The 144,179-nt window shown below is 43.6% G+C and overlaps 3 protein-coding genes and 1 long non-coding RNA gene across 20 annotated transcripts; 1 reads left to right on the forward strand and 3 right to left on the reverse strand.

The window, feature by feature from the left end:
• Positions 1-16,739: 16,739 nt before the first annotated feature.
• Positions 16,740-61,600, reverse strand: gabrg2 (gamma-aminobutyric acid type A receptor subunit gamma2). Of its 4 annotated transcripts, none has more exons than XM_037467476.2 (10): positions 61,054-61,600; positions 54,952-55,091; positions 52,027-52,094; positions 49,424-49,644; positions 48,159-48,241; positions 46,517-46,654; positions 26,244-26,396; positions 24,092-24,297; positions 23,029-23,052; positions 16,740-20,444 (listed from the first exon to the last, which is right to left on the reverse strand). In XM_037467476.2, the coding sequence occupies exons 1-10, from the start codon at positions 61,167-61,169 to the stop codon at positions 20,166-20,168; spliced, it is 1,428 nt and encodes a 475-aa protein (XP_037323373.1). In that variant the 5' UTR covers positions 61,170-61,600; the 3' UTR covers positions 16,740-20,165. The 4 variants fall into 4 exon arrangements, with proteins under 4 accessions (XP_037323373.1, XP_037323372.1, XP_037323375.1 ...); XM_037467475.2 differs by having other exon boundaries at positions 16,740-20,447; XM_037467478.2 differs by lacking the exon at positions 23,029-23,052.
• Positions 61,601-61,661: 61 nt separating this feature from the next.
• On the forward strand, positions 61,662-74,147 carry LOC119215368 (uncharacterized). The gene is made up of 3 exons (XR_005120034.2): positions 61,662-61,982; positions 64,994-65,189; positions 73,432-74,147. It is a non-coding gene; the product is annotated as an uncharacterized LOC119215368 (long non-coding RNA).
• Positions 74,148-81,606: 7,459 nt separating this feature from the next.
• Positions 81,607-101,897, reverse strand: gabra1 (gamma-aminobutyric acid type A receptor subunit alpha1). 14 transcript variants are annotated; one of them, XM_037467464.2, is made up of 11 exons: positions 101,368-101,384; positions 100,780-100,826; positions 99,294-99,396; positions 95,429-95,541; positions 94,394-94,461; positions 92,688-92,908; positions 91,104-91,186; positions 89,804-89,947; positions 88,876-89,028; positions 82,996-83,198; positions 81,607-82,512 (listed from the first exon to the last, which is right to left on the reverse strand). In XM_037467464.2, coding segments are annotated over exons 1-11 (1,458 nt in total). In that variant the 5' UTR covers positions 101,370-101,384; the 3' UTR covers positions 81,607-82,191. The 14 variants fall into 14 exon arrangements, with proteins under 14 accessions (XP_037323361.1, XP_037323360.1, XP_037323363.1 ...); XM_037467463.2 differs by having other exon boundaries at positions 99,294-99,399; XM_037467466.2 differs by lacking the exons at positions 100,780-100,826; positions 101,368-101,384 and adding an exon at positions 101,742-101,897.
• A 20,173-nt stretch (positions 101,898-122,070) lies between these two features.
• On the reverse strand, positions 122,071-143,046 carry gabra6b (gamma-aminobutyric acid type A receptor subunit alpha6b). Its single transcript, XM_037468501.2, has 10 exons — positions 142,835-143,046; positions 142,578-142,702; positions 142,118-142,185; positions 140,893-141,113; positions 140,221-140,303; positions 139,728-139,871; positions 139,320-139,472; positions 136,161-136,441; positions 128,576-128,829; positions 122,071-125,014 (listed from the first exon to the last, which is right to left on the reverse strand). The coding sequence occupies exons 1-10, from the start codon at positions 142,921-142,923 to the stop codon at positions 125,002-125,004; spliced, it is 1,431 nt and encodes a 476-aa protein (XP_037324398.2). The 5' UTR covers positions 142,924-143,046; the 3' UTR covers positions 122,071-125,001.
• Between the last annotated feature and the right edge of the window lie 1,133 nt (positions 143,047-144,179).

The following is a 144,179-nucleotide window of genomic DNA, read 5'->3' on the forward strand; positions in this document are numbered from 1 at the left end:
AATTTAACAAGGTCACCTCTCCGTCCCCCTAACATTCAAAGCCATGTCAATCACTCGGGAACAAAAGGGAGTAAATAAAAGTTCTAACAAATGTATTGTTATTGTTGCTTTTATAAAAATATGAAAAATAACAAAACTACACATTAATAATGCAATAAACTGACTTTGAAGAATTATTAGATTTTAAAGGAATGGCTTGAGAGGAGAGAGAATCACATTGTGGGAACTTCTACCCTTTAACCCCATGTTCCGTTCCACATTATTGAATTATAATTGAACGCAAAGACATCAAAATGAGAGGACAGTTGGACAATCTGTCCTGCTGCATCAGAGCAGAGAGTTTCATAGTTGTACAAATCTGCTCTCCTCAGTTTAAAAAAACTCACAAAGGGGAGCTGTGTTACCCCCAAAATAACCTGAGGCATCAGTGTCAGACGGGACAGCAGTTGCGCGAGTTGCACGTCCTTGTTAAGTTAAGTATTAGTTCATATTCATACATACTGAGCTGCTCTCGGATCTATACGCTCAAAACATTTGTCACGACACAAAGGGCCCGAAAAGGACCCGTTGGTCAGGGTTTTCCACATTTTAATGATCCTCTCCGGGACCTGTTCCCCATTCCTCTTTCTTTATCTCTCTCCCGCTGTCTCCCACACCCAGGCGAGGACAAATCCCAGAAATATGGATCAGGATTGCCCCACAGAGAGTACATGACCTCATTTCCATGTGTCACGGTGCTCTAATAGGCTTGGACACTGCGAGCGGGGATCTGAAGGGCTTGAAAATGTTCTTACTCCACCCTGTCTGTTTCGCTGTTGTCGGTGGGAATAATGAGGCCCTCGCCGCAGAAAGAGTCGAAGCGGGTAAAATCACCTCAACCTCCCTTAACCAAGAAGGTCAGATTAACTCACGGTTTGGCAGAGAAACTTGGAAAAAAAAATACAGTCTAACGTTGCGGCTTACGCTAATATAGAAAAGCCTCAAGGATTGTGCTGAATGAGCTCAAAACTTCTAGATATTTTATTCCAAAAGAAAACAAAACCCACTGTAAATGAATGCTTCTGCGAGAGCTCATTAAAACTAATTTGACAGAATGCAAAAGAAAAGAAAGGAGTATATCTCAGTGAGCCACGTACAGTAAGTAAAATCCTGACGTTTGCAGCAGTGGGATTTTAGACACAACTGGTCCTAACAGACGTAGCTGCAACAATCAGCCCTACAAACCAATTAGAAGGAACCGAGCCCACATTAACACAAAGCTATCCAGCAATCTCCTTCCCCACAAAGGAGATGTCACTTTGAGTTTATTGATAATTACCACTTTCAATTATCCTAGATCAGAATTATATTATTTAATAGAGTAGTCTAAATCAAGCTGTACATACAGGCCAGCTTGTGAATTTCACTAAAAAGTGGATTTTAATTGTTACTTTCTCTAAAGAGTCATATATTTACTTTAATTCAGGTTCTTTTTTATTCATGCATGAAGTAAATGTAAAATGAATTTATATTTAGTCAATTTACACTATATTTCTTTTACAAACGCTGGGCTCCACTCTCTTGATCCCTCTCCTGAAACTCTGCAGCTTCATACCTGCCCACAAGTCAACCTACTTTCCTTGAATAAAGCTGACGCGTTACAGCAGACCACTTAGACACTCGTCCTGCTGCTGTTTATACTCACACACAGGGGATGTCCTCCGTTGAAACGACAGTCGCTTGGTTGATTTATTTAAACACATCAAGGTCGCTGGCCTTGTGCCAACATGCAGCAGTGACACCCATTTCATACAGCTTTTTTTTTGTTGGTTAAATGTGATTTAATGTGGAATTTCATTTCATTCTCGTCCTTAACAACAGAGATGGCAGTGAGGCCATTTCAGGGCGGTCTGCCATAGTGCTTCAGATGACTGAACCACCATTGAATTATATATTATAATTCACTAGGTTAGGGGGCTAATGCAATGCAATTCAGTCCTTCCAATCTGTTTAATTCAACAGTGCAAGAAAAGATGTCATACACCGAGGGAAAGAATACCAACACATTCAACCAGGTCAGGTGTAAAAAAAAGGTTTTTACCTGTCAAAGTTTGCGTGACTGTTATTATAGCCTATAGCATAGAAAAATAATATTATAGGTTTCATATCATATGCCTCTATGTCATATAAAGTGAATATAGAGCGAGCATTATACTGTATGTGTTCTGGGGTAAACACTGAATTTCCCTGGGGCAACTGACTAACATGTAACACAGCAACACAATAAAAATGCACATGCATTTAAATCTCTGAATACTCGTGCACAAAGCCATTTGATTTTAAACCATTGTCTAAATATAACAGGGGAGGGACAGACACACAATGGTGCAATGGGACAATCAATTAAACACTGAATGTGAAGAGGATACGAGCTAAAGTTTAATTAGTCATTAATGTCAAGACTTCACAGTCAAACAACAATGCAATGTGTAGGGAGAGAGTCCGAAATTCCCTCGTCTATTGAATATTCCATTCATCAGATAATAAATGGATAAAAAAACAAAAAACAAACGGGCACATAACAACGTGCCTTCCAGACGCATGCGTCCACCCACGGATCCGTAAGCCAGCGCTCCCTGACAGAGACGAACATGTTTTGTTGCGGCAGACCGCGCGCGGCGTGAGGCCTTCATTAGGCCCCGTGTAGCCGTGTCCATTGAAGCACCGGGATCCCTCTAAGATTGATTGTGGCAGAGCAAAGATCAGTCAGGAGACCCCCCCCCCCCCCACACTTTCTGCCGTGGGTCCAAACCCAATAGTCCTTGCTGGGGAGTAGCTCAGGGACCCCAGCTCCACACAGAGGCAATATCCTCTGATAAATTGCCTTTCCTGGCACGATTATACACCGGGGTGATCCCCGCGGTCTTTGGGAGCAAGGTCTCAGAGCTCCAACATTGTGGTAAGGGCGTTAAAGTGGGCCAATCGGTTATAAAAGAGCCACTAGCAATGATGGGCTGGAATCATGTGGCGTAACGGCATCATATCATATCAAGTATCGGCATTTAAACTAAATATCACAGTGTCCATGCTTTATTATTTCAACACCAGCATGTGTCTGTACTTCATGAGATGCTATTTTTTTTTGTTAGTGATATGGTGAGTAGTGATGGGCACTTGTTTCTCCAGACGGAAATAAAGAATGATGTTGCATGGTCCTCCTTCTAAGACAGGATCTCATGTGGCCACAAAGATGGCATCGCCTCAAACAACTAAACAGTGTGTAACCAATTGAGTCTTCCACCTCCTCACGGTCAAACCTTGCACTGATTCTTTGGCTGTCAAACAGCGAGATATCTCCAATTCCCTTCTTCAGAGTTTTTTTTTTTTTTTTTTGCCTTCAGGGTGCTTCAGACGGAGCCGTGTTGCATTTTCCAAAACTTAAATAACTCAAGCTCAGAGCACGCGAAAGCTGACATCCAGACCCCGGAATGTCTCCAAGGTTTTTCCAAAGGGCCGGCCCTGTACCCTTGTCCAATGCAAAGCGATGTGACTAGGAGGGGAATGTCTGCCAAAACTGCTGGGTGCACTTTAATTATGGAGAGGGATTGTGCAACCCGCCTGACTGGCTTGACATTATTCAAAAGTAATTAGCTGCTTGTTATTTTAATAATGGATGAAAGGACACAAGAACAGAATTAACTCTGAAATGGGATTGCTGCATTGGCGGAGAAGGAGAGAACAGAGAGCGCGATGAGGGAATTTTCAGGTCTTTATCATTTTTATCACGGATCAAAATCTATACGGGATGAGAGTCCTCTCTGATGCTGCTTTGTTTGAATCTGTTATGGATGCAGTGAAGTTAAGACACATCTCAATCACTCACCAAACCTCAAACATAAAGAAGCTGGTTTTCACAGACAGGTTGCTGCAGTCCCACTTGGAAATCCGCTTTGTTGTTTCTGATTATTACCATAAGTGTACCTAATAACTTGATGAACAGAATTTTAATTAATCTGGAAATGTAAACGTGCTTTGGGAGATTTTGTCCTAACCCACAAAGAGGCTGTTTTAAAATCTATTCATCCAACATTTGTGGTCACTTTTGCAGACCTTTGCTGCCTAATGAATTGGATAGGCTTTTTGTTTTTGATAGTAATTGGAATGGAAGGCACGACACTGTGTACTATAATGTAGTATTCTCTCCTGGCCTAAGCAGTGTTTACCCCGAGGGGACTGCAGGTCTACAGACTTTCTACAGACTTCTTCATCCACTAATCTTTCAAACAGCATCTTGATTCCTCGCTGGAACTCCAGATAGATTGCTTTTAATTAATCACCAACGTGCTCAATGCACAAATAACAAGTGCTAAGTGCCGGATAGGTCAGCCGTTAAATGCTCCAGAAGGAAATCTCTTGAGGAATCTTTGAATCGCAGAGCAACACAAGGGAAAGTGAGGATTCACTGGTGGCGAATGCAGTAAATAAGCTTTTAGTGATGTGCACTCTGTTGTCTATCTCTGTGTCTGATGCAATGTAACCATTCGTTGCCTCTATCAGCGGCCAATTAACTGCATGTGACATTGCCTTGATTACTTTCCATGTATTCCATTCCTCAATCCAGTTCAATCAAAGAATCCTTTCGACAAAACACGTCGAAGCGGGAACATCCGAGTCCAGGCTCGGTGGTTAAATGAGAGGCAAGCTGAGCTAATCACCCACCACTAACCTGTCAATCAGGCGTCGATGACCACGTGCAACAGTGAAGCCACCAGCTAGCCAGCCACGCAGGTAAAAGAGACACAAGTGGATGCAGCACCAGACGCAAAAGAACAGCATCTTCGATTCAATTAACTGTTATGTAATTAGGGGTGAAATCACTTTTGAACAAACATTACGGCAAAACGTTCTAACAAGCCTTGACAGGTGGTGACAAATGGTGCGGCCGCAGTGCGAAGTGACTGTTTGCTCATCTGTGTCGTATTGTGCGGCTCATAAATGCATTTGTCATTTGACCCACGCGCAGCTCTCGCCTGCAGAGCCGATAATAGCGGAAGGGATCGAGGGCGGCGTCGTTAAGGGGCTTGATTGTTCGCTCCGACCTGCTCGAGCGCGTCAAACGGAGTCACACAGCCCCCCCCCCCCCCCTCCCCCCCGACCCCGACTCGCGCCACGTTCAAGCACACCGCGCTTTTAAGTCCTCCTCAGCTCGACGCTTTCGGAAGGCACCGGATCCAGCCGGTTGACGGCTCCCTGGGGGGCTCTTCAGGACCACACATGACCTCCTGCTGCATCTCTCTGTCAGGTGACAGAGGGCCCTTCCTCGCCTCGTTTCAGCCAACACCTGGACTCCTTGCCATCTTCCTTACCTCTCTTTTTCATTCTCTCTCAGTCCATCTATCCCTTTTGTCCATAGCGATGTAATCCTAAGCCTCCCCGGGGAGGGGGGGGGAGAACCTATCGGTCCAAAGATTTTTCCGTCAAGCTACTTTCGACGTTTGGGGCGTTGAGGATCGGGGGAGTCACAGCCTCCGAAAACCATCCACGTCAACCCAGGATGCTTTGTCTGATATAATTAGGACTTTCAATAGCATCGAGGAGCGTGACTCCATTCGTTAACGGCTTGGACAAGGTTTCCCATAATTGCCCTCTCCAGCTTGAGAGGTTTCTCCCCCCTGAGAGCTGTTCTTGGGAAAGTAGGTGTCTTGGATGCCGTGTTGTTCCCAGGCCCTATCAAGCTTACACAAGGAGACCTCCTTGCGTTTTCAGGTAGAATTTGATAGTTTTATCCTGCTTGTTCCTCAGCCTCTAATGTCTCTCAGTGGCTTTTTCAGCAGCCACTCGGAATGGAGGCCCCCAGATCCGTCTTTCAGTATTTCATTCTGTCATTCTCTAGACGTCAATGGGAAAAAAGAACAAAGCATACAAAGTCTCTTTTTGACACACTACCACGGAATAACATTTGATAACTTTGTGTGTGTTGAAAATAGCACCAGTGCCTCTTCTCTCTTCTCTGCAGATTATTGAGCAGTCACTCGTATTCCAGCTCACCTAAACATTCACATATTGGGTTGATGACAGAATTCACTTTAAAAAAAAGTTTTTGGTGTTAAAGTTAAAAGCTTCATGTTTTTTTTATAGCATCTATTTCTTCTGTCATCAAAGGCGGCGTCATAACCATGTGGGTTATGACCTAGTGGTGGGTTGGTGGCTCAAATCCCAGGCCTGGCCAACCTGCATGTTCCCAACATTGCTCCGGTAGCTGTGACCCCAGTGTGTGTGTGTTAGTTACTGATGGGCAGGTGCCACTGAGTGTGAGGTGGCTCCTGTCATCAGTGTATGAATGAGTGAATGATGACATGTAGTGTTAAAGCGCTTTGAGTGGTGGGAAGACTAGAAAAGAGCTATAAACTCATGGTTAAGGCACAGTCCCCTGTAGCTCCTCCTCTCTAGTATATAGTTGTATCGGAATAGGATTCATTTGGGCAGTAAGGCAAAAAATTGATCCAATTAAACACCATCTATCAACCGACAGCTATTCATAAATTTAAAAAGCAACATGTCTCCTTTGACTTTGACAATGGAAAATATTAGTTGACGTGCTGGTAAATCCATTCTGATTAATCAAGCACCAGCTGGAACAAAATTGACAGATTAATCCTCGTCGTATTTGACTTAATGAATATTTGTAATGATTTATTTTGGTGTTCATGCCATGAAGCACTAAAAGGCGCTGGGTTTGCACTTTATTTCCCTCTTTACACCCGTTTCTCTCAGTGTTGGTTGGTGCTGATGTGGATCTTGCTGGCATCTGAACTCAAACTCAGGGTCTGCCACTGTGTATTTCAACCGTATCCCCACAATAAATATACAAGAATTTAATCAAAATCCAGGAATAAAACCCTGTCTTTGAGTGAGTCACAAATTAATTCAGTATTACATGTTATATCCAATGCAATACCACATTAAAAACCACCTTTCCCTGCGTAATACAGTGGGAGTTGTTTAATGTGAGATCAAAGGGACAACAGCTTTTAAGCTGAGAGTGGTGGCTTTATGAATGCTAATAAACACCTTTGACCAAACACCTTTCATTGGAAGAACAGAGAAAACTGTACCACCATTATGAACCCTATGACACAGTCATTGCAGCCTTTTTTATCACGGTAATTTCAAACTGAACTGTCTTGCCTCATCGAATTTACTTGATTCAGTTCATTTCGATATTGTTTTTATTTGGTTTATGCATTTGCAAGTACTGTATTATCTCTTTTTCAGAAATACCTTTTCAAAATAGACAATTTTATCCCTTCTCTAAAAGCGATACAGGGCTGCTACATCAAAATCCATTAACCCCCCCAAAAAAGAAAATTCAGTCAGCTCTCTCTCTAACAATTAAACGACTTTACCCTATCTGAAAAAGTCTTTGGGAAGATGCCGAACTGCATCCATCTGAAGGTCTGTGACTGATCTCCTGCGTGATCCTCTCTAGTTTGGTATGTAAAGTCCCCGATGTCTGCCGTGTTGTCCTCACACGGGCATCGGCCCTCCAGAAGCAGCTCGCCGCACCGCTGGCCGCCCCATCGATGTCGCTTTTTGCTAACAGAGAAAGTCCCAAAAAGTGAAAACTTTCAGCCGGTTCACAGTGGCAGCCATGGCAACGAGCCAGCTGCTCACATCACATCGTTATGGAGCTCGGCTTTGATCTGCCTGAAAGAATTGAACTCCTCGAAATGAAACCTGTTCTTGCACACTGGCTCCCTGCAGCTACAGAAGCCAGGAAGAGACACACCGTCACATCTGCGGGACGAACACAGAGTGTCCGTCTGCAAAGGTGAGGAAGGAAAGGGCGTGTCTGTGTGATAATAAGGTCACGGTACCTTCTCATCTTGGATGGTCTTTTAACATATATATATATATATATATATATATATTAGGGCTGTCAAATGATTAAAAATTTTAATCAAATTAATCAGAATTTTCGTTATAATTATCATTATGATTATCATCATTATTATTTTTTACATAAATACATGTTATTGATATTTGACTTGGTTTAATTCATTCCAGAAAATAATCAAATCAATGTTATTTGATAAGTTACAGACTGATTTCCCTGCATGGCTCTAGAAGGGTCTCGAGGGTCTCGGGCTGCGATGACCAGACATGTCAACCCTCCCGATATTTACGGGAGACTACCGAATATCAAAGCACCTCCCGAAAATCTCCCGGACCGACCTTTCTCCCGAATTTCTCCCGGTTTCCACCCGAACAACAATATTGCTCCACCATCCGTCACTGGGCGCGCCGTTTCAGACCGAACAATAATAAAGGTTACACCTTGAAGTCGAGCGCGGCGATTAGAACGCAAACGACTTGCTGAACCTGACGGCCTGACATATGCCTGCAGGTGGCAGTAATGTGTCGTTAGGATGAAGTGCATTCCCTAGAGGAAGAGGTACTTTCCTGACCTGTCTGCGCCCCTCGCCACGACGCCGGAGCCGCAGAGGCCGGCGCCCCTCGCCACGGCGCCACTCGCCACGGCGCCACTCGCCACAACGCCCCACGCCACGGCGCCCCTCGCCACGATGCCGCAGCCAGGAGGCTGCTCGGCCGCCTGACCGCCCACCTTATTTCTTGTTATAGATCGATGTAATAGTGTTTGTAAATCCCCGCTGCGGTGCTCTCTATGCCGATGCTCATGTCGGAAGACATTTTCCTGACACTTTGGCTGCGAATCTATTCCAGGGCTCTGCGATAACTTTGCAGACTAAACACTGCGCAGGACCAGCTCTGTGTGTATCTGCCAACAAGTGCATGTGTGCACGTCCGCGAATGCTTGTTGCTGCGGTGCTCGAGTGTATCTACAGCGGCAGACAAGTGGAGTGTTTGCGTACAGTAATGTCACCCCCTCCTTATCTGATGTCACCTCTGCGCTCTGTTTGTCCTCACAACTACAGCCTGGAGGGGCTCACTTAAACAGTCAGGGGAACTTTGTCAGTTTGGGGATAAGAAAGAATTAATGAACATTGCTTTACTCTGGGGCCGTCTCGCCGCTCTCATGGCTGGATTCAAAGCAAAATTCGAAAACAACTTCGCTAACCATTTGTGGAGTTCATCGTTCCTGTTTCACGTTCAGTGACTGGTAATGTTTTGTTCCACGTTATTTCGGCCGGGTTTAGTGTCCTTTCTTCCTAATATGTGTTTCCTCATAATGCATTGTGTTACACTCAAGCCTGTGTCTCCCTCCCTTTATCATGGTTTCATTCTTTATTCAAAGACGGAAAAAGGTTTCACCTGTGGAGAGGGAAATTATCTAGTTAGGCGAAGGCAAAGTGAAGGTGAGACGATCCTTCCTCTGTAAGCACTCCTGATTGGTCCTGTTGGGCAAGTAGAGCATTTTATAACAGTATACAATGGTTTAGTATTGCTGGTTGTTTTCTTGTGTCAGACTTCCATAACAAGTCAGAGCATTAAAGTTTATGAAATGTCATTTTTCATAGGAGAACTAGGGGTTGATGAAATTAAACAGTCGCCCCTCTACCCTGTGTCTTGATTGATGCACAAAGAGCTTGGAGAGCTGAACTCGTATAGCTTCCAGGTGTGGATGTGGATTTAATGGATGAGCAATCACACTCAGTCAACTTTCATGACTTTCAGCAGAATTATGTTTTCCCCTCTTATATAATGTTGGCTGTTATATTCATTCCAGTTGTTTCAAGTAATGCAAATATGAGCTGAAGTTTAATGCTTGTTGGTTGTGCCTGACAGAACACGCTTTAACAGCTGGCTCATTCAATTTCCCTCAAACCCTTTTTTGGTTTAGTTTTTTCATTCTTTTAGTTTTTTAGTTTCATGCTTGCTTTCGGGCTATTTTTTGTCATCACAGAATCTTTTTTCATTATCATCATCATGGTTGATTGCAGAAGGAGAACTGTTTTGAAAGGGGATGGTTTGAATGCTGGTTGTTTTCTTTTTTCATCGCGTTACATCATAGACGGTTTATCATAGTTCAGGGTGAAGGGGAACAGCTGTTCGATGCCCAACCCCAAAAGGTACCCTTTGTTTTGCATAAGGACAGTGAGCAAACTGTAGAACAGTGATGTTATACAATTAGACAAAGTCATGGTTGAGTCATAGCTGATTGTTTAAGAGTTGTGTAATGCTTGTTGTGCTGCATTGTTCAAACAGCCTCATTAGCATTTCCATCTTTTGGCACTCTAAGGGAACATTTTAAAAAGCTAATCAGGCAGCTACCTATGAATTGCAAAATGAATATTCAAGAGGTTTTCTTTTGAGTGCCATGGATACAGTATATTGAGACGGAAAGAAATCCAATTATACTCAAATTTGCACACAGGGGAATCACATCAGTCAATGTAACTTTCCTGAGCATACTCTAAAGGCCATCCAACACCCAACGGTGCATTTATTAGATCCAGAATTAATAATTAAAGAAAAAAGCTCCTTAAACTTTTGACCTTTTGTCAATGCCTGTGATTTATCCTCCAACTTGACAAGACAGGCATTTGAATTCAATGGCTGTGCTCATCCCAACATCCCCTGTGATATTTATTTTAATAAATGATAATATCAGACCACTGACCTAATGTTTCACGTGCAACTTTGGCCGTGTTTATAAATGTTTTATGGGATTTATGAGGCTGTGTGTGACATTTTTGGGGGCGAATTTCTAAATTATAAGTAATATTGATATTTCTTCTTTAGTAACATAACATTTTTTTTACACATCATAGAACTCACAAAGTAGTTCCTGAGTTTTTACACATGTGTCATTTTAGAAGCAGAGGCTAAAACAGCCTAGTAGATGCACTTTTTACAAATATAACAAATAATACATTTGTAAGTGTAAATACATACACTTACATACAACAGACTATCCAGCTATTATATAAGGAGCCATAATGTTCCTAATGCCCTCCTCCTCATCGCGCTGCCTGCCACACCAAATTGCAGGACTACAAATTCCCGGAAGATGGCAGTTTTCATACAATCGTCACATGTTTGATGCTCTTCATCATCTGTCGGTGCTTTGTCCACAGTTTGTGTAAGCGCGAGGGATTTTGCATACCATCCGCGTGTAATCAATTGGATCAGGAGTGTGCCCCTGGTGAGACAGAGAGGCTGAGATGGTTATCATCATGGGATGCTCGTTATGTATAACAGTGTCTGCATGTTCCTCTAAGCTAATGTTCCGTATAAACTGACCATTATGTCCACGTCCGCAGGATCGTCCGCAGGATCGCCAGCAGCGCGCGTCTTCACTCAAGGAGACAAGTGAGCTTAGTTCAAGCATCAGCAAAAGCCAACTGCTATCAAATCCAGGCCAAAAAGACCTGTACATTGTTTCAGTGCCATGTAGAATTTCAACCTCTGGAAAAAAAAAGATAAATCTTTTCAAAATATATATAAGAGTCAAATGTATTTGTGTGTACGTTTGTCCCGTGTCTTGTCTGTGTGGCGGTGACTCAGCTGTGAGCTCGGCTGGGTCTCTGCGACCCGGAGGGACTGGACGGCTAGTGGGAAAAGATATCTCAGGAACACCACCGTGGGTCGTAAGCCCCGTGGAGGGATTGAGATCTCCAGTTTTCTCGACAAGACGGGTCTGACGCTGGAGCGGCACCACCTCGGGGAGGGAGTTAGTGTCAAGGACGTCGTGTTCAACAAGTGTGTTCTGTCGGCTGTCCAATGCACGAACGCGCTGAGGAGTACGTATTTAATTGAAATGGATGTGCATGAATACCAGAAACAACTTTGTGATATGTGCAAATACAACTAGTGCATTTAGACAAATGCATGAAATAAAAATAAACGTACACTGAAGGGATAGTTGGCTTTTCATAGAGACAAACAAACCGAGACTCGTCCGTTAACAAACGGTTTCGAGAATGTTTTTCACCACCAGCTCATTGGCAACCCAAAGGGCCGTGCTGCCCTTTGAGTTACCGTAGCCTGGATGGAGCAAAGAGCTCACGGATCAGCCCGCCCACCCAGCTGATGGATCAGAATAGACAGCTGCCAAAGGTGCTCCACCCTGCGGTTTAAGCGTGTGTTTGTCTGTTGTGTGTAAACGGCGCTGCTCTCATCACATCATCTTTCATCCTAACAACATGTCAGCGTATCAACTGCTCTCTGCTCCAAGGCCCAACTAGAACTTTTTCCATTTAAAAAACGCCTGTTACTAAGATTGTATAAATAACGGTTGACTATGAATTGTACGATGTATTCTATGAGTTTGATTTTAAGAAAACACACTAGCACTCAACATTTATTGATCAATTTATAAACATGTACCATGGAAGTCTTTGTTATTACATTATAGCCATGTCACTTGTAATATAAAACGTGACCGTAGCGTAATATTTATTAAGTTTAAAGTCGTACTACTTCATTGTTAAAATTCCTTCCAGGTTGCTGGTAGTAGCATATATAGGAATATATTTATATTCTATAAATAGACCATCTTGGAAAGCAGAGGGGTCGGACTTAGTTTTGATGCTACAAATCCGTCTTTAGTCAAGGCCAGAAACGGCCTGCTCGGCCTCTGGATGACCTGACATTCATACCCAAACCCTCACCCGTCTTACGCATGGTGCCCGGATGTCATTTTCACATCAAAAGCAACATAACTCATGTCGTTGAAAGGCACCGACAAAAGTTGTGTTTGTAAAAATCTCTGTGAAGGGTGAACAGAGTTCTTTCGGAGGAAATTGTTAAAAATGGCATTGAGGTATCGGGCAGCCCTATGCAAGCAAGTATCCTTCAGAAAACACCTATGGACTGAGTACAGTCCAGATTGGTTATCTGTATTCCATCTATATGTGAAGATTTTACAATGTAAAAATGGATAGCAAAGTAAACTGGCTGTAAAGCTGTACACTCAAGAGGATGGAAGTGGAAAAGGTCAGTGCACCACGGCCCTTATTGTATCCGTGAACAACACTCTCATCACCATCCTGCACATTTTATTTTTACCCGCGCGCGCCGCAGAGCGCGGTTTATAAATAGCCATCAAACTGTCTGACGTTCACAGAACGTTTGACTCTCTTCAGCGATTTCTATCCTGGTTCAAAGCGACGGGGTCGGGTGGCGGGGGACACTCCTGATTGCGCGCTCCATCAGGCCCGTCGAAGCTCGTTTCTACACATCATCTCAATAGCAGACAACTCCGGTAATGGTATTGGCTTGACTTATCAGACCGTAATTATGTTTGATGGCTGCTCGATGCAGAGCAAACAGCGATGTCTCACGTTGCACTCACTATTATCTTTTAATGCAGCATTGATATCGATCAGACATGAATAGTAAGACGCTGGAAACATGATGAAAACAAAATGTGCCATATCTAGAAGTGGAAAATGGTGGAAATGAAACACCAGAACAGGTGGCTGCCCCACTGGGAGCTATACTGTCTCTACTGCATGTAAAGCATAAATGGCAGCAAACAATCTTACCTCTTCTATAATATCCATCAAAAAACAGGTTTATTTAGGGAATGCAAACTCGTCTCTGAAGACGGAATGTCTCCAAACTTTTGTAAGCTGCTTTAATCGACATTAGCGAGGCTGTGCTCTTGTCTGCATTCTAACCCAAAGCTACTGAGTGTTCTAATGTCACAGATTTAGTCACAGTGAAGAAGTCAGTCACTGTGAGAGATTAGAGATTAAAACACATATACACCTGCAGCTTTAATGGAACAATTGCATTTTTAGTATAGCATTTCAAAATGAGTAGGATAAAAGAAACAATGATAAGGAAGACAAACTGTTGATTAAACTATAGCATAACATTACTCTGTTCTATCAACATTAACTAATGACCAGACACCCTACATGGGACCACCTGTCCGTGACCTCCACACCCCGCCCACAGCAGGGTCCCACTCACGTCACAGTAACGGGAGCAACAGGACGTGGACTAGCATAGGCGGGGATTGAACCGCTGATCCTCTTATTGAAGGATGACCCTACTTAGCACCAGAGCCCCCGGGTGCTGCACAGAGGGTCGGCAGCTGAGCATGAGACACTCTTTGAGCCGGTGCCTTTAAATACTCGTGGGTTCATTCGGGCCTCTCTGGAGGAAGGTCCTTTGTGTCACCGGCATGACACGGTTGAGTTTTGAGTTCTGCTGCCTCGTACACACTGCAACACTTTCATACATAAATGTCCCCCCTGATAACGGATGCCTCCACCTTACACGTTTTAACCAGCTTTGTGACGATAGCATGTAGAAAAAAAATGAAGTCAAATCATGGCATGTCAAAAGAAAGTGATGAAAAAGTAAAAGTGTATAATGGCAAACAAAGTGACATTATAGGTGTTAAATGGACAGAACATGTATATTGCACCCTTTTAAAGCACTTTTACACTACATGTCAATCATTGACACATATTGATACGCGGATGACACAGCGCCACTTGACCTTTAGTAAAAAAATATCCACACGCTGTTCGCCGGCTCCTGCCGGGGAACCCACCGCCAATCCTCTGTTTGAAAGACAACCCTCCACTGAGCCGCGGGTGAAGCCTGACACGAAAGTCATGAGACATTGAAGAAACTCGATGAAAAGTCAATTCACCCGAAATATAAACAAGTGAGTCAGAAGACTGCATGCGATTTGTAACGTGTGAGAATCATTCAGAAAATAGTTCTAGTAGAATATGGCAAAAAAGTCATGCAACAATATGTGATATTACGTTTTTAAAAAGTCATAGTATAGTATTCTAAAAAATGTCATGAAGAGTTTTTAAAAAAGAGTATATATCGTAAAGCTTGTAGAAACGAGTTGTTTCATTCAGTAGTTTTTCTTTAACGTATTCTTGTGAAATTTCTTCCTAAATTTCATTGGCCCAAAATGCATTGTGTGAAATCCCACTGACCCCTTCGCATTCTTCTCACTGAAACAAATTCCTTTTGAAGCGTTGCGTGGATCGTACTTGCGCGGTACGGATCGATGGAAAACCCTAAAACATCCCCGAGGCGGAACGTGTGCCCACATTCTGGACACCTCGCGGTGACGCGAGCACCAGGCCCGAGCGGCTGCACAGCTCTTGCGCCGCGGTACGGTGCAGACGGTTGTGCAACGAGCGGAGGGACTCACATCCTCTGCAGCCGCCCGGTGGAGGCAGAGGGGGGGGGGGGGGGGGGGGCGCACAGGGGGGCCCCTGCACGGCCAAACTGCAATCCAGTGCACTTTCCTGGAAGGAAGAGAGTCCCCGGACGAGAGGAGAACAGAACGTGCTATTCCGACATTAAAAAAAAAAAAAAAAAAAAAAAACACACAGTACTCTTGATGATGAAAAGATTATTCTGGTTGGAGTTAAGTCATGCCAAACAAAAGTGCTTAGCTGTTTTCATAGAACAAATCAGATTACTCGGGGACATGTTTTGGAATAATGCTACAAAAGTGGACATAGAAAAGCTTGATCACTAAAATCTGTGGCGTGTGGGAGACGGTAAACCTCAACTGACGAAGAGGAGAGCGGCGCTATTAAATGCATTTCGCTCCAACGAGTGGGATGATGATGATGATGATGATGATTTTGATGATGATGATAATGATGATGATGATCAATACGTTTTGGGCACTTCGCAGCATTGCTACAGAAGAGAAAGGTGTTTTCTGCGGTCTACTTGAATTACAACTTCTCTGTTAACCTAGTGTTGTAAATTCTAAAATCCATGCCAGGGCATTGCTTTGTGCACGTATCATGTTTTAACTTCCACAATGAAATGAAGTAATTCACTGGTGCATTGACTGTAGTGAGGATTTTTTTGGCCTTTAGAAAGACAGTGAATACTGTACTTTACTCTGTGCTATTATGTTATGCTGATTATAAAATTATGCACCTCTTAAAATTATAGTTTCTTTCAATAGGAAACATTTGATTTCTATCTTTTTATTCCTTCAAAGAGGCTATAATTATCTTCTTCTATTAACATCAAGCGGTCTTTTTCATTGTCAGACTCTTCAGAGTGTGATGTGGTCAGCCTCCCTCGGTAGCCTGAACTCCCGAATTGCCGGTCAAACCAATTTACTACTCGGAAGGGGGAGTCGCGAGAGTGCCGATATCTGCCAGGTGGCGTCTTCAAAGACCACTTCTGTGTTGTGTGATTGAATGAATACGACTCATATTTGGCCGGCCCTAACTGTTTAAACACCAATGTGCGGTAAGGAGACTCTAAACACACTTCATTCAAAGTGGAAAACAAGCAGCAGTGTATGGAGGCAATAAAGCTGTACATTCATTTAATCTGACCCGATCCAAAATTCATCAAACTGGTATCTAGCTACAGGTTTCAGCCTTCAGGGTTCAGACAAACAGAGAGGTGAGGGTTCTCCAAGGCGAACATTAGCTGTTATGCACAGCAGTGCAAAGGAAAAAAAGGGTGAGTCATGGCAACCACCAGAGGTCCTTGAACACGCAGAAACGCCTGGAAGCCAAAAAATGATGTGGTTTGCTGCAGCGGCGTGTGAGATAGCTGTGGACAGGTACACACACACACACACACACACATAATGACATCAATACCAGTTGAAGATATTGACGTGTTAGCAGATGCTTCATCGTTAATTTGAATTAATGTCTGGCATATTTATTTTTCCATCATTAGTTGAAATCTTGCATCACAACCAGCTATGCTAAGCATGTAAGAAATGTAACATAGCACAGAAATCATACAAGCACACGTACTTATATTAGTAAACATATGGTAGAACATAATAATGATGATGCCAGTGATAACTGCAACCATTTTATTGTAAAATTCCACAGCTATGTGCCATTCCCTTATGAAAAGGATTTTTTCAGTACATATATAGAATATAATGCAAATCCTAACAGAATTGATGAGTGCCCCCTTTTTATTTATTTTTAACAATGCTCAACATACATAGATGACAAACCGCTAACATAATGTATGGAGGAGGAGCATATAGAATTGAGTTTGTTTTTGGGTACTTTTGAGCTCAATAATTCCAGTGCGTATTATTTTGTTTTCACCTGTTGACAATATACATAACAATAGAAAATATCTACATGTGCGGTTTACATAATATGTCTCATTTGTGGGTCCCAGAATAAATGGAATCACTCTCGTCAAAAAAATGAGTACTGTGTAATAAAAGTCCATGTCGATGCAGGCAGAGGACTGAGATTAGATGAAACAGTGCTTGAATTAGTCCCAATTGTGAAAACACATCCAACATGCACACCACTGAATAAATCGTACCTCCGATAGGCCTTTAAATAATCTGCAATTACAGTACAGTGCAGACAAATGTATAAACAAGCTTTTACCATCATGGAAATAATGAAATAGCTTTTTTTTTAGCACACGGTTGTTAAGCCTGAAGTGTACTTCATGTTAGCCTCGGAACGATGACTCGTTTTTCACTGGTCTGGTCCACATTCAAACTATTGTCCTGATGCTTTTATATCAGTAACAAATCAATAAGCAACAAAAAACATACAAATAAATGTCTGAGGAAATATGGTGTGGTCAACCTTTGCTTTGTAGCATTTCCTTTAAGGAAACGCGCACTTTAAGCAAATGTTTTTTTTTTATTTTTCTTCAAGGCAGTAAAAGTAGATAACAAATGATATTCTAGCTTGATATTCTCTATTGCATTTGTGTCAGTTTGGCACTTTATAAGATGTAATCACTCTTGTACAGTTTCTATCTACAGGATACTGATGATGACCATTCTCCGTTGCTAGTGACACACTTACGTCCCAAAAGATGCCCGAGGTGGAGGAGGTGCACACTGAGGATTACTGAGTGGCAGCTTTGGAACACAAACGGGCCACAAATAGGAAAAAGGGTAAAGAACTTCAGCAAATATGAGATAACCTGGTAAATGAGTATGTGAATATCATCACTGATGCTTTATTAAAGATCTCAAATACCAAGTCCAAAGAAAACCCTTGTGGAGGTGGATATCATCAACAGTCACTTAGACAAGCAAATGTTCTTTTTCTGGTGGCCTGGGACTTTTTCTGTTTTTTTTCTTCCCCAATCTGAAAATAGTCTCCTCCCCAGAAGCTGCGAAAAAAAGAAATGCTGCAACTCACTAATTCAACAGTTATAACAGTGAGACAGGCCTTTGTGAGAGTAGTGTACATCAACCACAACATAGAAAACACAAGATAAATAAGCTCAAGCTCCATCGACACATCAAACAAAAATGCATCTTTGATATGAAATGACAGCATTCTGTGTTTCTTTTCATGGGCTGTAGGAACATGGAATACGTTTCCTCAAATGAAATAAATAAATAGCATCATGAATAAATAAATAAATACCCCAATAACCCAAAGTTTTCTACATGGTCAGGCCAGCATAGTAGAATCAATCTAATATACTATATGATGATATACTGTAACAATGCTGAAATTACAAAATATATACCCTTTTACAAAATCCCAAGGGCTGGAAAAGTGTTTTCCTCCGTTCATAATTTATTTACATAAACAATGTGATATACACCCACAGCTTTTGAGTTTATGAATTATACTGAAGCACTGTCTTCATTTGTTATATGCCGGGGTCTATCCAAATTGTAACCTGTAAGTGGTTGTAAGTGGTTTTAATTTGTGTGAGTTACATATTATTATACACATTTACAATTCAAATGCCCTCACTGTGTAAGACGCTCTGTTCACGTTATGAAACTCAAGCTAATTTCATAGGAAAAATGACGCAAACATATTAAAAAATAATAAAATTCTGTCTAACCAGTGAATCAATCTCCATACTTTGTCATAATTTCTCTTAACAGAAATAGGACATGACGGGCTTGATAACAGAGTTAACACACCTCTTCTCACCAAAAGATGATCATTTTTGTACTGACGTTCATTTGATATCATTCATATTATTCAGGTATTTTGTTCTGTTGCTCAACTCAGAAGAATGACACATAAAAATAAATCATGTACCAATGCGGGGGGTCGCAAAACACACCAAAAGTGTATTAGCATTCACATTAAAGTGACGGTTACACCGTTGCAGCTTTCACTCGGATGACGTAAAAGGGCAAACAACAAGGTGCGTGTTAAAGAAAACAATACTTTGAGCACAGTTTCTCTCGTAAAAGATTACATAATCAAAACACAACAGACGTGTGTCATTATGTAAACGCACACTTTTAAACAGCTAATGGAGGGGAGCATGAGAGGTCAGTGCTGTCTATACTGTGAGCTGTGAGGAAAATAATTAAAGCCGTTGATTCTGTACTCATCCTCCTACCTGTATGCAAAGATGATTCCCAAACTAAAAGGATAAACCGGGCACATTTTTATCGTTTCGTTTTTTCCAATTTTCCTAGAAAATAGTTTCATTAAATCTTAAATGTTAATCAACAGTGGTCATTTTTTTTTATTTTTTCATAGCCAACAACAGAAGACCATAAAAGATGTTGAATTTTGGCCTGAAAGGTGCATGCAATAAATGTAAACCACTATTTAATAGTAAAATATATACAGTGTCTGTACAGTTGAGCATGTCCCATGGATAGCATTAACCTCTTCGTCTCTGACCACACACGAAAAATGCAATGTTTAATTGTGCCAAGAATTAAATGAATTACTTAAATTAGCATCGCAGTCAAACATAGCTCTATTAAAGTGCTTCAGATTCTGTGGTTTAGTATTTTAAGTGAAAAATAAAAGTAAAAAGGAATGATAAGACATAAATAATGTCATTTTTTTGCATTTGATGTGATCTGAATTAGGATTCCTATCAATTGTTTTCAATGAAAGGGATGTATTTGTCCTAAAATAAAGCGCTTTGTAGAAGAACCCCTTTGAAGAAAGAGAGGGAATTCCAAGTTAAAGTCCAAAATCATATCACAATACCAGAAAAACAAAAACACCATTTCTTTTTCACTTAATTACTTACATAATCAATGATTTCACAACACATCTACCAACCTCCTCCTACCAGTTAAAATGTAATGCTACAACATTTGCAATGTCTGTTAAAACCCTCAAATAAAAAAGCAAAAATGTCAAGAGATTAAAACTAAGGAATTAAAGGAAAAAAATCGTGAAATCAAATCAGTGGTCATTTTCAGTGGGTCCCCTCTTTCTCATTGTCACTTGCCGGCACGGAGCATATGTAGAATGTTACGAGCTGTACGATAAGGCTGGAAACCCCAACAAGGCCTAGAGATACAGATAGGAGACCCAGTACACCAGGTTGAAGAGGCCGAACGCAGTGGGGAAGAAGATGCGCGCGTACGAGTCTATCTTGGCGACGCGGATGTGCAACCTGCCGTGCCGCCACGCTCCGGAGCGGCAGTCCTCGAAGCAGCAGAAGAAGCTGGTGCAGTCCTTCCCGTCCAGGCACTCGTAGCCGTACTCCTCGTCCCGCTCCTGCATGTGCGTGGCGTTGTTCATCTGAATGGCCGTGGCCGAGCGCGGGCGGATGTCCACCGTGGGTGTCTGCTTTTTAAAGAGGACGGATGGAAAAGACACAGTTAGCCACCGGAGCCCGGAGTGGTTCGGGACGGGGGGGGGGACGGGGGGGGGACCTGCTTTGAGCTGCCATGGCCCAGCACCTCATTTAACTTTCGTCATTAGGTCAGCAAAATGTAATTTGCACCCTCAATTTGCCAATGGAACGTCAGAAACGCCATTACTTGAACCTGTTGTTGTAATTAGAAAGGCTCATAGCGGTGCAGGGCCAGTCGTCGCAGTCGAACCACGATGAAAATGACACCTTTAGGCCGGCCGGCCGGCCGAAGCAGCCGTGATGGCGTTAGTGCGGGAGTCCACATCGGTTTACAGCTATGTGGAAAATTACATCGCTGAGGGAGCTCAAGGTGTTTTAACCTGACGGGGAGCGCGCAGCCATGGCGACAGAGCGACCGTCATCCCGTAGAATTGCCATAGACAGCAGAACGTAGAAGCGGCAAACGCTCACATGCACTGACATGCACTAAAAGGCACGTGCAGCCGCGCTGCTATGTGTTGAGAGCAGAGAGTCAACCCGGAATTCGGCACGAGCAGCAGCGCACCTTCCTTCTTGGAGCCCAGTTGGACATATTGCTGCATATTCACATACAAACAGTTGTTTAACGCTGATTGAGTGTTCAGAATATAGAACGACTGTGAGTTACATGATCCAAGAACTTCTTTAAAATGTTGTGAATTCCTCGTGACTTGAGTAAGAGTTCTTTTCTGAAAGTGCATTACTAGGATTGCTCGTAACTGGCTCATGATACCTTAAGCTCAGGGAGGAGCACGTGTTGGCAGATGTGTGGTACACCGCTCAATACTGCACCAGCCCACTCTTTCTGTCACTAAACGGGTTGAAACAAACATCTTGTGGGGGGCAGATGCCTTTTATTTGTAAAGATTCCTAAAAATAGGACATCAGTGAGTCTGCGGCCCTGTTGTTCTAAAAGGAGACAATTAGTATTCAAACCGGCTGCTTTCATCTTGAAATGCTGTGCCACCTTTGCACAAACTGGGATTCTGGGAGTTTGGCAGATTGAACACTCCACCCCCCCCCCCCCCCCCCCCTCCCTCCTTCCACCACGTTCAGCAGAGGTTGCTTGACCTTGCTGATAAACTGGAGTGTGAAGCTCATCATTTAAAAATGACACAGTGCTTTGCGCAAAGTTCAACGTCTGAGAAACTCAACATCACCACTTCCCTTTAAAACTAATGCCGGAAGCTGTAGAAAGGGACAATAATCCTTATGCAAGTACTCCCACGTTTTTGAGCCTATATATATGCAATTCTTTTTAAAATTTTTCCTCATAGATCCCAAAACATGAAATACTCATTAACTTTTTAGCCTCCTACAATTGCCATGTTTGACAAAAAAAAATACATGGCAGTTGTAGTTTGAAAATATCTTAAGAGGTTTAAAATACAAAAAACAAAAGACAATTCATTCCCTGCAATGTAGGATCTTCCCCAGACTAGAGCATGAACCATGTCCCCTTTGAACTGGTGTACTTTATAAGCACAGACAAAATAACGAGTAGATTTAGCCATTTTTGTCCTTATTAAGTGGACAGCATGTTGCGGTAATGGAGCGATAAGCAGAACAGGTTGTGACTCAGTTGTCAGAAGGGATTGTTTGTAACAGCGGTTTTGCTGTAACAGCCTCCTGCCTCCTGACGGGGGTCAAAGTGGGCTGAGCCGTGTCGGCTTGAACAAATAGTAAATCCAAAGCAACGACAGAGGAACAACACAGTGGCGCCGGCAACTTTAACTGGCTGAATGTAGACAACCTCTCAGAGAAGACCAAATGTAGAACATCTCACGATCATTCCTGGATGATCCATTTGTCATCTGGCTTAAATTGAATATTCAGTTAGAATAAAAGTTGATTCTTCATCCGTTTATTTAGATGGATCTGATTGAGCTGTTTCTATAATGACCCCTCACCGATCAATCATTGATGTGGAGAAGAAGACTATCCTGTGTGTGAGATTAAATGGAGATCGTTGCTAGCTCCCACCCGCCCCGGATGCTTTATGTGTGTTTGAAGGCACGCGTTGATCTTCTAAATAGACTTAACCATGCGGGGGGTTGTCTGTTTTCAGTCTGTTAAGGCTCTGCTGACTCTGTAGGAAGCGTCAGGTTGAGAAGCCCCCCCCCCACACACACACACACACATAAGCACACAGGTAGATTAACTGGCAGGAGAAGGGAGGGAAACAGGAAGCGGCTGCAGCAACTGCTAGTTCACCATGGTTACAACAACAAACAAAGAGTGACACAGCACAGAGGGAGCCAGGGTGAGTCCACGCTGGACTCGTATGTTCCTCTGGGCACGGGATGTGTGGGATGCTTATTTTAGTTTGAAAAGTTCAGTGAGCAGGTGTGGCTGGCTGCCTCCGCACTGTGCACCACTGTTATCTCTGATTATCAACTGATGCAGGAAAGAGAGGCATATCTGCTGCAGAGCAGACTGAAAGGCAGTGAGGTGCTGGGGGGAGGGGGGGGGTAGGGAGGGGGCTCAAAGAGCCAGAATGCAGCAGACACATGCAGTCAGACACAGGCAATATACCTTTGAGGAAAAGAGCCGCAGGAGCTTTTGTCCAGACGGGAAACAAAGAATATGTGGAATTGAAAGAGAATAACAGACACAAACAAACACATGGAAACAGAGAACAAAAAGACATCAATAAAAAGAAAAGTAGACACGTGATAATGTGTGAAATTTACAATCTCTTTAACTCTTCACTACAAGTCAAAATGGAAAGAGAAGAACTGGAACGGTAGAGAGAGACACACAGACAGAGAGGGAGACGCATGGTGGGATATGTGTACACAGCTTACAAGATACACTTTAAGTTCATTATTTAGATTTCCCCCCGTTTTATCCCATTCTTTCAATTCTTCATACAGTTTGTGATTCACGTGGATTGCAGTCCAAGCCTTGTTTTCTCCTTCCGGTACGTTGGCGAGTGTTGCAGCGCCGGAGCCCCTCTGGCCCGACACTTTCCACCTCGTTAAAGTCATTCACCCGTAGAAGCCTTAGTTTACCCCAAAGTACCACTTGGGCGCTGCACAGAACACTCGGTTGCAGAGGTTTAACATTCAACACCTTTCCAGTCTAATCCCACCCACCCGATCATCAGAGAAGCAATGCTACGGCGATGGATCTCAGTGAAACGCACGTTCCTTCAAGCAGAGGCCCTTCGGGGTTTTTTAATTGGTCCGGTAAGAGCTTATTTCCACGCGTTCACCTTCCGGGCGCCAGTGACCGTGCGTTACTACCCTCGCTGTACAGAGGAAATGTTCTGGGCTACATATGTGTGGAGAAAACCTGGCCCTTGAAACCAAGCGGGCCATGATCCCCTGAGGGATTAAAGGCTCACGATCTCACGACTCCCGATTGTCTCCTGTCATGTGACCCGCGTGCGTCTTTGCGTCGGCTTGCTCATTGAGTCATTTGTGTGGCGGGCTCCCTTGGGTGAGCAGTGTTTAGCTTAACTATCCCCGTAAGTGTGACACTGTGTTGCAGGAGAACTTAACATCTCAGCTGAATCAAAACGAAATACTGGAACCACTGGGATATGTTGCATAACCTCAAGAAAATGTCCTAAAAACACAAAAGGGATGCTCACCGGGTTTTTCTTCTTCTTGTCCTTTTTGGCGCTCGGCTTCCTGTTGCTGACAAAGTAGTGCAGCGTGCCGTACTCTATGAGTGCGGCGAAGACGAAGATGAAGCAGACTGACACAAACAGATCCATGGCGGTCACGTAGGAAACTTTGGGAAGGGATTTCCTGGCAATGGTACTCAGCGTGGTCATGGTGAGCACAGTGGTGATGCCTGGTGACGAGATCAGAGGAGGCAGAAAACGAGATATGAATAAAAGAAAAGAGGAATGTGTGTGTTCAGTTGTACTGTACTTCTTTTGCAAACGCCACAACGGTTTATGTCACTTTTACGCTCGGAGTTCTTATCTTATGCAAAAAAATTGCTGGACTATTTTCTCACACATTTACAAAGGCAACACAACGTTTTAATGCATTGAGACCCACGCGATCTGCAGGCTTTGCAAGTTTAATCAGAAATGTAATTCAGGTGAAAAAAAACAAGAGTTGACAAGATTGTAGTAAAACCAAAAAGTGTATTGTCCTTTAAAAAAAAGGTGAAGTGAGGCAGAAGTGGAGCTTTTTAATAAATGTACAGAATGCAAAGGTGTTTTTTTTCCAGCGCATTACATTTATATTTATTTTGATCTACAATAACATACTACATTTCCACATGTGTATGAAAGGTGATTAGTGTGAGTTTTAATGAGGACGGAGGCAGCAGCTGTCTTACTGTCCCGTTGCTCCATTCACTGGTTAGTGGTTTAGCAGCCATTGACCATCACACTGACATTTCCACTCCTTTATCCACCATCTGGTAACCCTCTGACCCTTCCTCTGCTCCGATTCATCTCACAGTGATTCACTATGGGCGGAGGCGGGGGGGGAGATGACTCATGACGAGGAAATGCCTGATACACTATTATTACAAGCAGCGCGATGACGACCCTCTTACACCAACAAACAAATAGCTTGTGCATAGGGGCTGACTTTGTTTGAAGTCGTTGCCGACGGGAAAGGCGGCATTTTAAGTCAAGATTAACATGGCGGTATCGCAAGTCAATTGATATATTTCTGGATGCCATTGAAGGATTAGGGATTATGTCATCTGCATTTAATCCGCCTCCCAACCACCTGGCTTCCTGTGCTTCCTGCATCATCTTTCAACGGAAATTAAAATGCTTGACTTTTGGTACAATTTTGGCAGGGAATTAGAAGGTGTTGTTCTTTAGACCGCAAATCATGTCTGGAGCTGCATAAGCAGGGGGAAATGAAAACAACCTATTTTTAGACGGATTAATCACGGGCAAAGTAGCAATGCTAGTGAGGTAGAAGGAGGTTTTCTTCCTGCAGGGATTGTTTCACATTGCATTATGCTCACTAATCATCCCGTCCCACTGACTCGGGGTCAGGCTTCCGGGCCTCAAGGGGGCCGACGGGAAAGCTGACGAGGTAATTTGTATGCGACTCCATCATGAGTGAACTTCTAAAAGATGTCCAATGGTCGCCAAGGGCAAGTGGAAGAGCTGATAGATTTCCTTAAAATTCTCACTCTCGTCCTCTCTTTTTTCATCGCGTGTCTCCTCACTCACAAGTTTGGGAGGCCACCTGCATCCACATTGTGCTGAGGCTGCATCTCTGCAGCCTCCCCGCTGTAGTGTATAATTAATGCCTCATTAGGGCATGTATGAAAACATATGGGTCAGGATAGATTTTTCTAATCAAGACGAACCAGATTTCTAAGCAGCTGCCCTGCCTTAGAGGGAAAAAGAGGAGGAGAGAGGATGGCGGTGTTAAGACAAAAAAGGGACGGACGGAAAGGCAGGAAAGAGGAAGTTTATGCAGATTGCTTTTCCGTTTGAGGTGGTGTGTGACCACCACAGGGTTTTTGATGTGTTTCACAGCAGAGTAATTAAGGCCAGGCTCGCTAATGAAGCTCTCTGGTACATCTGAAGCATATGTGTGTTTGGGCCAAGTGTAGTGATTATACAAATGTACCACAGCAAAGACACCGTCGTGTCTCCATGAGCAGTTATAGAGGAGAGGGATTAGGAGGCTGAAATAATAACTGAAAAAATGAAAAACTATTATTTTTTTCTGATGATTTTGGATTGATTGATGTACAGCAGTTGGGACCAATCTTGCAGCAGCATTCATTTAAAGGTGTCTTTTTAAATTTACCTAGCGATGTCCTTGCAGGTACCGCATCCTTGTTGATCCAGAATGAGACCCAGGAGAGGACGACGATCAAGGTGCACGGGATGTAGGTCTGAATGGTAAAGTAGCCCATTCTCCTGCTTAGGTCAAAGTAGACGGTCAGCACCACGTATTCTCCTGCAGAGAGGAACAGGAAAACAGAAACATTAAGGTCATGTAACAAAACATGAGGGGTACGAAGCGTCTATATGGGATGGAATTAACTTTATTATAACAATTTTATTATAAAGGTGTATAGTCTTGAGTAACCCAAATCCATCTTATCTGAACTGATATTAGAAAGCATTAATTAAGTCAGTATTATTTTACGTATCTGTTTGCTCAAACCACATGTGTTGTCACCACGGCAACACCCAGACACCCACCCAGTCATGGGCATGATCATTATGTAATGGTATGTAACCAAAATCATAGCAGGATGTATGCTACACTCAAGTGAAACTCTCGGTTTCATTTATAGAACTCCGGAGAACTGGAGCACACACACACAGACACACACACACACACACACACACACACACACACACACACACACACACACACTCTCAAAGAAACCCTCGACTCCTGCCAGTAGTTAGCCGGGCCATGAACACTAGCGTCCAGCTGATGATGATGATGAGCCCTCTCTGGGATGGCTGGCTGGCTGAGCCCAGCTCGACCCGACCCCGACCACACGGATCATCTCGCTCGGCCCCGCAGAAAATGCACGGCGAGCACGGATGCCCACGTGCGCGAGAACAAATGCAGAACGCTAATGTCCCGGGCCCGACTGTGCAGCAATGCTTGCCAAATAGTTCCTTTCCCTCTTGAGCCGCCTCGCCGTGTACCCGTCAGTCAGATTTCCTGGCTTCATCGGCAGTTTACCGTCGCCCCCCACCACCCCCCCCGGGCTCAGCGGGTCGTTCTGCTAATTGATTGACAAAAGAGACTGTTCAAGGTGTCGGAAACCTCCGCTGGCCTCTCGCTGGGGCTCACAACGCGGCTAGGGCGCGAGACTGCTGTCTCTCAGCCGCGCGCACGTGTTCGCTAAGCACCCACGGCACATCGAGTAGTTTCTGCAGCTGGGGGGTGGAGGGGGGAGGGGGGGGGGGGGTTGGGATTGAACAGCTGGCCAATCATTTTCCTCTTGAGCGTGACACATGCCGCGCGGGTTTATTAACAAAACAGCCGACATCTGGGTATCCGCGTGCTAACGAGAGACGGGAGTGGCGGAAGTGGCGACGCAGTCGGTGCACTGTGGTGGTCGTTCCGGACAGGGGGGGGCAGGTGTGTTTGTGGATTCATCCCACCTCCGTGCGCTCTCTTTTCACCCCGGTCCGTAGAAAGGGCCATTAAGTAAACCAAGCGCAATAACCGTGAGAGCTTTCTGCTGATGCAGGTAGCAGGTGCACGGCAGTATTACCGCGGGGCCGCCTGGGGTTTTCCACGAGTACGCGGGAGAGACACATCAAAAGCTGCTCTCGGGGGTCCCGCGGCCCACTGTTTTGTTTTTTGATTAACGTTGCATTGGCAGAGGCCTGGAAACCCGAGACCCCTGACAGCTGAGAAACAGCCGGTTAATACACTTATTTCAGCTGGGTCAGCAGCACGACGCCTCCTTCATGTTTCTTCGCACTCCTAATGATAATGGGAACGCCACCGCAGAGGGGGGGGGGGGGGGGGGGGGGTCGGCCCGGGCGAAAGACCCTCCTTCCCGATACGTCTCTGCTCTGGTTTCATTTACGGAGCCCAGCACTTGCCAGGAAGACACTTTGAGGAGGTGCTATCGACCCTCCGTATCTGCATCAGCGGGCCAGCCGCTGGGTTCCGTAATGCATCAGTCCGTTAATGACTTCCTGATTACACTGGATAGAAAAGTCTTTCCAGTTCCCTTCCTGGTTTAAGTGTCCGGCTGTGTTTTTACAACATTTACAAATGGGGAGCAAATAGGAAGTGCTCCCGATAAACAGTCCTGAAAACATTTTCATTTACGAACCTGATTTGTATTACTTCAGATACAACTTTTTTTACACGTGTGTACATTTTGTTTAAGTCGCACGCTAAAAGTCGACGCCCTCGCGTGCGGTTTGTTTCCATCAGGGCTGCAGCTGCGGAATAAAAGCACCCGAGCCTCGGTGCGAGCGTTCATCAGAACGTGAGCCCTTGAACTGACCTCGGCCCGGAACTCCCCATCTGTCGCCGCCGGCAGATGAGGGAGTGTTCACACGCGTGTTCACAAGAGTGTTCACACGCAATCTCTGCAGCGTGATAAAGAAAGTTCTGTTTTTCTGGGGTGTTTTTCCGCTAAAATCTTGTGATACAGAAGCAGTTAAGAGTCGCGAGTCTTTCATGATAAACTTTTCCTTGAGTAGCAAGAAGCACACTCCGGTTTTGACCCTTTTACTCATTATTATTACGTCCCTATCAAGTCAATCTGCTCCTTTCTGTTTATATTTCATGAACAGTTACAGGAAAAATCAACTATGCAGCCTCAAATATATATGTTTTGCATTAAAATATGGTTTGAAGTGTTTTCATTAGGATCACGCATATCCTCAGCAGGAGCGTTTCACTACAAACTGATGTAATTACAAAAAAAGCAATAAAAACGTTTCGGGGACGATCATTCATCAGAATTGTGTTATTTTATTGTTAAAAGCCGCAGAGCTCAAAAGACCACAGAGACAAAAAAAAGATCATTCTTGTATGAGCCTTCTACTAAAAATGGAAAAGTCGAGGTTTTACTATTGTTATTTTAAGAATACAGATATCGTTCCGTATTTGACGGGAGAGATCAATACTACTGAACCTGGTGCGAGGTGAAGTTGATCCGAATGTGGCTGTACGTTACTGCAGAAAAGCCACCGGGGGGGGGGTGAAATTCGTGGTAATTCAGGACCGCTGACGCGGGGCTGTAAATCATGGCGGATGTGTATGGGCAGGGCGAGACCCGAGGCACATGCTGGCCATCCGGTGGAGGGAGACGAGCCGGAGACGCCGCGCGGCTGCTGACAGGCTGTCTCACTGAGCCCCTGTCCTGTCAGGGGTCAACAAAATCCGGGATGACAGCGGATGACGCCGCTGTGCGTGTGACCATGTGTGTGTGTGTGTTTTTGAATGTTTGTTGAGTAAGACTTTGCTAATGACCGGAGGGGCTGGAACGTTAACTCACCACTGAACTAACTAGCCTTTTGTGCTATCATTGTTTCACGTTTTGCCTCCACGGGCTACTGCAGCTATTCCTGCGCCGGGTGGCAAGATGATGTCACGGCACAAAAAAAAAAAAGAGAAAAAGAAAAGAATAGAAGAACAAGGCACAGCATTGTCATGGTGAGTGACTGCGGGAACAGAGCTGCATGATTAAACACCAGACAGGAGTCTGCAGAGTTTGATTGCCTTGTTGTTAACATTGTGTTGGATGTGACAGAGAGCGATGATTACCCCTCTCCCCCGACACACTAATGGCTCTCAAATTATTGAGAGCAAAGGCTGTTTATAGGATTTATGACTCGTAGAGAGAATCTGCCGGGTTTTCGTTACCATTATTTGAAGAGGAAAGTTCAGAAAAACCCCACCTCTCTCCGTTTTCCCCATGTTTCCCAGATCCCTTTATTGATTACTTTCTGTTTTAACTCTATTTTGGCAAGTTGAGAAGATTCATTCTTACTGAACAGTCGCGGCACTAATGGCTGGACTTTACACTCCTCTTGCTTCGTTAAAAAGGACAAATGAACTCCATTTCAAACTAATGTAACAGAAGCACTTGGAAGGCGCAGATTACAGCAGAGCAATCAGAGACAGTTCCACTTGCTTAAATGTTATTTAACACAAATCCAAGCTCAGTGCCGAGTTCGATCACAAAACCAGAAAATATATTCTGCTTTCACTGGGCCATTAGCCAACTTACCGGGCTCTACCCTCTCCAACACTGCACGTATCGGCCTGCACTTCCTCTCAGCTTGCACTGCCTCTCAGTTTGCACTTCCTCTCAGCTTGCACTTCCTCCCAGCTTGCACTTCCTCCCAGCTTGCACTGCTTTTCAGCTTGCACTTCCTCCCAGCTTGCACTGCCTCTCAGCTTGCACTTCCTCCCAGCTTGCACTTCCTCCGATCTTGCACTTCCTCCGATCTTGCACTTCCTCCCAGCTTGCACTGCTTCTCAGCTTGCACTTCCTCCCAGCTTGCACTGCCTCTCAGCTTGCACTTCCTCCCAGCTTGCACTTCCTCTCAGCCTGCACTTCCTCCCAGCTTGCACTGCCTCTCAGCCTGCATTTCCTCCCAGCCTGCGCTGCCTCTCAGCCTGCACTTCCTCTCCGCTTGCACTGCCTCTCAGCTTGCACTTCCTCTCAGCCTGCACTTCCTCCCAGCTTGCACTGCCTCTCAGCCTGCACTTCCTCCTAGCTTGCACTTCCTCTCAGCCTGCACTTCCTCCCAACTTGCACTGCCTCTCAGCCTGCTCCCTTCTGATCAGTTTCCCGGCCTGACCTTTGTTCATCTCCCTGATGAGGAAGTCGGCTCACGTGCGTCGCTCCCTACACCTGATCCAAATGTTCTCCTCGGCGATTAGGTCAAGCCATGCGGGTGGAATGTAGACTCCTCCGACTATTGTGCCCTCACACACTAAATATAAAGCAAGGCTGTGAAAACGCTGTATGTAAAAGAACAGAGATGAACAAACGGATCCGTTGAGCTGTGATGTGTGTGAGTGAGAAAATATATCAGCTATCAAAGATGGACCGACGAATGAATTACACGTTCAGACAAGCACTCAGAAGGAGATTTGCAGGCAATATATGCCTTTCTTTTCTCAGCAATATCTCACAGACTGAATGTCTTTTTCAGTGATATAACAATTGAATCGACTCCAACGATTTTGAATTTCAGCTCTGATCATTCCCCTCTACACACTTTCTTTCACCATATATATATATAAATAAAAAAGTGTCTCCCACGTCCCCCATCAAGAAGACTAAACTCTGTTACGTGACTACGTGATGTCTCAGAACATTTTACTCTTAAACCATATGATCTCATGCATCACAGACCCGTTGATTTTTTTTACCTTCATTTGATTTTTGAAAGAGGAAAGTTACATTCACTATATTTCATTTTACTGTAATCCCATTGTATTATATAATGTATATTGCTAATCTGGTCACGCACATACAGGCGATTTTAGAGTCACCCTTTAATCCAACCTGCATGTCTTTACGCAGTAGGAGGCAAGAACCCACGCCGGCCCAGTGAGAACATGTAATCTCTTGCATAAAGGCCAGCGGGTTCGAACCCACGACCTCCTTGCTGTGAGGTGGGGGTCCCAACCAGCACAGCACCAAAAATGACTCACTATTACAGGGTATCTTCGGGACTTTCTTTCAACCCTAATAACAAAATGCATTTATCTTTACAATAGCAACAGTATAATGAAATTCTCACTTTGATTGATGGGCTCTGATAAGCACTTTATAAACTAAGACAATCCGTCCCCTCTTCATTGCCAATGGCTTAGTTCTGTTACAGATTACAGTTTTGGATCCCGGGTTTCAGGCTTTGTAAATGTAATTAATCATATTCAACACACTGAATGAATCGCCCAAAACTACAGCACTGATTTATGCCTGTGCATGCTCACACTAAGTAGCATTCTCTTTTAAGTACCTCCATAATCACAAAGCTTTGCCAAAACAGAACTCCCGGAACTTAAAGCAGTTGATATTTTCGGTGCACTAAGCCTGATATGCAAATGTTGACTTTGTGCTTAATGTCATACAGGATCCTCGCCATATTCAGCATCCATATACAAAGTGCATTCCCTCACGCAGTATCCTAAACAGCTTAATTGCGGGTCACACATTTCAAAGTTTGAGCTTAGATGACACGGCATGACATGACAAAGACTTAGTAGGAACAGGCCTCTGACACATCTGTGACATGATTTAGCGCACTCTGCAGACACATTTAGCGTACTCTGCAGACATATATATATATGTATATATATATATATTGATCCCAAGTTCTTTTTTTTATCTGTGTTCAGTGCTTTCTGGGAATTCAGGTGATGTGCTGCAGTGTCATCATGATTCATGGGAAGCTCCTTCTGCTTTTATTGCATTCTGAGATCTACGCTCATGTGCCATGTATCAGGCAGCCAGACGCAAGATGTTTCACCACTCTCTCCTCATCTCGAGCAGCTAATTAGTTAGAGGCCTTGGGATGCAGAGTATTACGCAAGGCCAATAAGCTGAGAAGAACATCTTGCAGCAATGCGATTTCGGCCCTGGAACAATTGCTTCACAGAGTGGCACCAACTTTCAAACCTTTTAGCCTCCGAATGAGCTCTGTGTGTCAAAAGTTATTATTTTTGTGTGCATGCAGATGCTAGTTAACACCTTTATGAACTACATTCTAGCTGTAGTAATTTCTGGTATAGGAATTCTTCTAACTTTGCAATGGCAAATACTGAAATACTGTGCACTAGCTAATAAATTCTGCTGTTCAGGTACTTTTGTATTGTTGCGACCATTGACCTCAACCTTCTAGGTGTGCACCATATGTGTAAGTGGTGGAGTTTAACATTAATTACTATGTTAGGCACATTTGGTCTTGAAGAACATAACTGTTTGTACCTAGGGAGAACATTATTTTCCAAAATAGTAATGTTAGAAGCAGCAAATTTATCCAAGCGGATCAAATAGAACATTCCATCATGAATTACAACACTATCTCCCTTCCAGCACCTTCCGGCTTGTAAAGTCACTCACTCTCTCCTATAGTCCAACCCCAACAACACCATCAGTGCTCCAGCATGACAGCTGCTCAAGTAGAAGTCAATAAGGACAATAACAGCTCTTGGTATTGGCTAAAAAATCTGCCCTTTTCTCTCTTTCTCTTCTTTATCTGAATCCCGGATCTCTCCGCCTCATGAACCCCGTCGTTGCCAACTCAACCAAAAGACGGGAACCGAAAAAAGCTCACTTATTTACGTCGGCTCGCTGCAGACCCCCCCCCCCCCCGCTGCCCCCACTCTTACTACTTAGATGACTCATCTTGTAGTCCAAGTAGCCGTGCCCTAGTTTATCACTTTTAAACTAATTTCGCAACGATCGTCTTTGGTGTCCTTTGAGTGGATGAAAGAATATACATCATGGGGACAGTTCAATTCACATAATGGTGCAGGAGGCTCGTGGCATGTCCCTCTACAAGAACATCTATCAAGAGTACAACGCAGCACAAAGACACAAATAATAGACCTATTTCTCTAAATCCGTGCTCCTCTGCTGTACCACAGCCCATTCTTTTAAATGCACGGGGGTAATTGATGGGAGAGGAAAACAAGAGCTTTGACTCCCTTAAAACAATCTCTTCTCCTATGGCATGTCACCGTTCTCTTTTTCAGGTGTAGGTGATAGCTTAATACAGTGACAATAATAAAAGAGAGAGGAAGAGAGAGAGAGAGGTTGTACAAAAATAGCACACAGGAATACACAGACGGTTAAATAGAAATCATCCCTTTGCAGAGAAATGAGAGGGGGGGGGGGGGGGTTGTGGAGACGTGAATACTGTTGGGTCTATACGTGTGGGCGCTGAGAGAAGGAATGGGGAGGAGTGTAAATTGGTATTTAACTTCACAAAAAGGGGATTCGGGCTGACTGAGCGTTTTGCCTCCCACTATCCCCCAGAAGGGGTGAGGGGAGAAGATGGAAGGGGGGGGGGGGGATTAGTGCAAGCAGCAATTACAGCAGCAGAGGATGGTCTCAGCGGTTCTCGACCTTTTGCTGCTGCAAAAATATTAATTATTTAATAGAATCAAGGGACTTGTAACAAACATTACGTCCCACAGTTCTACAGTGTAAAACTTCATTTAATGCTTGAATCATAGAGAACAGAGTATTGCTAACAGAGTAATATGTGAACATCTCCCTCCTCAGTATCGTACTCAATCTCATATTGGATCTCATTTTAAATATGAATCATTCGGAGAATGAAGTGGTACTCATCAAGAAATTGTATGTATTGGGAACCGGAATCATTTTGATACAATATGCTGGAGCTTTCAGATGTATTTCATTTGATCAGGGATGCAATGTCTCAGGAACAATAAGACGAAGAAGAAAAAGAAAAAGCTATTGGCATTTTAGTTTTATTGCTTTTTGTCTCCTTCCATCTGGTCTTGATTAAACCAGGCGGGGGGGCAAGCATCTCTGCCTCGGTGGCGTCACTTGATTTTTTTTTGTTGAGAAATTCAATAACACGTTCCCTTTAATTTGCTTAAAAACCCCTGCAATTGAACTCATATGTGGCCATTTCACCAACCGCCCGACGCCAAGACAATATTCTCACGTGTTTTTTTCCGCCTCTACTTGAGTTGATTGCTTTGAAGTGAACAGGTTTTTGGTGTGTGTGTGTGTGCAAGAGTAGGTAACGCATGTGTAACCGGTGGGTTGTCTGTCCCTAATGAGCCGCCGTAGAGGGAATTCCCCCCCAAGCCGGTACGTAGACTTCCGCATTCCATTACATTAGCACTCGTATATAAACACACAGCAGACACCCGTACTGACGCTACATCCCTGTGCCACTTGCGCCAATCGTGGTCCCTGGGGCGGGTATTCCTCTCACTGCTGAAGGCCTGGTAGGTGTGTTTGTGCTCCTCATTTTTTAGTGAATTCTCAGTTCTCCTTTTTGTGTTTTAGACGCTGGCTCAGACTGCTGCGTGTGTAAAGGAGGCGGTCTGCTATGACGTAGCCGCTCTCTTGTAGTCATACTAGGTAATGCCAGTTTACAAGTAGAGAAGGAATATTTATTACATGTGTTAACTCTTTTCTTGTCCTTACAGGCGCTGAGTGCCTTGCAGTTTTTTTTATTTGGGTCTAATTGGCATTTAATTTCGTTTTTTGTTGTTTCTTTACTTAATTTACTTATTTACTATTTACTGTGTTTGTTTGGTGCTTAGTTGATTTTAATATATTGAACCCTGTGATTGGGTACTTGTGCTCATTGTGTCTTTTCCTGCTCAGGGTCTGGTCCGGGCGTGGCTTCTCATGGTGGGGGGATTTGGTGATAGAGTTGCTCACTGCTGCGCCATCACTCCTTTTGAATGCCGTGGTATTTTGCACTTCCCTTCACCACTTGTACAGTTTTAGTTTGCCTCTTTTTCTTGATTTGGTGTGTATGAATGTGTGGCACGGAGCGTAGTGAGTGCTCTATTCCAGCCCCTTAGTCCTCCATCGTTGTTGTGGCCGCTACTGGCCAGCCCTGAGTATGGCTTTCTCTCTTTCTGGTTCGCATTGGAGCACATAGATTATAATTGGTATTTTTAAATGATTATATTCAATACAATGAAATAAATATATATATATATATATATATGTTCCGATTTTTTAAGTCTCATTACGCCAAATAAATTGCTCAAAATTGTATAATTTGTGTCTAGTCAATTACTTGTTGCATGCCACCATCATTCTCAGGATCGCGCGCGGTCACAATTGGCGTTGCTGGCAGGATGGCTGGGATGCAATAGTGATTGTACTGACTTGGGCGATTATTCTGTATGTTTTGTATTTTTTTTTGTTTTTGTCCAATTAGACCCAAATAAAAAAAAAAAACTGCATTGGTCATCGAGGAAGCCAGCTGGACCTCCACAACGGCAACGGCTCCTACTGTCTCCTGTACTTTCCTCACCCCTCAACAATCATGGCCACGGAACAAGAGCTCAGAGACTTGGTCCAGCAGCTCCAGTCTGAAAATGAACGGCTGTTAGCCGCTTCCAAAATGAACTCTGGAGCAGCTGCCCCGAGTTGCTCCAATGACTGTCCAGCCCCCCTATCTAATGTCCATTCCAGCAATGGGGAGTCTATGGAACGCCTGCTGTATATTCCCAGAGAACGCAAGTGCCCGCTCTTCAGGGGGACTTCTGGGATACCCATAGAGGACTGGATAGAAGAAATGAGGGCCACACTGAGGACTAGACGACTGACTACTGTAGATCAAGCATATTTTGTATTTGACCATTTGGAGGGTGAGGCTAAAGATGAGATCAGGTACAGAACAAGAACAGAGAGGGAAGATCCAGAAAGAATTATGTCTATTCTGCGGGAGTTGTATGGCTGCGTACGTTCCTATGTGTCCTTGCAAGAATGTTTTTTTTCCAGAAAGCAACAGGAAGGAGAGTCACTGCATGAGTTTTCGCATGCCTTATGTTGTCTTATGGAGAAAGTCGAGCGTTGTGCTCCCAGGAAAATGGCAGACTCCCACATCCTCTTACGCGACCAGTTTGTTGAGCACGTCCTAGATCCTAACCTGCGCAGGGAACTAAAAAGGTTAGTGAGGGAGAAGCCTGAGTGCACGCTGTTGGAGGTTAGAGCTGAGGCCATGAGGTGGGAACGAGAGGGTAGACCAGATGAGCCACGGGGTAGGAGCTTTTCAGTCCCATCCTTCAGCGCTGTTCATTATTCCAGGGCCCGCCCACCTAGCCTAACGGCAAACTCGGAGTTCACAGAGCTGCGACAGCTTCTAGAAAAGCAACAGGAACAGTTAAATCAACTGACCCAGGGGTTGTTGGCATTGCAGACAGCCCCCCGACCTCCAGTCAGGCGACCTAACACCTTACTGTGCCTTCGCTGTCAAAAACCCGGCCATTTTGCTCGGGAGTGTGATAATGAGCGGTTCATTCCACAGGCTCGGCCTCAGCATGTGGCCGCTACCTCTGCTCTTCAGGAGGCGGGAAACTTCAACCCTCTGGTGTAAGGAGCCAAACATCAGAAGGGGAAGGTAACGGCTCACAGATACAAAGGCCAGGCCCACATCGCCCAATTGACCGCCTTATAGCAGCATGTCCGGAGGTAACTGTTAGCTTAGGGGGAGTAACTGCTAAGCTGCTCCTAGACACTGGCTCAATGGTTACCACCTTGCCAGAGAGTTTCTTTAGGCAGAACTTTAAAGGCACCCCTAAATCCTGTAACTGGCTGGAGCTGACTGCAGCTAATGGCCTTGACATCCCTTATGTAGGCTTTATTGAGATGGACGTGACTGTATTTGGCCAGGTTGTACCGAACCGGGGTATTCTGGTTGTTAAGGACCCCCCAGGGACAGGTGAGGTAAGAGGAGTGTTGGGAATGAACATAATAAAAAAATGTTATCAAGTGTTGTTCAGTGGGCATGGCCCTAACCTCTTTGACCTCCCTGAAGTACAGCAGGCATCTGTAGCGTTGCAGCAGGCCTTGTATCATTGCCACTACACTGAGACCACAGATTTGCCACCTACGAGCAGTGTGGCTCGAGTGCGAGGTAGGCGTCCTGTCATTATTCCTGGGGGCTCAATGAAATTGATTGCTGCCACATGCTCTGCTCACTTTAGTCAGTCTACAGGTACAGTCCTGATCGAACCGGTGGATATTGGCCAACCCCTACCTGAAGGCTTGTTGGTCTCACCTGCAATGGTCACGGTCGAGAAAGGTACAGTTTACATTCCGGTTGTCAATGTAGGGCAAAGAGGGACTGCACTATACCCTCATCACCCGATAGCAACACTAAGCCGAGCAGATGTTATTAGCATGCCAGATGGAATCTCATTCACACAGCCACATAGTATAGGGGCCACAGTCTATTCCCAGGCCGCTTTATCTGACTCTGTTAGGGGCCAGATTGCATCACTAGACCTCGCGTCACTAACTGATACCGACCGGCAACGTGTATTCTCCCTCTTGCTTGAACATGAAAAGGTCTTTGCGTCATCTGATTTGGACCTGGGCTGCACCTCCTTAATTACCCATGACATTCCACTAAACGACGATGCCCCAATCAGGCAGAGATACAGGCGCATACCCCCATCTGATTATGATGAAGTTAGGGCACACATTCGTCAATTGTTGGACAACAAAGTCATTCGGGAGAGTTGTAGCCCCTATGCTTCGCCGATCGTGCTTGTCCGAAAAAAAGAGGGCAGCTTAAGACTATGTGTGGACTATAGACTCTTGAACAACAAAACTAGGAAAGATGCTTTCCCACTTCCTAGAATTGAAGAGTCCTTAGATGCCCTCTCGGGCGCAAAATGGTTTTCCACCTTAGATTTAGCTAGCGGCTATCATCAAGTGGCAGTAACTGAGGCAGACAAAGCTAAGACCGCCTTCTGCACCCCATTTGGACTGTTTGAGTTCCAGAGGATGCCATTTGGTCTCTGCAATGCCCCTAGTACCTTTCAACGGCTAATGGAGAGGCTGCTAGGGGACCAGAACTGCCAGTCCCTGCTGCTATATTTAGATGACATCATTGTGTTTTCATCCACTGTGGAGGAGCATCTTGACCGCTTGAGGCTGGTTCTCAGTCGCCTCCAAAAAGAGTCACTCAAGGTGAAACTGGGCAAATGTAGTTTCTTCCAGAACAAAGTGGGGTACTTGGGACATGTCGTGTCGGCAGCTGGGGTATCTACGGACCCAAAGAAAATTTCTGCTGTGGAGAAATGGCCTACCCCAAGCACAGTAGCCGAACTCCGCTCGTTTCTGGGGTTTGCGAGTTATTATAGGCGTTTTGTAGAAGGCTTTGCCAGGCTCGCGGCCCCCCTGCACCGGGCTGTAGCACAACTGGCTGGCAAGAAAAACCGCAGAGGTCGAGGTGTGTCCCTGAATGATGCATGGACCCCACAGTGTGACTCCAGCTTTGGAGAGCTTAAAGCCAGGTTGGTGTCCTCTCCGGTGCTAGCATATGCAAATTTTAACCTTCCTTTTATTTTAGAAGTGGATGCCAGCCATGAAGGCCTAGGAGCTGTTCTGTCCCAGGAACAAGATGGCAAGACCCGTCCCATTGCATATGCCAGCCGCAGCCTACTCCCAGCCGAAAAGAACTACAGCTCTATGAAACTGGAGTTTCTTGGCATGAAGTGGGCGATGTCAGAGAAATTCCGTGAATACCTGCTGAGTAACAAATGTGTAGTGTGGACTGACAATAATCCCCTCAGTCATCTGGGAACGGCCAAGCTGGGGGCTACGGAGCAGCGCTGGGTGGCAGAGCTGGCCGTTTTTGACTATGTGGTGAAGTATCGCCCTGGCCGCACCAACCAGAACGCAGATGCCCTCTCCAGGCTACCTCTAACACACCCCCCAGTTTCATCTCGTCCAGGTACACTAATCCCAGTGGAAATCGACAAGGCAGTACGGCCAGAAAGGGTGGCTGTTCAATCCGCCATCTCTGCCTTGCCGGAACGAACTCCCGGTGACTTGGTAATCATACAGCAAGCAGATCCTCTTATCTCTTTTGTGCTTCCCTATGTTCAGCAGCAACGGATGCCAAGCCTGACCGAGCGACAAGACAAGGGTCCTGCGTTGAAAGAGTTACTACGCCAGTGGGACCGGCTGCGCACCCGAGACGGACTATTGTACCGGGCTTATCAACGATCAGATGGAGGGGAGGAGGTCCTACAGCTGGTGTTGCCAGAGAGCCTTCGCGCAGAAGTCTTGGAGCAGTTGCATACACATCACGGTCACCAGGGTATTGAGCGCACAACTGAACTGGTACGGCAGAGATGTTACTGGCCTGGTATGCGGTCAACAATCCGTGACTGGTGCCTGCAGTGTGAACGATGCTGTCTGGCCAAGAGCACAGTGCCACGGGTACGCGCTCCAATGGGTCATTTATTGGCCTCTAGCCCAAATGAAGTCCTGGCAATTGATTTTTCGTTTTTAGAACCAGCTCAGGATGGCAGAGAACAGGTGCTAGTGATGACAGACATTTTCTCAAAGTTTACCCAGGTTGTTCCTACCCGGGACCAGCGTGCCGCCACCGTTGCTGGTGTTCTAGTCAATCACTGGTTTTACAAATTTGGAGTCCCAGCGAGGTTGCATTCAGACCAAGGCCGCAGTTTTGAGAATGCCATCATATATCAACTTTGTGATTTGTATGGCATTAAAAAGACCAGGACTACGCCCTACCACCCGCAGGGGAACGGGCAGTGCGAACGTTTTAACCGGACTTTGCATGATCTTCTTCGAACCCTTTCGGCTGATCAGAAGCGCCACTGGCCGCAATACCTTTCCCAACTCTTGTTTAATTACAATACTACTCCGCATCAGTCAACAGGCTATTCCCCTCACCACCTTATGTTTGGCAGAGAGCCCCTGCTCCCCGTGGACTTCATGTTGGGTAAATTCAAGGACCCAATCCCCGGGGAATCCAGCCAGTGGATCAGGGAGCACCAACGACGGATGCAGGTGGTTACAGAGAGTGCTAGGGAGCACATGCGGGCGGCTGCTGAACGACGGAAAGGGAGAGCTGACAGGCAAGCGCAGGAGGAAATCTTGCCGGTTGGACAGCATGTTTACCTACGGGACCACTCCCACCGAGGAAGATCAAAAATCCAGGACGCATGGGCCCCAGAAGTATTCCTGGTAGTCAAGCCCCCTGAGCCCGGTGGGGTGGTATATGCTGTGGCCCCGCAAGAGAGACAAACTGAGGTACGCCACGTCCATAGAACCATGCTTAAACCTGTGCTTGCTAGGTGGCAATCTCCTAAAACGAGAAGAGGAACATCCCCTGCGACCACCAACAGCGAACCTGAGGAGGAGGGCCTCTGGCTAGCCAGCGACGCTCCAGGCAGACCACTCGCAAAGGAACCTTGCATCGGAACTCCGGTGGAAGCAGAGGTGGATCCACCAGTTCAAGAGAACCAGAGTTGCCCAGTGAACTCTGACCCCCCGTCACTTAGGAGGTCCAGTCGAAGGACCGCTGGCCTGCATTCAAATCCATATAATCTGCCAGCTAGATGTAGGGGCAGAGGCAGGGCAGGGGCTATAACCTCCTAGATACAGTGCTGTCCAACCACCTTCACACATTGCCGATAAGATTGTGGTATTGTCGGGCCGCCAATTCAAGAGCCCCGGGGTGAATGTAACCGGTGGGTTGTCTGTCCCTAATGAGCCGCCGTAGAGGGAATTCCCCCCCAAGCCGGTACGTAGACTTCCGCATTCCATTACATTAGCACTCGTATATAAACACACAGCAGACACCCGTACTGACGCTACATCCCTGTGCCACTTGCGCCAATCGTGGTCCCTGGGGCGGGTATTCCTCTCACTGCTGAAGGCCTGGTAGGTGTGTTTGTGCTCCTCATTTTTTAGTGAATTCTCAGTTCTCCTTTTTGTGTTTTAGACGCTGGCTCAGACTGCTGCGTGTGTAAAGGAGGCGGTCTGCTATGACGTAGCCGCTCTCTTGTAGTCATACTAGGTAATGCCAGTTTACAAGTAGAGAAGGAATATTTATTACATGTGTTAACTCTTTTCTTGTCCTTACAGGCGCTGAGTGCCTTGCAGTTTTTTTTATTTGGGTCTAATTGGCATTTAATTTCGTTTTTTGTTGTTTCTTTACTTAATTTACTTATTTACTATTTACTGTGTTTGTTTGGTGCTTAGTTGATTTTAATATATTGAACCCTGTGATTGGGTACTTGTGCTCATTGTGTCTTTTCCTGCTCAGGGTCTGGTCCGGGCGTGGCTTCTCATGGTGGGGGGATTTGGTGATAGAGTTGCTCACTGCTGCGCCATCACTCCTTTTGAATGCCGTGGTATTTTGCACTTCCCTTCACCACTTGTACAGTTTTAGTTTGCCTCTTTTTCTTGATTTGGTGTGTATGAATGTGTGGCACGGAGCGTAGTGAGTGCTCTATTCCAGCCCCTTAGTCCTCCATCGTTGTTGTGGCCGCTACTGGCCAGCCCTGAGTATGGCTTTCTCTCTTTCTGGTTCGCATTGGAGCACATAGATTATAATTGGTATTTTTAAATGATTATATTCAATACAATGAAATAAATATATATATATATATATATGTTCCGATTTTTTAAGTCTCATTACGCCAAATAAATTGCTCAAAATTGTATAATTTGTGTCTAGTCAATTACTTGTTGCATGCCACCATCATTCTCAGGATCGCGCGCGGTCACACATGACAACAGTGTTCAACCCAACTAATCATTACGACATGACCACACACCGCAATATTATCCAAGGTTCTCCCCTGCTCTATGAAACACATGAACCAAAATATGTCAAAGAGGAAGATGGCGGAAACAATGAACTGCATCTATTCCAGTTGTGTGTGAGGGTGTTTGTGGAGGTTCAATTATGGTCTCAATTATGGTCTCGCCCCCCCCCCCCTATTTGCAGCGGAAGGCCTAAAGATGCACTCTGCCGCGCTACGAGGGAAAACCCTTTGGCGGGTCGCAGTGAGCGTGCATACTTGAGCGCGTTTGCATAAACCCGGGACGCATGTGTCTGTCTGTCTGTCTGTCTTCCTCTCGCCTGGGCCACTTCCTTTCAACCGCGATGCTTCCAGATTCGCCCGGTCAACGAATCATCTGCAGGCCGGGGGTGGGGGGGTGGGGGACTCTGTGATCTGGAGAGGGCCGCTGATGTATCCCTGGGCCTTCCGCACTCAAACCGAATCACTCAGGCGGCCGCACACGGACAACGGGGCAGCACCGCGCCGCTTTTGGAAGGTCACCCTAAGAATAGCTTTCAATAATACGTAAAATAAAAAATATATATGTATATATATATATTTATATATACTTTCATCCAGCGCACGATATGTGCATGCAGGCAAATGGACACAGAAGAATGCATTAATTTATGGACACGGGACCAGAGCACTCTGAATCCCGTCAAACACACAGATAGGTAGTGCTGGTTGATTTGGGCTCTGCTAAAATAACAGCAAATTATGCAAAAGTCCCGTGAAAACCATCTCACAATTCACTGATCGTGAAATAAAGACAGCGAATGGCATTGATTCCTTTTGTGCTCGAAGGGAAAAGCTTCTTGGCAAATGTAAGAGGTGCTTTCCAAACCTCATTTGTTCCACTAATGTGCCTGGAAGATGGTTAACAGCCTCAGAGAGATCCCGGTGGTGGTGTTTGATAGTTAATGTAAATGCACCACACTGGCTACATTAATCAAGACAATAGACAAGTGACTAATCACCCATTTATTGATTAAACGAATCACTCATTCATCTTGGTTCTCCCCTCACAATATATCTGCTTTTACCTCGTCTCCATCAATCAAACAAACACTATAGTGTATTAATGCAGCCACGCCGCTTGTTGTTGAATCTAAATGGGATTATAAGTAAATTCAAGTGACTACATTAATTACACAAGAGTTAGAGGTGAAAAATTCTGGGAAAATTCAAAGTTGGAAATTGGGAGTAAACGGGAATACGGCAAAATAAAACAAACAGACAGTTTTGGACTTAATCCATTTGTGAGTAAAACGTTATTCCTACATTGAACATCCAAAACATGACCGTTGAATGAGATGCTGAAATTAATTAAGCTTCTCATGCCTCTGGTTTTAGGGTTTTCCCCTAAATCCAGGTCTACGTTATTATAATTTTTAAAAAAAACTACCAATAATCCAATTGGAGTACAAATTTATATAATGTTACTTGTGTAGTTACAGAGAGATAAATCCCAAAAATATAACCTCAGATGTAGTAAATCCATTTTTCCCAAAGCCGCAAATCCTTCACACTTGAACTCTAATCTGGCAAAATGGGTCCATCTTTCCTCTGCGCGACCAATGAAATGCCCCAAACCCACCATCCTTTTCCCAGATTATTTCTCTCATTGCTCCAGTGATTAGTCCGCTCCTGCTCCCTCCCCTGCGTCCTCTTTCTTTTCGCCTCTTTCGCGTCCTTGTCTCCGGGCTGCAGTGAACTCTCCCGCCTGGCAGATGGGTGGGAACGCAGCTCGCAGCATCAAGGCCGAGGAGGCCGCCGAGGGGTGAACCTACCTACGCTACCTTTCTAAATCGTCAGCATTGTCTTTCCCTCTTTATTATGTCCATGCATGCGTTTTTTTTTTTTTTTTACTCCATGAGATCATTGTATGCATGCATCCAAATGCGCGCGCGTGTGCGTATGTAAATAGAAGCTGTGAGGCGATACAGGTGGTCGTTGTGTGATTTTACATGTTGGGTGATCCAGGTCTTTGGACGCTGGCTGTGAGAAGGAAGAGAGGAACCAAATAAAAACAGACAGAGCCTTTCCAAAACAGCTTGAACACAACTGGATGGGAGCAGCAGATGGTAAGCCGCCGCCCCAGCTCCCTTTAATTACAATACCACTCAGTCGTGCTTTAATCACGCATCACTTTCTGTAAAAAAAAAAAGGAAAAAAAAAGAAGCACAGATTCATAATGCGGGAGTAGTCATTTTGTTGAAGTTCAGCCTGGGAGATACTGGCTTGTCTCACTGAATGAGAAGGAGTGTCTTCCTTGCTTAACACAACTTGACCCTTTTCAAATCATCTTGGTCGATGGTGATTCATCAAAGCGTGAAAAAAAAGATTTCTTTGAACTAACTACTGTTTAACCTCCCTGTTTGGATAAAGAGGGATCCATTGGCTGGCCAGTGGGACAGTGTGCACACAATCTGACGCTGTCTGGTTGGAGGACAGTCTCACTGCTCACTACTCTGTGGATTTGAAAGCGGATTCACTGCAGCAAAAAATACATAGAGTTAAGAACTATTTAGTTAAAAAAAAAAAAAAAACTACTGACGATGCAGCATATTGCAAAGTGTTTACACATTTTCACCACAGTTTTGCATGGCAAGAACTTGAGACCACTGGGTAATTATGAAGCCCTAACTGACTTGTTTTTTTCGCAGACAGATGTTGTGCTCATGAATCTTAACGCAGGTCGGATACCCAAACTGACTGCAAAATGAGACAAGAGGTCTCAGCCGGGGCCGAGGTGCTCTGCTCTGACAAGACACCAGATGGCTGTTTGTGGGAATAACGAACCACATCAGAGAGACGGAGAGTCAGAGGACGCGGCAAATTCCCCACCACGGCTCCTCCTCCTCCGACACGGATTGCCGTCTCAAGCTGTGACTTAAACATGTTTTAAATTGAAACAGAAAGAGCACGTTTTAAGCAGGTTTTTGCAATGCACATGTGTAAGGGTGTGTAAGGGTTTGGGGTTAGTGTGACTGGGTGAATTCACGGATTCCCATGGCTATAGTGTGTGTGTGTGTGTGTGTGTGCAAGTGCATTCGAGCGTATTTCTGTGTATGTCTGAGCTTCGACTGTCAGCCCTCTGGAGGCACATTTGAAGGGATTTCATTCGTTTTCTGGCAAAATTCCTGATTCATGAAATATGTCGTTTTTTATCAGGTAGAAAAATCTTTTCTGACCTGAAATATGGTCAGTAACTGAATAGGTTACATTGGTGGTCGATATATCAGATCAAATGAATCATAAACCGGAATCAAAGAGAAGTGAGGAACATTTCATCGGACAGATTCATGATTTAGTGCATTTTATCACAAAGGCCCCTCGAATACTAACCCAGTTACAGACCTGCGATTCAGCATGTCCGACACAACTCATCATGTGATCAAACTTTTCACCCGCTGGTCCTGTGTTAACACAAGGCAGACTGGGCTCTCACTACGATGACTAGAACATCAGCCCAACTGTTACGTGTCTGACTGAATGACTTTACTTTCTGTTGCATCCAGCCTGTTAAGCACATTCTAAACGGGTGGAGTTTGGCCAAAAAACATCCGTTCCGTTGATCATTACTCATCCAACAGAAGTTTTATGACATCCCATAAAATGAGATTGAGCAGGAGAATAGAAAATAAATAAATAAAGAAGACTATTTGCATTGGTGATCTTACGGAAACAGCCATGAGTCATGTTCCTTCATTCATTTGTGAATGTGCAACCTAATGCATGATGATGCACATCATCCTCATCTGTGTGTTGTTTCAAAGGCACCACGTCGTTGAAGCCCCTTGTTGGAGCATGAAGGACGTTCAACTAGAATAGCAGAGTCAGAGACATTAGCATTTAATATCAAATTAAAAATATTACAGAACGGTGTTTCCATTTTGCAAATAAAGGCTTGGCTTTTAAAATGTAACATGTACAACCTAGTTTAATAATGCATTGATTTATTAATAATGGTTCTTCGCGTTCATTTTGTCTGTAGAAAATGTAACTGAATAATAACTATAATGCATGTTAATCGTTTTAAAGTCCACCTTTATTTTGACCCCGAGCAACAGACGCAAAGTTAGAGGGACATCGACCTCGCGTCAAGTCTGACAAAAATGATGCTTCTCACGTTTTCCACGAATGACGTTTCACCACATCATCCCATAACGGCATGCTTGTGCCTCCATCAGATTACATATACCGTTCCCCACATAGATGTTGTATCAGAGAGGACCCACAGATCAAGAAACCATAAATAATTGTTTTCTTACCTGAGACAGTGCTGACGACCTCAGTGGTGTTCCTCAGGCCCACGAAAGAGAACTGGTAGAGCCTCCAGGAGCGAATGTCCCCGACCTCGACTGAGCTTCTTTTCCACTTGTAAACAATCTCCTCCTTGGGGTAACCATCTAAACGGGAGAGAACACCGTCACATTGAGCTTCGCTACAAGACGAGAGAAGAAGAGGGAGAGAAATGACGCTTGAGACTTGAGAAAAGGTGGGTTTTAAAGCTGTTCAATGTAAAATCCACATTCGTGAGCCTGTGAGCTTGGAGGGGAAGCGTTTCATGAGACAATATATATATATATATATTTATTTATTTATTATATACAACACACTCTGGACAAAATATGCAGTCCATCTGTGGAGTGAAAAATTGAAAGCTGAAACACTCACCTGATTTTAAAAGCAAAAATGATTCACATCTGTCTATGTCTTGGACCGCAGTAATTGCATTAGATCAAGAGGACGCTGTCTGGTTGGGATGATTACAATAACAATCTCACTAATGCCGATCTACTAAGACGATGCAGACGCATCACACGCATAATCAAATTGTATTTGATATAGTGTGGAATTTACATCTGGTATCACACTGTTTGGCTTCTTTGAAATAATAAATAGTCCATTCAAATTGCATCTTGACGGCTGTCGCCAGTGAATAATGAATAATGCACACGAAACTTCCTCAGTTCAAACTCGAAACGGCTTTATTACTGAAGTGCTCTCAGGCGCCGAGCAACGGCGAACGTCACAGGAGAAGCGGACGGGAGAATCTGCCACATTAAAAATAAGCAGGCGGGCCGTCTGCTCCTTGGCCCGCGATGCATCCAGGACAAATTATTGATTCAGTGTCCTTTTTGGGAAGCCGGAACGACGACGCTGCCAGAGAGCTCAGCGATGTGGATTCACTTTGAGCGTTCTCCGAAACAGGTTTCCGTCCCTGGAAAATCTCGTGATAGTTTGTGGCACGTGTCGAGTAAATACGCCCGCGTGACAACAAGGCCTCCTCCGCCTGCTCGGGGCTCCGCCCGCCGCCTCGCAGATTGAGCTCAATGCCGCTGCACATCAAGCGATTTTTTTTCAAAGTTCTGAAAACATCCAGGGCTTTCATTAAAATTTAAATGAACGCCTGTGTTCCATTTTTAGGGCCCGCCACCCCTCTTTCTTGTTGCCGCGGAGCTGTTCGGTGAAGCCTTCTCTCCGGGGAATATCCCCGTGGTGCATCTCTCCCGTAGATCCGCGGCCCGGCCTCATTACCATAATTTACCCCCTGTCCACCCCTCACTCGTTTGGACTTGTGTCCCTATTTGGAATGTGTTTTGGAACAGTAATGACAAGTGCAGGGAAATCAATCAGCAGTTAGCCTTTGGTCAAGTTGGCAATAAGACATACGTTTTAAATTACGCTGCCATCTATTATAGAGCTCTTTGAAGAAGAAAAAAGCCTTAATCTGGGAAAAAGTGCAGGATAAATTTACACTAGTACATGCATCCTGCAATACTAAACCAGTTTCATAATAATTCCTTAAATTATGTTTTTCCTGTGCTCATGTGTTGCTTGTTGATGGGCTCAGAGTGTGTGTGTGTGTGTGTGTGTGTGTGTGTGACAAGGTAAAATTGCCAAACTTACAGCTTGAGAACTCCAGGGGACACGAGTGCTCATCCATGGGGAAGTTGTTTAGTTTAAGCTGGCACTCTGCATCGATGGTCAACCTGCAGAAACAAAATAGTGGTTTGCATATTACCCGTAATACATTTTTGAAAAGTTTACATTTAACAGGGTATTGGGAAAGTCGGAGCAACGTTCCTTTCTTTATCAAAAATAACACATGGAAATATTAATTACAATTTCACGAGACCAAATTGCTGTTTTTCACAGCAACACACACGTCTCTTTGTTTTCACACTTGAGGGAGTTTGAAGGCAAAGTCATTAAACTTCCCCTTAATGGGAGAATGACCTTAAATGACTTTACCCGTCCATGCATCCGCTGTTGTCATGTATCATTGTCCTCCCAAACACAGCCATAATCCTAATTAACCAGCGGTTCAATTCGGAGTTCCTTAACAAATTAATGAAGTGGAAGGGTAGTGTTCTGCATAGCAGAACATCCATCACGGCTTGATTGAGTCCAGAAAGGTTTGTTTTCTCTCTCATTATCACTGATGATATATTCCGGTGTCCTTATTAACGTCTGCTGTATTTATGACAGTGAGCACAGGTGATATTTCCCTTCCATCTATCTTCCTGTTTCTCGTTAGCCTCAAGGGTTTTATACTCGTAACCAGTGTGCGATTATCATTGTGTGGTACTTTTAACCCATCACAGCAGTGATTTCCTAGACACCATGTTTGTCCGATCAAGCTATAAATGTAAACAGAAGGTTTAAAATGTTCAAACCATATCGTGCGCAGTGGTGCTTGAAAACATCAGTTTAGGGTCGTGCAGTTACAGTGTTCCCCTTGTCACTAACAAATTCTTTCATTTATTTTCATTTTCACTTACGCTGATAAATGTCAAATTGAAAATGTTAAAACCCCAAATTGCCGAAGGCCTTTTCAGGATAATCAGTGTTGTGCATAGAGGCCGATAACTGTTGAGTACTTGATTCCATGAAGAGCTGCAAGCACTTCGGTGGCAGCAAATTGATAATAATCCAAATATAAAATGACATGCTCCAGTTAATCGTTAGTTCTTAGTCTAGCGTTGGTGCTGAAATTGTTAACTTGAGACTAATTACCACGTGTTTTTGCTCTGTTTTCTATATATTTTTGCTTAATTCAATCGAGAGCACCAGAAGTAATTGATTATGTAAATATATTCAAAACTACCTATAATCAATATCCACTATGTTCTTACTAATATGGTTTTTCAGACATGATAATGAAATATCACCTGAGGGTGTACAGTATGCGACCGTCGTTCCAGATGCGAAGCATGCGATTGGGCGTGGTGATCCAGTGGGCGTCGGCCTTCTTCGAGTTGCGGAAAAAGGTGTCCGGGATCCAGATCTTTCCGACCATGTTGCTGTTGAGACGTAGGACCTTCATCGTGCTGTTGAATTTTAACCTCCTGTCGTACCAGGTCTGAGCGAAAAAGATGTCGATGGTGTATTCCTAAAGACGGATAAAACAAGTTTTTGTTTTTTTTACCTCAATCGTTACGTTAAACTCTGCTTAAAGGCTGAACATGATTAATACAACACATAACACACTCCATTTGTCAAGAAAAGCTTGCAGACATTATTTTTGTCCAACCACTGGTGTCCCTCATATGTGACTCTGCTCTGCGATGTGAAATGACAATCAAATTGAACTGTGCCGGCTGCAAAAGCACCGGTTCTTCTGTCCGGGGGCAACTTTTCGATGTCGGTGAAAACTTATTGCTGGAACACATTTGCTGGCACTTTTGTCTTCAGACAAGAGAGTTTATGCTCCTCTGTTCCTGGCCAGGAAGTCCCTTTGTTCCTCCTAAATAGTTCTGCTGAAAAAGACCATCCTGAAGCTTTCAACCTGAAAATTAAATGTTTATCGGGGCAATTAATAATTCCCCTTGTTTGGCTCAAGTAGTATTGTAACCACATTACCATCCGCCCAGTCAGCACTTTGTCCTCAGGCTACAAAACCTCTGCTATTCAAACCGTGAGAGAGCCGGCTTAGAATATATATACGTAAGAGGTATGAAAAGAGTCGCGGGCAGAGTTGAAGAGCTGAGGTGAGATTTATTGTGAGAGGGAAAGGAGACACAGTGAGTCAAAGGGATCAATCATCAAGTCTTTCATATTTATTTTATTATTTGGAATGGTTGAGTCCTGAGGTACAAAGTGAAGTTCAGCAGGCATCATCTTGTGGACAAAAGCTTAACATCCATGTTTTTTTGTTCCCCTCACCTATGAATAGTCTGAGATCTTTCCCGAACACTCTTCTGTAAAACACAAAACCGCTGCAAGCATCCAAAAACCGCCAAGAACCGTGCAGCTCTAAATCCATTCTCCTTCTATTTCTAGATGTTGGTCTGCCCCGTCACTTCCCCCTCTACAACCACCGTTATAAATTTTCCATACTTAAAGGATTACGCCTCCATTATTAAGATTTTAAAAATAGTGTTCATGGATTGTTAGCTCTTCAGAAAATCCACCTACCACATTTGCCACGTCATAGTGTCAACGCACGAGCCAGGCCTCTGTAATTACGTAAGAATGTCGTCACACACACACACATGTTCTCACTGATCCAGCCAATGCTTCCCTTTCACTGTGACTGCAGTTATTGTAGAGTGGGTGTTTTAGCAAAGACCAAGTCCAACGGGAACACCACCACGTATAGAGCAGACTCTGCTCTGCAGGGAAACAATAGAAGCGAGGTTCTCAGCGGGGACGTGCCGCAGAAAACAGTGACACATGAAACAACGCTGACGTAAGGTTTGCTAATTCTTCTTTCGATCAGAAGGACGTTTTTTCTTTCCTCTCCTCTGCACTACGGATGCATTTAGTTGCTGCGCGTTGCTTCTGCATTACCAACGGAGAGCGAAGCATCTCGTTAAGATTCAGTTCTAACTTCTGAAATTGTTATTTTTAGGAATGGGACCACACTGATAGAGATCAGTTTTGGAAGAGGACATTGTACAAAAAAGCTGCGCTCCCACTCAAATTGGCAGAAATAATGGTGCATTAGTTGTAAAAGCAATAAAACAATTTGTCAAACTGATATCGATAAATGAATGCATAAACCCAAAAAATCTAAAGTTTAACCTATATATCATGAGAATTTAAGGTCATTCATCCGTAGATAACTGAAATAAAGAAGAAAAAAAGCTTTTGTATGCTACCTTTCAGTAAAGAAATGTTTAGCAAAAACAAACAGCTTTGTAGTCAGTTAACGCAGTTACATTTCACACAACCAGTAAACAACTCAAATGTGTCACTTTCACCATTGAACAGATGGCATGATCCAAATTCAGTCAGAGGTCCAAAACAATGAACGCATTAAAACCAAATCAGGGGGAAATGACCACCTGCCATAATAATTTGAATACAGAGAGCTTGAACAGGTGACACCACGGATGTCGCTGATGCAATTCTTGGCAACCGCATTTCTGAATTTTTTTATTGCATGAAATGCCAACTCGCGTGACAAATTCCAAATATATGTTCAATTGTTTATCAGCATTTGAGAAATGCATCCCATTTATCCCCTCCAGTGCAGTAGTCAGGGAGCTGATTGACACCTGCATTGTGCCGCTACACTAGAAGGGCGGTGGCGCTGCATAGCGATTAGCTGCACCGAACCGATCCAGCGTGACAGCAAGCATCTGCTCTGCTGAAGTGTGCTTGAGCAAGACAGTGAAACCGTGCCAGGTCCAGAGAGCCAAGGCTCTGGATCATTAGGCCGAAGACATTCTTAAAATAAATATTCGCTCTTAGTCGCACATGCGGTTTAAGCCTGATTATTGATATCAAACATTGTCATGTTAACACAATATTTTCCAGTATCACTCACCATGTTGATGGCATTCACTGGGCCAATGCTGTTGACAAACATGTCTGTGTGGATCACTGTTGGTTTCACTGAAAAAGAAGCACAAGAAAGTCAGTACTATAGTTATCAGTCATTTATCATGCACATACACAAGACATTTCAGGAAGTTTTCTTTGCAACTATGGGGTTACACCAGCACACATGCATCTGCATTACAAAGCAAACACCTTTGCACACACATATCTTCGAACAAACTCATGTCCACTCTAGGCCTGGGCGTAATGGCCAAAAATGTAAATCATGGAATTTTGTAAGATTGTAAGCGAGTTAACGTAAAAATGATCTGTCCTCTCCTCTGCACTACGGATTCATTTAGTTACTGCGCTTCACCGTTATCAACGGAGAGCAAAGAAAAAAAAACATCTTTTCTTCCAAAGCATCTCGTTAACATTCAGTTCCAACTTGTGAAATAGTTATTTTTAGGAATGGGACCACACTGATAGATATCAGTTTTGGAAGAGGACATTGTACAAAAAAGCTGCGCTCCCACTCAAATTGGCAGAAATAATGGTGCATTAGTTGTAAAAGCAATAAAACAATTTCCACAGACTTGCCTTTGTGGACATAAACAGCTTATTGCATCTTAAGGTAGGGAAGTGGTTAAAAGAATAATGTGAATTCATTCTGTTTATTATTTATCTGAACTTTTACAGTTGTAGTCTGAGCTGGACGTGGGGGGTTAATCGGGAGATGCCTCCGCCATTATTTCAAATCGACACTCGGCCTAGAGACCCACCCTCCTCTGACTCTGATTGGTTTGTTTCAGGTTCACGGCCAATCAAACCAACAATGGCTGCAAATATTTCCCAATCACGGGCAGAATAGGACGAGGCTTCACAGAATTCGGGTGGGATTATTTGCACGTGATGCTGCATTGACGACAACTCGGACAATACTGGACAAACCCTGTCCCGTATTGATTCAGATTGAACAGGACGCGCTATTTTATTCTCAAATAAGGGACAATTCCGTATTTTAAGGTGCGGGTGGCAACCCTAATGTCAATAGTTCAGACCAAATCCGCTCCATGCACGAGCAATCATCTACACCTATTCATCAAACTAACTGTACAACTGTCCTCTCCATTGATCTCTATATTATCTTAATTGGTCTTCATTATGTGAATCAATGTATCTTTTTCTAGAAGGAAATTACATTCTGTCAAAGTCATGGATATATTACGACTAAAGAATTTTCCCTGTTTCTGTCCTATTTGCTTCACTTTTCAATTGCACTGTAGACTCCAGGGGCATTAAAATTAAATGAGCATCAGGATGGACTTCAAAGGGGAGGCCGAGGCACATTCAGCAATTAATCCGAATCCACAGCATTGCAGCGCTTTGAGGAGTGGAGGAGAATCTTTGCTTTTGCCTTGGTACGGCTGGTTGCTTGGTTGATTGGTTGGTGGATCAGATGACACTGTAGCCAGCTAATTATAACCCCTCTGTAGCTGTGTAACTTGGCAGCAGCTGGAATACCACCAGTGAGCAAGATCACAGTGTGTTTGAAGTTGATGGTTAAGACGGTGGCAGCCAGCCGCCCAGCTCTCTGGGCTGCTGCTGCACCTCAAAGCAGATCTGAGCTGCTCTCCAATTTATGGCGCAAGCCCACTTCTAAAGTCCTAAGAATAAAAAATGCTGCCCTTCATGAAATGTGGCACATTGCATTGTACAAATTATTGTACCAGACCAAGTGGACACGTCCATGTTACTTTCATCTTCTGCCATCATTTGGACAATTTATTTGTCATGCTTTAAAGCTGCATCGGGTCAGTTCTAGGCCGTGGTACTCTGGCCGTTGTTTTTCTCCACATTAAATCATTTGAAGATGCTCCTTTAGGGAAAGCGTTGACACCTGACAGGCATATGAGGAACTTCTCACTGGCCCATATATTCTAGGTCAACAGTGGAAGGAGTAGTAACGAAGACCACAGCAAATTTCAAATTGGGAAAAAACTTTTTGGAGTTTCTTAGCAGCTGAGGGGTTACACCCTTTTACAATGTCACAGGCCAGTTACACTGTTCCTGTAAGGGCATTAATTCAAATCTATTCCTACCACCGACTGCTTTAATACAGCACTAACATCTCCCCGTCACCGGTGGTATGTCTTTATTATTCTGTAAGAGTATGTGACAGGTTCTGACTCAAACCTGTTTCCCAGGAATACAGACCCATGAATCATCAAGTATTCAACGGGTACTAAATTTCGCCCTACTCCGCTCTTGCAGATGGACTGTAAGTCTTGAGGATAGACACTTATGCACACCTCGGAGCCTTGTCCGGCTGTCTGTCAACGTGAAGGTTGGAGTAAGACACTTGTCCCTTTCTCACATCGACAAGACAAGGCCAGCTACACGGACCATGAAGGCCACACGTATCTTGTCACGCGATACGCATAATTATTATTTATTTATATTCAACCACAACAGACGACATCCACTCCTCTTTGTAAACGTGTCCTAATGAACAGAAGAGGGTTTGCATCTATTCTGGACAATCCTTGCTCATCTAGCACCACTGAGCTAGCTGATTTTACACCTCAGCCGAGGAGGACGGCTTAAATGATTACATCCCGCGCTGTCACAAGCATGAGCCTCCTCCACTAGTAGATGCACGCTTTGCTTCTTCGCATTGTTACGGGAACGAGGTTTAGTTCGCTAGAGAGAAAACATCAGTCAACGTCTACAACACCCGGCAACACTCACCCAGAAAAACAATCTAGATAGATGAATTGCCCCACAAGTAGGATGTATAGGAGGTATCATGGATTTCATGGTGAACTGTCCCTTTAAGACGCAACTTCTCAAATTATTAATTCGCCAGGACTGTATTTCGTTATGATTCTGTAACTAATAGTCCATTGAATCGTGAGAAATCATCACCCACCTCCGATGTCAGGTCTGAGTTTGTTGTCGTATCCATCTAGTAGGCTGTTTAGGACGTGCGTGACGTCACTCTCGTACACTTTGGGAGTCAGCACCCACGTCTTGTTAGTAGCCTCGTCATCGTCTTCAGTCTGGAAGGAGCTGCGAGGAGGAGAGAGAGAGAGAGAGAGAGAGAGAGAGAGAGAATACATTTGATGTTTGAAGAAAAAAAAAAAGAACAAAGAGTTTTTTTTTTAAACCGTCCTCTGCTTTCTTGAAAAATGGAATTAAGGAGCTTAGAGAATCGATCAAAAAGGTATATTTTCAAGGCTTTTCCTCATCACGTTATAGCTGTAGCTTCACTTTTGTTCATAGGATTTCTTGTGAAACAATGTAGTTGCAGCACTGAAAGATGCCAAATGAGTTCCATAAAAAGTCAAATGAAGTCATAATTTTGTCGGATTAAGACATGAATTAACTTTAGTGCACATTCAGTGCAACACACAGAACATTCACACTTTAGGGTTATCGTTCATTCATTTGTGGTGAACCGCCCTTTAAAAGTTGTTATCTCATTACGTACCAGATGTACCAGATGTTTTTTATAAGGTGAACTTAGGTTTAGCTTATATCTAGTGGAACATACATCACGGCATATCAGTGTTAGCCATCACGCCATCTGGGAGCACCAATTGCCTATGTGACACATTGTTTTCATTATTAAATGTGTCCTCTCAAAAGCCTTGTACTAAATTTTTCCCCAGTGCAAAACCATGCCAATGTTTAATTTAAGTAATGTGGTTAGGCAGTCAGCAACTTTGCAGGCATGAGTCATGCAAACACAGTTATGACAGCAGACTTTAGTATTAATGTTGAGAGTAAGTCGGACGCAAAATGAAATGGCCACCTGGACAGATTCATCACAGGCATTTGTAAAGTAAAATGTTTTGACTTTTGTTGGCTTCCATCCAGGTAACCACCTCACCGCCAAAAAGTGATGTGACACAGAACGAGTTCGATTGAGCTATTGACAAAGCGCCGCGGTGCCGTTCACACAGAAAAAAGGCGGTAATCTCTTCAAGTAAAGGCGAGGACGGGCTGTCCCCCTCACGGTGTAATTGTAAGGCTTAATGGCATGACAGACACTCAAAGTACAAGGTTTCACTACCACTAGAAAGTAGGAGACTAAATCTACCCACTGCTTCCAAAACTACCTCTATATATAGAAAAAGAGCACAATTATGGCTACCATTACTTCTTACACACCTTTGGGGAGGATCTAAATTTATAAAACGTTTTATATCTCGTTCTATTTGTTTGATTGGCCCTGTATCCATATGCATTAAAGAGAGGCCTACAAAACTAATTACGTGGAAGCCTCAGATGAGAGAAAAGACTGATAATTAACACAGATGTTTACAGGCACACAATGCATCATAAAAAACCAAGCAGAGAAAAGTAATAGACTGTTGTTTAAATACAGAATGATGAAGTGAGATATAGAGATATCTAGCAAAAAGGGTTTGGAGACAGCATAAAATGAATGAAACATTTGGCAGTACTGAGAGGAAAAAGAGACTTCTTAATTATATAGTCCATAATCACGAGGGGAGAGGTGAAGGAAAACGACAGTTCCGATAGTAAAGCACAAGTATTGATGGATTTCTCGTGATCTTTTAGGCTGGTTGCGAGGAATTATGTTTGGACCAACACTGTTCTTCAGACCTCATTAAGTTCTATCCATCTTCGACTACAATACTCGTGCCTTAAACATTAAAGCTTGATATTTTTGTCAGGTGGATCCTTTTATATATGCCATTCAGGATGTCATAAAATATATATCCAGGGGGGATTTGTCTCTGGCACTGACAGGCTAGATGTATGGTTGCATAGATGGGCATATAGAGTCAATTTGGGGATATGGAAACTCGCTAAAGACGAATAGATCATAAAAGGAAGAGTCATGTGTTCTCCTCTGCGAGCAGATCTGATGTTTTGCCTACTAATGCGGTACCTGAAGATCCCCGGAGAGTTCTGTGCCAGCTGTGTGTGTGCGTGCTGTTGTGCGTTTTTGTGAAGATATTAGTGTTTGTTTTTCATGCATATGCATGTTCGCAGCTGCGTACGTAATGAAATTGAGGACTGGAGTTAAGTGTTGTGTTCACATCAACTCTCATTAAGCACGGCTGATATTTTGAATTATTCTACCCCTTCGTATTTCGAGGTATTGTCAATGAACACTCTCATCAGCTCTTCATGGAGCGGTCAAATCAGATCAAATTAAAATCTCAGGTTCCATGATCCTTCATGAGAAGGTCTAAGTAGGTTAATAGCAGCAAAACCAGCTATAAAACATCTCTGTCTGTATCATTAGTACAAACAAAAAGTGCTCTTGGGGTATGATCTTTGCATGTTTTTAACTGTATCAAATAAAGGATTCAAGTCTGGTGAATCCTCGTGCTAATTAACAAACAAAACAAAATTGGTTCTTCACCTCTGGGAACAACACAATAAACCTATTAAGAGCTATTAGAACCACGGTAGAAAATGCCTGGACATCTTTTTCACGATTTACCTAAGGTATATGTATATGTGCTATTGATTAACATATCAGATCCTCCTTGTGGTACTCACTTAAAATTCAACCGACAACGTGGACTGTCAGCCTGCTATACTTACTCTAACCGACCTCAGCTAGTAAGGACAAGTGTATTTACAGGCTAATCTCCAAATCCCATGAATACATTGAAGCTGGCATGCCAGCAATCAACTACAGTAAAGCAGATTAGGTCAATATATGCATTGCTGCCAATGTGCTGTAAAGGGTCAATCAGTAATGCTTTAGTCATACATTACTACTGATTAGTCATGAACTCATCCATTCATGTGAATTCCAGCCACATACATTACCATGAAGGGAAAGCAAACATCAGTAGACTAGTTTTTGACAGTTCCTCCCTCTGCTATAGTTTTGTCTTCCACCAGCTGTGTACCTGTCTCCTTAAAATAGAAACACACCAACTCCCTTACTTTGGAGTTAGTGTAGTGAGTGATCTATATTTATCCCCGGGATAAACGGCTATGACTAGTAGACTAGTAACTAGAAATTAAGGACATTGGGGAAATTACTTTAGAAATAGACACCCCGAAATAAAGGCACGTTATTGCCCAATAACCATGGCCCCTCTTCGAGCTGCATATGGTGCTTAATCGGATGTGTAATTGTAAGTAATAACCACTGTTGTTAATTCTCAAAACCTCCATCCCAGGAAACCTGAAATAACTTTAAAGTCAAAGATTTTGTGTGATTAAGAGCAAAGACGGGAAGCTGGGAAATGTTGCAGGTGATGGGGGAGTCTGGGTCAGTCTGCTGGTCATGACCCCACCTCAACCTGATCCCGAATCAGCGGATGTGGATGGATGGATGGATGGATGGATGTACTCGAGTAAACAAGAGCCAGCAAAATGTATCAGCATACGCTGCCATCTTTCTAAATAACCGATTTTTTCAAACACATGAAACATACGTCAATGCAATGCTCATGTTTACCAACACTATACATCTCAACCTTTTCCAAGTGGTTTCAGCAGTTGAGATGCCAGAAGAATTTGTCTCACTTCCAAATAAAACAAGAAAGAAACTATTGTTTAATACATAATTATTCCAACTGCAAATGTGGATGTTTGTTACTGACAACGTAACTGTTGTTGATGTTTTTCTTAAGACACAACTACATTGGGCATGGCAGTGCTTTTGTTGCCAGATTGCATTGCATTGTTTGTGTTGACACAACATTAGGTATACAACATTGACAGCATACATGATGAGGGATAGAGTTACATCAACAACACAACATTTTTACATCCGAGAGATATTTTTAAAGGATAATATACAACCATCATATTTAAAAGAAATATGCCCTATTGAGGACTATTTTTACCTGCAATGGAAATAATGTATTTTGTTAACAACCAGCATTACAGTCGGTAGTACTAAGTACTAAGCTTTATATTTTTCATATATGTGAAATTATACAAAGTGAGATATTATTTGTTTGGCATAAGAGAACGATGTGTAGATCAAATGGTATTATTTTGGACTATTTGGACACTAATTAAAACATGAACAGTCTCATTGGAATGTGAACTACTGTCACATGTACATGTATCCAATGTCAGTATCCATCAAACCAGTATAGACTCTTGTTGATCCATGGAACCAGTACATCAGGTCAAGTCCTACTACGATTATAGTTGGAAAACAAAAAAAAGACATTTCTAAATAACAAAGAAATAAACTCCGGTGGATCCAAAATCATGAGCATGTGATGAATCCTATCTGAAACCTAAAATGCTGGAAAACGGTGAACATCAGCTCTAAAAAACCTGCGCAAAGCACTTCCTCACTCTGACATCACTTCCTCCTGCAACGGCCATGTCATCTGAATGAACTAAAACACAGTAGTGGATCCTGTCCCAACATCTGGAGCCAATCCATAGACTGAAGGAAGAAAATGCCAAAACACTCTTCTTGACTTGAATAAATCCTATTACCTTTACACGAAGGACACGACTGTGCATTGGTATCCACGGTGATGCAGTCAGAATCACTACACATAGTAGCTGTCAATGACTCACAAAGAAACATAGATTACTGAAAGCATCCCGGCGGCCTTGAGAGATGCCTTATGTAAGAGGTCCCACACATGAATCACAAATAAAGTCTCATCCAAATTACTAAGCCATTAGCTGTCCTCTAACAACTACACAACACACATGGATTATGTATGCACTATTTGACACAGACTACATCTGGCTGTGATAGGGGGTTACTAGCTCTGAGCCACATGAATTGCATTTGCACAGGTGTTCACATCTGGAGCTCTCGTTTGGCCTCGATACGATTATCTAAGAAGCACCGAAATGTTGCATGGGAGCTCCTTGTTTATCAGTCATCAAATCCATAACTTCCACGTCGAGTCGGCGTCATTAAATTGGGCCAGGTGACGTATGTACCCGAGCCGTATCCCGCTTGTGCTTTTCTGATTGTATGAACAGGCCTCACGATGAAGCCTGGCCCACTGGGGCAGGGAGCCCCGAGGTCGCGGTGATTGAACGCTGTCTGATTAATATCTTCCTCCGGCAGAGAAAAAAAGAAGACGAAAGCCCATCTGCCATCCTTCCCATTGCCTCCTCTCATCTTAGTACATGCGGAATAATGTCTTGAAGGGGGATGGAGGGCAGGGGGGGGGGGGGGGGAGGGTAAAGCTTCTCTCTACAAACTCATATCTGCACCTCTTTTCCAAGCTGAAATGGCAGTTTGTGTGTGTTAAGGATGACTCCATATGTGTTATGCTTGTCCTTATTGTTCCTTTACACTTGCATCACTGTGTGATTGTCTGCCATTTTGAAATGCTTTTTTTTTTTTCTTCTTCTTCTTCTTCTTCTGATTTCAAACAGGCGAGATGAACCACATCCTCGTTCAGACTCTCCAGTGGTCTTCATTGCGAACGATTGTTTGCATTAAAGCTACTCGAGTAGACCTCGGACACCTGCGTTTGGCATCGACGCCCCGGGCTTGGAGCGCAGACCTGGTCCTCGAAGCCTGCTCGGCACAAGGCTGCATGGAGCCTTAGCTTCGAGCACATTAGCCCGGCCACCACTATGCTGTTTCTAGCACTGAACATACTGCGAGCGCTGCTGGGCTCCTCGCAGACGTGTTAAAAGCGCAGTGTTAAATCATCTGGTTTCCACGGGCTGGTTTAGAGGATCGTCGCCGGTGACTTATGTAAAATTAAAAAATAAATAAATAAATTGCGATGCATGTGTCGCTATAGGTGTATTCATAAAAAATAAAAATAAAAATGTACATCACGCTGGCAGGTTCGAACCGCGATGGAACACGTGATGTATGCACAACATGCCTTGCTTTTTCGTTTTGTTTTAATATAAAAAGAGGTCCATCTAATCGCCCCGGTTCCCTCTGAAAAGCAGGGTTGTGTTGGCATTGGATGGGAGGCGCCGCAGCATCACGCGTTGTTGCTAATAAGACACACGCAAATCAACGAAAAAGCGACATCGGTTCGCGGTATGGAGGGTAAACGCGAGGGCATCGATGGCTTACCTTGTAGGAAGATTAACGACAATAAACACCCAGAGAAAAAGCTTCAGGGGGAGGGAAGGCTTCGCCATTGCTGTCGAGCTTTTGGAGGCAAAATTCGGTGAAGCCTTCGTCACCATCTTCGTTTCCTCTTATTGCAGATGGACGTGTCCGTCTATTTACTGTGAGTCCTCCCTGCGATACATAACGCACGTTAGCGGACAGCGGGTCTGCAAATCTAGACCCGAGGCGGACGTGCGTTGAAGCGAAACCAGCCGAAACAAAATCGATGCGAGTAGAAAGGTTTTTTTTTTTTTTTTTTTCGCGTGTCTGTTAGCGAATCGTCAGTCTTAACAGGGCCCTAATGAAAAAAGAAAAAGGAAACCCCCGGTAATATGCAACTCTAATGTTGAGCGGCTGGAAGAAGAACAAAAAAAACAACGGAAGAGCCTCAGCCTGAATGCAGATTAACACTGGGGTCAGAGAGGAGCGGATGCACGTTGCTGCAGCACGCACCAACACATGCGTGGTTTCACCGAGCGGAAGCACGGCTGCACCGACTCCGGTGAAAAAGACTTAGCACGGGGCTGCATGGGGGAGGGGGTGGGGGGGGTATGATGGTTTTATGTTTAACTTCACACAACTGGTATACGACGATGTTACATATTTACACTGGCAAATACATACATTCAAGTAAGTAAATTATTAAATAAAAAAAAAATCTTACTTGACTCGTAAATTATAAATACATTATATTTTTTAGGTTGTCTCTGTCTGTGCGTGTGTGTGTGCGTGTGTGTGAACGTGTGTCTGTGTTTGAGTGCGTGTCCCTTTATGCCTTACCAAGAATCCTAAATGAGGCCTCAGTTGAGCCCGGTCACGCCTTCAGGACCTTGGACAGCTCCACTGGCTTTCATCCGCATGACTAACATTCAGCACCAAGGACAGCTTCCGTAAGTTTGTTGCTGCTCAAATGAGACGATCCCCAAAAGGAGCTGATTTGTTTACTTGGTTGTTCATTTTTCACTTAAATTGATTGTGTCAGGTAGCCTTTGCCAAAGGACATAGTTATTAATCTTTGTCATTATTCTCATATTTAATGATATATGTGTTTTTCCAAGTCCTTTGAGGTAATGACAAACCAATCTAGAAACAGCATCTTTAGGTTTGTATAGTCCTTAGTAGGATGATCTCACCCATTTCATTATCCATATATAAGTAAGATAATGCCCCTGCTTTGGTGAGGTATAAATGCCTTCCAAGGACTCCTTGAGGCATGTTTGCGAAGAAATATGTCATCATAATCTAAAATACAGAATGATAGCCAATCCCTTACTCTCTCATGAATAACTTTTTCATACTGTGTTTTGCAATTCTCTCTCTCTCTCTCTCTCTCTCTCTCTCTCTCTCCCTTGATGTATTTATACACATTCTCTAATACAGTGTCTCTAAATGCTACTTGAAAAGAGAGAACTATTTCTATGTGCGTGATGTAAAAAACCAGACCAAAGTAGACCAAATGTCCTCAGCAGCATTGTTTTGTTGTCTGTCTCAAATGACCCAAAGACACATCTGTCAAGGTGCTATTTTAAGTTTTCTTAACTGTGTATTTCCTTTATTATTATTATTATGGTCAGGCGCAGTGTACATACTGAGGCTAGCTGAGTTACTGCCTTGTCATGGTGCCTCATTCCAAATTCCCCTTCACTTCAAATGACAATTGTCCGTCATCTGGTTTCTGTTTTTTAACATAAGTTTTCAGGCCATGGCAATCAGAGTTGATTAGAGCCGCCTCAGCATGACATGCATGGAAGATGAGCTGTGTCTGATTGGAAATAACCATCATGTGGTTATTTGTGGCAAGTGAGGCTCAGCCTCGGTTAATCATCCTAATAAAATCGACAGATGCTTCATAAGGCATGCAGCACTCGTCAAAAGAGAATAAGCCAGCAGCCGATCAGAAAACCAGTATCAATAATGAGGGAACATCTCGAAAATGTTGAAAACAATGTTTTTCAATGTTTTTCAACATTCTTATAAACCAGTTTGTAATGTGTATTACCAGGCAATAGTGTACCTTAAAATATATCTTACTGGAGATTTGGGTCTCACTAGCCTAGCATTTCTCATGTTTAATAATTTACTATATTACTTTTTACAAGACAAGGAGAGTAACCTTTGTTACCCTTGCATCCCCTCTTTTTTCAACTTGACATCCCAGCATAAATATTCTACGTATCTACAACTTATCTACAACTAAATCTACATTTTTGGACTTGCTCATTATACAAGGTAAATGGAACTCATCTAAACACACACACACAAACACACAATCATGCGTGTCCCGTATCATTCAGTCCCCGGGGCAAGCTGTCTCTCTCTGCCCTGCAGCCGTGTCACCACAGCTGTCAAGAGACTTAATCCGTGCAGGTCATGACAACATTTTGTCATGTTAGTGATGGACCTTCACATTTGGGTTATATTGAGATTAAAAACAATTACGTAGAGGTAAAATATTTTTTATTTACCTCACATCAAGTTACTAAATGTCTAATTTCAATCTCTATTCCAACATTTATTCGGATGACAAAAGGCAGAGCAGTTATTATCCCAAGAAAAAAAAACCCTACCGCTCCTCCTCTTTTCCCCCCTTCCCCTTTCTCCCTCTCAAACACACACACACGGATGGAGAGAGAAACCGGGAGGGAGAATGAGAGATGTCAGGTTAGATCCTCTTGGTTCAATAGTCACAGCAGAGTTATAAACCAAACCGCAGCCTCCCCATATAACCGGTACACCTGAGCTCTCACACATTGACCTACCTACAGAAACCTATGCATTCGTCTGTATTTATAACTTTGAGATATTGCATGGGTGTAGTTTATTGGCATTTACTCATAATTCTTAAAGGCCCCGGACCTACACGTGGAATTAGTTTTATACAGACAGGGATGTGCGAACCAGGGAAGTGCATTAAATCCATCACAATGCAGCAAACTACATGTAAAATCAGCCTACTGACAGGCTCCAGTTTAGTGACACATCTACTTAATATAATATCAACAGTGAGTTTAACGTTCGTGCCACCTATTCTTTTTGCAGACGGGGTGCTTGTGCGAGTCTGGCCACGATGACATGTTGTGTCATCTTTAGATAAGAGCTGGGGGAGTTAATAGTCTTCTATAATGGCACCATTGAACACACAGATGCCCAGTTCCACTAACATTCCAGTTTTACAACCCACACATATGCTGTCACAGGCCTACTCAGTTAGCATCAAGCTGTGGGAGCAGAAAGATCTACTGTAAGCACTATTTGGACTGAGAATATTGGTCTGGCATTCAGACTACTGTGACGTAACATCTCAAAAATAAGCAAAGCACCAAAACTTTGGGAACTTTATCGGAATATTCGGCTGCATAGATGAATATAAATAAAAGAAACGAAGGTCAGCTGGCCTGCTTATCAAAAATAGCAAACGTGCAAACACATCCCTCCTCACTGAGAGCTGTCGAAAAAACGAACACGAGAAAGCACTCGCTGAGGTCTGACATGAATAAAATGTTTAAAGCACATCTGAAAGGCTGCCTGACTGGATTCCACCTCGCTCATCTTCAGTCCAAATAACTGCATCCATTTATTTACCATAGCTGTCACGTAGCAGAACCTTTACATGTTATTAAACCCCATTTAGAAATTGTTTCTTCATCCAACAACACGCCCTGCTGAGTCATCGGGGGCTGTCTGCTGATTTGATATGGCCCCCATTAAGAGAAAACAGCACAGCCATTCTTGATTGGCTGCAGTTTACCTTTACGCAATGTAACAATCTGTCATACTGTATGCTTCATGTCAACATAAACAGAACAAAATGGTAAAAATAATCCTGACGTTTATCATTATTTTTACATTTCAAATTGAATAGCATCTGTTTTTCAAAATGATCTTGCTTGATTTTTTCTAGGCACGGAGGTGTGTAGTTGAATAACAACCACGTCATCGCCACTGGGGATTATACCAGTAGAATAGGCTTGATATGTGATGCCAGCAGCCCACTCGCTGTGGACAGGCAGCCGCAGAGGACGTGAACTCCTTCAGACCTGTGGGCACTCAGATATGTCAACCCGAAGGGCGGCACGAGCCACCAAATCAATCACCTGGTGAGTCAGAATGGCACCACCAAACAAGCTTTTACCCTCACTATGTTTGCATTTAACACGCTGAACTAGATGGACTTTGTTTTGGACCTCCCCCGAGGAAGCTGATGTGATGAATGATGTGATTAATTATATTATGGAAATCGTTCATCACATAGGATTTATATATAATGCTGTACTACAAAGCACTGATATACATATAGATATATCTATATATATATATATATTGTAACAGCTTTCAGACGACATTTTCAACAGGAACCTGCCAATGAAGTGCAATCTAATGGACACTGAAAATACCCAAGGTCAATCCATATTTTGAGGGTTGAAAACCTGTTTTGACAGATAACAGTAATAGTAAATATGTTTGCAATTGTATTTCACCATGACAGCTTTTTAAAGTCTGTGTCAGGTAACATACAAAAGGAAGGCTGGACCATTAATTAAAAAAAAACTTCTTTGGATAAGGAGAAATGGCCTTGAAGTAACGATGGAAGATAAAAAGAAGTCATGAAATCAATTAGATATCTTAAGTTCCATTTGAGTTTTCGGTTTGGCTTTAAATAGTTGAAAGATAGTTCAAAAAGACGACAAATACGGCTCTATCTCTATTGCTTTGATTCAGAAAACCCTCTATTGTATGTGGGTTGAACAAACCATAAGGATTTGCTGTAAGCCTGTAACAATCAAGCTCAATTGTCTGATGAGGTTTGCACACATGCTGCTGAACTGTGGCTTGTAGCTGCCAGCCAACATCTGACCTCCGCTGCGAATACGGGGACAATCAACTGGCTGATTTCATGGCCTCTGTATACGGTGCTTGGTGTGCTTGACGCTAAGCAGGTATAATCTCCACTCCCGAAGGTAGATCACTGGGAGTTTCTGCTTTCAGCTCTGGTGCTATCCGGGCTTCGGGGTTCGCTTCAGGGGGTCGCGGCTTTATCGAGCAACAAACCACGCTGGAGCCCAAAGTCACTGAGGCAGATACTACACATTTCATACGAGCGAGATGATGCCAAAATGGGAGAATGGTGCTGGCCATAGGAACGGCGTGCATTGTCAAATTCAAAGTCAAAGCAGAGGGAGAGTGTTTTTTAAAAAGAAAACTTTCTTCCTTGAAACCTCAGGAATTTGTCACCTTTTTTGTTTTGGGATGTACTTATAGTACGATACATTATTCTAGCAAAAGAAAATCTCCCTTTGATTACAGTTGCCATCAAGCCCAACGGTCCACCTGACAGAATGCTAATGTCATGAAAAGTCCCACAATGCTTTTTTGTGTTGAAGGGTAAAACAATTCAGCAATATACACAGGCTTTTCTGCCTGTTCATTGCACCACTTTATTCTTTTTTTTTTCCACCCGAAAATAAGATTTTGTCCAAATGGCGTCCGAAGCAGCGCACTGGAAAATGAGACATTTAGTGCATTTACTTTGCCTGCAACGCTGCACATTCAACATCCCTTCAGATGGAGGGCATGCCACCTAAGTTATTATCCGAGGCTACATCTATAAATAACTATCTACATACACCACTGCTCTGTTGATAAGTGCACTATATGGAAACCAGAACGCTATAGATACCAAAATCTCTACATCTATATCCACAGTCTGCGTTATTTGCAGAATGTCTTCATACAAATGACCCGCAATCATTTCCTATTAAATGTTACCTGGCTGACACATGGATGTGTAACTGCTGCTTTCCCTGGATCATTTTTATGGGCTACAGCATCGCATCCCTTTCACCTCAACTATGAAATTCAAAAAGGATCAGAGGAGAAATAAATTACTGTACTTCAGCGCACTGATTTGGACATATTTTTTATGAATATGAGAACTACTTTGTCCATATCAGTGGAGCACATCTGAACACACCTCAGTGGATTTGAATGCGTAGGAAAAGGCTGAATCTCGAGCTCTTCTCTGTGCCCGTCAGAATGCTTACATAACATCGTGTTGGACCCAAGGCCATATCACTCTGTCCCATTGTGTATAGCAGGCATCCGTTGTTTCAACCCACATTGGTTGGTGGAGGGCATCCCTTTTTTTTATCCGACTAAGAATTGAGGACCTTAAACTGAATTGAAAATTGAAGTGAAAACATGACGCACAGTGTGCGTGGACCGCCTGGAACCGCCCCGGAGGCCAGAAAGCTTTGCTCTGACAAATTAGCTCCCCTACTGATCGAAGAGGAGAGCATCAGCGGTCAGCTTGGATTCACAACAGTTAAAATGAAATCATCCAGAGAAACGTCTCCTGCATCACAATAGAATCCTTCTCTGTCCGTCTATCGACGTGTGAATGTCACCAGCATCATCGGAAAGGAGAAGTGCACATGCTGCGTGAACGGCAAATCCACAGTTCACACCTGAAAGAGAGAATGAGACACCCTGTTACCGGGGAGACGACCTAGTAGCAAGCGCAAAACCACAAACAGCTCGTTTGTATATCCCTTCCGACAATACAACACTGCTACAGATGTCGTACTGCGAGTCCTCTGATTCAAGGTTTACAGAGAGGTTTTTTTTTGTTTGTTTATAAAGCAGACGAATGCATTCTGGATCATCGGGAGTTTCTTCATGCCCGACGCCTAACACAAGGCCATTAGCGCTTACCTGCAGAGCTGAAACATGATTCGGGTGTAATTTAGATGGAAAGTAAAGTGCCTCGGGCTGAAAGAGACGCATTTGGGGAAACAGGAGTGTCTAGGACTCCGCTTTGGGATTTGCTCGAGTAAAAAACCCTGTTTATGTTTTATTAAGTGTTACGTGATGAGCTCCTGCATTCACAAATTCTCAAAGTTCTTTGGTAATTTGTTAGTTTTCACTCTAAGTTCAAGCTTAAACCGGAAGATGAAGTCTTGCCAATAGCAGCACTTCCAATACAGATAACCTAGCAAGACTAAAGAGTAGAGAAATGCAGGCAGCATTATAAAATATAATTATATTAAAGATGATTCCTTGTGTGACTTTGCAGAATCGGAGACATGTGCACTTTGTACTGGACATTTAATGCATGGATATCCTTTGAGATTAAAAGATTATGAAATGGAGATTTCTTTAAATTTATGTTGAAATTGTAAGCAGTTCTCAAAAAAGCATGGGGGGGGAATAACTCGACTAGACTCAAAGCACAGAGTCCAGTCTTCCTCTTGATTTTTTTACATTGAAAGTTGATGAGATTCAGTATCCATTTATATTTCAAAGATTTTCAATTATGTAATACACCCCTTTGATAGGCTCCATGTAAAGGTCAATTTGGGCTTCACACGTTGAAGGTTTGAGTAATTCATTTGCTGTAGCAGTCATTTTTCTTACTTGCAGAACGAATGAGGACTAATGTGGTCAGCCTGCAGTGTAATTTGTGCGCTGTAGTGTGTTATATACAATGGGAGCTGTTGTTCTACCCATCCGGCTGTGTTGAGCCAAATCATGGAGCACCTGCAGAAAACCACCTGAGAGCCGTGAAGAAGATTCTGAGGATGGGGCTGGGATGACAGACACACAATGATGCCAGCGTGACCTGCAGCGAAAAGGAAAGCCCATCACCAACCGACGTAGCTCACACTAAAGTATCCTAAGTATTGTAAATGATCAGTCTGACCCCCATGTAGACGGGAGGGAGGTAGCCCAAGAGTAGGCAAGCTGTGACAGCTGGTTATTTGCTGGTTATGTGAGTTACTTGTCCATCTCTGTTTTTTATATAGCTGCCGACTGACAAGGTCATTGAAAATGCTTTTAAGTTGTGTTCTGTGAACTTAGACCCCGGATGGAAGTATATCCTGTAAGTTAGGAGAGGTTTTGTTGGGGGGGGGGAGGGGGCGTGATTTCCAAACCGTTCTCTTGATTAATTTTCACTGGATCTCCAATATTGAAATATTATCATCCTTCAAGCATAGCAGCCAGTAACTAGGAAACTGCTGAAGAGACATTGGTGTAATTAGTAAATTAGTTATAAAAGGAGGTCGTCATCATCATCATCATCATCATCATTGCGATCATCACCATGTTTTTTGTCATCTGTGTCATCATTGTTGCTGTATCTGCTTTTTTAGTGTCACATAACACCGTCCTCATATTGTTTACTGCATCATCAACATTAAACCGCCATCAAGTGATTCCCGCTTCATCCGTCCCGCACCTCAGATGCACGGGGCAGCTTAAATGAGCATTTAGTCGATGGGGGGCAGGATGTCGGTTTTCCAATGTGAGAACAATTATCCGGACGCAACATTGTGAGAAGAGAGCAGAGCGGCAGCCGCATCCTGTGAGGCGTAATGTGTTTAGCTAAGTATCTTCTTAATGCCCCTTTGCAGAGAGCGTTGAAAACCTTCGATTGGATTATTTCACCCTCCCTCCGTCTGGACCGTTCCCTCCATCATTCCCCCCCCCCCCCCCCCCCCCCATGTCTCCTCATTTGTCTCTCTCTCTCTCTCTCTCTCTCTCTCTCCCCGGCTTCACACCTGCCTCCCCTGCTCTCGTGCTGCCACTTGGGATGAAACCCGCTTGGATGGCTGCAAGACAGCTTGGAAGCTCGAGAAAGGGTATCTGACGTGGCGGCGTGGGGGGGGGGGGGGGGGTCACACTATGCCTAGGAAGTCGTATATTGGATGTTCTGTCAATCACATGCAAACCCACAGTGGATCCTTACTTGAGATGCACGCTGTACCACCAGAATACATTCGAATTTCCTTTTCAGTTTGAGTTTGTTTGAGTCGGTTTTCTCAACATCCAAGACGTTTGCTTGAGAGAAGAAAAAAAACTAGTAAAAATTCATAGGGAAAGTTTTAGTGACTTTTGATTCCATTCACATAACTCTCTTTACTTTGCACAGAAACAAATCTTGGCAGAACATTCACACAACTGCAGACAGCGAGGGCCGTCGAATGCTCTGCCAAACGGGGGGGTCGTCATTTCGCGTGGCCGGCGATGAGCGAAATGCTTCTGCGGCTTTCGGGCTAATTAACTGTGAGGAAAATGTTCAGATGTTCAAAGAGGGAAGCAACACTGTGGATCCGTAAAGAGTGACGAAACTGTAATATGAGTAAGAAATCCGTCCCCACTGAAGGGTCGCGTGAAAAAAAACGATAATAGTGGCCCAGCTTTGGATGTGAGTTTTCAAGCAGATCTGAAAACATCAAATATCTGTCTTCCCTGAATGAAAGTGAGTTTTTTTTTATGGTTTGTCTATGGGAAATGGGCAAGTCCCATCATAGAGTTGTGTACTACACCTAAAATGCTCATCTAATGTGTCTAATGGGAAGCATATTACTGCGTTTGAACATTTGAGCTGATTTAAATGACCGTATGCGGAGTAAAAGGACAACAACATTGCATTCATTTAACAATATTGCCAGCTCTAAAAACAACATTATAACAATGATTTTATGGTCTTTGAATCTCAAATTACCACCGAGTGCCGGTTTTGAATCCTCCCACATATTTCCAGTACTACTTAATCAACTTGCGTGATGAAAATAACTTGATAGTTCAAGAAAACAAAATATATCATGATAACGAGGAGGCAGAAAAAGATCAGCGGCCTTAAACCAAATCCATCACTTTCAATGGCGGTTAATTGGCCCTTTTGAATTCATAAAAATCACATTTTGTTGACACACAGCCATCTGTTTAGACATGTGGTTGCCCAGCATGTTTATGAAACACAATTTGCTTGGTTCACATAATTGAATTTCAGACACAGGGAGCAATTCCTCGCAAAACAAAATCTAGTAAAAATTCAAATGCAGGAATGTTGGGGCATCATTTCAATAATAATAATAATAATATATGTGAGTGAGTTTTCTCAGGGGTCAGGTTTCAAATCAAGTTATTCATTTAATGTCAAGAACTCATAATCGGACACATTTATAGTCTCAGAAGGAATAATAGCTGCACGAAAGACTGAGAGAATGTGTTAATCATGTAGAAGAAAATGAGACTCCTGAAATCTGGTGCTTGTTTGTTGTCATTTTGACTTCCTGATACGGAATAACCAAAACCAACATCTGTCACCAATCAAATCCTGGCGATGAAATGTCTGCCTCCTGCCCGATTGTGTGTGTGTTTCATACAAACATAAACCAACCACATGTCACGACCTGGCTCTCTAGTCGTGACACGCGAGAGGGAGACGCAGACGGATGGCAAAGGTGAGTAATTTATTAGTAATTTAGAAGTAATGCAACATGGCCCCGGAGCGGAGAGGGAAAGGGGGGGGGTGGGGGGGCGCTGCAATCCCGCGCGCTGTTACTGCTGATAACACTGTTACATGGCTACCAAAGAAGAAATGGTGTGCCTACATGGTGACATTCCTACAAGCATTTTTACTTTCTAAGGTTTATTTATTTATTTTAATGCAGAATCTCTGCGGGGAAATAGGGAGAAAAATTGGTTCCTAGAAATCTGGCCCTGATCACACCAGAGCCATCTTCTTCTTCTTCTTCTTCTAGGCTGGACACTCACAGCACGGTACGTGGGCACCAATGTTTTGAACTAGATGCGGGCAGCCACTGGTAACCAGTGAAGAGAACGGAGAGGTGGAGTTGTGTTGCACGATGCATCCGACACCCACCGTGTGACCTGACAAACATCAGGGTCCCATCAGGTGGGAAGGACAGTTGGGTAGTAACTATTTATGTGATAGCTTTGACTGACGAATCAATTTAGAACACTTAAAACTGGCCAATGGTCATTCTGAGAAGTTATTTACTCGGGAAGCAATCCAAATTCATAGAAAAAAAAAATACTTGGCGGTATGATACAAAACTTTTCGGAGACACACACGCAATGTTTGGAGGCCCATGCAATCGTATGAGTGGATTATGTGTGACAATAAAACTATAGTCCAAAACATGACATTGTTCTTTTGTTCCGGGATAATGACTCCCTACTGAATGCAACAGTGCGCGAAACAGTGGAAAGACAAATCTCTCTCAGGGGTCTGGTCGCATCCAAATATCCCCCAATATCTTATCCTGCTCTTTCCTTCTCTGTCTTCTACTCTCAAAGCCTTCAGGACGGACGCAGTGTCAGAACCTCCCAAGCGAGAGGGGAGAAATTTCATGGTTTAGATGAACAACCATATGTTCTGGACTTGAACCCAAAGATGAAGCCTACGATAAATTTATAGATGTAGAGTATTGAAAAAAAGGACCAAACATGCAAAAAGAAATCATCTATCTGTCACATATAAAAGGATTCTGTTTGGGGAACACGAGTCTCTCAAGTGTGGAGAAAGAAGTTGCTTTTTCTTCTCTTTCTTTAAAGCCGGATTTTGCATTTCGTTGGCTTCTTGCAACGGACAGCCAGCAACCAACCAAATATTGCAACATCACCCCCTGCTGGATCTACTGTCCTGAGATGAGCAGATGACTAATTGAGGCTCTCTTTATATCCCTGCCTGTGACCTTCTCTCGTTCTTCTGCTCTCTGAAGCTTTCCCTTTCTTCTCAAGCTAATATCTCTTTATTTCTCATGCTTTTTGTCCATCGATTGACCCATCTATCCATCCATCTGTCTGTCCAACCAACACCTCTCTGCCCCTCCTGTTGTTGGCATGGTGGTGTGTGTGTGTGTGTGTGTGTGGGCGGGGGGGGGAGGGGTCAAACTATCACATGACACATTAAGGGTGGATTAAGAGGTAAAATGAATTGCCTGAGGAAGGAGTAAATGTCAACATTAACAAATTGCATCAGCATTGGCTGTGCCTATGTGTGTGTGTGTGTGTGTGTGTGTATGTGTGTGTGTGTAATTCCATGTGAGAGACTGGATGTGTGCAAAAAGGGGTTTTCTAAGGATTTGTAAATATGTGGCAACGTATTTACCGGGTCAAATTATGATGGATATCTGATTTGTTTCTTCCAAAGATGATTGAATGCATGTGTGTGCATCAGTACAGCGGGTACAGTATAATCGTCATCCACATACATGACACGACAAAGAGAAGAACACAATCATTTCAAATGATTCAAATGTTTCAATTTGAGAAGGAAACCTGCCGGTCTTTATGAGGCAGCGGGAGCCTCAGGCGGAGCCTCAACATTTAGTGCTTCCGTATTTCCTGACAGAAGGACTTTCTGTCTTCTCTCAATCTCTGAGGTACGCTTTAATAATGCAATTGCTCGGGAGAACTGATTAGGTCCGGGACCCTCCGTGTGATGGCGAGCCGACGCCAAATTGGGAGAGAAGCGCACCGTCAGGGATTAATGGCTCCCTTCCGCACCTCCTGCCCCATTGTGTCCAGGAAAACACGCGGGCCAACTCACACCCCTGTGATGTTCCCCGGCTTCATCGAGCAGAGCTGTGACGCCGTCGACATCATCCGTCCGCTGACAGACGTATGAACATCTGCCAGAGCAGGTCTGCTCTCCAAACATTTCTGTGGTAGTTTCCACTTCGGCAAATCTCTCCAGGCCCACATCTGGCCAAAATGACACACACACACACACAGATTAAGACATGACAAAACAATACCAGCCAATCTTCTATTACTTATTAAAAAGTAATACATATATATCCTGTCGTGTTCAAAATATCTATGAAGATATTCTTGTGAGTCAGCATGTTTGGTATCACGGAAATGAGAAATGTCAAGCCGTGTGATGCATCTCAGGAAAACACACCGCTACAAAATAAAATGTCTCATTTATGTTCAGCTTTTTTTGTGGATACATCGCAACTGTAAACTTTCACTGCCTTGTTAGAATGGAGCTCTTCTATGTATATTGATCAATGTTTTTTTCTTTGATGTCTATGTAAAGGGTTTTTTCTTATGACGTGGCTAAATGGAAATACTAGTGTTTTTTCTTTGACGTGAAAATCCCTGTAAAGAGTAAATATGCAAACAGTAAACATGTCAAAAACATGAAAATCTGTGTGTATCTTTATAAATTGAATTAAATGTGGAAGTATTTTTTTTTTTCTTACAGCAGAAAAGATCTGCCTCAAGTCTCACATCTATAAACGTATCAACAATAATAACAATGTGTTGTCACTTCCTTATTTAGAATCACTGGGAAATAACACCATATGTTTTGATTTGCTGCTGGTCTGATCAGGATCCATTTGCATCCAACCTGCTTACTTGTTGACGACTGCCTCGACCTCCAAAGGGTCCCCCGGGGGGGGGGCTGATGTGAGACACGTGTCGATTCAGCGTACACAGTCTATCAGGGGCCTGATTGAAGGTTCAACACATGCAAGTATGTGCTGCCAGCGGCCTCAGAACCACACCAAACATCTGGATGAGACAAGAGGCCATTTGACGGGCCCAGGTTGGCCGGCTTTTGAAAATGTGTGACGCAGACATCGGCGGATGGAAGCGGAGAAGCGTGTCGTCCTTAAAGTCCGTTTTTCTGGAGATGGCTCCCCTAATCGTTGCGTCACAAAAGCATGATCCAAGGAATGTTTCACCCTTTGCTCCCTCAGTGAAACACCGTGTTATTCTTCGAGTTATTTATTGATAGAGAGAGAGGAAGATAAAATGGCCTTGAGAGGAATCATGCCGTGTACCTGCACAGGCCAATACATTTATTACATCACACACCGTCTTATACTTACAGAAAGTCTGATTTGGAGGTCAATTTACTCTTGGAAACCCTTTTTCTGAAAGTCCAAAGTGAAAGGAACTATTTGGTTGGAGAAGACAGAAAAGTATTGTTGTCTTGTGTTTGAATGAATACAACGTGTGTCCTTTCGAATGAGTATTTTTCCCTTTCAGTTTAAAATGGGCATGTCGCGGCAACAATAAATGATTGGTAGTTACCATGTGGCCCGAGCAGAAGTAAGCTCTTCATTCTTTTTTATGCCGCACAGCTTGTTTGTGAGTGACACGCATAGCAAACAAGGGTTTTGGACAAAAGAGCACCAGAAAGGCCACGGAAAGAGCAGGGACATGGGGGGGGGGGGGGGGGGTGGGGGGGGAGAGGATGGAAACAGAGGGAGACAAGGGGAAAAGAAAGAAGAATATCACAGAAGAACGAACGCACTCCGATCCCTGGAGGGGAGAACAGGTCGAACGGTGACACACGACTCCGAACCAGAACCCGAATCCTTCTGTGACCGTGAAGAACTGGGCTGACTGCAAATCCAAACGCAAACGGGTCAAATTTGTTCCACATGAATCCAGTTGTGTTGCAACAAGGGGGGGGGTGGTTGTTTGCCATGGCCTGTGGAAGGTGTAAGTTTTACATATAAGCGATACAGGCTTCACTTGCAGTTCAAAGGAATGGGGTGGATTCGGGGACGTTGGCCAAATAAAGGACCCCTGGTGTCTGATATTAAGACAACGTGTTGGTAAGACAGTAACTTGTAATTGTGTGACATAACTGCCACTACATAAGGTAACCTAACAGACCAACCCGAACGTGTGCGCCATGAACGTTTTTTTAGAAGAAAAAGTAATACGAACGAATGAATCAGGGCGAGATGGTCTGTGATTTTACAGAAGTCTATAAAAGAAGGTGAGCTGAAAGGTAAGAGAATAGTCAAAAGGAAAAGGTTGATTAAGGTCTTGCACAATCCGCCTTCAACAATAATTGGAATTTATATTCCAAATAGCTTCTTTGAATTGTTTTCTTTTCATGTGGTGCAGGGGCCTCATATTTGATTACAACCGTGGTTTTACACTCCCCAACATCTCTCTGTTGTCCAACGCCTCATCGTTTCCTCCTTTTTTATCCTTATTTTCCTCCTCCCTTGCCACAATATTTATATTTTTCACCTTTATATTTTCGCCTTCTATTCTGTCCTCCTCTTCTCCCCCTATCTCCAATGGAATGCCAATGCCCACCTACTGCCCCCCTTTCCATTCAACTACTTTGAATGCTCTAAGTTCACCCTTAGCTACTTGTGCTCTCTGCCGGGCCGTTCCTCATTTTCCTCAGTGTTGACCCAGGTTTACCTGCAGAGCGACAAAACAGGAACCTGCCGGATGGTTGAATAGGAAATCAATGGTTCAATGGTGAAAACACAGATATTGTGGAGACAAATTTGGCTCGCTGTAGTCCTAGAAGGCAACACGCATGAGAGAAAGGGAGAAGACAAAAGAAGGGATTGCTGCTGGAGGAAGCAAAGAGGAATGCTGATGATATCATGTCCCATCCTCACCGTTCCCCTGGACTGACGAGTCTTGCCCTTGGGCTGCTCCCACTACCATTAGCTGATGCCCAATATTAAGCAGTCGAAACAAGACCTAATGTCCAGGTCATGTAGATGAACCTGTCACAATGGCGGCTCTTCAAACGTTGTCTTTTGTGACTAAATCATCTTTTATTGCAAAAGAACAGCTTGTGATTTTTCTTTTCTTACTGTTCTCGGTCACGATTATGGCTGAAAATGGAAACACTCCCCTAGAGGGACTCCTCCTTTGTAGTTGTAGTTAAATCCAAGCACATTTGAGGTTGATGCTCATGTTATGAGGGGCTGCTTTGTGTCTCGGTAAATTTGATGCATTGCGCCACAATCCAAAAGAGAAACTGTGCCGTCGTCCAATGAGGAGAAATGAAAAAAAGGATTTAGTCACATATTAGCCACTTTAAATGTAGTAATGCATTAAATGCAGTTGCTATAGCTCGCTCCAAATAAAGGCCAAATAAAATGATGTGTTGCTGTTTGAGGTCATGGCAGAGTGAAAAATGAATCCTTTACAATAATAGGTCCTAAGACGTATTAAAAATGTCCCCCTGTACTAAGTAGTGGAAGTAAAGCACCTTCAAACTTGATAGTAGTTGAGTTACTTTAATTTGTTACATTCATCTCTGTGAAGTTATAACACATCAAGAGAAAAGTGCCTCACCGAGAAGAAAGGTTTGCACTTTGTGTCATGAAATTAACTTCAATTTTATCGCTTTGGACTGGGCATCCAATTTCATCCATATTCAAAAGAGGATCTTTGGATAAAGGACGGGTTTCATGGATTTTTGTTTTGTTATCCGTTGCCCTGAGGAAAAATGTAAAATACTGCAGTGACAACCACACACCTATCCTCTAGTAGCACATACTCATTACATGTATCTTGCATTGTGTGGTTCTGATCGTTGGTACTTTTTTTTGGTCATCAGCCTTTTTTTGACAGCCACACGGTTACATTTGAAAGCGCTGCATGACGCCGTCCTCGGTTGAATTTCCATTAGCGCCGGCAAAGAACACCATCCGTTGAAAGACAAAAAATTCAATTCCCATCTCTCTTAGAAGAGAAAGGGGGGTTTGTACTTTGTGACATTTGTTGAATTACAATGTGTGCTTTGAAACACAAATGAAAACGGTATTTGCATCTCGTGCAGAAAACAATTGAGGCCTTTCTACCCTGTGAGAGAAGAAGTGACAGTCACATGTAATAAGAGAGAGAGAGAGAGTGAGGGGGGAGGGGGGGGGTTAAGAAGGGGGAGACTAGGCAGCGAGGAAGAGAAAAAGCTGCTTCTTGCTGCTCGTCTGCCAGCGAGAAGCAGCTTCATTACATAACGCTCTCAGGGCTTGGCAGCCCACATGCTTTCTTTTTTTTTTTTTTTTTTTAAGGAAGAAGCACATGTTCCTCTTCCACCTGAAATCTCGCGGCAGGGTGGGAGAAGATGGAGACGAGGTGGACGCCCGAGAGCAGCGGCGGCAGATGAAGAAGAGTGAGGCGGAGATTTAATGAGAGACAGACAGGGGGGGAAAACGTGAGACACAAGGGGGTGGGGGGGGCAGATACACCATGATGTGATTAATGTGAGCGTAGATGGAAAGTCCGGGTTTTAAGGGACGCGTGGTTGTGAAATATAAGATGGATAGACAATAGACAGTTGTCCTTATGCATCATAGGGATCTTAAAAAGACACGCTAACAGGGTCATAATATTCATCAAACTCAAGGAGAGTCAGAAGGATTTTACTTGCAGGAAAATAATGTAATTCATCTAGTTAATTTTTTTCAGTCATGAACAAATTGGTGGACGGACTGACAGACATTTACAATATATATGTATATACATATATATTACTGAGCAATGCCTGTTCATTTATCTATCTGGTGAAATTGCTCTTGTTGAAGCGTACGCGCATCGCACACGTGTGATACATACAGTGTGTGTGAAGTGACAACAGAAAGGTGACTGTGAAATGCTATCGACACGCCGCGCCGTTCGCACTTTCACTGCCTGTGATTTCAAACGGCGCCCAAGTCGCCAGGTGTCACGGTGACAAGGACGCAGGCAAAGCCACACATTTCAGTTGTTTTCTTTTTATTTAAAGACTAATGCAGAGAATCAGATTCTACAGGGCCATATCATAACCGAAAGAAACAAAATAAAACATTTACAGGAGGTTCGTCATTTCCCAGTATCATTGGACTACCAACACATTCCCGTGTGTGTGTGTGTGTGTTTGTCTATATGCGTTTGTGTGTCATCTGAACATGTGTTTCTCAATGTCCGTAAGTAGACAGTCTCGCTCTAGTTTCTCCCGTTCCTTATTCAACTTTTGTGCTTTAGAAAATTAGTTGTTGTCTTTTTTTTTTTTACATTTCAGTGAAAATCAGAACATATGTTGCTTGATAAAAATACAAGAAAAACTCCAGTAGGTATCTAGGAATAACCAAAGACTCAATGTTGAAAAGCAAGTGCTGCTGAGAACTGCCACGGACCTCGCATCGAACATAATGGAAGAAATACCAGATGTGCCTACTGATGTGATATTTACATGTCTGCATATCTGCGTATGAACGTGAGGGTAAAAGCTGGAAGCTCATGATTGCACTGTGCCTCATATTTCACATTCTCTCTCCGGAGCGTTAAAACGGAACAAAACCAGACCTGGCTCAAAAAAAGAACTTATCTGCGACGGTCTAGAGCTTTTGGTTGATCCTGCTCGGAGTACAAGGAAGGGGCTTAGCAAAGATTTTTCAAACTGAAAAGTTTACAAAATGCACTTACTCTTGCAAAGGGAAACTCTCTCACCGTGTAAATATCATTAAGCCGTGGAAAAGCAAACTAAAGACAAACCAAAACCATCCACTCGGCAAAGGGACCTCTTCACCTGCCTCAGTTTGTGTCATGACAAACGAGCTCAAAGAAATAGATAAATTTGAATTGATCCTGTTACAGTTTTGCTCCTGGTTTCTATAGTTCAATCACTTTATTGCATGTCTCTGGAGAAAAAGTGCAATCAACGATGAAATCTGTTTTCCCTTCAACCACAAAGCGCAAACAAAAGAGACGTCGGACTGTTTTCTCGTGTAGCCGTGGTCGATACAAGAAAAAGAAAAAAGCTAGCGGCTGAGCAGCTGATGTGAAAGCTAAGCTTGTTTATCATTTTTTGTCCTTTTTTGTGTTCATAATAGCTTGTAAATCTGCAACACAATGGGCAGGGAGGGAAGGTCGGTGAGGTGGTTCAAAGCTGTCCTTGCATAGCACAAAGCGGACTACAGAAATGTAATGTTATTGTTTCTCTAAATGTGCAAAATGCATAACAATAGTTGATAATACAAACAATATTCATCATCATCTTAGCTAATAACTTCATTAATATAATCAAATACTGTATGCATTATGTATTTTACATATGTATATATATATTTTTTCTTCATGATAATAAACATACATACACTAGTTTAGAATTCAAATATCTTTATACAACCCTTCATCCTGAACTCTGCAGTTCTGTGTTAACGGTAGACTTGCGTGTGCCTGCAAACAGGTTTGCTATTGGGGGGGGGGGGGGGGGGGGGGGGGGGGGGGAGGATCGCCATTGGTCATAATGATGATGCAAATCATAAAAATAGCAACAACCGGCGGCCTCTTTTTTCGCATTCCTGCGGCGATAGCGTGATCTCTTCACCCCGGCGCTCAGGGAGTTCTGCGGGATTGGGTCACATGACCTGTGTTCAGCGCCCTGTAAAACACATTTTAAAAGCACATCCAGAACCCATGACACGATGCAACCCCCTCGACGCACACCAAACCCTCCCCTACAAGAAATGTGGACAAGGTTTTGGAGCTGGAAACACCAAAAGATGCGGCTTGACCTTGACCAAATCGAAAAGAAAACCCCACTAGGTTTCCCACGTGTGATGCTGAAACTACAAGTAGAGAGGGGTCAGTGTAAAGCTACAACGGATGTCCGCCCCAGACTGTCATGTTCAGGTCCTAAGAAAAGCCCTTGCTAATTAATATTGCTACATTAACATAATCTAAAATGGACTGGTCAGGAACCTCAACGTGCCACATCAGAGAAGAAGCATGTCCTTAAAATGGATTTGTGTGTGTTTTTTTTTGTTTTGTTTTTTAATAAGTTAAAAGAAAAAAAGAAGAGCAAGCAATGTTCAAGACAAAACAGAAGCATTCGTTTCACATTTGCGTCAGTTTCTGTTGCGTTTTTTTTTTTTTTCTCGGGAAGAGGGATTGACATCATGCTACAAAAATATATATTAATCTGCGTCGCTATCGTGGGACCACGAGGCGAGTCCTCTGTGAGAAACACAATGCCGGCCAAAGTAAAGATTACAGTGCCACCTCCACTCACCGTCTCTTTGTCTCTTACTGTCCCTGTCTCTGTCCCTGTCTCTCGCTGTTGCTCGCCAACAAGTAGCAACCAATGAGTCCCCAAAAACGGCCGTGTGATACTGAAGGCAGTGTAGCTGGTACTTTCTGAGTGTTACGTCTCAATTTTTTTTAGAACTTAAAAGGAGATGGGGGGCTAAACAGGGTCAGGGGGGGGGGGGCGTGGGGGCGGGGTGGGGGGAGGGGGGGGGCGGGGACTCAATAGGAAGGAAGAATGCAGACGCGCCATCGATCAACATAGTAGCAGCCATCGCGGCTCTGGAAATTACAAAAGGCGAACGTCCTCCTCCTCCTCCTCCTCCTCCTCCTCCTCCTCCTCCTCCTCCTCATTTTGGCCCCACCATGATGGGTGGAGAAAACAAACGAACCTGTGGTTTAATTCTAAATGTCGGATGCACTCCAGGATTTAAGAGGGCGTTTTACATTCTTGCTCATGATTAACCGATCTCAGATTACACCGTTGATGTTGTGTTTTTTGTTGTTGCCGTGAGTGTGTGTGTGCGCACAAACACACTATTGGGTAATATTTTACTTCAGTGGGAAAGCAGCTTTGAATGGAACGCAAACAGTCACTTAAGCGTGAATTAGACCAGTATAGACTCTTTTTGTAGAAAGTATCGTGAACCAAAGCAAATACCTAGTTAAATAAAAAAGTTATCTTCTCCATGTATTCAATAAACATACCCTTTAGTTACACTTTGCAAAGCTTAAACATAATATTGACATCTCTAACTCTTGATAATATTTACAATGATGTGAAACAAAAATAATAATATTTTTAGCACATTATGACTGAATATTTTAAATATTGTATTCCTAAATAAATGGTGTGAGACATGTTTTATTGCTATTGCAGAAACCCTAAAGTATTTTCAAAATGACATAATTAATCTCGCAAAACATCTACAAAGAATTCAAAATCGAACAAAGAATGAGCGTAGCCTTGATGCCGCTGATATCAAATGAACTAAGCTATGTGTGGTCAGTGTGGACCTGTATCTCGATTAATAAATAAACACATAAGAAGATGCCCTGCCCATGCATATACACAAGTGCCTTTTTACCGTGTCTGTGATTCCATTGTCAAATAAAAGATAACAAATAAATAAATAAGAAAACAAACATAGAAATAAAAGCCCATTAACAGGTTTGGGCAATGTAGAGTTGTAGAATAGCATTCTCTTGGCTATATATTTAAAGTAGCATTTTCTTAGTAGCATCACCCAAGACCTGAACAACATCCTTTCAAAAGTCTGTATAGCTAACTTTCTCTTTTTTTCTCTATTTAGTTTTTTCAAAATCTTCAAACTTTTAGATAAACATAGAAGCAATGCAACAACTGGGAGTTCAAACCAGCATGGACACCATGTTTGTCTGAAAAATGAAAAAAAAAAACACCTGTTTTAAGAGGGATTTAAAAAATAAAAAATAAAATAGACAAGTAGAATATTAAAGGAATGAAAGGTAGGATTAGTGTGGACCCATCCCCTGCAACTTGGGCTTCTTATTCAAGTAGGTTGCCCAGTAGACCAAGTTAAAGGTTCCAAAGAGCAGCGGGAAGGCTATTCTGGCAATCCTGTCTATCTTGCTCACGCTGTTAAAGGTCTTCTTGGCCTCTGGAGGTTTGGGCTTCGGCTCCTCCTTAGGCTCGGTCGGGGGTGCCGGGGCGCTTTTGGCAATAGTGGCCAATCCAGGGTCTCTGGCAATATTGGGGGCGAAGGCCGTAGCAGTGGCAGCTGGGTAGGCGGTAGTGTTGTTCTTCTTGAGGAGGGACTCCTTCTTCTTCTTTTGCTGATTGCGTTCGTTGGGGTGGGGGGGGGGGGGGGGGGAAGAAGCATTGGGAAAAGTCCAAATTAATAAAGTTCAAGCTTTCGATGTGTTGCGCTATTAAGGATGTCGAACATGCCATTTAGCAGCTGGTCGAACATTCAGTTCAGAAGTATCAATTCCTCACATCAACCTACTTCCAAACCTCTTTAAGTTAATATGTTTTTTTGTTTTTGTGCGGTAGCCTCCTTGCTAAGTTGAGACAAGACGAGAAACAAGATGAACATTAAACTATTAATGTCCATGTCATGTTCCTCAAGCTGCCGGGCCCAGCTCGTTCCTCGCCTCGATGTGAGGATTTCATCTCATTTCGCTTTTGACGAAACGAGGGCCGAAAACAAAAACTAGAAAAGACTAGTGTGTCAAGCCTCCTTTCTAGCATCACTATTCATTTCTACGATAATCTCATAGAGTTCAAAGTATTACCGAGGAAAACGCTTCAAGTACCTTTTCGGGCACAACACTTTTTCCATCCCAGGCGTAGCCCCTCTTGGTGAAGTAGTTGACTGTGGCAAACTCGATGAGGGCCGAGAAGACGAAGGCGTAGCAGACGGCGATGAACCAGTCCATAGCCGTGGCGTAGGCCACTTTAGGGAGAGAGTTCCTGGCACTGATACTGAGTGTGGTCATGGTCAGGACAGTGGTCACTCCTGCAGGGAGACAACAGGAAAACGTGTTTTCAGAAGGATTCAACACTGCAAAATAGGTAAAAAGCAGCGTCATTAATCTCAATTAATGAAGGCGCATGAATGAAAGGCGCATGATTGTGAATTTGTTGTTAATCTAAATTCTACAGTAACAGCAATAAACGCCGGCATTGTGTAGGGAATTTGCAGAGCAAGTCTAAAATCAAATGGGCAAGCAGTTCACATTAATCTAATGTGAGCCGCTGAAGGAGCCGTGTAGCTCCTGCTTAGACCCCGAGAGGTGGAGGAAGATCCAACTGCTCACTAATACCAGGCAAAATAAGCTTTCTATCTCAATCTGACCTGCACGCCAAACGGCTAAAGCGGCGATAAAAGCAATGAAAAGGCATCAATTAACACAGCAGGCGCTTTTTAGAGCCGACGTGCCTCGCGTTGAAGGAGCCCTCGTCAAATCGCTGGAGCCCGGGTCGGACTACTAGCCCTCGATGCGCTGCTCGTCGCAGGAAAAGACCACTGCAGATGTTTACACACCAATTAACATCAACCCGCGCAACAAACCATCAACCAATTCAGCCGGGGGGGAGGGGGGGGGGGGGGGGGCACCGCGAAGGGATTTGAGGAACAGCTGGCTTGTTCGGGGAATAATGAAATATGCAGAGAGGATCCGCCCGCACATGTGGGGAGGGGGTGTTTACATGAAAACATACGTGTACGGTTATGTGATGACTGCCACGCACACACCTCCGTGTTGGAATGAGCCGCCCTCTGTGAGATTCGTTTCGTCCAAAAATCTCCTTTTTTGGGGGGGGAAATTGTGGACTAAAGCTCTGCAGTACTTTGAATGCCGGTGTCCACCGATTGGCTATGGTTTTTTATCATCTTTATCATCTTTTATCATCTGTCTGTCACTCCTGTGACAATGGACAAAAGACTTCCCTCACTATATAAACTAATGAACTGAACTGTAGTTTAAATTTGTATTAATTGCAAATATAAGACCCTTAATAAAGACGCTTGATTGATTCTGAGCGTTGAATTCTTCTACCCCGTTAGTTATGATGTCAATGCTGTGTGATGAATCACTGACTACTCCTCCTCCTCCCACTCTCTTTTTACAGGATTTTGGCTTTACTGAGTCGGTGCCGCCACATGAGAAATAAAGGCTTTTGTTCTCATTAGTCAGAGCAGAAAAAAAAGTATTGTTTATTCGCCAAAACCGAATATAACACCTTAATAATTAGTAATTGATTAACTGGATAGGTAAAATTGGTACACATTTCTGCTATTCATCATGGCTCCAAAAGGGAATAACAATAATAACTGATATAATTTGTACCACAGAATTATTTGTTCTGAGGTCATATATTGCCAAATTGTATTTGTATTTACTCAGATATGAGGTGCACAATACTGTTGTGTTATGTGATGTCATAATGAAATCCCCTATGACCACTGCACCCTCAGCCCAGCAGGGCACTGCATGGTTCGTTGACGTGTTATACGGGAATGCATCGCAGCAGAAGATGTAAAAACATTAAATGATGCTTCGACGCATGCACAACAGATTTTCAGATTATTTAGGTCCACTCAGAAGTCTTTTAGGGTACTGGTTGTTTGATTAATTAAAAATGTGACTCCAGAGAGGGTTTTAAATGACTCCATTAGACATGTTGTAACTGATAGACTTGAGGTTTTGAAGGATGTTAATGAACAAAGTCAATTGATCCGCAGTGTTAGAGCTGTGTTAATGGTGGTGTGACTCAATTCTTGAGAGAACCCTTCACTCAATTTAGCTCAGTGTATCGACACAGCGACTGACTCTTGAATTATATGATACATCTCTTATAACACGTTTTTTTTTGCCACTGTTTGCAGATTAAATCAATTACATACACACAGGGTCACGGGGAACGAGAGGTCAAGAGTGAGAAAGCCAATTTAAGGGAGGTAAATTAGAGATTTAAGGCAGCGGAAGACAAGGTGAGGGAGACTATGTCACTGCTGCCTCTGGGGAGGTAAAGTTTGAAAATGACTAAACGCAGGCAAACGTGCATTTTTTGGGGGGAACCGCGACAAGGTGAAGCTTTCATTTAGCCGACGTTTTTGTCCAATCAGTCCGATAGACATTTGGCGCTCCACTACCCGTGAGAGGCTGCAGATTAAAACACAAATTGCTTTGTATAATGCTAAACCATTTGTAGAAATGGTTGATAAACACGCTCTTTGTGTAGGGAAGCGTCGCACCAATTGTCTTATTCCCCTCAACCAGCCCCATGGGGTGGAGCTGTCTGTATTGAATCAACATCTCCGCTGTGCTGCAGCTACATGCGTATTCATGCCTTATCAATAACCGAAGCCTCGGGGGGGGGGGGGGGGGCTGACTCACAAACACATTGCATTCAGCATCACGACGTCACCTCGGATTTGCATGAACGAAGAAATAGCGAAGAGACACGTCGATTGGTGGGTGAGTGAAATGACTGTGCCAGCCTCACACACACACACACACACACACACACACACACACACACACACATGCATACAGTAGCTGCACCGCCTTCCATGTTGTCAGCTGGTAGTCATGAATTCACGAGGACCGACTGGCACACAAACAGCACGTGCACGTATAGAGAACAAACAGGAGCTGACAAGTACACACGACCAAAGTCAAATACACAAGCGCAGACCCCCACCCACACACACACACACACACACACTAGGTGTTATTCCTTAATGAGCAGATACGTTAAACAGCATCATGGAGGAACCAATAAATACGCAGCCAATTGCTTAAAGAGACGAGAAGGAAGCGAAGATAATCTTCTGAGCACTGCTGTCCCCGACAGCTTAGAGACAGAGTGGCGAGGGAGGGAGAGAGAGAGAGAGAGAGAGAGAGAGGAGAGAGAGAGAGAGAGAGAGAGAGAGAGAGAGAGAGAGGGAGGGAGAGATGGAGAGAGATGGAGACAGAGAGAGACCCATATCAGCACCATCAGTGGCTGTTTCCTTTTGGTTTTCAATTGGACTGCGAATGAATACATTGCCAACAGTTTTCCACTACAGCAAATCTGGCTATGAACTAATCAGCCTCCTATTCCGCACTGTGATAAATAAGATAACTCTACCCACTGCTGGGTTTTTAAATTGCCAATTCATCTACTGAGAAAGCTCTGTAGCTCAGGATTTATTATGTGATGTATGAAACGGACTTCAGTTCATTTTCATCACCTGGTTCGTGATAATAACGGTACTCACACACCATGTCAGTAGTTTATTATAGTTTGTATGGCATTCAGCGTCAATGCAAATTTGATACATAATATCTCTGTTTTGGTATTAAACATGGAGAGGTCAAGGTGTGAATCAGTGTCTGCTGGAGGAAGGCCTAGTATGCATTTTTCTTACAGTTACAACAATAGAAGACGCACAACTGAATGGTTTTACAGGTCGCATAATGGGTTTTAAAGCTTTACCTTTGAAGATCTAATGAGTGACCACTGTGAGCTTGTGAGCTAATAGCCTTTGCATTAACGTGATTGCATCTAGACTTCTGCCAAGTTAAAAATGTAAAAAATAAGATTGTAAAATTTTAATGTGCGTATGAAGTGTGTCTCTGAAAGTGTATTCAAACTACGGGATAATCAAGTATAATTTGAGTCTGTCAGCATTCTTTTTCCTTTCAAGCCCTGTGCCGACACCCCGTCTACACATCACATGCATTGAATGTTTAAAGCACCATTTCAGGAATCAGGAATCAGGAAACATTTATTGCCATAATATGAGCCGGGCTCTGATATAAGCGTTGCACACACCCATATCAAGTCGCACAAATGGAACCAGAGTTGCTAATGGACCAATTTCCCCTCTTCACACAGCAAACATGACAAGCAAGACCTTAACCCGTTGCTCACATGAACATATGGGTATGAATCACCATACTAACCCATAGTAAATATCAGACCTTCTGTGTCTTTTTTCGTCTTAATGGCACTAAACACGTGAACAATGGTTTAACATACCACATAAATCTCGAAGATATCCAACGGAGCAAGGTGGCCGTGAAATACCCTAATTGTCGGCTATGTCTTTTTAATGATGCATTTACAGAGATATTGACATGCTAACCTCTTTGAAGAACAGCCTCATTCATCTGTGGTCTCAGGTGATGCACATTAATCACACCAACGACCTACCTAGCATAGCTTGATGCAGTGCTGTGCTGCTCTGCGTCTTCATGAAAGCGCGTGCACGTGCCTACTCAGCTGTGATTGTGTGTGTGTGTGTGTGTGCGCGTGAGTGGGTGTGTGTTTGTGCGCGAGCACTGCATGCATGTAATCTCATGAAGCAGAACCAGCAACGCTAGCATGAGGGACACACACATGCCCTAGATAGTTATTCAAATTTAATCTAGGCCATCCTCATTTCCCCTCGACGCGTGACGAGCACCGCAGGTAGCTAGCTGTGACACACAAAGACACTCGCAGCGCGCACAAACCGACACCAAAACATTGCGGGGAAGAGTGGAAAAACCTGCTTGAGACTGCAGAGTTGCAAAATCAGTGTTTCTGTGAAAGCTCTTTAAGTAGTATAGGCCAGGGGAGACACATCCACGAGAAGAAGAGGGGGGAAAGAGAGGGATAGAGAGGGAGGGGGAGGGAGATAGAGAGAGAGAGAAGAAAAACAAGTAGAAAGAGTGTAGGGGGAGGTAACTCAAGGACACTCTGCCTGCTGCTGTGCTTTGCTGCTACAGAGCATGCTGCAGACTAGCAAGAGCTTTCCTTTTGGGCGCTATTATGTAAGACCTCAGTGTGACAGACAGTTGGATACACAAACACCAAATGCAGGCACACACACACACTGACAAACACATCACACGCAGGAAGGCACAACACACACACACACACACAGATACACACACACACACACACACTTGTAGCCAAGCATTCAGGACACGTAAATTCACAGTGAGCCTTGTGCTTGAAATTCTACTGCAGCCAGCCACAGCTGATTAAAGCGCTTGTTCGCCTCATTGGTGCAGAGACAGGATGGAAAAGACGGGTCGAAATAACGCACAATGACGTTAGGACATTTTTCTTTTCAACATTTAAGGGGCTTGAAGGACCCTGTTTGACATTTTGGCAAATACGTTTATTAGCTTCCTTGCTGTGAATTAGATGAGAAGATTGATGCCATTCTGTCATCCCTGCGAGGTTGCCAGGTTGCCAGGCAACCAGCAGAGACTCCAAGAAGAAGCTGTGGCTACTGTTTATTAAATTGTTCATGTGGTCCCATTTTCTTTTAAGAAATGGTGAAAAAAATAACAAGATACAACATGGATATTAGTGATCTAACAGCTTCAGATGGGTGGGCATTTGTTAAACTTACTAAAAACTAAAACTACTTACTAAAACTAAATAGTCTTCTGCTTCAGACTGTCTTCAAATGTCTACTTAAAGCAAAGACATATTAAGATATTTTCATAAATCTTGCCGCAAATAAAAAAAAACTGACCTCGTGGGTCTTGTGAAATGTAGTCATTTTTACGTTAACCAGTGATCATTACATAAGAAAAGGTTAAACATATTTTTTTTAATGAATGCTTGGTATTTTTTTAAACCATATAAACGAGTGCTTGAATCTTGAAACAACCGATACTTAGAAGCAAGGGGAGCTAATAACTCACCAAAGACAGTCCTGGCAGGGACGGACTCTCTGTTGAGCCAGAAAGACACTTGGGAGAGGATGACTGTCATGATGCAAGGTAGATACGTCTGGATCACAAAGTAACCAATTTTCCTTTTCAGGTGGAAGTGGGTTGTCATCACAACATACTCTCCTGTGGTGAGCAGACAAAAGACACACAGTCAGAAAGAATGCACAAATTATCTTTTCACTTCAAAATATATATTAAGGACATCTATTGTAGCTCTCCCTGTTGACCTAGTGCTATTTTGTTAAGTGGTCTGTGGTGTTTTTGCCATCCTTTTATATTGCAGTTGAGGTTTATTTTATTGTGGTTTATTGGCGTAGTCATGGGTGTCATTTGTCAATAAACACAATGCATAACCCATTTCCTCCGTGCAGTTAGAGTTGCACAGAGAAAACGGCCACAACAGCAACATCGCTGGGGTTTCGGATGGTTTTAGCAATATATAACGATTGTGAGGCTTTCCAGAGAAATGACTGGAACAAATTAAAGATAGAATACGTTTAAATTAGATGCGGTCAAACGGGGGCTCGACGGTAACAAGGCAAATGATGTCGGATGTCTTTAGCATCACTTCTTCTCGCTCTCACCCGTTTTTTTTTTTTTTTGCCTCCATCAATAAAGAACAAGGATGTGGGCAAAACATGTAATGGCGAGCAGCGACATTTTGAATCTAGGTCATGGCCAGTCGTCTGTGAAGCTTCAGACCGATGCGGCTGAAGATACAGATGAACTGTAGCAGCTGTGTCAGAACTTGCTGTTTCAGACCAGTCAGTTTGATCCGTGATGAACGACGAAGAACAAGACGGAATGAGCCCGTGGAAAAGGACAGCGTAACAGTGCATGGACTTGTTTTTTTTTTTTTACTGGACAATTCAATGTACTCTAACAACATGATACCAACCTGTACTGGACTGCACCACACCAGAATCCACACTCTGCCCCATCAGATCGTACTGGTTTAATCTGGACCCGTCTTCTGCTACCACCACGGACTGGGCAGCCCCTCTGGTCCACACGTACACCACCTCTGCTTGAGTGTAGGCATCTGACAAGGACGGACACAGCCGCAAGTTATGAATTATTTGTCTGCTGGTTGTCTTTTGTCACGTGGTGCCCCGCAGCTTGTATTTTTAGCTATTTTCGCGAGTTACTGGCTTGAATGCCAGTTGGGAAAAAAGGAAAAATTGACAATGAGGAATTCCATATTCTCATGCAACCTTCTACTCTTCTCTCATCCCAATTCTGTGCTGTCTGCTCATCCAAGCACATTTTTTTCTTTCTCCTCATTAGAGCGTCTTCTTACCTTCATTCCCACTGTTTTATCCAACCCGATCATAAGACAAGATCATTCCGTCTCACATTTTGTCGTTTCGCTTCAAGCCTTTTGGCATTTCAACACGGGAAGAGGTTTTCATGTCACGTCGTGTCGTGTCATTGCTCTATATGTAAGAAAACAAATAATCCCAACAGGACATCATGACCTTAAAACAGCCAAGTCAGTCCTTCCCTCCCTCCGGCCACCCAACCTGTCAAAAAGCTGCAGCGCGGCTCGGCCACTGCAGAGGAAACGACGGCTCCACTGCAGACTGCAGCATAAGGAAGAGAGCGCATCACTGAAATATTTAGGGAGTGAGTTCAATTTAAAGGCGGGGGGGCACGTCCCTCTCACTCACGTTTTGCAGCTGCCCGCAGAACGGCACAGAGAGACAGGGTGATGTTCACTTTTCTTTTCTTTTTTTTTTTACCTCTTCCACTTTTGGTGTATTTTTGCTCATCCCCCCCCCCCCCCCCCACACACACACATACACACTTTCTATGTTTCACTCCCGTCTATTTTTCCTCTCATTCTATATTCTCCGCCTCCCCCCATCGTTATGCCCCTTCTCGTGGATACGGGGTGGCTGTCAGCGGTGAGCAGCTGGCGCGAGGCTCTGGAAGAGCTACAAAGAGCGCTGCCTTGGGATAAACGCAGGTCGGCGCACAGCACGCCCCGCCAGGGTCTTGCAGGGTCTGGCGAGGTCCTGGCGGGGTTGAATGGGGAGGGGGACCAAAGGGGGGGAGGGAGGCCTCGGCAGGGGCAGTTCCTTCGACAGGACCCCTTGTCGCGGGACTGATGCCGGGGTGTCGCGCTATCCAGCTGAACGAGGTAGTGGCGCGCGAAGGCGCATGTGAGGTGGTGCACGAGTAGCGAGGCCACTTACAGCTGCCGAACTTCAGCGGACAAGCGTGGGCATCCATGGGGAAGTCTTCCAGGTGCATGGGGCATTCCGCTCTCACCGTAAGCCTAGGGAGATACAATCAGACATCGGTTTGCGAAATACAATAAAAAAAGCAAGGAGATAATGCAAAACACAGCATATGGCAGGGCACGGGGGGGGGGGGGGGATAATTACGCTGACAGGGCCGGTGAAGGGGTCAGGAAGATGGCTGTACGAGTTAAAGCGCAAGAATGACATTTTAGTACAATGCAGCGGGAACATGTGGTGCACTGTTTTTCTTTCGGTCTCTCGGCACCGAACGGCGTCAAGCCGCAGCCACTTTCCCCCAAACCCACATAAACGCTCCAGTTCCCCGAGCTGCGGGTCCCCGTTTCCTGACAGCTTGGTGAAAAAAAAAAAAAAAAAAAACAGCAGGTCGGGGCCACCACACACTAATCTCCCCATCTATCCGTCATCGCTCTCGTCTGTGACAGCAATACGGGCTCCGCCTCCACCCCCCCCCCCCCTCCACCCCTCCGCTAGTAAACACTCTAAAGCAAATGTTTTACCATCCTTCCCTTAGACGTCTCGCATTAGCGCGACTCCGGCGGGGTGCACCAAGGGTTGCACTGTTTGTAAGCGTTTCGTTGTAATTCTACCCCCCCCCCCCGCCCCCCCCGTCTGGAAAACCTGCTAAATGCAATGTTTTACAATCCTCGCTTCTCGCATGGAGGACTGTAGCGTCTGTAGAGCATTTGTTGACCCACAGTCCGCTGAAGGCTACCAAGGTGCTGACTATAAACCCAGCACAGCTGGTCATACATACACCTCATCTTCCTCCCAGCAGCAGCCAGAAAGGGATGAATCATCACAATTGAATTTTTCCAAACAGAACATGTAGCCGTAGAATTAGTATTATAGTCTGCTGTCATGCACCAACAGCCAAGTCAAATTCCTTGTATGTCTGACATATTTCATGCTAATAAAGGTTTCCTGATTCCTAATAGTGAAAAACCCAACATTACACAGTAGTGTGTGTGTTGTAATGGCGGTGAGGAGTGGACAATTTGAATTGTGAATATCATCATTAAAATTCCCCACTTGATTGCTTGTGTTAAAAATGGTGAAAAATGGATGAATGAAGGTCAAAAATTCTTAACATACATAAAACAAAGGATTTTTGCCTCACTCAATACATTTGAAAGAAATCTTGAAATCTAAAGACACAAAAAAGGCAAATAATGACCTAAAAATGTGGGTTTGCAGTGACTTAGAAGCTCGGGAAAAAACAACACACCTCTGAAAATGTATTTCCATAAAATGTACTATAACTATAACTGTATTTAAAACATATTTTGTAAATTGAAAGCCAAAGAGAAAAGAAAAAAAAATTTCATCTTACTAATATTTCTTAGTATTCTAATAACCAACCAATAAACTGGACTGGACAACATGTTCCTTCTTCTGTTGTGTGGATGAATTTCCCCCCCCCCCCACTACCACCAACAACATCTCTACATACTTCCATTCCATTTCAGCTTAAACACACTGGTTAGTAGTTGCGCCAGTATAGAATGCACAGGCTACCTCATGGTGTACAGCAGTGTGCCCTCCTCTGTGATTCGCAGCAGCTTGTTGGGCATGGTCATGTTGTGGGCCACCGACTTCTTGCCGTTGTGGAAGAAGGTGTCGGGGGTCCAGATCTTGCTGGCCATCAGGTTGTTGAGACGCAGCACGGCCATGGGCCCTTTGAACTTTAACCGCTCGTCCTTCCAGCTCTGTCTGAAGAAAACGTCGATGGTGTACTCCTACAGGTGGAGAAGAATTGAAGTCAATGAAAAAAAACATGACAGCCTTTTTTACTAAACCAGGCCGAGGAAAGATGCAACCTTATTTTTGCTTTTTATCCTTTTTCCTTTTTCTCTTCCTCTTGTCACTTTGACTTTCTTATGGTAGTCTTGGCCTAGTTTCCCTGCTGCTAGCTGTCTCTTCGTGTTAAATGCTTTTGCAAATACGGAGAGGATCCAGTGGATGGAGGTGCACGGTTTCCTAGCCGGTATATAAGCCTCCGTTGTAATGTTTGATAATTGTACTTTAGTTCACTTAATAATATGTGAGGTTGTCTTTTTCCAATTTATATAATTGCGGTATGGTCAATACGCTATATGCAAATGGTCCATCATTTGGTATTGCATTGTTAGGTGAGTGCCTAAAAGGATCATTGCCAGCATTTATCTTTGGGGAAACTTCTTTGTTCCGTAATCAAAAAAGGGAAAGGAAGCACGCGACAGGAAATATAAAGGATATTTCATTTTAAAAACAGCTGCTAATGACTATAGCTGAGAGCAAACTCTAATGGTTCCACTCGAATGCCCGGCAAAATAAAGAGAGCCTGTAAAAATTACAGCGCTGCGTGTTTTTTTTTGTTCTCCTCTCTCCCCATTTCCACTTGGTCCACGTAAGATAATTAGTGTGAGCTGAAACAGCTTCAAGGTAATAGAGAGGGATCGGGAAAGACTCGAGATGGAGAAAACCTTCTTGAGCTGTTCCTTCTGGCCACAACAAAGGAGCAAAATAGTCCCGGCCGGCATGTCATCCACTGCAATTAACTGAGATTACATCAAGTGGGGAACAGCACTTCACATGAAGATACAAGGAAGGGGGGAAGGAGAGGGGGGGAGGGAGACATTTGGATGGGATTAATTGGTTTCCAGTGGAAAGAGCAAAGATCAGGTACCCATGTTTGAAAAGTACACACCTTGTTTAAGGGATATTGAAGTAGATCCAGGAAACCATAGACATAATGACTCATACTTTGATGTTGCAATTTAGTTAGGTAAAAAGCATTTCATCATGCTTATCGATTACCTCAAAATGGGATGTGGCAACAGCTTGACCTTCCGAATCACATTAAGATATAATAAAGCGGCCATGTTTGCTGCAACTGAATTGCGTTTCTGCACCTCAGTAAAGAGATATCGGCATCGCTATGAATGTGAATAACTCAATTTGGGGTCAGAGCCAATGATAGTTTGACTTCCACATAATCCTACTTAGCAGTAGGGGTTGCGTTTACGTAGTGCGAGTGTGATTACGAACCACGCACCGGAAAATACGTTGGACAAATTGTGACAGTTTTATTAACACATCAAGAGTTAATGGAACGAATTGCTCTACAGTTTGGAGACCATTGTGCCCAGAGAGGTCAGCAGGCAGGGGTGAGTGTGGAGGGACAGGAACAGGGGGGGGGGGGGGGGGTCCAGTGACATTTACACGGGCGAAAGGAGTCTTACCATATCATGGTCCGAAACGGGTCCAATACTAGTCACGAAAATGTCAGTCTTGACTTCGGTTACACGCTCTGTTGAAGCAGGAAATTGCCACAGTGAGTGACTATCTGTGGCATTCATTAGCTCCTAACTACCTGTTAATACAGGACCACCTGGCAATAATCTCTAATCCATTCAATCTGTTCAACGGTATTTTTAACACCTGGACACAAAAAAAATGATACACATGAAATTATACATTTTATAATGAAATTATAAATTTTTGATGTCGATAACCATAACTGCTGGTGTTGGTTTTAATGTCAGCTCCATCACCCGTACAGTGGAGCGACGTCCTAATAAATGTGCACTTTGTTCTGTTACTGAAAATGTGCTACTCTGGTCCCATAGTGCTGATAGCTGAAGCAACGTGTGTGTGTGTGTGTGTGTGGGTGTGGGTGCGGCTCTTTGGTTCGTTCCTTTTGATTCTGTAAACTGAAATATGCGAGAGCTTGATTTATGAACGATACCCGTCATAAGCCATCATTTCATCCACCAGGTCTGGTTTTATTCGCCTGTTTGATGGCTGGCGCATCATTGTGTGGGATCCTCGGTGCCCTTCACACGCCAATTCTCACATTATCTCTCGCTCCCTTTCCTCTTTTACTCTATGTACGCTCTCTCTTTCCATCTCTCTCATTTTCTGTTTCTGGATTCGTCTCTGAGTCTCCCTGCCATTTTGTCTTTCTCTCTCTCTCTCTCTCTCTCTCTCTCTCTCTCAAACAATGGACAGTTGAAAATAGAGTTAAGTGGAGTCCACACAATGCCACGCTATTGTACATTGGAAACGCTGGTTTTATGCCAATTCATGGTTCCACAAAGGCAGCAGGTGAATAATAATATTTGGAGTATCGCTCGCACGAGTACCACAAGTAAGCTATTTTTAGGAGTCCTTCAGGACAATATTTGCATAAGGGCAAAAAAAAAAAAGAAGAAGAATAAAGATTTAAGCAGTCACCGTAAGGGACAAAAGACATTCAATGACTTGGGTGAACTGACCTCCTAGTCCTGGCCTGAGGCGATTGTCATAGCCATCGAGTAGACTGTCTAAGATCTTGGTGAACACTGTTGTGTTATCTTTCTGTTCATCTGTCATGCCGTTCTGCCCAGAGCTGGCAAAGCAAAGGAGAAGATTTAAAGTCACAGCCGCAGTCCAATGGCACAATCAAAAACCGACAAAAGAGTGAATACATCATACAAACACAGAATAATACATCAGAAACAAAAAATAGTATCGTTAATCCGTGGAAGTGGATGGGAAACACAGAATGCATCGTGAATCAAACATAAATCCCGCACGACACTGACGCCCTTCAGCGTCAATGCCGATATACAATTCACGGTGTGTGACCATAAGGTTTCATATCGTATTGATATGAGACGAATGAACAAGGAATTGCTCAAAGATGAACTGGAAAGCCCCGGAACCAGATTCCCCCTGTATCCTCCCTTTGGAAAGAGTGGCAAGTGTTAAAAGTAATTTACTTAACATGTAAAAGTGGGCATTGAAAGAACATGCATGTGTGCAAACACACGCACATACACAGGAACAATCTCACACACACACAGAGGAGGAGGAGGGACAGAATAGAGGAATCATGATACATTATTTATACCGTAATATGGTCTCTTGGACCACAAAGGCCTTGCTGAATGTGCTCTTTCGACAACATGAAACAAAAAGCTTAGAGCAATGCCCAAAACAGTCGCAATCAGTAATTGTAAGAGCAGAGTTTGCAGCATCTCCATACATAAATATTTGATCGCACACATAATCAGGAATGCAGCTCCTAATTACATTATATAAAAGGCGGGGTGCAACAGGAAGGTATGTGGGTGTGTGTGTGTGTTTGCGTACCCGAGTCTTTGCGCGCATTTGCCGCACACTTGGGGTCAATGCAATTATGCAAGCTTGCATACACATTCATGCATATGTTTGCATGTGCTGAAAACAATCAGATGAAACTCTCTACCCAATGCATTGTATATTGCCTCGAAGCAATCATCCTCTCCCTCTCTTTAGGCCAATGGCGTTTTGGTTTGATTGCATGCAAAATAAACAGCGAGTGTTTGGAAACCAGCTCTGAAAGCCGAACGGCTCCAAGGAGACGGAGAGGTCATCGAGATTATTGAGCAGGGGCTTGGGATGGGAGGGAAGGACGAGTATGAGGGATGGCTGGAGGGAGAGTGGCGTCTGGAGACACGTGGAAGGAAAGCTCCAAAAGGACAAAGAAGAGAAAAAAAGATGCATATATAACACAGAGAGTGGAGGAGGGGGGGGGGGGGGGGTTATGGGGGAGACGAGCCAGGTTGGGGAGAGGTGAGCAAATTGTTAAGTGAGGTGAGACAGCTCAAGTTCAAAGCTGTAGGATCTGCCTCAAACCAACAGCTTTGAACGAGGGATGCGGAACATTTTGCTTCTTAAACAAGGACGCCGCATCCAGTCGCACATGGATTTGAACAAAAGGGGTTAATGCGCATGTCTATGCCACCAATTTCCCTTAATACCAAAGCCAGAAAACCAAAGCCAGCATTAGAAATTGAGGAAACTGTGATGAGCAATATGGTTTTCCTTGGAGGTAGCAGCATGGAAATACTCAAAGTCTCATTTATTTGTTTTGTTCAGGTCTGGAAAGCCAATAACGTATAAGCATCAGCTGAAGCTTGAACCAACAGCTATTTTAGGTCAACCAATAAGGACATTTATGAATACTTGGGGGGTATACAAACAGAATAATATATCCTTAAAAGAAGAATAAGTGACAATTACACTGTTTTGTAAACCAAAGAAATCATCTTTTGCTGGCTGTCATTTCTTGAATAACAGTCTGCAATAATTTACCTTGATTCAAGACACCGACAGGTTCAATTTCCAATCTCAAGAGCATAAAAATATATATTATTCATTTGTTAGGAATGAATGGAATGATATGGCCGATGTCTTTTGTTATGATTGCTATTGTTGGCGGTCTAAGCGGGTAGCACAGGCAGTGGGGGGTCGGGGTTGTATGTCAAGGAAAAGAAAAGAAAATGGTGAGAAAAAGGTGCTGTGGAAGAATACACATGTTTATCAGCCAGGGGCCACTTCCTCATAAAACACTGTACACCATCCCCATCTACAGGTCATCTGAACAGCAACAGTGCCGTTCACGCTCACTCTGTTTCCCTTTCTCCATTTTACTGCACGCCTCTCTCTCCCTTTCTCTCCCGTCACTCGGTTATCTAATTATAAGGCAACTTCTATTGTTGGCAACATACTGTAGCGGAGTGCTAGGTCTTCCTGATTACTGTCTTGTTGAAACTCTCCAAGGTGTGTACACGTGTGTGTGTGTGTGTGTGTGTGCGGGAGAGAGAGTGCATGATTTTGTATTTGGTCTTTAAAAAGGGGACTGGATTAAACATAAATCTTTGGGTGTTAATTGCTTTGAAGTTTGCAGTGACTGTTCCTGAGTAACGTAATCAGTACTTTTAGATTTCCTGTCATGTGTCCTGGACATCAAACCCAGCAGATCAAACCTTCCATTTGCATGTGAAAACATCTCAAACCTCCGCTGCAGCTGGGATTAATCAGTTAGATCAAATATGTGTGCAATAATGATGCACCACAGTGCATTAAATAGGACACATCACATCTGTGTACTGTATGTACTCAGGGCATTACTGCCTTAACATGTACTGTGTACAGGCGCGTGTTTTCCTTTTGTGGTGTAGCTCCTGTTGTCTCAAGCAGAGGAGCAAGCTGGACCATCTCAGACCATCACCATTCAAGTCAACTTGCTCTGACTGTTCTACGGAATTATTCAACCCTTCTGAAAATTCGGATCTCTTGAATTCCTCGAAGATTATCTAAAAGAATCACAATGGAATCAGAACTAATAAGATCTCAGGTGGTTGCATCAGCTAATTTTACTAATATTTGTCTTTGTGTTTGTTCACTATAAGGTTTTCAATGTCAGGGCGGTCCAAGTTGATCCAAAGAGTGGAGTCAGATGATGCTGTTTTAAAAGGTATGCTAATCACGTGGCAATTAATGCAGATGTGGAGACACCTGACGTTGGATCAAATTTGCTGCCACCTCTTATCCAATCAATCCCTCACTTTGTCCGCCTCTGGTTAGGTGGCATCCGACACCTCGGTGTTGACATTGAGGAGTGTGTCTGTACGTCGACCCTGCTATCCCTGCCAATGGGTGCACAAATCGGTGCCAAATATCCCGCTGCAGCAAAAGTCATCTACACGGCCCAGGTGTGACAACTGAGGATTTAGATGTTTTTCCACAAAGACAGCCAACCGAAAAAGGAAAAAAAGAATATGCTTTGGTAATGTCGTCAGTGGGTTTTTCAAATCCCCATCTTCTATCTCTGTGTTTCGCTTATTACATTGTCTCAATGCAATGATAAGCACGTGTCCTGTGGGGGATGCCCCAGTGGCAACCAGTGAATGTCCATAAGCGTGTAAGCCATTAACGCGATAAATAGGCAGGAAGCTGGTGTGTGTAATACTGGCTGCTGCCCTTGCTGGCGGACTGGCAGACCGGTTTACTGACATTTCTATTGTCCAGTTGACCCTTTGGTGGGCTTTGAAAACAGAATTAAAAGGTATTTGCCCTCTTCCGAAAAGTGCATTTACTATTTTGCCTGTCGCATGTGGTCTTTGCAGTTTGTTGTCCAAACGTAACTGCGTGGATTTGAATTTTTACAGTAATATCTCGATCATGAGAAATATTAAGAATTGTCTCAAACACTGCGCAAAACTTTAAAACCAAGTCATGTCAGCAGCGTGGCTTTCACACATTAACAATGACACAGGGACCCAATGGGATACACAGGCATGTATACAGATGTAAGTTGAAGTTTGTTCTTACCTTTTCCCACCCAGTACGCTGTTGGTGACAAGCAAGCCAGCCCACAGAAACAGAATGGCCGTCCTGCTCCGTCCACACATAGTTGCAATATGAGGACCTTTCACTGCTGGAGGTCAAAGAGAGACAGAGATTGTAACCCATTACCGAGACATAAAAACCAATTGGACCGCCATCAACCAATACTTTTCATCACAGCCAGACGCGAAATGAACATGTAGGTGTGCTAAACACACCAACAGCTACTGTGGAGGCTTGTTCTTGGAGAGATGCGTCTTTTTTTTTGGTTCTGCTTCTTTAACATCCCTTACGCATTCACTGACAGCACATGAATCAAACCAAATGGCCCTGCCACAACCAACGGGCCATCACATACTACCTGACACACGCACGCCTCAAAGATCTCACATCATCATTTTAAATTATGTGTCACATTGACAGAGACATACTCTACACCCCTAACTAGTCCCTGTGGGAGAGCGGGTTTTCAATAGCTGGTCAGTACTTCGATGATCATAAAGGGACCCAGCGGTAATACGACTTTTACAACTGACACTCAATACACACGTATGCCATATGGCTGCATCTGCAGCGCATAAGGACGTGGAAAAAAGAAGACATCGACCACATAACACCCTGTAGCACCTGTAAATGACGTGCAACGTGAAACGCGCAATACCGCAGTACCAAATCCCTCTCAAAGAAGAGTGTTTGCTTCCTCCACATTAAACTATGATGTCAGCCGGGTCATAAAGTATGTGAGCAATTAGCCTGCGCTACTGCTGAAGCGAACACAATGCTCAGGTTGTCGGTCCATTTTTGAAGGCATGATCAATATGTCCACGGGAGGACCAATTACTTACTTATCTGAAAGCGCTAAACCAGTATTTCACACACACACGACCACAAAATCCCGGCAGTGAAGCGAAGCCCACACAGAAGACAATGTCGCTGCTACTTGCTTGTGCCGTTCCAAGGTGCACTGAGAGCGGATGGAAGCCGGGGGGGGGGAGGGGGGGGGCGTGCAATGCTTTGCTAAAATGAAATAAAAATAAATCCTTTCGTTGACAAGGATTTGACGAGGCGGCGTGGAGGGATGATGCAGATTAACGACCGGAGGAGAAAATCCTCCGCGAGCCCACTTTCTAAGTTATTCAGAGGAAATCTCACCCTCTCCCCTGCACATACATACATGTATCCGGGATTGCTTGACATTTAGCAATGCAACCGGCATCCCTGCGAGGTCCGTCGAAATGCATGCATGGCGGTCCGATTCGTGCGTGGCGGAGTAATTAAGCAAATGTGCGTTGACGCCGTTGCAATCGAAGCGCTGTCCGTGGTGCTGAAATCAGGCGTTTCCCTTCACACGGATCTTGTGTGCCACGAAATGCCCCTCAAGCGGTCCAAAATTCTCGACGGCAAACACCCCCCCATCCCTCCCACCAAATACAACTCGTCTTCGATTCTAGCGGCGTCCAGCTACACAAACCTGCCTCTACTAGATCCGAGTGTTGCTCCCCTCTCTCCTTCTTCTGCCTGATGAAAAGGCGAGAACAACATGGAGAAAATCACTTACAGCAGACGAGTCGGGATATAGTCGGTGTCCGCCGGCTATATCCTCAAACTTTTGAGAATATATTTTATTGCCGGACTGGGTGAGAAAAAAAAATCCTCTGTGATCTCTGACGAATTTCAGCTTGAGGCTGGAGAAGCGGCTGCTGACGATATGCGCAGGTCTCTCTCACTGTTCATTGGTGGTGCTGTAGTGAGTTGAACTCTCTTAGTCTGTCAGCCCCCCAAAAAAAGAAAATCATAATAATTCTACCAAATTTAAAATCTGCTTCCGTGCAGTGAAGATCTCTCAAAAATAAATGATTTAGTGTATCGCTCGTGCCTGTAAATAAAGTGCATGGCAGACTGTGTCCAGGCTCAGACCATTTAATTTTGGAATAGGCTGTACCAATCTCATATAAAGACTAGCCCGCCCATTTCACATGCAGCACGTTTTAACTTCCACTGCTGTCGCCTTAATCTGTTTTCAGTGGCTGCTAAATAAATAAATAAAAAATCCTCTTACATGTTCAACTAGGATCCCTTGATTTCCCCCCCTTCCTCCGTGTCGCTCCCTGACTCATGCTGTGCTGTATGATTTCCAAGCAGAAACCATTGACATGCATCAAACGATTGTCTCGCAACCAAGACAGCTCTGGCACATTATGGACACGAGCGGCAGTCATGAAAACGGACAGCAAGTACTTACGATCAAGCGAAAGACGCGAGAGAATGAAACCCAGATGGGTGGCACGGCTCCGACACGCTCGCACACAAGCAAAATGGGTAAAAGACACCTCCGAAATGTTGAGAAAATCGTGTGTCCCCCCCCCCTCTCACCAGCTTGCCCTGTTGCAACGAGTCTCCCCCTGCAACAGAAATCCTCCTCGAATCACTCACCGTCTCTAAAAGCCTGCGTATCGCATCGAGACAACAGCACCGCGTCTCTGTTTACAGCCGAATATTCTGCTGCTACGGCCGCGCTACTCCAGACTGAGCTCAGGGTGCCGAGGAGCGCTGATCTGCGTGCATCTGCAAGGGAGGAACAAAAAAAAAAAAAAAAAATTGGGCTGCTGATAGCCTACCCGGCGTATATTTTTGTAGTCATCCGCGTATTTCAAGTTAAACTACAAATCAGAAGACATTTTCATCGCCGAGGACCACAGCGAGAGGCATACGAGGGAAACAAGGACATTCTTATGGGCAGTTCGCGGCACATCAGTGTAATTCGTGGTTGCATAACTCTGCCATGAATCCCAGCTGTTGATTTTGCAATGCTTTTGACAGGAGGAGCAACTCATTTTTCGCCTTCAGTTTTGACTGGGGGTTTTATTGTTCAGAGCCAGCGCAGGCACAGCGAGCTGGCAGTGGAGTCATGTCAGTCTGGTCTGCGGTGCAACGTTTCCTCTCCTTGAGTGTGCGTGTTTTTTTTTTTTTTTGTGCGCGCGGATGTGTTTTGTTGCCGACTCACGCGTGCTTAAAGTAGTGCGTGAGCGTGATTAGTTATGAGGGACGTCACGGGCTCGTGCCTCCGTAAAGAATGAGAGATATGTCGATATATAGATATGTATCGAAATATTTTTGACGTTTCGCGAAGGCTACAACAAATAAATAAGTATGAATGGTCAAAATAAGACAAACCCACGGACTTGACGTGGACTTCCTCCTTACATTCTCGTGCTCATTGCATGTCCATATGCTGCAGGCGCACGTGCATGTCTAAATAATGTCAACAAGAAAGCCCTCCGCCTGCAGATTTTACGCAACTGTAACGCTAGGCGAGTATCAAGCTGCTTCCCTTTCCCCAAAGCCGACGCCACCGCTGCATGTGACTCGACTGCCCCTGCGTCTGTGTGAGTTTGTGCACGCGCGGGTGCACGCGAGAGCGAGGCTAACCGACACGTGCCAGCGTGCGCGTTTTGTGTTAGCGCGCACACCCGAGACGGATCGCGGAGAGGATAAAAAACATTTTTTTTTTTTTTAAGTATACGACTCTCCTCTCTCTCCGCCCACCTCCTCGGGTTTTAATAACCTTCCGTTCCACCCGAGAGGAGAAAGGTCTCCGTGGGCAACGGAAGCTTCCGCCAAACCCCGCGAGTGATCAATGGAGACGAAAAATCCACTGACACCCCTCAAACAAATAAGGACAAGCAAAGGCGACCTGCCTTCCCGCAGCTCCGTCTCTGCGGGCGATGGGGAGCGGAGTGAGCAGTGGGAACGCGTGCGTGCGTGCGTTCGTACGCGCGCGCGCGTGTGTGAGCGCGGCTAAACGGAGGGAGATGGATGACGGAAATTTAGGTGAGAGATGTGCAGGTTATGGAGAAATAATCACTCGCCGGGAACAGTGCCTTTGAATTGTAAAATCAGGTATATTGACGGAATGCCCCCAAGCCCCTCCCCCCTCCGTTTGTGCATCCATCACGCAGTGATCATTTGTTTTGCCTCACACAAAGTAAGAGCATCAACTGTGGGGAAGTGGTATTCAGGAGCAATGTGCGGCAGAGTCACTCTGGCAGCAGCTTTAACGCGCGTGCGTCGGTTCTGTGCCCGTTTGTGTTCGTGTGCGCAATAAATCTTGCCGGCATGTTTTTAGTATAGCTTCCCATTTGACCTTTGGAAGTTATGACATTCACACTTTACTGTAACCCTGATCTGATGTGTGTGTAAGTGTACAACCTCCTCAGGCCGCCCTTGTGGAGCCTCTTCCCAGAGTGAATAGTACGTTCGACCCTGATGTTTTCTTCTTTTTTTCTGTGAAATCCCTGCTTCACAATACTCAATACGCACTACGGTTCTTTTTAGAGGCTGATGAAAGTCTCAGTTTCAGTTCATTTGCAGAATATAAGGTGCATTTTAAGCAGGTCAGGTGTAAGAGGGTTTTTTTTCTTCTCACTTTTATTTATTCATTTATTTTCTTGATTGGACCACAGCACTCTAAACAATCTGAAACGTGGTGTTACTGGATTGGAGATTCCTTCCGTCAGGTGTGCTCTGCTCCTCTGTGAAGCGGCCACTCAAGACGGCTTGCAGGTAGGACTCCAACTGAGCCTCCAGGGGAGAGAGAAAGAGATAGAGAGAGAGAAATGAACCCCATGTGCCATTCTTCAGCTCAATTACTGCAGTAAAGCTTGCTTTGTGCTTACCTTTTTGGCCCCTCGGGCTTTTGCTTTTCCCAGTGCCAGCCGGTTGGAAGCTGCTGCTCTGGCTCTTGAACCCGGACTTGGTGCCTCGCTGCTTAACAGCGTCTCATTTCCCTTCTCCTAGAGCTCCTGGTTTCCTCTGTTATCTCTATTCCACCATATCTGGAAGGAGCAGGCCAATTGAGACCTTCCTCAGGTGTGGATGAATCCATTTTCAGTGCCGAGAGGAGGAGAACTACTCAAAGCAAATGGGGAATGAAGGAAAGTAGATGCCCGGCATGCGGAAAGAAGACGATCCGGCCAAATGGCTGATGCCCTTTAAACAATTTGACCGGTGGACGCAGACATTCTGGCTGTGGTTCTCTTTTCACGGAGCACTAAGAGCTGACTTGTCTCAATCAGACGTCCTGAGGAATAAATCAGGCTTTTGTAAACGGGCAAAAGAGGGCTACCCCTCTGTGAGCTGCTCTCTGCAATCAGCTGGGAACTGGCGTCTCCTGTTTCAGGCCGGTGTGTGACACACGAGGACGCACACACGCACGCACACACACACACACACTTATACGCACACACACACGCGTTCACATCTTCACTCACTCATGCATTCTAACTGTTTCTGGACACAGACGTGTGCATGCTTATACTCTTTCAGTATAATTTTACAAAATGCTGATGGGTACGTTTCTTATAGCAAATAATAAAATCAGGGAGGTCAGTATTGGCATACTTATTGAAGTATTCTGCTTAAGATGTTTCAGTCATTCATTTTGTATCAATGCTGCCAGTACATTTATGAATCATTTGATCCTAAAACGTCATCAGCAGGTTTTCATTACTGATGCAAACAAACCTTTAACTGCACTGGAATGCACACATGGGCGTTGTTAACTTGTGTATTAATATACCTGTCAATCATGTGAGAGGCGTTTGCAAGTTTCAGTGTTTAACATTGTGGGGGTGGTACATTGTGTACTTTTAAACACATTGTGGGAAAAGCTACTTCTTTTTCGCCGGCGCAATAGTGTGCTGCACTTTGGAAACAGCCGTCTCTGTTCTAACAAATTACAGATTATGGTCAAAGTCTAGTCCAGATTTTTAAATTACCGTTTCTCTCCTCAGTAATCTGTCTTTTTCCCTCTTTGTTCTGAGAACATCGTTATATTTTATTTAATATCATTCATAACAGATTAAACTACCCTTTGGCCATAAAGCATTTGGGAAATAAGGTTTTTCTGTTGATCCACTGCCCAGTGAAATTAATAATTCCATCTGTAAATTATAATCTCCCAAATAACTTTACTTACAAATTAACAAAAAAAGGCTTAGTTAGAAAGGAGACGCACAGAACCTCCAACTCCACTGCTGCATTTCCACCGCTTGCTGTTACACTCACAACTGGTCATTACGGAACATTACGTTTCATTTAGCTGACACTTTAATCCAAAGTGATTTACATTAAGTGCATTCAACCATGAGGCCACAGACCCACAACAACAAGATGCAAGAAAGCCCAATTCGTTCAAAACAGCCAAACTACAAAGTGCACATAAATGAACGCTGCACATAAATCCTACACACGAATGCCACACATAAACACTACTAGTTGTTATCCTATAAGTAATTAAGGATTCATACATTTAAAATGTGTCTATAAACCTATCAATCTCCAAAATAATGTCCTAATTTAACAATTGTAAAAATAGATGCAGTGTAAGATAAACCGAGTACTTTTTTCAAAATGCACATAGCACACATGCGTGCATGCACATGCATTCTGAACAAATATTCATCTATTTACAACATATGTACACTGGTAAATATTTGGAAATAAACAAGCCCCGCCCCCTGCCCCAGGAGGCAAATCCTAAGCTAAAGCTTCAGATTCTGCAAATCTCTTCCGGCAACTGCACTAGGCAACTAGTTGACCTTGTCGCCCTCAAACCTCAAACATTTGGCAATGAAACACCATAATATATAAATACTGTTGGGATGAACACCAACATTAGTCACTGGTCCTCCCTATTTTTTAGAATACATGTATGTGCCAACCTGGTGTTAAGGCTTGGGAGACACACCCACACACAGTACACTATTGATTTTTCTGTACACTAAGACACCCCCATGGACTTCAGTGTTGTACTTGTATCCATGTGATCTGTGTGGGTGTGTACATGGATACATATACAGGCCGACCCTGCACACACATGTGTGTAAATACTCTGTCAGCTTCATTTCTCAGCATGCTCCAATAGTCACTTCTCCTCAAACCCACTGTGTAGACCCTAATATTCTACATCAACGCCTATGCAGACAAAGCAGGAGTTTCTCTTTTGAAAAATATATAGGCTATTTAGGCACACAGCTGGTACTTTTTCAGTAAAATGTAATGTTACACTGCCATTTCATGCTGTAGGATTCAGTAGTTTCCCACTCACTGGTAATAGAGTCCTTAACAGCGTCCTATGAAATCGTTTATATTCAGACTCCTTTTCATTACTGCTCCCACAGAGTCAGGAGGTGTAAGTCGTGTCAGTATCACAGAGGGATTATTGATTGAGCATCTACACTATATGACGTGATCATTTATTTTTGGGAAGTCATTGAGACGACTATAAGGAATCACAAAATGGTCACAAAGTGACATAAAATGACAGTAATACAGACCAGCTCTCCAAATTGAGTTAAAAGATTTTAGCAAGTGATTTATATTATTTTTTTTATTAAAATAAAAGCCTATTGACTGTAAGTGTAAGATGTCAAAGTCAATCTGATTATACTCATTTTATTAATCTTCCCTTTTTTAAAACTGTGCTCTCGTCTTACTTACTTACTTTTTATTTGTATTTCATCCAAATAGTTTTTTGCCTTGGATCGCTTGATGTTGTGCATCTTAAACCTGCTCCCCACTGAATCGTCCCGCTGTGAAGTTCATCTGTAGCTCTAGACGTGTGTTCCCAGCCTCTTCAATACAGCCTCTAGTGGCCATTAGATGAATTGCCTCTTTGGACACCCTGCAGATGCTTCAGATGCTTCAGCTTTCTGCGAGAACTCCACGATGTTTGTGGTCATCATCCAAATGCCTCTGTGGTAAAGAACACATCTGCCCACATCTGGCCCTGATCTCTACCTCTCTCTCTCTCTCTCTCTCTCTCTTTGTTTCCCCACCTCATCATCTCCAGGTTCACCTCCATACTTGCTCTTCTCTCTTCCCCCCCTCCAAAAAAAACCCCCCTGATGCCAGCCAGTGCATCCACTCTTAAACACATGCACTACAAACAGCACTGTGGGTAGAGCCAGTAGGGCCACTGAGCGGAGGCAGACCGCACAGCAGCAGCAGCAGCGCTCTCACTCGTCAGTTTACATAACGCTGATTATAACCCTGAGATTTATCCAACCAACGAGCAACAGTTTAGTTTGGCCTGGGCATTAAAATCTCAGCGACCATCTGTTCCACTGCTTAGTTGCTTTCCTTCAAATACTTTTTTTTTTTTTTCTCCGCCCACTGATTCCGGTGTCGCTCACACATCACGCAGCAGTAATGTGAGATTGCTTTGTGTCTTCCACTAAATTACTGCGCTGTATTAATATAAATGTTGATCCTTGATCATCATCCGGTGGAGATACGTGATAGGTAAGGCCAAAATAAAGTTTGTATTGTATATGGAGCTACACATTTACAGATAAATATATAGTAAACACTTTTTCTATTTTTTAGCAGCAGGTAAGTCATAACTCACCACAATGTATATCTTAAATTCACATAACTCTACCTTTACATACATGTTTGATCTTGTGATAAAAGAGATATTTTGCATGGATCCATCTTCTCTTTATTTATGTCTACATTTAGCATACTTTCATAATGCTTTTTCTTTCATCCCTTGCACGGATGTTTCTTTTAAGTCACGCTTATTCCTGAAATAACTCGCAGATGTTGAAAATGTACCTACTTACCTTTTCATGTCTCCATAACATAAGCGGACTGTACACATCAGTGTTTAGTGCAAGTGTTTATCACAGCAGGATTTGCGCTGATGCTGCAGCTGGGCTGCGCCTTTATGGGACAATTAATGTGTGATGATTTCAGTGGTCATTAGTGCTGTTAGGAGTTAACAGGATGTTATAGTTGAAGAGCTCTCCCCTGCGGTGGACCTCGCTTCTGTAGTGTCCTTCCTTTCGACCGATATTTCCTCAGAGTGCGGTTTACGCGTTCACATTACAGTAATGCATCATAAACTGTTATTCCTCTCCAGATGTGATGGAGAAATTGCAATGCAGCACCATGAATGTAACTATGGCGATTACACGGAATGACAGTTCCCCTCAAACATCCCACTCATCCAAAAATAAAGACACAGAGAGAGAGAGAGAGAGAGAGAGAGAGAGAGAGAGAGAGATGCTCTCTGATTGTTAGCACAAGGTAATGAAACACTGAAAAGGTGACATTATCAACATGTGGGCTGAGAGATTCAGACTGTTACTGCCTCTATTTCTGGAAGTGTAGGAGTATTTGTGTATGCATGTCTGTGTGTGTGTGTGTGTGTGTGCTGGCATTGTGATTGAGAGAGAAACGGATGGTGTCAGAGTGTGCGTGCATGTGTGTGCCTCTCTCTGTGTGTGTGTTTGTGTGCACGTGTGCAAGTGTGATAGAAAGAAAGTGACATAATAAAAAACTGAAAAATAAGGAGGGATCGGAGGGAAAATAAATATTTTTCACACATCTCCTACCTCATTAGAGCCATTCAGTCGCTGCGCAAAACTGTGAATTTGTGTGGAGGTGCTAATCTCACATGAAAAGTTCCTCTTAAATTCCCACCACGCAGACAAGAGGTTGTTTCTTTCTGGCTCGCATTTTTGTGATTAATGCCATGAGGAGTGTTTTCGGACCATGACATTCTGTTATAGGCCTGGACAACCCACTTCTCTATGTGAAATGAAGATGGCACACACTGCAAAAAACAAACATTTTACAATTCTCTTCTTCAAACCTCCGTCCTTCTGAAGATCGCTCCACTTTGCCACATTGCTTTGGAACGCTCACATATTTCCAACACCACCGACTCTATAGATGAGATGTGTGGAAGGTGACGGTGCTTTTGCGCTGCACTTTGAAGGTACCCTTGCCATTGGGTCTCTATGGAAACAGAAAAAAACCTCCCTATAGAGGTTATTTTATGTGAGACACGGTAAACATCACTGATACGGTACATTTAGCCTCCACTCTGTGTATGACAAAAGCCATTGTGAATGCTATATTCTAACAACAATATATATATATATAGTTTAAACTGTATAAACTGACAACTTAATGAACATATATAAAATGCTTACAAAATGATAAAATAGAAAGTTCTTTATTTGTTGCACTTTGAAGTGTTGAGCGGTGGTTTACGAACTGAGCAACACCTGCAAGTCAGGCTACGTTTTACAGCTACAGAGGAAGAGAAAGAACAAGCATTGTCAGAGATTTGCATATTTATGATATATATTTCTTCTATTTTGCATTATTCCAGACATTCTTACTTTCACGCTGCTAGAATGAGTGGATCTAACACACAGAAAAGCGTGCATCCCTCGTTGATCATCAGCACCTTTCCGTGGTTTTTTGGGTTAAGTTAAGTCTGAGTTGCTCCATTAGCAACCGGTCGCTAATTGAAACCATGATCACTGAGCTGACTGGACTGGAGCCTTTTGTAATATGGAAAAGTCTGAGAAACTGACCCAGGATTAGATTAAAGAATGCAACAAACCATTAAGGAAAATGGATCCGGTGAAGTGAAAGTCCAATCACTAACAAATCCAATTAAAAAGCAGTAGTCTAAATGCAACTTCTAAGAGCACTACTAGCCCCCCATCCAGAAATCAATAACTCACAGTTCATCCCCAGGTTCAGGGAGGGTTTCAAAATAAAACGTTTGATTTTGGCCAACCTTCTCCGCCCCCATGTAGAAAAGCATGGAGATTTGTATGAGCACCATTGCCTTGTGTCAGAAAGAGCCGCCCCGAGCCATGACCTTCGGACGCACATCTGTATTGACGAGCAGGAGACAGAAAAGCCTTCTGGATGTACAGCTTGCAGGAAGAACTGCATTGCAGCACCGTGAGATCAAGATGAGCTTGGTAAAGTAGAACATCTAATAAGGTTTTGAGATGTTACACCCATCACTGAAGAAAAAAAAACAACAGCTTTTGCTCCCTAATTTGAATTTATTAGAGATCCAGCTCTGACTAAACTGCTGGCATACATTATCATGAAATGGAAACTGTCACTTAGAGGTATCAACAATACAAAAACACTTTAAAATGGAAATTACAATAAAAATGGAGTTCAACCAATAGACAAAAAGTAGTGCACAATAGACCTCTAGCTGTGTGCCTGGTGATATCATCCATTCTTCGCTGTTCACGTCCAAGGTCAAATGCTTAATGAAGATTGATGTGTGTGTGTGTGTGTGTGTGTGTGTGATATGAACTTGAATAGACAGCACTGTGTGTTTGAATAAAGCAGCCCAAGGGAGTTTGTGTGTGACAAAGACAATATATCAGAAGTGTAAATTAAAGTCTGATAAGATGTCACATGTTTGCAGGCCGTGTGTTTAAGGCCAGATTAGCTCGTCCCAGCTGCTTTTGTTTAACTACCACCGAGCCTCCCGTTTCGGTCTCTATCGCCGGACGACCGTGATTGATGACAGGCGCTCAAACGCATCGGGGGGGGGGGGGGGAGGGGAGGGAGCGATGACCACTTTAGCTCACAGAGGAGTTCGGGTGTGACGGTGGTTTTAGGCGCCGTGGGATGTAGGTTTAAATTCTATCAAGCATCAATTCCATTTTGTGTAAAACGCTCGGGGTCGACGCTGCCTTGCAGTTCAAGCAGTTTAAGAGTCAGTTATTTAGATGACAGGATGCTCTTAATAGTTTTTTTTTTTCTCCTGAAAATCTGATCATTCATATCCCAGAACACATTCTTCATCAGGATGCTGTGGTAACTTCTCTGTAGGATATGTGTGTCCTCTAAGGTTTCTGTTGAAGGTTTCTTGTGGGACTCGTTTTTAACAAGTAGTCAAGTGACCTTTGCAATGAGGAGGAACAGGTTGTCTTTGCACAGTCAAACTCATTTTGTTAATATTGTTTGCATGAGTACATGTAAATGGCTAAAATATGATTTTTTTTTCCTGATCTGGTATGTTAAACCGTCATTGAAAGGATTTGCCTTATCAGAACCCGTGTTTTTTTATGACTCTGATCCACAATAACAATTGGATGCGCAATGCTTTATGAAATTAAAACTTTCGCTGCTTTTTCAGTAAAAATATTGCACATTTGAGGCGATTTTGGAAATGGCAACACTGTAATCCTCCCCAGTTGTGTCCTGTGTGCTTGCTGCACCTGTGGCGTTTCTCAAGCTATGATTTAGAATTGTCATATTAATGTTTTCTCTGACCTCCGGGGCCAAGACATCTATCTCTCAAGAGGGAATAGATTTCTGTAGGACACCTGGAGCCATTCACCCTCCTGAGATGACCTGTCCACCTCACGGTGACGCCACTTATGTTATGGATTGTCTCTGACCCTGGTGCACGACACCAGACACAGCTTAGGTTTAGCCGGAAAACGGCGTAGTTTATTTCACAAATTATCCAAATACGAGAAACAAACCAAAAAACGAGAACTGCCTCCTTAATTGGCAGGGGGGGGGAAAAAACAAAAAAAAAGGCAACTCCAAAAACTTCTCTAGTCCGTGGGCGCTCTTAGTCCAATCAAAAAATGAAAACTCACACGATACTCACAGGGAAAACAAAAACTCTGCGTAGGGAATTCCGGAAGGGTTTCCAAGAGGAGCACAGGGGAAGAACAATCAACCCTCTCTGGGGAAACACAGAGCACGAACTCACAGCGAGCCACTGGCAGATCTGCTTCTTAACCTCCCTGTGGGATGAGCTGACGAGCTGCAGCTGTGGCGATGAGCAGAGCGGCGTCAGGTGTGCGACTCTCTGGCTGGTCGAGCCCTAACAACTTATTTCAAAGTGAGTGTTAAAATCCAGGACATGGGTTTGGTTAAACTTCCAAGGTGATGGTCAGTTTTCTACTTTGAGACCTTTTAGTTTTAAAAATGTTTATAAAAATATTTTAAATATGTACTATTCAAGTTTGAGTATATATCAATAGTTTTAGTTAGTTTAGATTCACAGCCGAGTTTCTTCAAATTTGGCAATAACATCTTTTTCTCTAAGGCATAAAAGTAATTAGTATTTGGCGTTGAAACATCACTGTGCCCTCACAAAACACTTGTTGGTGATAACTCAAGGAAAAACGATGCTAATTATAAAAATCAAAAATCCTAACTGCATTAATGTCCAATTTGCCTTTCTTTTTGAAGCTTATCTCTATAAAGTCGTTGACTTTTGCCGCACTGGAATTCATCAAACCTGTGACCTTTAGGTTTCTGGGTACTGTCTATGCTATATTTCCTGGAATTAACTATTTTCCAGGCGTCCCTCTTTGGACGAGATGATGTGGTGTGACAGCTGTGCTTCTGAGGCCAATGGGGAAAAGGATGTTTTATTTGGTTTGGATTGAGTGTGAGATCTCAAGGGATATATGCTGATGTGACATATGTCAATGCAACATTGGCCTGAAGGTTCTCCTTGAAGGAGGCATTTACTATGGAGCACCGTCAGCATATTGGACCTGCATATAAATTGGTTGATGTAGAATTAATGGCCAGCAAACTCTGACAAGCAGACCCTCCATGCTGGGAAGGCGGAACATACGGAGGTTGTGAAAGCATCCTCCTCATTATAATTATTGTTATTCATCATTAAATGCACTGCATTTATTTATCATTTTTCCTTTCATCACACTGACCATGTTCAGATGCCTCCCTTCTCTTTTTATTTCTTTTCCGGCAACCTTCCTCTCTCTCTCCTCGTTCATACCCGCCACCCTTCCATCCACGCATCTATCCAGCCACCGTCCGATCATTTGTTCTTCCGTATACTTTCATCTGTCCATCCAGCCAGTCCTTTATCTTCCTCCCACAGTGTCCATTACCTCCGGGCTCTCATCCCTTATCCTGCAGTGCTGTTACAGTATGTGTCTCTCATCCTTTCCGCTCCCTACTTCAACCGCTGTGCTAATTTATCTTCTTCCAATTCCTTTTTTGCTTTGCCCTCCACCCAACAATTCTTCACCCTTAGTGTCTTCTGCACAACTTCCCCTCTATGCCCCTGACTGGATCCTTTCCCCCCCACATTTTCTTGCCTCATTGCAGCAGGATTATTGCTTCTCCTTCCTTTCCCTGAGATCTGTCACACATTTCACCTTTGACAGTATTCTTCTCACGTTTCATTTTTACGCCTCCATTACCTTTTTTGGTCCTCTTTTCCCACAAACCATTTCACCTTTTGCAATTTCCAACGTCACCATCTTCCTATTATCCATATTTATTATTCCAAATCATTGCCCTTTTCTACCTTTTTCTACTACCAGCAACTATATATTTACATATACGTATATATTTTATTTTACATTCCAGTTACATTTTTTGTGCGTTTACTGATCCTTACAGTGTTTTGTTATACAAATGTTTTTGTGTTACGGCTTATTCAACGAGTCTTTGCAAAAGTGAAAACATTTTTTGAAACGGCGACAGCTTGAAGACTTGAGTATACGATTTATTAATAAAATAATGATTAACAGAAACAACCCAACTAAAATGGAAGCAGGAGCGGCAAGATCTCTCAGCCCAAAAATAGATAACACCTACACAGCTTCGTGAAAGCTACTCAGACTGGTTACTAAAACACCTTCATCTCCTCCTCTGATGATGACTCTTTTGTGTGGTTGTGCCAGCGACCTTTTCTTCCAAAAAGAGGGCAAAGTCCGTGAGCACAACAGGCTCTGGCATTAACCTGACCTTGCAGACCCCCAGGGTTACCCCCAGGGTTAGGGCTAACCCCTAACCCTAACCCCCCCACACTTCAACTTACAATTTCTCTTGGACATTTGTTACTGGCCAGTTTTTTTTTTTCTGAGTTGTCAGGGTTAGGCAATCAAGATAGGTCAAGTGTCCAGACCTTGTCGACAAGCCCACCATTAATCCAAAACAGCGGAGCGTTGACCCATGTGACGAACACGTCTCGTCAGTGCTCGTCTTTGTCTTGAAGTAAGATTAGACAATGTATTTATGTTGGTGAGAGTTTTTTTTTCAGTAATTTCAACTGGGCAACATCTGGATCTCATTCTCCCTTTTTTTATTTAGGACAGCAAAATCAATATATTGTCAGTGACAAATAAATGTTTCCCTCGTTCTCTGAGCAAAAACCAAACTGCACACCCCTCTAGTCCCTTCATCGATGCACCTGCCAGTGAGACAAATGCAAACTACGATCTGCTATCATTTTAAAAAGTCCATCATCTTAAAAAATAGGTTGAAATGCAGAAAATGAGATATTCATGATTTGTTTAATCTACTTATATTCTAAATAAATGTGTCATTATTTCTTAATCCCTTATCTACTAAGCAGCCTGATCAGCTTCCCTGGGATCGATTGCTTTGGTCTTCGCCATATTCTGGGAATTTGCGGGTTTTCATCATTCTAGTAAGTACGTCTACTGAGAAAACACCCCAAAATCGCTCTTGTGATTGATCCTCCCCCTTCGCACATATGTTAATGTTCTTCTACAGTTGTCCAACTTGACGTGAGAATGCCTATGCCGTTTTTTTTGAGTAAGTTAATACAGAGCAGAGTGAAAAGTTTATCCGCGCTCTAGCGCTAAATTAGCTTGTTAACTAAGTTTCAACAGGAATCGTCACCGAGTGGTGTGCATGTAAAGATGCTGATTATTCTGTTATGCTCATTTTGTAAATGTTGATTCTATTAAATATCTTTATGTTTACTGAGGAAATGCCATAAAACCACTGTTGTGATTATTTCTCCTCCCATTCGCACGGCGTAACACCCACCAGTTTGACAACATGACATGTGTTATTCTTCCAACCTTTCCAGTTGCTCCAAACACTCCCTCTAAATCTCCCTGACTCATCTATTCCCCCTCTTCTCCTTTGCTTTCTCTCTCTCTCTCTCTCTCCCAAAGCCCATCCATAACATAAGTGCCCCGCTCCAGTGAAGAGTTTTTTATGCCCCCAGACATTCTGCCGGAGAAGGAAAGACAACCTTAGGCAGAAGACTCTGAGTGAGTAAGCAGTTCAATTAGCTCCTCGGCTCCGGACCCCCAACATCAAAATCTGAGGTGACGGCCATTGTGAGAGGAACCCAGAAGAAATGCCCATTTGACAAACAGACTGATAACGCTGAAGCAGGAAATAGACCCCGGTGTCTGTGTGCTAGAAGTGAAGGCAGGAAAACGCCAGTCCCTTAATTGAGAGGACTAATTAAGAGGACATTATTTATTTGTCCTCTTAAACTATCGCCTCCTTAACTTCGTTCTGAGAAGCCAGCAATAGACAATAGAGGGTTGTTGTGGTACTCAGCGGCCACTTGCAATGTAGCAGTTGAGGTTAAATAGAGCGTGTGTTGCTGAAATTGACTGTGTTGTGCGAATAGCCATTGACAAAGGTCACACTTAATGTTGCAACTGAAGGGAAATGCATCATATCAAAGCGAGTTTTTATGTTAATCACATTTTGCCAGGTGACCTCTGCTCATCAGTGCTAAATCAACGGGTTTGTGTTTTGAGAAAGTTCAATTATAATTCAAACTTGTTGGCACTGGTGTGTGTGTGTGCAAAGCAGCAGGGGATGGACCCAAATGCAAATTTTCTGTGATTTTTACTTGCAGATTAGTTCATTAGATTAGTATGTGCTCTCTGGATCACCAACCTAATCCTTAAAACGACATTTCATTTAATCACATTTTTGTAGAAGAAGAACCCCTTTTTGATTTATTGAAACAACCGTACCCGGAGCAAGTCAATGTAGCATCACGTCTTCATCACAGACTGACAGAGTACAAGGGGACCTTAACCTGTATGAATACACCTGGGCTGATTGATCACAAACGGGAAGCGGGTGGGTGGAGCAGGTCAGGCACCTCCAGGGCGGGTGAAGGAAAGTGAGCACAGGTGAAGAGGTTGGTGGAGAAGGTCAGGTGACTTTTCTTGGACCCGGGGGGGAGGGGTTTGAGTGACAAGCGTAAAAGTCAAAATGGTAAAATCGGACAATTGGAAAATCGCCCACAAACCACTTTGAAAGAGAGGCCAGAGAGGCATATTTTCAAACTCATTGTATTTAAAATGATTTACATATGGGATTCACTGACAATTGACAAATTTTTTCATGTTTGTTGCTGCTGCTAAACCAAGACATCACCTCTCCTGTTGAGTTTGCCACAGCACCATCCTGCAGCACTGTATTATTTCCACCTCACCCCAAAGATCCAAATAATTTAACTCAATCGTGACGAGCTGTGCTGCATTGTATTTAGGGAGGATTGCGTTGCAGAATTGTAATGGCCCCACTCTTTATTCATGCAAATCTTATTTGGATCTTTGATTAAAAGTCAACCAAACGTGTGACCTTGTGTCTCAGTTACAGTTCAGCTAGAAAAAAAGAAAGGACTGTTGTTGATTGTTCAGAGATACAGCATGAAGGCAAAGAAATAATAATAACACCAACAATGAACCACTCAGTTAAGAGTCAATCAGTAATAATGAATAGTGAAAAGGCAGCGTAGTGCGGGATGCTGCTACTTGAGTGAACAGATCCTGTGTGACTACAACAACAGCAGCTGGTATGAGGTGTGGGAGAAACGACTCAAAGTTAGTCGCAGAACAGATGGACCAGCTGGTCTCCGTTGGTTGGTAACCATGGTAATTTGCATTTGACCTTATTTGTGTCTAATATTTCCAACCGCACACCCACAGCACCGAATGCTTTCTATGACAATGTCGGCATGCCCTTCCATACTTGTAAACAGGCTTAGTCAGGAATATTTCCACGTAAGCCAATTCGTCTTGGCTATCAAGAAAGAAAAAAAAAACACGTTTTGGCCAATTTCGACAACACACGTGTTTACACACACACACACACACACACACCTATTTCCAGCAGGACCAACTGCTGTGCTCAGTGTCACGGTTGCCACGATGGTCCTACATGCTTTCTGAAGGGAGGTTTCTTGCGATTCAGCCATCGGGACAGAAAATGTATCCTTTGGATGCATAGCGTTGTTTGACAATAAAATAAAATAGTTCGCTGCTCAATAATTCAACCCACAAGCGTGACTTTTGAAAATGCAGATTCTGAAAATGTTCAGGGAATGCAAATAAAAAGGTCAGCAGCATCCTGCTCCTTATTTGTAATGACTACTTCACGTGTCAGGACGTCCACAGAGATTAGGGCTAAATGTTAAATGTTGCCCGTGTTGAGGTTTCCAGGTGGCCACTTTAGCCGATAGGGCTAAAATGCATCCATCATTATAGTTTTCTTTTTAGAAGGCCTTCTTTAATGATTTCTCCTCAATCAGTCTGGTCCTTACTCATCCCATCACAACCTGTCAATAACCTAAAACATGGCCAATTGAACTGTATTCATTTTAATGAGGCGCCCGCTGCCAAGAACGCAGCTTTTCCTGCCGATAAAGATAGTTTCCCTTCCTAAGTGCATGAAGCCTGAAAGCTCTGTTGATTTAATGCATAAATGATGGTGCCGTAATATAGTTAAGGAGGGTATGAATAGTTTATATAGCTGTTTATAGTGCTCTGCAGGTAAGAGGATGTGTGTGTGTGTCTACTAGTATTATTTCTTCCTCACGCCATGCACGTTGACATGTATGTATCTATTTCAAACAGACAAATAACAAAATACATGCAAACCACGATAATGGGTTTAGATTGGGACACATTACACACGGGCCATCAGCTCTTCTCTGGCTCCACCTTATCTGGATTAATGGCAGAGTGCGTCCACAGTAGTGCATATCTGCAATATAATCTAGATGCTGAGGTCACACCAAGCTGCTTAACAGCACTGGTTCCTCTGTACGTATAGTGATCGGCTTTTCCCATCACCCTCTTCTCTCTCTCTCTCTCTCTCTCTCTCTCCTCCTCTGCTGTAATCCTCACAATGAAAGTATTATGCCCACGCTGCAGTGTTAGGGGTTAGACTATGCTTTCTCAATCATGATTCAATACAAATCAGCCATTTGACTGATGCCAAAAAAATCATTGCAAAGATAAATTACGATGATTAAGTCATTGAATACTTTTATTGATCATCATTCACTACACTGGCATTATTAGGGGAAAAAGAAAATAATTGAATCCACTTGAAGTGGAAAATGACGGAGGGTTAATATTGTGAAATGATTTGTTAGGATTAGGCTAGAGAAGTATCTGCATATAAGGTTAGAATGATTAGAATGAATGATCATTTGTGTGGAAGTGATGACATAAGCTGTGTTTGTCTGACCCATCTGTGTCATACTCCCACCCCTCTGTGGACTCTTATGTATTTCCACTTTTCATTATATCGTGTGAAGTCAAAGTGACCTACCGTTGATCAATGGCCGCACAGCATATTTCCCAAACCTGCACAAAAGTCATTGTGTGAGCAAATGCAGAAATATCCATATCAATTATTCACCCGGATCATGACTATATTTTAGACAATTATTATTGTTTCACAGGATCTAGTGTTTCGGGCTCAATTCACTGCATTTTATCCCTTGGATTTGGTCATAACTTTGAAAGACTATGAAAAGAAAAGAGGTGAGGTGTTTCACAATGATGTCATTGTGTCCAATGTACATAGTCTAGGATCAACACAGCAGCAGATGCTTTGCATTTGCAAACACAAAACCAAACAAGTGAAGACCTTTCTCACCTGGTGAAAGGCACTTCAGCGTGAGGTGCAAAAGGTGTTTGTGTAGATGGTGCAAACAGGTCTGCCGGGGGAATACATCTTAGGATGTTGCCACCACAAATTAAAGAATCAGATGTGTACGGAGTAGTTTGTTGAGGATGAGCAAAAGCCTGGTGCAGAAGCTGAGAGGTGACCTTTCACCCCCCGGCGTGGGACACCCAGTCGTTGGTACCGTGCCATCTTCTCCACAAGCTCCGGATGACCCTTTTTTGGGAATAAGAACAACTTGGTTGCTATGGTAACTCGAGCCGTTTCAACGATATGCTGTTGCTACACCATGTAGACTCTACATGGTGTAGCAACAGCATATCGAAGAAACTGGTCTGTGTCAAGCCAGTTTCTTCCAAAAAATGAACTAATTGCAGGTTTATGTTTAAGTTAGTGGCCACGTGGTGATGACCGTTGCTCTGCTTGTAGTTCCGACTGTGTCCACTTTTGGTTGGAGTCCAAATATAGATCCCGATTCAGACATCATTGTCAAATAAACAGAACAGAAAGACGCTTTCTGGCATTCAGAACTGATGGTTTCAATCTCCATGGTCTTTTTTTTTCTAAATTTTTTATAAAGTCCAAAGGTTATGATCGAATTGTAGTTGACATTTTTTCAACAAAATTCAACAAATTGATCAGATTAAAATCCAATGTGTTTGCCAATCATTTCCAATGGGAAAAAAAGGACAAATGCCGTCAATACAAACCTTTTGATTTGACAGCAAAATATTAATTGGAGCTCCTCATCTGCCCCTCGTGGTGTTTCTGTTCCAAAAAGCGTGCGGCGTGCTGTAGTACATGGAAGGAGGTCGCTCGTCACTGATTCTGGGGTTATTTTTAAACCGGCCCCTGTGTGCAGGTCTAATCAGAACAGGATGTTCCTCATCAAATTAACCAGGAATATATTTTCACGGAATGAGACTGGGCCCGTGTACACGTACCCTACCATGACGTAGCAGACTTATTAGTGTGGATGTAGGTCAATCACGTGAGTGGGCTTACCCTACCGGGTGGAGTGTCGCAATGTTTCCACTACAGCTGACTATCAGAGGAGGTTAGTTGCGTCATGATGGAGAAATAACACACAAATATTTGAAATGAATCAAATGTTTATTTGATTCAAATATTTCAATTTTCCAATCAACTATATGTAATAAGGAGGTTTTTACCATAACTGTAGTTTATTAAAAATAAAAATTCAATCCTCCTACAAAAAATATAAACAGTAGTTTTTTTTCCTCATGTTATTTCAGGCTAAATTCCTATACTCACATTGAGCAGAAGGCTGTTGTATGAGCAGGACGTTTAACAGGTAAAATAGATGACATTAATCATGCTGTCATCACACTCTACCTGCATTACAAACAGGAACGTAATCTACTGCCACAAAACAGTCAATAGTAATTCCGATCCGTGTGGAGGAAAGCACACGCTATGCCTCAGAGAAACAGGGGGGTCCACGGAGTTGAATTGGATTGAGTTTCAGGCCGTCGGGTGTTTGCGTGGCTCATTCACACGAGGGATAAACACAGCGAGAGAGACCGAGTCTGTTCCCCATCTGTGTAACACGCAGCGTTCCGGGTTATTGGCTCCTTTACACCGTCGCATCCCCCCCCCCCCCCCCACCCCTCCAGCAACAGCTTGGCATGTCAGGCACAGGAGAGCTGGTGTTCTGCCTGTGCCCCCCCCCCCCCACCCTTTTTCCTAATGTATCTATTTATCCAAACATCCTACCCGTCTTTCTACCTTAATGCGTCTTTCTCCACCTGGTCCGCTCCACCTGGTTGCTGCTGGCCGTCCTCTCACCTCTTCTCCGTCTCCGGTCTTCTGTCCCTTCTATCTTCTTCTCCCCCCGGGGTCGACGGCGTGGAAAGTCGATGAATCCGACAGCCTGGCGTCTGAGCGAATCCGACGCGTTTAATACGGCGCCCGCTGACAGCGCTTTGGAAACTGTTCACAGTGGAGGAGACACTTTGGCCCAGCCGCCCTCCATCACTCCGCTGTCAGTGTGTCAGGGTTTGTTCATGTGTGTGTGTGTGTGTGTGTGTGTGTGTGTGTGTGTGAGTGCGTCCAGGTGTGTTTCACACCAGTCAAAGGTCAGCACAACAAGGCGCCTTCCTTTCACATCCTCCCGGTGGCGATGCTCACTTCCGCGTGTCATCGCGTTTCTAGGATCGCACAAAACAAATCGGACTCACTGTGAATCACCTGGTGGGGGACTTTGGGGTCTTTCACAGCCTGAGAATTGTTTGCCAAAGCTAATAATGTGCAAAGGTTTGACGTGATTAACGCACGTCACTGGCTGCTCAGTCTCAGTGTGGCCTTCAATTGAGCATCAACATTTCACTTGAATTTCAATTGAATTAAAGACACACATATTTTAGAGGTGTTACGTAATCGATAGATTGGGATAGGTCTGAATATAAAATGGGGTTATTTGCGTGTCTTTTATCATTTATGTCAAAGAAAAATTCAGAGAACTTTTAAACAGTTACAAAGTTGATGCTTTGAGATCCATTATTCAAAACCAAAAATAAAACGAACAAGGTTAGTTACAGTATTCAGCTGTGTAACTTTACTTTAATTATTGCAGAGTTGTTAATGTCTGTAAGTTGTTGTCATGAATTAATCGGTGTGCTGTTTTTCTGCTCATATTTAGGCCCGCATGAAGATCTCTCTGCAACGTTACATATGTGCACACACACACACACACACACACACACACAACCTTTCTACATATCAGCCTATACGCGTGTGCGTGTAGTCAAACTGCCTGTTTAAAGAACATATGGTGAGTCAGTGTGTAGGAGTTGAGCGCCAGTGGGAGGAGGGAGCGCTGATGGGTGGTGAGGAGGAGGAGGAGGAGGAGGAGGAAAGAGGATTCAGGTTGTGCACCAATAGGTGGCACTCTACCCTTTCGTGATTGGCTCTGGTGACCAAAGACATGCACATGTGTTTGCATCCAAATGGCACGGGAACTTTGATGATGCAACTACCTTTTATTCGGGACTGTGGTTATTCCTGCTGGCTGCTCTTAGTTTAGAAGAATAGAAGCAAAGCAGAGTATGATGAGAGTGTGGCTGGAGGGGGGGGGGGGGCACTCTATGTTATTATCTGATGAAGTTAGTAGCTCACTTTACTTTAGGGCTCAATGCATGAATTGATGTGTGGAATAAAGTGGATTAAGTGAAAATAACCCCATAACAAACAAACATTGGTTGACTTGTTTTATCATTTGGAATATGTACTTCATGCATGTATGTTTGTATCTTGATAAATGATGGTTTCTGTGTGTGTGGGCTTACAGTGTCATGAAATGTAATGAACTTAACTTAGTGTAATGCATTCAGAGAAGAAGACATTGTGACTCATTTACATCAATGTGATTAAAAACAGGTTTCTCATGTCATGTTGCATCATTTCTGGGATTCTCTTTGAGCTAAAGGACTCACATTTCGTACAGTGACATTCACATATGAAGTTCACATAATTCATTTTCATTTTTAATATTTATAAACATAATCTGGCTTTATTGAACATAGTATTATACAATCATGGGGGAAAAGTAAGTGTGTGTGTGTGTGGGGGGGGGGGTGTCCATCTATTCACAGGGGACAAACGAACCGAATGCAAAAACAAGCCTCCCTGATGACAACTAATGGAGAGGAATGTGTACAAGGAGAAAACGTGGGAAACGAAGAAAAGTTTGGAGTCTTGTCCTTCAAACCAGAACAAATGTGAATGCGGTGCATGTGATCTTCAAGCGGGGGTCGTACAGTGAGATACAGGCGCCTACATCGAAACGTAATCATATTCACAAAATATACAGGTACAAATAATAATGTAGAGCATTCATCGTCTTCTGAATTGTGTGCACAATTTGTAGGCATTCCTATGTAATTTAAAAAAAGAAGAAAAAAAAGGAAGAGATTAACTGACTAAATGAAACAATCAATAAAGCCTGTGAAACGGGACGAGGACGGTCCATGGCCTCTGTCGCCATAGCAATACAATTCTATATCCTATGGAGCTCAAAACCTTCTACATTCAGCGATCCTAACAAGCACACAACAGGGGGCAGAGGTCATGCAAGTGCGGTTCTGGCGGCGGCGCCACGTGGGCGAGCAGCTAGGCTGGGGTCAGGAGGTCAGATCCGTGTGTGTCGCTTGCAAAAGAGGAGCTCACTCTGTCATGGGAGCACACGTCCATGCACATCCATACGGTCTTATAACTACTACTGTTTCCTTCGTCCTCAGTGGTGCAAATGAAAATGAAAACATGCAACAACTGTCCTTAGAATGAAGAAATCCTTTGATCGCCATGGTGTTGTCAAACGTTTTGCCTTTTTACGTTTTTGCGGTATTTCATGGATATTGGATAAAAGCAATGATTAAAAACCATTGCCCATTGGAGTGATTGTCCAATAACTTGATGATTGACCCGTTTCATGAAAGGCTTCAGAATACGGTATCGAGCAATGGATCCAAACCCGAATCAATGTTGCATTTTTCTGCCGTTCAATCTAAATATTTTATGTGCATGAGGAATGGTTCAATAATGCATTATTTATTAATCAGTATTGTTGAAGTGAGCTCTACCATTCCATTCAAAAAGGGCTCTCAGGAAATACACATGAATAAGAGCGAATGACGAGTTCCTTTCCAAACTACAAACAAGATGTAACATCGACTTTTGGTGAAAACATATGTCCCTCAGCATGAACAACATTTATTTTGAAAACATGCAAATTTTTCCTCCTAATTTTAACATTATGTGCGAGTTTGATTTTTCTTTAGGATCCGACCCCCAGTAAACAACCACATGTATTGTTTGCCGTTTGATTCCATTTCAAAGGGTGCCGTGTTAATAAGGGACACCTTTAATGAGAACGTCCTCACCGGATGATGGATGTCGCGAGGAAGCAGTCACCAATAAGTTTATATTTAGACACCGCATGGTTTATGTATGTCACACAATCTGTACTTAATTAGAAGCTCTGCACAGAAATATGCAAATCCACACGAGTGGACTATTTCTGAAAATGTGTTGGTATTAGGTGTCTATTTTTTTTTCAAAAGAAGCCAATGCCGTTGTCTCAAAAGATAATTGGCAACCAGTGTAGGAATCCTTTAACTCTAATTAAAACAGCTCCAATAAGTATTGACAACACAAAAGAAACATGATTACAGTTATTGCGTAAAAATGACCTAATCTTCTCTGGGGAAGGATGACAAAGGCTGCTTCATGAATTGGTGCTTCGGTGGCTTTTGGGCGTCTTTTATGTCATTCAGTTGCTGTAAAAATGACTCTCTTACATGAAATGAAAAAGTTTTGCGTGTATTCCTCACTTGTTCCGTGGTACCGTGTCTTTCTAATTCTAGATCGATCACAGATTTGAGCTTTGTATTTTCATGATGCTCGTCTGTCACTGCGTTTCTATTTAATGGAAACCAAGGAGCTATTTTCAGTTTGATTTTATACATGCACATTTCTCCATCAACACATGCACGTGACAGTTAATAACCAGACCCATGTGTCCATGAAAACCCCCTTTGAAGATTTCCTCTGACGCCACCTGTCCTCCACCAGTGGAGGGAAATTAAGCCAATGTATTCAAAATGAGTGGTTGTAGGGAAAGAAAAAAAAGAGTAAAAAAGAAGAGCTGGGGGGGTTCATTGCATTCAGCGGGTTGGGTCATTCCCATCAATGTGTTCTAAGCATCATAGAAAGACGCGTATTTTTAAAAACAACATGCAAAATCACTACGTGTGGAACTGCATGCGTGTTGCGGGCTTACAGCTATACAAACAAAAATAAGTAGTGCCTCTGGTTCTGCAGCCCAGCTTGCTTAGCCACTGCATCTTGCCCCATCCAAAAAAATGGGGGAGGGGAATAAATAAAAGAACTGAGGGACACACAGAGAGATGCTGCACTACCTGTTTGAGATGATTCCAGAGCCCGGTGCCCACAGGCTCTGAAGCTCCCAGGTTAAAGTTGGTACATCTGCTCTTAAAACACTCGCTTTCCAAGGGAGTTCTTAAAAAGAAATACAATGCACCCAGGCGGCTTAAAACAGTGTCTGTCACCTATCGGTTGTGTGTCTGTATATGTGTACGGAGTGTGTCCAGGAAGACGAGCCATCGGCTTACACGGGATCCCTGTGAGACAGAAAGGAGAGGAAAAAAGAGGCGGGATTAGTGGAAAGAATTGCTCCTGCAGAGCGTGTGTCTGTCAATAAAAACCGAATCAAGACCAGAGGAGAAACAGTGGCATCGTGGTGGGTTTCTCTCTTTGACTTTGACGTTTGATCATACTTAATCATACAGAAAAATGCATACACCTCCTCAAGACACCTACTCGCTCTCGCACGAGTCCACATCTGCCCTGCGCGGCGCACGCGGCTCTGATGTAACCACCTGCTCCAGATCAGTTTCACCCAGAAGCTTGGCATCGGTTCGAAGGCTGATTTTTTAAATTTGAATTCATTCCGTCCCCTCGCTGCCAATGTTGTTCACAAAGACCTTGTGAAGCTCGCCTAGAAACCCCTGCCAGTTAGTTCACACCTCCACATCCTACGCCCGATGCGCTGAGGCAGGAGAGACTTTTTGACAGCGCCGAGAAAACACTTTCAGCCGAAGAACTTTTCTTCAGCACCAGGCACCAGGATGGAAGAACCACTAAGGCCAAACGTGGGACTAAAACGCTGATAAATAAACATTCGTTTGCAAATGAAAACATTTTTGAAACACTTTGCCTGTGAGAAAATGTGTCGTTTGCGAGTGGAGTCGTGAGTAACTGATGGCGTAGCCCGGCTCAATAGTGTACGTATGGTGTATGATTTATGTTATATATTCTTAGTCTGCTTTGTTAAGGGTTGTGAATGGAAGCTGCCGTCTGCACGTTGCTGGAAATAACGTTGGCTCCAAGGATTCCACCTTTACTAGATAACTATATTGTTGATTATATTATTTGAACACTAGGTACTTTTAACCAGGACCAAGCTTTATTAGTAAGTGAAATCTCATAATTATATTTGCTATCAATTAAAAAAAGAGCGATCAGTACACCGGCGTACACCGGCAAGTCATCGGATCTGTGACACACGCGCACTGCTGAACTTTTAACCTTTTTTCGTGATGGGCCCATGTCTCCCCAGACGACGCCGCCCTGCCCTGCGGCTTGGCTTACGATGGCCACTACGCATCGGTGCGCTGGGTAAAGTAGACGCACGGACACATTTGCAGAGTCCTACGGAGACGCGATACCTGGATGAAGGATGCCGCGCGGATGAGATGGAAGGGCACCATCTCTGCTCATGCTGCTTTATCAAAAGAGGAAGCACGGAACAGGCACTTCCCCGCGGGATGGAGAGAGAAAGGGGGGGGGGGAGCAGAGAGAGAGAGAGAGAGAGAGAGAGAGAGAGAGAGAGGGAGGGAGGGTGTTTGAAAAAAAGGGTGACGCAGAGATAGTGAGGAATAGAAGAAGCATTGGAGTGGAAGTGATGGTAGAAATTATCAATGTTTACACACACACACACACACACACACAGGTCCATGTAAGCACAGGAAACTGTGAGAAATTGTGCAAACAGTCAAACTAAGTGACAGGGGTGGATGAAGCAATTTCCTCGCGAAACATGATAGATCGGCACAGGCCGCTTTTATTGGTCTCCCTCACTCCTCGTCTGAGTGGCCGACAGTTGAATGATCATCGCAACACATTTACGGCTACTGACTTGCAGTCGAAGAAAAAAAAAAGAAAAAAAAGGGAGCCGAGTCGAAAAAACAGCGTTTAGTATTTTTTTTTTTTGATTTACGACCAAAAATGGGGAAGTGGTTTTTTTCACGCCCGCTGTGCCCACTCGGAGAAACCAGTCAGCCAGCCAGTCTGCAGCCAGCCAGCCGACCAGCTGTGGCCCTTGATGGAAGGAAGTGTTTTCATCAAATTGGTTTCCTTCATGTCTTGCCCTGAATGCTGCTATTCATTCAAATAGCCTCCAGTCGGTAGGCACATTTACACACTCGTCCCCGTGGATCCTCACAAAAGCGCGCGCGCACACGCACGCACACACACACACAAGCAAGCACACGTACACCTGCGCGCACACTTACAGAGAGTCTTGTCTTCTGCTACAGCTCATCTTTGCGGGAGGGGCCGTAAGCGGGGGTCAAACGACGCCGTATATATTTATCTACCTGGGGAGAAAAAGGGACGGCCCGCTTGCATTTAATTGATGTGATGCGCGGATCTGACTGAGAACCGAGGGTTTGCTCGTGTGGGTGGTACCGGATAGAAATAGCTACGAAATGTAAAGTGTTAATCATGGAAGCGCGAAGCATCGTACGGCGGGCCGTGATTCAGGGAGGAAAGCTTTTCATTTTCACAGCGGCAGTCACCGGTCTTGTGGTTATTTCCATGTTGAAGATCTTCATTTTCATGGTGCGAACGGTGTAACCAAAATGCAAGTTATTTACACTTTGTTCGGGGTCTGCTTTCCTCGTTTGAAGGCCCCATCAGTTAAGAGAAACCGTCGAGACGGCGCCACAGAGAGGGTCAGTCACGCAGAACCACCCCAACGCCGTCACGTCATTTGACTCGTACCGGTTCAAGGCTCAGAGCCTTTTTTTTATTTAGAAGAGAGAGCAAGGCAAGGAAGGAAAGGAGCTAAAAACACGCGTCTGTCTGCAGCGTTTGGGCTTGGCACAAATCCCAGTGGCGAACAAACACACCGATGCAAAAAAGCCGTCTCCTTCTACCCGGCTCCACCATCAGCGCTCATGTGCGAGCAGCATACGTATCTCGTTGTCATCAAAAGACCAACGAGGGCTTTCACCTGTTTGACGGACACATTGTTTGGCAACATACGTGTGTCTCAGTTTTATCACCTGAAACCAAAAGACACCACATGAGCATTTACAGTTTGCCATGGCGACGACGGGAGCTGCGCTACCAGGTATCACACACGTGATGTTTCAAAAGGGTTTGGCAGCAGGAGGAAAGCGGCCACTACGGTCTGAAAGCTCTTTGTAATCACTTTCTAAAACGTCCAATAGGGGTATGCCAGAATAATAGTGTAATCTATGGCAAGCAACTGGCCCCTTGAGGCCAAATAGGCTTTTCTTGCAATCCTTAAGACTATAGTTCCCTGTGTGAGGAGAGCAGACACCTACACCTATTGGCACTGCACAGTCAGCATTGACCCACAAACGGCCTGCTGCTGCGGCCCGCTGGTCTCGTGTTGCAGTTGTCAACTAAAACCCATGTGTACATCGAGCCTTTGACCGCCCGTTCCACTCCGCTGAGAGCCGAAAGCGTGAAATAAGACATACATGAAAAACACAACTCTGTGCACTGAACCATTTGGTGTTTGTTTAAATATGGCTTGTTGTGCTCCCAAACGTAATAGAATCAATTTGCAATCTAATATACAGTGTGTCATGTGGCTGTTTTAGACCAACTGTACGAAGTGCAACATCATATACACACTGATAACTTACTGCACGCCTCCCTCTCTGTGGTCACGTCTCTTTTTTTCACACAATCCATATTTTTTACGGTTGGTTTCAATTCATTATGAAATAACCGACAGGTTTAAGTAAGGTATTAAAGATTCTCACATGTAATATAGTGATAATGGTATCAAACCGACATTATTAATAGACACTCATGTACAGAACTTGTGCGCATGTTGTATGAGGCATGAAATCTCCTCTACGCACCTGGACATCTCCATGGTGTCCTTGGTGAGATAGACGATCCAGTAAACCAGGTTGAAGGCGCCAAACGAGAGCGGGAAAAGGATGCGGGAGTATTTGTCGATGATGCTGGTGCCCGTCAGGACGTTGTTGTCCGGCACGGCCGAACCCTGCTGCAGGAAGGCTTGCGCGTTGACAGGTGGGTTGGGAAACGTTTTGGCAGGGCGGTCGAACAGCGAGGCGGAGTTCATCCTCTTCTTCAGCACGCTGCTGGCCTCCTGCTCGGAGAGACGCCAAAGGACAAATGCGCTCAGTTGGAATCGGGGGAAACGGACAATGAAGAGAATTGTGCATGATAATGATATGAGGGGCATTATTGATCAAACAAGGGCTGTGCGCTTTCCACATTCATCAAGTCATCATGTGGAAGGTTCTAAAATATTGATACTATGGATGAGAGTGTGTTTAAAACGATGGAATGGAATTTATATCAACACATTAAAGACATTAAAAAAGAAAAAATGATCCCGACGTCAGCGCCATGTCTGCACATCTTTCAGGTGATTATTGCATGTGGGAAATGTGTATGTTTGCAAAAACTGTTTCGGAAACCAATGAGTTCCACGAGCAATTAAGCTCAACAAAGGAAATCGATGCTCTCCTGTTTTCCATTTGATTTGATTTCCATCAACCCGCTCCATGAAGATAGATACAGTTATGGGAAGCAAACATAACTGTATCTATCTTCTGTATCTAAACATAACTGTTTGCTGTTTTGTATATATATATATATATATATATATATATATATATATATATATATATAGAGACACAGTGGTATGGCTCATCAGCTTTCAGTAAACCAGTGTGATCTCAGCACACGGGACCCTGCTCCAGCAGTTGTAAATCAGCTCCAGGACGTGTGCGGATCGAACGGGAGGATGCATCTTGGAAATGGGTCAAGGACCTTTGTGCTGACTGTAGCGGCTGGGAGAGACACACTGAAAGGGAGGGAACCATTTTTTATTTCTAAAAGGAAAAAAATTGAAATTCTATAAACTACTACGTCAAGGTGAGATAGAAACATCGATTCTTGATGAATCACGTAAGACGGGACCGTTAAAGTTATAGTGCAGATGTGCATAGTGTGACATATAAAAAAAACAACAACAATCTTATAATGATTGGAAGGTGTAATGTTAAGATATATTTTGACTCCACGTGGGAGTACAGCCCCGGGCCAATAAGCAGGATGTGCAGCCCGTTCTCATCCCCGGGTCAAATTGTGCACATTTGTCCCGGCGCTCGGTGTACCGAGGCTCACGGGCCTCACGGGCCTCGCGGGCCTCTCACGGGTCAGCGCGCACGGGGAGAATGGACCGCCGCAGGAGGAAGCGTCCCTCGGGCTGCGGCTTGGGACGAGGTGTGAATGTTTTTGTCTGCTCCTTGGGAACTTTGTGAAACAATCAAAAAACACGTTTTAATTCTGCCGACTTTCTCTCTTTCTCTCTCTCTCTCTAGTTGAGCCGTAGAGGAACAATTCTCTGTGTATTTTTTTGTCAAAATGGAAGCCGTCCCTAAAGACACGTAGGATTCCGGTGAATAATTCCCTTTGATAATCATGAAGTCTTACGGGACCGATATCTGGAGCACCCATATCTTCCACATGCACACCAGAGACTAGCCTCATAAAAGAGTCCATTATTGCCAGTTCAGTACAACGTGTGGCTCCGTTAACCAAGCACAGGGTTGTGTTTGTCAAATAAAACATTAAAGTTAAAAGAATAATGAATAAACTGAAGTTCATATAGGGCACTGACTCGTCCCCTTTAGACGGTGGAGCTCATTCTGGTCACAGTGCATGGTCTTTATTTTCTCCAGACTATAGTTTTAGAGCAAAAATGTAACTTGTGAGATTTAGGCTGGATTTGTGAGGCTACAGGATTACACGCTCCTCTACAGGTTGAGAAACTCTCAATCTATTCCAATCCTCTGGCTGGGGGGGGGGAATCTTCCAAAAACCCGTCTTGGCTAATCTCAACATTTAACTACAGAACTCAAAGTTATTGATATCCCAAAACTTACAATATTAGCAAATGCCTTGATTTAACCAAAAAATAAATTTAGAATTTTAAAATGATTTTATATTTAATTATTAAATTATTAGTATTACTTTGTCATCTTCACAACGTCAGTCTTGATCTATGATTAGAGGATGATGTAATGGTGTATAGCTCGACTAAATATTATACCAAGAAATAATCTCAAATAACCATCCTCTCTCAGTTCATGGTACCCATAAAACAGAATTATTTTTTTATTATTTATTAATATATGATTTACTGAGGGTTGACTACAAAAGGACAAAGAGAAGGAAGTTAAGGAAACGCTACGATCTCCAAGCTTCATTAGCTCGAGAAGGTTTCTTTAAGGGATGAAGTACGTGTGTTCATCAGCACTTCACTGTTGACACCAGCAAGACTTTGAATGCATTGGGGCCATTTGAAAAGAAGGGATGGAAAACAATGCATCGGGATTCGTAGAACCCCAGTAACTGGGACACTGAGACACTGGGGAGGGGCTGCGGGAGGGGGCTTACTCATCACTCAATTACAACGTTTGCCCCTATACTGAACGGGTGAGTAATGTATACCTCCTGCTGCTGAATGACTGCCCACTTGCACATTTACCTTCTCAGGAATTTAGTATGAATGTCCGTTATTTTTTTAGTGAGGGAACTAGGGGAGGAACTACTACAACTCAGTTACTATTATTATTATCAGCAACTGTTATGCTTCCATGTAGCTGTTTTATTTACAATAACAACAAGGCTTCTTCCTGGTCCAATCCCAGAGGGAACATCTCCTCTTCCCTTTGCAGAACCACTTTCACACAGCAAGGATGGGCATTGACTGATGGATGTACGGATGCTTGTCCGGGTGTGGGTATCGGTTTGCGTGAGTGGGAGCTACACGTAAGTGAGTTTTATTATTGTGTGTGGAGGAGAGTTTGTGAAATAAGGTTACTACGCGCTACCGACATGGTTTGGGAGATAAAGCACACGGGCTCATCTAAGTGTCTGTATATGGCCTTAAGGATGATGGAGGATGTGTATGTCAATGTATTTAAAGGAGGTAGCAAGCGGTGGCTACATATAGTAAATACATCATCTTTACGCTACTGTGGTTGTTTATTTTTTAGAAAGGATACAGAATAAAACTGTACATCAGTTGGAATTAACAATACAATGTTCTAAGACTGTTGTATGAATGATTTTTCTGTTTAATTATGCTATTCCTTATGCGTTACTGCACCAGCAGGATGAGCAATGAAAAGGGAGCGATTTTCTAATCATTAGTATTAAATACAAATTTGAGGTTACCCCCTTTCACAAGATTCTCTAAACACCACCCTGCATTCCGAACATGAAGTGTGGAAAACTAACAACTCCTGTTCCTCTTAGTCATACATGTTCACGTTCAAATGTGAACCCTGGTATAATATTACCCCCACTGGCTTCCAGTGGCTCGCCCGAAAGGGAAACTATAAAAACAGCACTCTAAAAGTGTGATGACATAACGCTATTTGCAGTCTCCCTTACACAAGGCCTGGAGGAAAAGTCAAATATTACAATGATGCTTTCTCTCCATTCAGAGCGAAACTAACATCTAAATCCAATATTTCACCGCTCCACTCCTTTGCCTTTGCTGAGCAAACCCTACCATCCATATATTGCATCACTAATAACCCCCGACTAACATATAAATAAAAGATTAAACTTCTAAATATACCCGGTGGAGCTTTTTATCCACGGGCGCAAGTTTTTGATGAATGTTTTTCCACCTCTTATTCACGTGAATGAGCTGAGGTCCAAAAGGGCCAACGAGTAGCGCACGGAAGCCGCACACCGCGCGGGTCGCGCCATCAACCATTAAACGGCTCTCTTTAAACGGTCCCACTGATCACAGAACAGAACACCTCCACAGGTGGCTGTGGGTGCGGCACATCTGGCGGCAAAAACCTGTATCCCGGAGCTTTGAAAGCCGACGACTCTCAGGACCAATTAATCGGGGACGCTGTGACAAATGCATGCAAGTCGAACCTGTCCCCGGTGCAATCGGGACGTGCCTATAAATAAAGCGCCCTGCTTTCTCTCCCTCGCCGCAATTCTCTCCCACCAACGTTTTTTTAAATTTATTTTCTGTTTATTTCCTGCACCACACGCTGCACCGCCTACTCCCACGAGCCACTGGAGATGCATGCCGTACCCTTTTCCCTTTGTGTTTACATTGGTGCATCAAGCTCATTTAAATGAAAGATCCATCTGGTTGCTCTGAGGTGTCCTTTCCTCTGGTGGCATCACCTGACACTCGTCACAGGTAGTACATTCCAAAGCGTGGCCGTTGGGTGGCTATTTCTGTCCCCAGTGGCGCACCATTGTGTTCCTTTCCCTTTTCTCTGTGTATTGAAGAGTATTTCCTCCTACATATTTGTTGAAAGCAGTCATTTTTTCCGTGATGCATCCCTCCCACTCTCTCCTCCTCTCGGTGTATCTCTCTCTCTCTCTCTCACACACACGCACACGCACGCACACACACTCAACACAAAAAACAACCCCGTTGGTCCCTCACATCCATCTCTCCATCTTGCGCCCGCAGAAAACCGACTGGGCAAGCTTTCTCAGCCCCCCCCCCCCCCCCCCCCGCCCCCTCCCCTCCTCCTCTACTTGCTGCCCTCCTTCATGTGAGCCTGCAGTGATCTGCTGGATATTCCCTTAATCTGCGTCCCTTACGTAATCTGCAGCGACATCGTTCACGGAGCCACTGGCTGTCTCCCCGTGTCACTCTGTGGGCATCGCCCCGGTTAGAGGACTGGCACAGAGGGGCGGATTGATGATGGATCCGCCATAGATGGATGGATGGATGGACAGGACATCATAGAGATGGGACGGTTGAATCGGCCGGAGGTCGTGGGGGGGGGGGGGGGGCATGAATTGCTGCACATTCAGAGGCCTGTGTGAGGGGTTTGCGTCCATGTGAGGGGCTGTGAGGACAAGCGTGGATAAAGTGGTCATTGTGGTGTGTGCGTGTATCCGCCCTACACAATCAGGGGAAAAGCGAACGCTCAAAAAAAAAAAAAAGGCTCAGGAGCGATGGCCAAGAGATGTAACAGGATGAGAGAGAGGGTTCAAATGAAGTGCACCACAGGCGGCTGGAGAGGAGGGATAATGTTACATGTGTTGGTGCAGTTTTTGTGGAGGAAAGAAGGATGACTGTGGATTAGATGGAGGCCGGAGTGTATGACTTGGTTGGGGACGGAGCAGAGGATTAAAAAAAGAAAGAAAAAAAAGCGTACACAGTAGAGTGTGCCTTCCCAGAAAGAACTTGAGAGCAAGTCAAGAAGTAGAAATTCTACATGACTGATATAAAAGTATAATAATCCATCTAAATCAGTCAGAATCAAGCCTCTCTTCACTGCGATGAAACGAGAGAAGAGGGCAACCCACAATGGAGGGGATGAAACAAATCAAATCCCTCAGCAAACACGCTCAACTGGTGGAATGACTGCAAAAGGTTGCACAAACGATGTGTGAAATGATGGAGGCCATCAGAGGCCAGTGACTGTAACCACCGCCTCACACAAAGACAAATGTCCAAGCGCAATTAAACGGATCATATTCTTTAACGATCACTGTCCACATCATTTCACCCGTTTGTATTATGTCCATAATTGCTTTGTTTTTCTCAATCCACTTTTAATTTGATGTGCCTTTGCCACACAGCTTTGTTGACATGCGGTGGCTAACGAAGCCAGTTTGAATCGGTAAAAAAGAGGAGAGCAATTAGATTGTTGCGTCGTATAAACGCAAAGATCTGAGAATGAATTTAGATCGAGGGAGAGGCGAACAGACGGGCAGGAGGAGAAATAGAGGCATGTTTATCAAGAGACAACAACTAAGAACCAGAAAAAAAAACAAAAGGCACGAGGAAAACCAGACGTATAGAGCGATGGTAGCGATTCATGCCAGAATCCAGAATAGAATCGAATACTCAGTACCGCAGGCTACACTGGCATTAGCTTCCCTCATTTGGGTTTGCGTCTCGCCCCAAAAGGACAGAACCCAACCGCGGAAATCACACCCGATGGCTGAGTCATAAGTCGGTCCAACCGGCAGAATATTTCATGAGCACGTTGTTGGTGGAAAGTTGTGTGTAGCGGTGGTTACACAGCGAACCGTAAATGCTTTTAGCTGGTGCAACAATTTCCAAAAATGTACACAAATATATTCACGGTTTACCTGAAGGATCTGACTAATCCATATTCAATCCAAAAAATGGGCCTGGTCAATTTGGATCAAAGAATTTTGTTGTGCAAAGCGGCAGCTGATGCTGAAATAAACCTTTTCTGCAGGTGCATCACCAACTAACTAAGAGTAAAAGCACATCATAGATAAGTATAGAAGTATTAGATAACGTTGCTAAAATTGGACTTGTAGTTTTAAAAAATGTCTCTAAAAGTTGTTCTTAAACATTACATAAACAAACTACATGTCCTTAGTCCAATACAGGAGAAAGTATCTCAAAAGGAGTACTGACATTTCAACAGCAAACTCTAAGCACTTTCAGCTAAAAGCCAAGTGACGAATTGTGTTATTTAGCAATTTAGATGTGTGATAAAAAATCCAGAAGTGCGGTGGAGCCAGCGGAGTGGTTGGCTGAAGAGAGGTAGAGGCATGTAATGAGGCCAAGTGAAGCCCTTTTCATTTCCTGGGAGTGCAGCATCAACTCTGATCATCATTTATCACAGAAACTCTGAGCAATTTGTAAGGTCTCTACACATCACCATTAATCCCACCTCTGCGTGTAATCTAGATTCATAAAACAGGAACAAAAAGTGAAATCATCTTCTTAATAAGTTCAACGAAGCATACGATTCAAACGTAGTGTTCCATTCAAGCGTTGAATCCCAATATTAAGAATGGAAACGACCCTAACGGATAAAGGACTTGATTTTGACCAACTTTCATTTGATGCACCTAACGTTAAACTCACACGTCTGGTAATATATTTATAGTCTTCATCCCCAGACAGGATGAAACACGGCCGGCCAATATCTACTGACATTAAAAAATAATAAAAATAAAAAGATCAAAACTCACTCCCTGACTAAATCTCTCTCGTGGATCGGCCGATGCGATCTGACTAAACAATTCAGCCCACTTTATCACTACTTTTATTTGCCCGTCCCACACTCCTGATAAAATCATCAGACTGTACCTCGACTAAAAACACCTGCGAATTATACTTTATATAATGTGACAAGTTGTAACTCTGCTTATTAGAGAAAATTTCACTTTCTTTATGCTTCTTGTTCTTGAGTTTGTATCCCTATGGTGAAAGTGCACTTATTGCACGTCGGATAAAAGCGTCTCACTAAATGACACTTGATGTAATGATGTGAAAATGACACCAGGGAATGGATTTTAACATCTGCATTTCAACATCAGCATACTCTGCCATCCCGTTAGTCTCCTTCCCATTCACACAGGCGTGAAGTCGAGCCACGGACCCATCAGTGGATGCACGCAAACGCAGCGAGTGTTTCTCACCGAGGAAACGTCCCCGTCGATCCCCGCGGGCGCCGCCGCCGCCGCCGGCTGCGCAGCCGCCACCGCCTCCTGCGCCGCCTTCAAGGCGGCCGCTTTCTTCAGCTCCCGGTTGGCCTGCAGGGTGGAGAAGTAGTTGACGGCCGCGAACTCGATCAGGGCGGAGAAAACGAAGGCAAAGCAGACGGCGATGAACCAGTCCATGGCCGTGGCGTAGGAAACCTTGGGGAGGGAGTGGCGGGCGCTGATGCTGAGCGTGGTCATGGTCAGGACAGTGGTGATACCTGGAGGAGACACGGGTAATGAGTGCACTGTTTTGGAGTACAGTGAGGCAGAATGCTGGCTTAGGAATACATGTTTCTGATATTTTGCTTTAATTTTCAAGTGTCAAGAACGATAAAAAATGTGTGTATGGCGCTTTTATTTTTTTAATTTCTGGCAATCAAGACGCCTGATTATGAGACACCATTGCAATCACCTCTGTTGGGACGGACACATCAACACACAAGTTGTGTACGCTATAGCCAAGTGGTTTACCTAAAATCAATAGATCATATCAGGACTGCAAGTGACAAACCATTCGCAGCATTTTTGGGGGAAAAAAGCCATTTTGGTCTTTGGAAAACAACCTTTGTGATCACTTCAGCACGGCCGAGATAATAGCAGCTGAATCCTCTGTTGTTTCAGGATAGATTAGAGCCAAAGCACCTTAACATGAACCACAATGAACCATTAACACACGGTTTGAAAAGCTATCACCACTAAGATTTCAGGATTTTCCTGAAGACCCAGTTTGTGAAATCAAATATACAAGTATGAAACGATATTGTACTGTATTAGTGCCAGTTATAGAGCTCGGCATCCACAACCCAATATCAAACAAATGGAAGGTTTGAATAACGTGGTTTATGTTTATTTCAATTTTCCCAATAGTGTATTAATCAAGAAGAATCCTTATTCAACCAACGATGTCAGGCTCAAGCAGCTTTGCCAAAAAGTCACTTCAGCTGGAGATAATCCGTCCACAAACAGAACGACCTGTGCCCCGGCACGACAAAACAAAACCCAAAAATCTGTCAACATTCTCAAAGAAATCCATTCAGTAGCCAGTAATCCAATGACCCCCCCCCCACACACAAAGCCTTGACTCATATGTGTTTACCTGCTAATAAGCAGCACCTCACAACTGAAGCGACGGGTCAGATAGAGAAAATAAATGATGAATCAAATGATAAGCAACATTGTTTTGTTTTTTTGAGTTCTTTTAAACTTCTGGCTGTTACTCAGGCCCCAAAGATCCTTGGAGCACTATTCAATAACGAAAAATCTATTAACACACGATGGATTGAAATGAACACAAAAGGAAAACTACCAAAAAACACCTACAAAAACAACTCTTAATCACTAGAAAAGAGATTCTCCTGCATCTTGGCCCGGATTCTAACCCCATTAAGTGCAAAGATGCTGACATTGAACCCCTCTTTCAATGGCCCATTAGCAAAGTACATTTCGAACTCCTTCTCATCCAGCTAAAGGAAGCAGAGAAAAGGGGCCCGGGCTTTTAGCAAACGTGCTTGTGTGTAAATGTGCAGCGGTGGGAACTTATGTGGATTTTAATGCACCTCTTAATGTCTCAAAAGCACGTTCGACACAACACTTCTCGAACAGTTCTCAAATACAACCTCCTCCAATAGCTCAGCCAACGGCGAGTGTCTCATGCTGAAGCACAAGTTGAATGACTGCAAAGGGAGGGAGGGAGGGAGGGAGGGGGGGGGGGGGTGGGCATGGGAAGAAGGCCTTTAGGGTTACGGGTGGAAAGGAGTAGGAGTAGGAGGGAGGGGGACAAAGTATAAAGACGGTATAGAAATAAAACGCTGGGGGCATTTGTGTGCCTTCACGTGAAAAAAAAATGAGAAAAAAAAGCAAGGCACAAATCAGGCCGCACTCAATGAAGTCTGTGAGACGACCTGCGCTCGAGGGACGTTCCGCTCTCAGAGGGGCTTTGGACGTACGATGAGTTGACGTTCCGTCAGGGTGGAGCACATGCAAACAGCATGTTCCGTCACACACGCACCACTGGGAGCGGGAAGGATCTTAATCAGATAATGGCTTTTTTTGATAAACCAGAGAGAGCGAGAGAGACTCGTCGTCCCTAAAGGCCTTTAAAGGAAGGCGCTTAAATTCAAGTTACAAAGTTTATCAGAATTTCAAGACAAAGTTTGGATCTGTGAATAGCCAATAAGTGGATCTTTGGTAAACAACCTCTACAAAACCAGCCAGCGTTACCCTCGGTTGGCCTAAAGATCCTTTCTAACAAATCCAGAGAACAAATTGTTTTTTTTTGCTCCTTATTTTTTCCTCGCAGAAGGAGAGAGAGGTTAAGGACTCGCAGCAGACTTTCATGCCAACACCAATGGTTGGGATCCATCCTCTGAAAAAGCGTCCGTGCTTGTTAAAGCGCCGCGTCTCGCTCGCCAAAACAAGCACAAAATGACAGACCCACGAAAAATTAAAAAAGGGGTAAAATGATTAAAAAAGGGAGTGGAATGTTGCACACTTTGTCGGTGATTGTGCGCTTACTTTGTCCCTGTCTCTTTGCCTCTCATTTCTTTCAGTCTCGTTCTCTCTTCAGTGTGTCTCTGTGCTCCGGAGGGCGAGAGCTCGGTGGCAACTGTAGCGTGATCTAACGTGACCAAGTGGAAAACCTGTGAGTGCTTCGGGAGCGGGCCGAGTAAACATCCTCTCTCTCTCTCTCTCTCTCTCTCTCTCTCTCTCTCTCTCTCTCAATGCCCGGCATGACCAATTCTTTTTTTTTAAAAAGGGATATTTATTCCCAATTAATTCAGCTCCACCACAGTGGAGCAGAGGAATGGAGATAATGAAGAAAGGTTGGAACGGTACACTGGAGGATCCATAAGAGGCACAGCATGGGGGAGGGGATTTACATTTTAGAAAACACTATACTCCTTAGAAAAAAGTGAGCAAATCATAGTATTGCAATCTCAATCCAAAAATGACAAAACAGGAAAAGAATGAGCAACAATATTCGTCTACTTCCACTGTCATTTATATCTACATTTATTTCCCCTTTCCTTTGAAAATGGACTTTAAAACTTTAACTGGAATTTGTTTGGCGTTCGAGTAATTTCAAAGAAATCTTACCAAACACCGTCCTCGCTGGAACGGATTCTTTATTAATCCAGAAAGAGACTTGGGCCAGAATGACGGTCATGATGCAAGGAATATACGTCTGAATCAGGAAGAAGCCCATTTTCCTTTGCAGGTGGAAGTGGACCGTCATGATGACGTATTCACCTAAGAGAGTAAACGCCAAAGGCAATTGTATTGCTGTCAGTGTCCAATCCCCGATTCATCAACACAACATTTGTAGTTATAGTTAACACATATAACTATGTAAAATATCTGGTAATGTATAATACAGGATACCTACCCTAGAGATTCCAAAACATGTCAGACATGTCACTAGCTGAGAATACGTTAGTTACCTGAAGGGTTTTTTATGTGAGTACAATCACATGCTGGAGGTTGCAAAGCACAAGCTCTCCTCACCTGTGTTGGACTTGAGTCTCTCGCTGGACACCGTCAGACCAATGAGGTGGTACTGCAACAGGCTGGACGATTCCTGTGGCACCTCCACTGAGGACTGGGGGCCTTTCTTCCATGTGTACACTATTTCGCTCATGGGGTAAGCATCTGCAGAGGAAGGGTGACAGCGTTCGATCAAACCGTCTGTCATCTGAAGATTTCATTTTTTTCATCACTCTGAAAGGGTTACCTGGCAAAGAGAACAATATGTTTGGTTTCTGGCTACAAAAGCAGAGGTGATTATTCCAAACATTAGAAATGAAACAGCAATAACTAACATCGATAAAGCAAGAGAATGAAATAAAACAACCAGGACTGAAAAACAAACAGTTTAATACAACGAGGGTCGTCAGGACAGTTTTATCCCGAAGGTAGTTGAGACGAGTCAAACTGACATGTTTTGACTCTACGCACTTGAGATCAGTTACTTGAGGACAAAAGACAAAAACTAACTCACAACTCCCGAACTTGAGCGGACAGGCATGGCCGTCCATGGGGAAGTTCATCAGTCGCATGGGACACTCCGCATTTATGGTTAATCTGTCAGAAGAGAGAAGAATTGAAACGAGGGTTTTATGTATTTATATATATATATATATATATATATATTTGATACAGTGTTGCCTGTAAAGCAACTTCTGAAACCTGTAATTATGGTGCGATGCAGTGCAAAGGCTGAAGAAAACATGAATAAAATAGAAATGTCAAAGAATTTAACTGAGCCTTTTGCGAGGAAATATAAAAACACAGGTTTATTGGTTTGGATCAAATAAAATAAAAAAGAGATTAAAAAAAAAGATCACTGAACTTATTCAGTGAGTATTTAAAGTAAAGTTGATCCATTTAAATAATCTAAATTTGTGCCGTCAGTAATTTGGAGGGATTATTGTTTTTTATGCTACATTGGAACGCAGCCGGAGTCATGTTTGTTTGAGTTTGCTTTCCAAGCTTGTTTTCAATATCAGATGGCACACATCTAGTTTTTTTTTTTTGGAATGGCACTCTACGTTTTTCTTTTTGATGTCCGTGCATATTCTTGGATGCTTGTTTGTTTGATTTGCCTTCCAGGCTCGCGCTCTATTCCGGTCCTGGCTTGGCTCGGAGAGAGCTCACCGTCCGGCACTCTTACCTCATGGTGTAGAGGATAGTTCCGTTCTGCATGATGCGGAACAGCTTGTTGGGGGTGGTCATGTTGTGAGAGATCGACCTCTTGCCATTCCGGAAAAAGGTGTCCGGCGTCCAGATCTTGCTGACCATCAGGTTGTTGAGCCGCAGGATCTCAATAGGGCCCTCGAATTTCAGCCTGTCGTCGATCCAGGTCTGGCGAAAGAAGACGTCCATCGTGTATTCCTGGATGGACGTTAGAATGTGGGTTAACGATTGATTTACAGCCACAGCTACTACTACTACTACTACTCCTACTACTACTACTACTAGCGGTCCCACTGCTGGTGCTACTATGTCCACTTCCCCACGGAGAGAACGGCAGATGGGTTTGTGAGACATTTTTTTTGTCGATGGACCATTGATGTAGACCTTTGATTTTCTGTGTCTGGCCCATTATTCTATTGCTGCCATTGCTAATAGAGCAAAATGTTTTTTTTATTTAAAATATTTTACTATCAAGACATTCACCTTTTGTTGTTTGGGAGTGGGAGTTTTAGATAACTCCAAGCATACAGACTCGAAATTGATGATTTTGAATGATCCGACACATTAAATTCCTTCAGCGCAACAAAAAAAAACAACCCACATAGTTTGTAACATATATGTTTGATCATATTATCTCCCATTAATAGAAATCCAGTGCATTTGTGGTTTATTTGATGATGCAATCATGGAACACTGATAGGATTTAATCTATCTGCAGCCAGTCGGTGATGACTTGGGATCAAATGGACGGCCGACATGCGTCTTTCTAGAGATGCTACTAGCCTATCACATGGCAGAGCAAGTGGGCTTTAGATCTAGTGAGAGCTAAAGCACTATACTCCAGACCGACGGCGCTCAGCCTATCTCATGACACATAAAGAAAACCTATCTCGTCCCAACATCAGGCACATCTCTCTCTCCCTCCCTCCCTCTCTCTCTCTCTCTCTCTCTCTCTCCCTCCCTGACGGGAGGATTGTCAACCAGATTAAAATCCTAAGCTGCACTAATGACGTCCTGCCCAAATGCTGGAATAATGAAGGCTGGGCGAGCCATGACGAGATGCTATATTCACAGAGATACGGGGAAAACTGTACATATTCATTCACACATTTCGGCTGACTTTGGAACTGATGCATGTGTATCAGTGAATCAGCCTGTGCATCCTCCATCAGTGTGTCAGGCTTCAGCGTGGTTTTACGTACCATCTCAACATCTGAAACTGGTCCAAAGCTGGTGACAAAGATGTCAGTTTTGACCTCTGTAACTGGACCTACAGCAGGAGGATAAGTAGTTGCTTTGATGCAGACAAAAACAACATATTTGGTGGAGACTTTTTTTGTTTTTTCTGAACACAGAGAAAAAAATAAGCTATAAATTCAATGAACACAAAACACTGGCAATCCAAAAGGAGCATGCAATTGAGTTGAGCTGATTTGCAGTTGTCAGTTGTATGTTGTCATACGTAAGAGATTAAACTGTCAAATCGAACCTTTTTACATCACAAATACTGGACAAACAAAATGCGCGCGCGCGCACACACACACACACACACACACACACAGCTACTGGAGTAAAACTTTATCTTCTGAGAAAAAACACATGATCCAATAATGTACCAGACAATATCGAATAAAGGAGAGCATGTCACGGTCATTAGCATACCTCCAAATCCAGGTCGCAGCCTGTTGTCATAGCCATCCAGTAATCTATCCAATATGCGCGTGATGTTGTCCAAATAGATGCCGGTATCGCCGTTCTGATTTCCCCAAACGCCGCTTACACTGTAACTAAAGTAGACACGCACGAATGAGACCTAATTCTAAACAGAGTATCTTACATGCACATAAACCCGCGGTGCACGGCATGCCCGCGCGTAAAAGTCGGAACAACACGCAGGAGAGAAGAGTTGCCATACTCACCAAGACAGACATAAGCAAGTTAAAAGGAAAGCCATCCCTCGCAAACACCTCACAACTAGAAATCCCGGGTCAACTTTTAAAATCAGCATCTCCCATCATTTAAAAGCATGATGAAACTGCGCGTCGGCTCCTCTTTGAGTTGCGAACCGTGCGAGGATATCGCGCCAGTCTGGCACGACTTGACTTCCCCTCCAGTGCGGTTGCGCCCGCCTCGGAATCGCTCAGTTAGACAAAACCTGAAGAGTTTTTGAGAGAGTGAAGAGGAAGGACGGGGGGCATTAACGGAGCTCTTATAAATACTCTTTACAAGACTCCCTCCGCTCCCAAAAGCAACTTAGATATTTAAAAACATGCGTCTGTTTGATGGACATGATGACGGTTATTTATTCATTAAATAAGGATGTTGAGTGGAGGCGATGGAGGGAATAAAAAAAGAGGCTGCCAGGAGAAGTGCACTGATACTATCGGATCAATGGACAGTACAACGGTGACCTTTTGAGTGCAGAATCATTTTTACATTTTACATCATTTTGCGGCTGGCTTCTTCTTTGTGTGTCTGCGCGTGTCGTGTGCGCGCGTGCTCATGGGTATGTGCGCGTGCGAGGCTTGGCTCTGGAAAGATGCCAAATTGCTACTAGAGATACAGCACGGTGACCTGTGATTCATATAGTGGTTGAGTGGAGTAGGTGGTAGATGCATTTAGTGCAACTTCAAACTCGCACTATCCATAGACGGAGAGCGAGGGGAAGCCGCACGCACGCACACACGCACGCACACACACACACACACAAAGCTATTCCCACGACGCAGACATGAGTTTATATTTCTGTTGCAAAAACAAAATTCAAGAAAATGGCATTGTTTTCACATTGACCCAGTAACGTTGATCTCTCACTCGGCAGTGTGCACAACCATCAATTGATTATGTCAAAGGTCACAATGATCATGCCTTGCAAAAGGGGGCGTGAACCTGGGAGCTTTTGGGAGGGATTCATGTGACAGGGATTCATAACATTCGGATTTATAGACTGCGAGCCTTAACTTTCCCTGACAAACATCACAAAAACAGAAATCAAACATTGTTTCCTGATGCTCCATCTCCATCAAATATCTTCACTAAAGTGTGTCCCAATTGGTCAATAGGAAAGCATAGATTTATCCTCCACAGCATTACTTTTTCATTGTAGTTGTCAATAATTAATGGGAGAGAGGAAAAATAAAGGATAATCTTCTGACAGCATTCAAATGTGGAACATAATCCTTTAACTCTGGTCTGGCTCTACTCAAAACAAGTTATATAATGATCTCATGATTTAAATGATATGTATAAAACAATGGATGACTT

This window comes from Pungitius pungitius, chromosome 16 (assembly GCF_949316345.1).
Source record: "Pungitius pungitius chromosome 16, fPunPun2.1, whole genome shotgun sequence".
Classification (NCBI taxonomy): Eukaryota; Metazoa; Chordata; class Actinopteri; order Perciformes; family Gasterosteidae; genus Pungitius; species Pungitius pungitius.

Coding starts and splice junctions, on each gene's coding strand:
- gabrg2 (XM_037467475.2), bottom strand. CDS start 61,169: ATGGTGACGAAGGCTTCACCGAATTTTGCCTCCAAAAGCTCGACAGCA. Junction 49,645..52,026: donor CAGTGAATGCCATCAACATG/GTGAGTGATACT, acceptor ATCCGTCTTTAG/GAATACACCATCGACATCTT. Junction 48,242..49,423: donor CGCATACTGTACACCCTCAG/GTGATATTTCAT, acceptor TTGTTTCTGCAG/GTTGACCATCGATGCAGAGT.
- gabra1 (XM_037467461.2), bottom strand. CDS start 100,549: ATGCATTTCGACGGACCTCGCAGGGATGCCGGTTGCATTGCTAAATGT. Junction 89,948..91,103: donor TCCGCTGAAGTTCGGCAGCT/GTAAGTGGCCTC, acceptor CGTCCTTGTCAG/ATGCCTACACTCAAGCAGAG. Junction 82,513..82,995: donor AAAGTGTTGTGCCCGAAAAG/GTACTTGAAGCG, acceptor GAACGCAATCAG/CAAAAGAAGAAGAAGGAGTC.
- gabra6b (XM_037468501.2), bottom strand. CDS start 142,923: ATGCTGATTTTAAAAGTTGACCCGGGATTTCTAGTTGTGAGGTGTTTG. Junction 141,114..142,117: donor CAGTTTCAGATGTTGAGATG/GTACGTAAAACC, acceptor ACGTCCATCCAG/GAATACACGATGGACGTCTT. Junction 140,304..140,892: donor ACTATCCTCTACACCATGAG/GTAAGAGTGCCG, acceptor CTCTTCTGACAG/ATTAACCATAAATGCGGAGT.